This window comes from Plecotus auritus (genome assembly GCF_963455305.1).
Source record: "Plecotus auritus genome assembly, chromosome: 10".
Classification (NCBI taxonomy): domain Eukaryota; kingdom Metazoa; phylum Chordata; class Mammalia; order Chiroptera; family Vespertilionidae; genus Plecotus; species Plecotus auritus.
The window spans coordinates 18,426,653-18,531,385 of NC_137785.1; the positions used below are offsets into that span (position 1 = coordinate 18,426,653).

At 43.8% G+C, this 104,733-nt stretch overlaps 2 pseudogenes across 2 annotated transcripts; both read left to right on the top strand.

Moving 5' to 3' along the window:
• The first annotated feature begins 2,832 nt into the window (after positions 1-2,832).
• Positions 2,833-71,696, top strand: LOC308235392 (folate receptor alpha-like; annotated as a pseudogene). The gene is made up of 2 exons: positions 2,833-3,504; positions 71,517-71,696. The product of its transcript is annotated as a folate receptor alpha-like (transcript).
• A 26,105-nt stretch (positions 71,697-97,801) lies between these two features.
• On the top strand, positions 97,802-99,197 carry LOC308236141 (elongation factor 1-alpha 1-like; annotated as a pseudogene). Its single transcript has one exon. The product of its transcript is annotated as an elongation factor 1-alpha 1-like (transcript).
• Positions 99,198-104,733: the final 5,536 nt, after the last annotated feature.

A 104,733-nucleotide genomic window follows, 5' to 3' on the forward strand; every position in this document is an offset into this window, starting at 1 on the left:
TATGGTCTGTGTGTTCTCCCAACACCAGCCCACACCTCTTTTCCACCTTTGCAGGCTGGAGTCCTCAGCCTGTGCCTGACGACCTGACCCCTCACTAGTCCTCCTACATTCTCTTCATCCTAAACCAAGACTAATGTGATCAAAACACAGGTTCAGGTACCTGCCGCTACCAAAGCCAAACTCGTGAGACAGGTGCTGGTGCAAAGAAAAGAGGCTCATTCAGGTTCCAGGCCTGAGAGAGTGAAGGACTGACCTCTCAAAAAGCATCCCTTCTCCCTGCTCAAACCTTCTTTTCTGTCATGAAGGGAGTTTTAAGCAGCCTCCGTTTTGGCTCCATGACTTGCACACCCCGGGGAACCGCCATCTTCAAACCTCAAATGTCAACCCCTCCCAGTCCTTTGAATTAGCCAATCGTGCAAGTATGGGCACTCATGCTGTGACCAATCCCGAGTGAGGGACAGACTGTTGCATCAGAAATAAAACCACAGCAGCCCTCCCACTCCGTGTGGGTGCCAACCACACCCTGTGCTGGCTGCCCACCTTCTGCAGAAGTAAAGCTTTTTGCCTTGTTGTCTGGCTCCTGGGTACCCTCTGTGTTCTACCAGGGCCCGTGGTTTTGCGGCTCACATCTTTCTAACATACTTCATAGTTTCAACTGTCTAACATGAACAGGTATATATTTTATAATTAGAAAAATCAAATGTTATCACGTGTTCAACGTTATTGAGGGTTCTGAGTGGCTATGCTGACCACCTGCCTCATAGGAGAAACGCTAAGGAGACACAACCACCCCCTATCTAACTCCCTCAGCAAGCAGGTATTTCCCGCCAAGCCCACCGAGGTTTGTCTGCCAGAGCACTCAGTTTAAAACCTTTTGCTTCCTGAGCCTTTTCTGGGAAATCACCCAATCACAGCTCAGGCTTAATCCCGCCCCTTGCATTTATCTTTGAGCAACCTTCCCCAAATCTGGCCGTCCTGCTGTGTCTCAGCTGGGTGAGCAGTGCAGCTCCTGTCCTGGCCAACTGAGAACCCAATCGCTTTTATGTTCCTGGCATTGGCCTCCCTGTTTTCAGTCAACTCGATTATTTAAGTCCCAGGCAAGGAACAAGTGGCACCAGCTGTGAAGTCGCAGCTGAGACTGAAGTACCTAGTCATCATGGTTTCCAAAGGTATGATCATTTCATTTATTCAAGACCTGCCCCTGAAATATCTGGTTGACACATCCTGTCCATGTATACTCGATAAGATGATGCTATTTTTACCAGAGAAAGTAATAACGTATGGAAACAACATGTTAATGGAGGTCTTAAAACAATTACTTAAGATGGCAATTGAGAATATTCTTAAGTTTGTAATGAGGAAGATTGCTGCTGTTATTGAAACCCAGGTGGTTATGAAAAATATCACTGATTTCTTTAAGGCGAAGAATCTTCATAAACCACCCTGCACTCATGTGGTTTAAGAAAAAAAAAATAATAAGCCTTTTTTTTCCCGTTTTTTCCGCTTCTTTATTTTTAAAATTATATATTTTTTATTTCATAGAGGAAGGGAGAGGGAGAGAGACATAGAAACAAAATGACAAGAGAGAATCATGAATTGGCTGCCTCATGCACACCCCACACTGCGGATCGACCTGAAATTGGGCATATGTCCTTACTGGAAATCAAACCCTGAGTTAGTCGTTCCTACATACCGTGTCAGCCTCGTTCATTTATACCCTGTCGGCCTTCTTCATATATATACCATGTGGCCTTGTTCGTATATACCATGTCGGACTCTTGTGTATACCGTGACGGCCTCGTTCATATGTACCGGGATAGCCTCGTTCATATGTACCGGGATGGCCTCGTTCATATGTACTGGGATGGCCTCGTTCATATGTACCTGGATGGCCCTGTTCATATGTACCGTGATGTTCTTGTTCATATGTACTGGGATGGCCTTGTTTATATATACCGGGATGGCCTCGTTAATATATACTTGGAGGGCCTCGTTCTTAGGTACCGGGATGGCCTCGTTCTTAGTTACCATGATGGCCTCGTTCATATGTGAATGCTCAATCACTGAGCCATGCCGGACAGCCAATCTTCACCTCTGAGTAAACAGTATCTTTCTTTCCTGGATGAATCACAGCTAAATTAATTGATTCATTTATAACCAGAAAATGAAAACTTTTCTGATTGAAAATATCTCCCCTGCAGGCCTGGTCCACCCCAACTCCCCTCCCCTGCAGGCCTGGTTACCCCTAACTGCCCTCCCCTGCAGGCCTGGTTGCCCCCATCTTCCCTCCTCTGCCAGCTTGCTCACCCCTAACTGCCCTTCCCTGCAAGCTTGATCATCCCCAACTGCCTTCCCTTGAAGGCCTGGTCCCTCCCAACTGCCCTCCCCTGCTGGCCATCTTGTGGTGGCCATCTTGTGTCTACATGGGGACAGGATCTTTGACCACATGGGGGCAGCCATCTTGTGTGTTGGAGTGATGGTCAATCTGCATATTACTCTTTTATTAGATAGGATAACTCAGACCCAAACCACTACTTTGTTTTAAAATTTCAAATCAAGTGACTGTATTATAACAAATATTAAGTTTCTCTTAAAATTAACAGACAAAAATTACTATATATATTAAATTTCATACATATATTAAAATATAACTATAGCTTCGCCTGATCCCAGGCTCCACTCCTGGGCCACATTCCCACTGCCTAATCAACTGCCCTGTCTCCTAGGCCACTAAACCCCAGCCATTCCTGAAGTAAGGTGAGGGCAAGGAACTGCAAAGCAGAGCAGACGCCTAAGCTGCACCAAGAGCCACCTCCACTCCCAGGGACTGACATGGCTGGAACAATGACAACACAGCTGTGGCTCCTTCTGGTGTGGGGGGGCCAAAGTATGGGCAGCCGGGCCCAGGACTGAGCTTCTCAATGTCTGCATGGATGCCAAGCACCACAAAGAAAAGCCAAGCCCGGAGGACAAGCTGCATGAGCAGTGTAGTCCCTGGAAGAAGAACACCTGCTGCTCTGTCAACACCAGCCAGGAAGCCCTTAAGGATGTCTCCTACCTGTACAGATTCAACTGGGACCACTGCAGCCTGATGAAACCCGCCTGCAAGCGCCACTTCATCCAGGACACCTGCCTGTATGAGTGCTCCCACAACCTGGGGCCCTGGATCCAGGAGGTGAACCAAAGCTGGTGCAAAAGGCAGATCATAAATGTGCCCCCATGCAAAGAAGACTGTGAGAGCTGGTGGGAAGACTGCCACACCTCCTACACCTGCAAGAGTAACTGGCACAAAGGCTGGAACTGGACTTCAGGGTCTAATGAGTGCCCAATGAAGGCTCCTGCCACCGCTTTGATTTCTACTTCCCCACGCCTGCTGCTCTGTGCAATGAAATCTGGAATCACAAAGTCAGCAACTACAACCGAGGCAGTGGCCGTTGCATCCAGATGTGGTTTGACCCGGCACAGGGCAACCCCAATGAGGAGGTGGCCAGGTTCTATGCTGAGGCTCTATTTCCTGGTCTCTCCTGCTTGGCCTGGTCCGAATACTGCTCCTGCTGCTCAGCTGAGCTCCTTTTACATTCTGATACCTGGTCATCCCCACACAGTTCAGCCCCATGGCTCAGCTCCCACAGTTTGAATAAACCAGATACCCTGCCAAATATATATAGTAGGGGCCTGGTGCACAAAATTCGTGCACTGGGGGAGGGGTTCCTCAGCCCAGCCTGCCCCCTCTCACAGACTAGGAGCCCTCAGGAGATGTCCTACTGAGCAGGCCTAAGCCACAGTCTGGCCTCCCTCTGTGGGATGCGATCGAGCTGATCAGGGGAAGGCGCCAGCCCCATCACCCCGCTGCTGCAGCCATTGCCAGCCACCATAGCCACCAAGGTGTTTTCATCAACATGGACTCCAGTCCCTTCACCATGAAAAAAAAAGACAACTTTCTTTAGGCATTTTCAAGATGTGTCTTTCATAGGATACGACATTTCTTTCTTTCTTTCTTTTTTTTTTTATCCTCACCTGAGCATATGTTTCCATTGATTTTAGAGAGTGTGGAAGAGAGAGAGGAAGACAGAGAGAAACATCAATGTGAGAGGGACACTTTGATTGGTTGCCTCCTGCATGAGCCCTGACCTGGGCTCCAGCCAGGGAGGAACCTGCAACCTAGGTACATGCCCTTGATCAGAATCAAACCTGGACCTTGTGGTCGGCAGGCCGAGGCATTATCCACTGAGCCAAACTGGCTAGGGCAGGATATGACATTTCTTAGCCCTCCAGCAGCGGACCTTCGTTTTTTCCTCCAGGAGTGAGGTGGAAAAACCCTAGATCACCTTCTTGGATTCTTATTACCCAAGTTACCAAGAACATTACCAGTGGCGTACAGGGAGCTTAGCCAATGTGTGATCAGAAAAGGTGTTTCCTCCGCAGCTCACACGCAGAGGCAGGACTGCTGGCAAGCTGAGGCTGGCACACCCCCCGTCTCCGGGCCTGCTCAAGCCTCTGCTGTGGCTTGGGCAGGGCCCCCCGTTCTTCTCAAGCCTCCCCTGTAGCTTGAGTAGGGCTACCCCAGCTCTGCTGAAGCCTCTGTTGTGACTTGGGCAGGGCCCCCCAGCTCTGCTGAAGCCTCTGCTTGGGCAGGGCCCCCCGGCTCCGCTCAGGCCCTGCTCAAGCCTCCACCATGGCTTGGGCAGGGCCCCCCAGCTCCGATCAAACCTCTGCTGTGACCGGGCAGGGCCCCCCGGGTCCGCTGAGGCCCTGCTCAAGCCTCCGGTGTGGCTTGGGCAGGGCCCCACAGCTCTGATCAAGCCTGTGTCATGGCTTGGGCAGGCCCCTCCACCCCACCACTCCATTCCAGCCTTGCTCAAACCTCTGCCGCCTCGTCCCCGGCCAATCGGCGCCAAGGCCCGTAGGCCAGGAGTGGCCAACGGCGTTCTGGGACCCCAGCTGCTCAGGGCCTACATGCGAGCCTACAGGCTCTGAGTGGCCTGGGTCCCAAGGATGTTCCCGGGACCCACACCACTGGGCACCTGCGTATACAAATTAACCCGCCATCTTTGTAATGTTAATTTGCATACTCATTCCTTATTGGCTGGTGGGCATGGAGGAGGTATGGTCAATTTGCATCTTTCTCTTTTATGTGTGTGTGTGTATACACAGTATATATACACCGAGTGGCCAGATTATTGTGATCTCTTAATGCATAATAATCTGGCCACTCAGTGTATATCCTATATAATAAAAGGCTAATATGCAAATTTTCCCCTCCACCAGGAGTTCGACCAGCAGGCAGATCGGCCAACAGCCCATGTCCCCTCCCCCTGGCCAGGCTGGCCGGACCCCACCCATGCAAGAATTCATGCACCAGGCCTCTAATATATACATATATATATATATATATATATATATACACACACACACACACACACACACACACACACACATACACACACACACACACACACACACACACATACACTGAGTGGCCAGATTATTATGCGTTCAGAGATCATAATAATCTGGCCACTCAGTATATATACATTGTATATATCCACGGGACAACATTGAAACACTCTTACACATTTAAACTAAAAGTAGATACAAATTTTATAAATATTAAACTAACAAAAACAAGTAAATATTCCTTGAAAATTATATGTTAGAACAACATATATATATATATATTCCAAAATATATTTGACCAGCACAGGTCAAATGAAATAGGTAAAAATAAAATATGCCCAATGAAAGGACAAAATAAAATTTTTATAGTTATTAATAAGACAAATGAAAAGAGAAAGTAAAAGATAAAATATAAAGGGACACAACAAAACTAAACATAAAAATTAAATATGCCCAATTAAAGATACAAAAGAAAGTTTTTGATAAGGATTAATAAAAGAAATGAGAAAAAGAAACAAATAAAATATAAAGAAACATAATTTTAAAAAATTAAAATACAACAAATGAAAATGTGCAATAAAAATTCTTGATGAAGATGGGTCAAACAACAAAGAAAATCATAAGGAGAAATAAAAAGAAAAGTGAGAAATAAATAAATATTAACTACACCAAATGAAAAAAACAAAATGAACATTCTTATAAAGATCAATGGTAAAAAGTTGAAACACCAATTAGAAAGGATATATGCACCCCTATGTTCATAGCAGCACAATTTATAATAGCTAAGATTTGGAAACAGCCTAAGTGCCCATCAGCAGATGAGTGGATTAAAAAACTGTGGTACATCTACACAATGGAATACTATGCTGTGGTAAAAAAAAGAAGGAGTTCTTACATTTGCAACAGCATGGACAGAAATGGAGATCATTATGCTAAGTGAAATAAGCCAGTCAGAGAAAGATAAATATCACATGATCTCACTTATTTATGGAATATAATGAACAACATAAACTGATGAACAAAAACAGATCCAGAGACAGAGAAACATCGATCAGACCATCAAACCTCAGAGGGAAGGTAGGGGAGGGTGGGGGTAAAGGGGAGAGATCAAGCAAAGGACTTGTATGCATGCATATGGGCCTAACCAATGGACACAGACAACAGGGGGGTGAGGGCATGAGTGGGAGGGATGGGGAGGTAATGGGGGAATAAGGACACATATGTAACACCTTAATCAATAAAGAAATTTTAAAAAAGATCAATGGTAAGACAACAAACCAAAAGGAAGCATAAGATAAAACACAAAAGAACATGATAAAACAAAAGACATAAAAAGAACATATGCTCAATGAAAAAACAAAATGAAAATTTTAGGTGAAGATGGATATGACAAATGACAAGGAGAAGGCATAAGGAAATTAAAAAAAAAAAACAGGAACATGCTAAAACATAAGACGTACACATAAAACATGCCAAAAGAAAAGCCCGAAATTAAAGTATTGGTTGAAGACTAGTAACAACAACTAAGGGAGAACGCACCAGGGAAACTATAAAGGAACACGCTGTCTACTTCCTCTTGCACCAACTTTGGTATTTTATATGTTCTGCAGAAACATACCAATTGGGTCCGGGCTGAGCATGTATTTAAGCAGTACAGTCTTCTGTTGTTCTGTTCCCCTGAGTCTAACTGTGTCCCCCTCCTCTTATATGCATTTTGTTGGTCTGCCACTTCTTCCTTTTTTCTTGTACCAGGGTATGGCAATGTTATTGGTCTTTTCATTGAATTGGGTGTTCAATATGTTATTTTTATACCCATGCTTTGTTTCTCAAAACATTTGCATGTTTTGATCTTCTAAATTTTTCTCCTTTAAACTTATCACTAAAGGAGTTGCCACATTTTCTTTTTATCTAGGTTTTTGTTTTCAGTTTCAAATCTGTCTCATTAATAAGGCAGACTCAGTAAAATTATGAAGGCAAAAGGCTGACAAAACTTGCTGCAGAAATATTTTCAATAAGAGATATTTTTATTTTGTGATTATATGTAAATCAATAAATTAGTTTAGTTGTGATTCATCCAGGAAGGCAAGAGGTTGTTCATTCAGTGGTGATAACTGTTTTTCATCATCGTTCATTATTTTCTCTTAAACCACGTGGGTGCAGATTGGTTCACGCAGACTCTTCCTCTCAAAGAAACAAGTGATATTTTTCAGACGTTTAACACACTGGCTTCCAGTAACAGCAGCAATCTTCCTCATTACAAACTTAAGAGTAGTCTCAATTGCCAAGTCAGGTACTTGTTTTAAGACCCCCATTAACATGTTATTTCGATACAATATTCATTTCTCTGGTAAAAATAGCATCGACTTATCCATTATAAGTGAACTAGATATGTCGACCAGATATTTCATGAGTAGGCCTTGACTAAATGACATTATCATGACTTTGGAAAACACGATGACTAGGTACTTCAGTCTCAGCTGTGACTTCAAAGCTGGTGCCACTTGTTCAGTGCCTGGGACTTAAATAATTGAGGTGACTGAAAACAGGTAAGTCGTCCTAACCGGTTTGGCTCAGTGGATAGAGCGTCGGCCTGTGGACTGAAAAGTCCCAGGTTTAATTCCGGTCAAGGGCATGTACCTTGGTTGCAGGCACATCCCCAGTGGAAGGTGTGCAAGAGGCAGATGATCAATGTTTCTCTCTCATCGATGTTTCTAACTCTCTATCCCTCTCCCTTCCTTTCTGTAAAAAAATCAATAAAAAATATTAAAAAAAAAAACAGGGAAGTCAGTGCCATGAATATAAAAGCCAGTGGGTTCTCAGTTCCCCAGAACAGAAGCCCAACTGCTCAGCCAGCTGAAACACAGCAGGACTGCCAAGATTTGTGGAAGTTCGCTCAAACATAAATACAAGGGGCGGGGCTAAGCCTGAGCTGTGACTGTGTCATTTCCAGGAAGGGCTCCAGAAGCAAAGGGTTTAACATAAAATATAAAGAAATACAATTTTTAAAAATAAAAACACAGCACATGAAAATGTGTAATAGAAATTCTAGATGACAATTGTAAAAATGACAAAGAACGCATACGGTAAAATATCAGAAAAAAATGAAAAACACATAAATATCAATTAGATCCAATGAACAACCATGAATAAACATTCTGGTAAAGAACAATTATAAGACAAAAAAACAAAAAAAGTAAAAAAAAAACAACAGAAAACACATATGGATGAAGATGAGTAACAACAACTAAGGGAGAACGCACCAGGGAAACTATAGAAAAACACACTGTTTATTTCTTCTTCACCAACTTTCGTATTTTATACGTTCTACAGAATATATAAACATACCAATTGGGTCCGGGATGAGCATGTATTTAAGCAGTACAGTCTTCTGCTGTCCTGTTAACTTCCCCTCAGTCTAACTGTGTCCTCCTCCTCTTATATGCATTTTCTTTGTCTGCCACTTCTTCCTTTTTTCCTGTACCAGGAGGGTCTGGCAATGTTTTTCATTGAATCAGGTGTTCAATTTGGTGTTTTTATAGCTATGTTTTCTTGCTCTAAGTTGTATGTTTTTCAGCCATATTGTCTCCTTTAACCTTATCGCTAAAGGAGTTGCCACATTTATTTTTATCTAGGTTTTTGTTTTCAGTTTCAAATCTGTCTCCTTAGTCTGGCAATCAGACTCAGTAAAATTATGAAGGCAAAAGGCCGATGAAAGGTGCTGCAGATATATTTTCAATAGGAGGTATTTTTGTTTTGTGATTATATGTAAGTCAATAAATTGAGTAGTGATTCATCGAGGAAGGAAAGATGATGTTCATTCAATAGTGATAATTTTTTTCCATGATCATTTAATGTTTTTTTTAAACCCACGTCGGTGCACATTGCTTCATGAGGATTCTTCTTCTTAAAGAAATAAGAGATGTTTTTCAAAAGTGTAACAGCCTGGCTTCTAGTGACAGCAGCAATCCTGCTCATTACAATCTTGAGAGTAGTCTCAATTGCCAACTTAAGTACTTGTTTTAAGACCTCCATTAACATATTGTTTCGATACTTTATTAATGTCTCTGGTAAAAATAGCATCATCTTATCCATTATAAATGGACTAGATATGTCGACCAGATATTTCATGAGTAGGCCTTGAATAAATGAAATTACCATGCCTTTCTTTGGAAAACATGACTAGGTACTTCAGTCTCAGCAGTGACTTCAAAGCTGGTGCCACTTGTTCCTTGCCTGGGACTTCAATAATCGAGGTGACTGAAAACAGGGAGGCCAATGCCAGGAACATAAAAGCGACTGGGGTCTCAGTTCCCCAGGACAGGAGCAGCTCTGCTCACCCAGCTGAGACACAGCAGGACTGCCAGATTTGGGGAAGGTTGCTGAGAGATAAATGCAAGGCGCGGGGCTAAGCCTGAGCTGTGATTGGGTGATTTCCCAGGAAAGGCTCAGGAAGCAAAAGGTTTTAAATTGAGTACTCTGGCAGACAAATTGGTGGGCTTGGCAGGAAATACCTGCTAGCTGAGGGAGTTAGCTAGGGGGTGGTTGTGCCTCCTTAGCGTTTCTCCTATGAGGCAGGTGGTCAGCATAGCCACTCAGAACCCTCAATAACGTTGAACACGTGATAACATTTGATTTTTCTAATTATAAAATATATACCTGTTCATGTTAGACAGTTGAAACAGTGAAGTATGTTAGAAAGATGTGAGCCGCAAAACCAAGGGGCCCTGGTAGAACCCAGAGGGTACCCAGGAGCCAGACAACAAGGCAAATAGCTTTACTTCTGCAGAAGGTGGGCAGCCAGCACAGGGTGTGGTTGGCACCCACACGGAGTGGGAGGGCTGCTGTGGTTTTATTTCTGATGCATCAGTCTGTCCCTCACTCGGGATTGGTCACAGCATGAGTGCACATACTTGCACGATTGGCTCATTCAAAGGACTGGGAGGGGTTCACATTTGAGGTTTTAAGATGGCGGCACCCCGGGGAGTGCAAGTCATGGAGCCAAAACGGAGGCTGCTTAAAACTCCCTTCATGACAGAAAAGAAGGTTTGAGCAGGGAGAAGGGATGCTCTTTGAGAGGTCAGTCCTTCACTCTCCCAGGCCTGGAACCTGAATGAGCCTCTTTCCTTTTGCACCAGCACCTGTCTCACGAGTTTGGCTTTTGTAGCTGCAGGAACCTGAACCTGTGTTTTGATCACATTAGTCTTGGTTTAGGATGAAGACAATGTAGGAGGACTAGTGAGGGGTCAGGTCGTCAGGCACAGGCTGAGGACTCCAGCCTGCAAAGGGTGGAAAAGAGGGGTGGGCTGGTGTTGGGAGGAACACACAGACCATAGTCCAGGGATCACAGTGTCCAGAGTGAGGGCCAGGGTTGTCAGTGTCCAGCTATGGTCAGGGGAGCAGTGGTACTACACGTTTCCCAAGGTGGGTCTGGGTCCGGCATTTTCAACTTCCCCTCCAAGCACCATAGAAACACAAACTGTCAACTTGCCAGTGCCCCAAGTCCTGTAACACTGAGACTACAATTGGGAAGAAGTGCCCACAAAGGAGGCACCGTGTAGAGGATGGGGAGCAGCCTGGCGGTGGGTTTGGGGGTGCCTGATGGAAGTGAATAGAGAGGCAGGGTGTCTTTGAAGCTTACTGAGTCAAACTGATTGAGGAAAGGGGTGAGTGAGGCTTGGGGACTGAGGACCTTAGATGTCTGTGGTAAACGTGGGGTTAAGGCCTCTCCAGGGATAAGAGGTATCTGCAAGGTTTTCTTTCTTCTTACCTAAAGGATCTCTGCAGTGAAATGTGCCCTTGTCATCTAAGCATGCCCACTGTTGCATTGTTTTCCCAAAAGGCTGGTGGGGTACTACACAAACTGATTCAAAAGCTGTATGTTCAGAGGATCCTGCACAGACCTGTCCAGTTGTCAAGACTTTTCCCCACCAGGAGCATGAAGCTCATGGCTCTTCCAGCCACCCGAGGAGGTGCTGACCATACCTGAGGAAGGGGAGGACCTGGGCCGCTTGGGTCCCAGTGATCAAAACCATGACATCAGGAAGCCTTTGGCAGGTTTCTCTGTGCCCCATTCCTCCTGTCGTTTTAGCCTCTAGACTCTCATTTCTACTTGGGTCCCTTTTCAAGTCCCTGGCTCAGATGGGAGATTGCCCCTCAAAACACCCACAGTGTGGACTCAGCCTCCTTAGAGTTTCTCCTATGAAAAACTCTAAGCAAAGCCACTCAGAACCCTCAGTTCCACAATGTTAGCCTTTGGACTTGCATTTCCCACCGTTCACCCAATGCAGCCTCAAGCCCCTTAGCAGGCAGCCCCCATTACCCATGAAGAACTTCTCTCCCAGGTCTCTCTGCTCTGCCCTGCACGATCCCGTGTGCGTGGGAGACAGACATCGACAAACACACACGCTTTACACTGCATTGAGTTTACAAATATTTTATTTAGTTTCAAAATTATCTCCTTCGGCCAAAACCGGTTTGGCTCAGTGGATAGAGCGTCGGCCTTCGGACTCAAGGGTCCCAGGTTCGATTCCGGTCAAGGGCATGTACCTTGGTTGCAGGCACAACCCCAGTGGGGGGCGTGCAGGAGGCAGCTGATCGATGTTTCTCTCTCATCGATGTTTCTAACTCTCTATCCCTCCTCTCCCTTCCGCTCTGTAAAAAATCAATAAAATATATTTAAAAAAAAAATTATCTCCTTCGTCAGACAATTAGATTCCATAACATTATGAAGGCTAATGGATGATATAAGGCTCCGAAGAAATATTTTCAATCAGAAAAGTCTTCATTTTCTGGTTTTAAATAAATCAGTTAGATTAGTAGTGATACCTCCAGGAAGGAAAGATATCGTTCATTCTGAAGTTATAATCGTTTTCACTATAGCATCATCTTATCCATTATAAATAGACTAGATATGTTGACTAGATATTTCATAGGCATGCCTTGAATAAGTGAAATTATTATACCTTTAGAAAACATGTTGTAGAGGTACTTTATTTTGAGCTCTGCATTTATGGTCTTTTCTTAAGCCACATTTGTAAAGAGTGATTCTCAATAGATCACTTTAGCTGTGATTCATCCAGGAAAGCAAGATATTGTTTACTCAGAAGTGAAGGTTGCCTGTCTGGCATGGCTCAGTGGTTGAGCATCCACATATGAACGAGGCCGTTACGGTACATATGAATGAGGTGCTCATGGTACATATAAACGAGGCAGTCATGTATGTTTGAACAAGGCCGACACGGTATATATGAAGGGGGAAGTCATGGTTTGATTCTTAGTCAGGGAATATGCCCAGTATCAGGTCCATCCGCAATGTGGGGTGTGCAGGAGGCAGCCAATTAATGATTCTCCCTCATCATTGATGTTTCTATGTCTCTCTCCCTCTCCGTTCCTCTATGCGGGTCCTCAAACTACAGCCCGCGGACCAGATGTGGCCCGCCGAGGACATTTATCCGGCCCGCCGGGTGCCGCTGCCTGTCCTGCTTAGCAGCCAACTGGTCCCGGGCCCGCAGTGCGCATAGGAATTTGTTCATAGTTTTTTTATTAAACTATAGTCCGGCCCTCCAATGGTCTGAGGGACAGTGAACTGGCCCCCTGTTTAAAAAGTTTGAGAACCCTATGAAATCAATAAAAACATATATTTCAAAAAAAAGGAGTGGAAAAAATCTAAAAAAAAAATGTATATCTTTTTTCTTAAACCACATGAGTGCAGGGTGGTTTATGAAGATTCTTCTCCTTAAAGAAATCAGTGATATTTTTCATAACGAACTCTGTTTCAGTGACAGCACCAGTCTTCCTCATTACAAACATCCCCTGACACTAACTGTGTCCTCCTCCTCTTATATGCATTTTGTGGTCTGCCACTTCTTCCTTTTTTCATGTGCCATGGTCTGGCAATGTTATTGGTCTTTTCATTGAATCTGGTTTTCAATATGTTATTTTCATACCCATATTTTGTTGCTCTAATTTGTATGTTTTGATCCTCTAAATTTTTCCCCATTAACCTTATCACTAAAGGAGTTGCCACATTTTCGTTTTATCTAGGTTTTTGTTTTCAGTTTCAAATCTGTCTCATTAATCAGGCAATCACACTCAGTAAAATTATGAAGGCAAAAGGCTGACAAAAAAACATGCTGCAGAAATATTTTCAATAAGAGATATTTTTATTTTGTGATTATATGTAAGTCAATAAATTGAGTTGTGATTCATCGAGGAAGGCAGGATGATGTTCATTCAGTAGTGATAATTGTTTTCCATCATCATTTATTGTTCTTTCTTAAGCCACATTGGTGCACATTGGTTCATGAAGATTCTTCTTCTTAAAGAAATAAGTGATATTTTTCATAAGTCTAACAGCCTGGCTTCTAGTGACAGCAGCAATCTTGCTCATTACAAACTTAAGAGTAGTCTCAATTGCCAAGTAAAGTACTTGTTTTAGGACCTCCATTAACATGTTGTTTCGATCCGTTAATTTCTCTGGTAAAAATATCATCGTCTTATCCATTATAAATGAACTAGATATGTCGACCAGATATTTCATGAGTAGGCCTTGAATAAATGACATTATCATGCCTTTGGAAAACATGATGACTAGGTACTTCAGTCTCAGCTGTGACTTCAAAGCTGGTGCACTTGTTCCGTGCTGGGACTTCAATAATCGAGGTGACTGAAAACAGGGAAGTCAATGCCAAGAATGTAAAAGCCAGTGGGTTCTAGGTTCCCCAGGACAGGAGCCCAACTGCTCAGCCAGCTGAAACACAGCAGGACTGCCAAGATTTGGGGAAGGTCGCTCAAAGATAAATACAAGGAGCGGAGCTCAGCCTGAGCTGTGACTCTGTGATTTCCCAGGAAGGCCTCCAGAAGCAAAGGGTTTCACCTAAAATAGAAATAAACACAATTTTTAAAAATTAAAATACAGCACATGAAAATGTGTAATAGAAATTCTTGGTGACGATGGGTCAAATGACTAGGAACGCATGAGGTAAAATATAAGAAAAGAAGAAAAATACATAAATATTAATTACATCCCATGAAAAACCCAAAATAAACATTCTTGCAAAGACTAATGATAAGACAACAAACCAAAAGAAGTATACAGCCCAAAACAACGCGATATAACAAAAGACATAAAAATGAACGTATGCTCAATGAAAAAAAAACAAAATGAAAATTTTGGGTAGGTGAAGATGGATATGACAAATGAGAAGGAGAAAGCATAAGAAAAAAATATATAGGAACATGCTAAATCATAAGACGGAAACATAAAACGTGCCAAATGAAAACTCGCAAATTAAACTGTAGGATAAAGATGAGTAACAACAACTAAGGGAAAACGCACGAGGGAAAATATAAAGGAACACGCTGTCTATTTCTTCTTCACCAACTTTCGTATTTTATATGTTCTACAGAATATATAAACATACCAATTGGGTCCGGGATGAGCATGTATTTAAGCAGTACAGTCTTCTGCAATCCTGTTAACTTCCCCTCAGACTAACTGTGTCCTCCTCCTCTTATATGCATTTTCTTTGTCTGCCACTTCTTCCTTTTTTCCTGTACCAGGAGGGTCTGGCAATGTTTTTCATTGAATCAGGTGTTCAATATGGTGTTTTCATAGCTATGTTTTCTTGCTCTAAGTTGTATGTTTTTCAGCCATATTGTCTCCTTTAACCTTATCGCTAAAGGAGTTGCCACATTTATTTTTATCTAGGTTTTTGTTTTCAGTTTCAAATCTGTCTCCTTAGTCTGGCAATCAGACTCAGTAAAATTATGAAGGCAAAAGGCCGATGAAAGGTGCTGCAGATATATTTTCAATAGGAGGTATTTTTGTTTTGTGATTATATGTAAGTCAATAAATTGAGTAGTGATTCATCGAGGAAGGAAAGATGATGTTCATTCAATAGTGATAATTTTTTTCCATGATCATTTAATGTTTTTTTTAAACCCACGTCGGTGCACATTGCTTCATGAGGATTCTTCTTCTTAAAGAAATAAGAGATGTTTTTCAAAAGTGTAACAGCCTGGCTTCTAGTGACAGCAGCAATCCTGCTCATTACAATCTTGAGAGTAGTCTCAATTGCCAACTTAAGTACTTGTTTTAAGACCTCCATTAACATATTGTTTCGATACTTTATTAATGTCTCTGGTAAAAATAGCATCATCTTATCCATTATAAATGGACTAGATATGTCGACCAGATATTTCATGAGTAGGCCTTGAATAAATGAAATTACCATGCCTTTCTTTGGAAAACATGACTAGGTACTTCAGTCTCAGCAGTGACTTCAAAGCTGGTGCCACTTGTTCCTTGCCTGGGACTTCAATAATCGAGGTGACTGAAAACAGGGAGGCCAATGCCAGGAACATAAAAGCGACTGGGGTCTCAGTTCCCCAGGACAGGAGCAGCTCTGCTCACCCAGCTGAGACACAGCAGGACTGCCAGATTTGGGGAAGGTTGCTGAGAGATAAATGCAAGGCGCGGGGCTAAGCCTGAGCTGTGATTGGGTGATTTCCCAGGAAAGGCTCAGGAAGCAAAAGGTTTTAAATTGAGTACTCTGGCAGACAAATTGGTGGGCTTGGCAGGAAATACCTGCTAGCTGAGGGAGTTAGCTAGGGGGTGGTTGTGCCTCCTTAGCGTTTCTCCTATGAGGCAGGTGGTCAGCATAGCCACTCAGAACCCTCAATAACGTTGAACACGTGATAACATTTGATTTTTCTAATTATAAAATATATACCTGTTCATGTTAGACATAAATAAAAGGGGCAGGGCTAAGCCTGAGCTGTGACTGTGTCATTTCCAGGAAGGGCTCCAGAAGCAAAGGGTTTAACATAAAATATAAAGAAACACAATTTTTAAAAATTAAAACACAGCACATGAAAATGTGTAATAGAAATTCTAGATGACGATGGGTCAATTGACAAAGAACGCATACGGTAAAATATCAGAAAAAAATGAAAATCACATAAATATCAATTACATCCAATGAACAACCACAAATAAACATTCTGGTAAAGATCAATGATAAGACAAAAAACCAAAGGAAGTATAAAAAACAAAACAGAAAACAAGTATTGGATGAAGATGAGTAACAACCGCTAAGGGAGAATGCACCAGGGAAACTATAAAGGAACACACTGTCCATTTCTTTTTCACCAACTTTGGTATTTTATATGTTCTACAGAAACATACCAATTTTGTCCGGGCTGAGCATGTACTTAAGCAGTACAGTCTTCTGTTGTCTTGCTAACTTTCCCTGAGTCTAACTGTGTCCTCCTCCTCTTATATGCATTTCGCTTGTCTGCCACTTCTTCCTTTTTTCTTGTACCACCGTCTGGCAATGTTATTGATCTTTTAAGTGAATCGGGGCTTCAATATGTTACTTTTATACCCATGTTTTGTTGCTCTAATTTGTATGTTTTGATCTTCTAAATTTTTCTTCTTTAGCCTTTTCACTAAAGGAGTTGCCATATTTTCTTTTTATCTAGGTTTTTGTTTTCAGTTTCAAATCTGTCTCCTTAGTCTGACAATCAGACTCAGTAAAATTATGAAGGCAAAAGGCTGACAAAAAAACTTGCTGCAGAAATATTTTCAATAAGAGATATTTTTATTTTGTGATTATATGTAAGTCAATAAATTGAGTAGTGATTCATCCAGGAAAGCAAGATGATGTTCATTCAATAGTGATCATTTTTTTTCATCATCATTTAATGTTTTTTCTTAAACCACGTAGGTGCATATTGGTTCATGAAGATTCTTCTTCTTTAAGAAATAAGTGATGTTTTTCATAAGTGTAAGAGCCTGGCTTCTAATAACAGCAGCCATCTTGCTCATTACAACCTTAAGAGTAGTCTCAATTGCCAACTTAAGTACTTCTTTTAAGACCTCCATTAATAGTTTTTTCGATACGTTATTAATTTCTCTGGTAAAAATAGTATCATCTTATACATTATAAATGGACTAGATATGCCGACCAGATATTTCATGAGTAGGCCTTGAATAAATGTAAATATCATGCCTTTGGAAAACATGAGGACTAGGTACTTCACTGTCAGCTGTGACTTCAAAGCTGGTGTCACTTGTTCCGTGCTGGACTTCAATAATCGAGGTGACTGAAAACAGGGGAGTCAATGCCAGGAATATAAAAGCGACTGTGTTCTAGGTTCCCCAGGACAGGACCTGAACTGCTCACCCAGCTGAAAAACAGCAGGAAGACCAAGATTTTGTCCAGGCTGAGCATGTATTTAAGCATATAGTGGTTTGTTGTTCTATTAACTTCCCCTGAATCTAACTTCCCCTGTTTCCTCCTCTTATATGCATTTTTTTTGCCACTTATTTCTTGTTCCACATTGCTAGAGGACTGGCAATGTTATTGATTTTCTCAGTGAATCAGGTGTTCAATGTGTTATAATAATATGTTTTGATCTTACAGCTATTTCTCCATTAACCTTCTTACTAAAGGATTTGATACATTTCTTTTTTTCTAAGATTTTGATTTGATATCTTTCTAGAGTCCTTGTTTTCTGGTCATTACATTTAGAGTTGTGTATCAAGCTATAAATACTACATCAGAACTGTCTTACAAATACAAGTCTACGCTGTTTTCATTGCCAACTAGATGTATAATTTCCTTTTTTTCAGCTTCTTTAAAAAATGGTTAATTAACAATTTTATGTTATGAAATCATAAAAGGCAATTTCATTTTATTTATTTTTTTAATATACTTTATTGATTTTTTTACAGAGAGGAAGAGAGAGGGATAGAGAGTTAGAAACATCGATGAGAGAGAAACATCGATCAGCTGCCTCCTGCACACCTCCTACTGGGAATGTGCCGGCAACCAAGGTACATGCCCTTGACCGGAATCGAACCTGGGACCTTTCAGTACGCAGGCTGACGCTCTATCCACTGAGCCAAACCAGTTAGGGCAGGCAATTTCATTTTAAAGGCATTCTTTCACAATTAATTTCTAGTTTTGTGTGTGTGGTCAAGGAAAAATATAGGAACATGGTAAAACAAATGACATAAAAATAAGATATGATTTTATTAAAAAAAATATATAGAAACACAATAAAACAAAATACATGAAATTAAAATATGCTAATGATAAACCAAAATTAAAATTTATGATAAAGATATGTAAGAAAAACAAGAAAAAGTATAACATAAAATATAAAGAAGCATGATAAACTAAAAATATAGATAAATAATATGCAAAATTTAAAAATGAAATAAAAACATTTAATATGGAAGATAAATAAGACCACTGACAAAAAGAAAGCATAAGATAAAATATAAAGAAACATGATAAAATAATATGTAAATATAAAATATATAAGTGAACAAACTGAAGTAAAAGTTAATAAAGTTATATATATTATTAACTTTTATATATCCTTATGTGAAGTGTACAGATGTGAAGTGTACAGATGCCTGAGAATTATTTGTGACTGTCAACATTCAATAGACTATATTACCAGAGACAAGTCATTAAAATTTACTATGATAGTAAGTGAATTAGGCACAGGGAGTAATAGCACTCCAATAAAGTACTAACAGGAGTACTTTGTTATTAGAGTGCTAATAAAATTAGTGGTAACAAGAAAAATACTAATAAAAGTGTTTATAACATAACACTACTAAAAGATGGTCTTTTGTCCCCTTTACTGAGACAGTGGGGCAGTTTTCTTTTTTTTTTTTAATAAATCTTTATTGTTCAGATTATTACAGGTGTTCCTCTTTTTTTCCCCCATAGCTCCCCTCCACCTGATTCCCCACCCAACCCCATGCCCTTACCCCCCACCACTGTCTTCTTCCATAGGTGTAAGATTTTTGTCCAATCTCTTCCCGTACCCCTCACACCCCTTTCCCCCGAGAATTGTCAGTCCACTCCCTTTCTATGCCCCTGATTCTATTATATTCATCAGTTTATTCTGTTCATCAGATTTTTTATTCACTTGATTTTTAGATTCACTTGTTGATAGGTATTATTTGTTGTCATTTTGTTGTTCATAATTTTTATCTTTACCTTTGTCTTCTTCTTCCTCTTCTTAAAGAATACCCTTCAGCATTTTATATAATACTGATTTGGTGGTGATGAACTCCTTTAGCTTTTTCTTGTCTGTGAAGCTCTTTATCTGACCTTCAATTCTAAATGATAGCTTTGCTGGGTAGAGTAATCTTGGTTATAGGTTCTTGCTGTTCATTACTTTGAATATTTCTTGCCACTCCCTTCTGGCCTGCATAGTTTCTGTTGCGAAATCAGCTGACAGTCGTATGGGTACCCCCTTGTAGGTAACTAACTTTTTCTCTTGCTGCTTTCAAGATTCTCTCTTTGTCTTTTGCCCTTGGCATTTTAATTATGATGTGTCTTGGTGTGGTCCTCTTTGGATTCCTCTTGCTTGGGGTTCTCTGCGCTTCCTGGACTTGTAAGTCTATTTCTTTCACCAGGTAGGGAAAGTTTTCTGTCTTTATTTCTTCTAATAGGTTTTCAATATTTTGCTCTCTCTTCTTCTGGCACCCCAATAATTCAGAAGTTGGTACGTTTAAAGTTGTCCCAGAGGCTCCTTATGCTATCTTCATATTTTTGGATTCTTTTTTCTTTTTGTTTTTCTGGTTGGGTGTTTTTTGTTTTCTCATGTTTCAAATCTTTGGTTTGATTCTTGGGTCCTTTGATCTACAGTTGAATTTCTGTATATTCTTTATTTCAGACAGTGTATGCTTAATTTCTGACTGGTCCTTTTCCATTTTTTTTTTTTTGGCATTCTCATTAAGATCTTTAAAGGTCTCACTAAGTTCCTCAGAGGTTTTTAGCAGATTCTTGAGTAACCTTATAAATGTGGTTTTAAACTCTATGTCCAGTAGTTTGCTTTCCTCCATTTCTTTCATTTGTAACATGTTTCTTTGTCTCCGCATTCTGGCTGCTTCCCTGTGTTGTTGGAGTGGCTTTGTGTGGTAGGTGACCTATAGGGCCCAGTGGTTCAGCCTCCCCAATCACCTGAGGTGGACACTCTTGGTGCACCCCTTTGTAGGCTGAGCGCACAGTCTTGTTGTAATTAAGCCTTGATTGCTGTTGGTACACTGGGAGGAATTTACCTCCAGGCCAATTGGCTGTGAGGACCCACTGTGTCTATAATGGAAGAACTGCTGTACTGGAAACACCCTTATGGGGCAGGACTTGTTTCAGTGGTGCTTTGGTGCTCACTGAGTCTGCCTCTTGAGTGTGTCACTTATGGATGTGAGGAGTTGAAATCTGGTGTCATCTCACACTGACCACTAGGTACAATGGCTTCTGGATCTCCAATGGCATGCAGGTCAGCTACTGTCTGAGGCCACCCAGCAGGATCTACAGCGAGGCCTGCAGATTTCTCCTAGTCTGACCAGAGCTGCAGTGTTAGGTTAAGCTGCCATAGGGCAGGCCATTTATATGCAAAAGCTGCTGCGCACAGTTTGGGTGGGTTTGTAAATTGGATGGGGCAGGGTCTCAGGGAGTCACTAGGGCGTGGCAAACAGTGATGGCTGCCAGTCAGCCGTCTCTGCGTCTCTGTGTTTCCAATTCCCCTCTTCCCGCACCCCAGCACAGTAAACAATGATTCCCGGCTCAGCTCTGCAAGAAAGCCACCCTCACTTTCCAACTCGATGGCAGATAGTCCAGCTTCTCCCCATAGGGGTCTGGGTCCCCAGAGTCTCGCCGGAAACTGGAGTCCAGAGTAATGGGTAGCTGTGTCTCCCTTCGGCATAAAAGAAACAGTGCACCCAGTCGCCAACAGCCAGTCCAATTCGCGCGCCTGCGTACCTCAGCTTTTCCACGCTTGTGCACATCTCAATGCTTTTTTCTCTTTCCTTCTAGTTGTACAACTTCTACTCAGCCAGCTTTCCCGTGGTTCTGGGTGATAGACGTTTTGTCTTTTAGTTGTAGTTTTGGTGTGGTTGTGAGAGGCAGCACATACAGGTGTATACCTTATGCCACCATCTTGCTTTCTGTAAGGATATATATTGAGACAACTTAATAAAAGGGTAATATACAATATAAAAACTATATAATATAAATATATAAAATAAACTACAATAAAAATTATAATAAGACATAATACAAAAGCAAGGAACAAATATAAATATGAATTAAGTAATAAAAAATTCAGGAGTATAGTTAAAAATATTAAAATAAGTGAAAATTATCAGACTAAAAAATTCTAAAATGAATTTCCTCAACATTCTTCCCTTTTTGCTCACTCTCTTTTATCATTTGTGTGCCATTACCTTTCTCTGCTACATCTTGAATATAAAATTATAACATAATACACTTTTTTGAGCACTCAGAACACATTTATGAATATTTGCTACATACCAGCCTAAAAAGCCAATTTCAGCAAATACTCAATGACTGATTTGTACAACCACTTCCTAGGAACACTGTGCTACTAAGTTACATCAGATTTCCCAAAACTGGAGTGATACCATAAACTCTTCATTTTGCCTTTGGACAACAAGTTCACCGAATTAAAGGTAAGGGGAAATCAATATGCTGTTCTACTCAATAGTAACTAAATAACTCTTGATGGTTTGATTTTTTTTTAATCCTCACCTGAGGATTTTTTTCCTTTGATTTTTAGGGAGAATGGGATGGGGGAGAGAAGAGGGAGGAGAAGAGAGAGATAAGCATTTTTTTAAAAAATAATTATTGTTGAAAGTATTACATATGTCCCCTTTTTCCTCCATTGACAACTCCAGCCCACCCCACTCCCCACCCCACCCAAGGCCTTCATCACCCTATTGTCTGTGTCCATGGGTTCGCATATATGCATATGCATACAAGGTCTTTGGTTGATTATCTCCCACCCACCCACCTTTCCCCACCTTGCCCCACCTTCCCTCTGAGATTCCACACTCTGTTCCATGCTTCTATGTCTCTAGATCCACTCCATTCATCAGATTATTTTGTTACTTAGATTCCACATATGAGTGCAATCATGTGATACCCGTCTTTCTCTGACTGACTTATTTCACTTAGCATGGTACTCTCCAGGTCCCTCCATGCTGTCTCAAAGAGTAAGAGATTCTTCTTTTTTACTGCTGTATAGTATTCCACGTTGTAAATGCACCACAGCTTTTTATCCACTCATCTACTGATGGGCACTTAGGCTGTTTCCAGATCTTAGCTATTATAAATTGTGCTGCTATGAACATAGGGGTGCATACATTCTTTCTGATTGGTATTTCAGGTTTCTTAGGATATATTCCTAGAAGTGGGATCACTTGTCAAATGGCAGTTTCATATTTAATTTTTTGAGGAAACTCCATACTGTTTTTCATAATGGGTGCACCAGTCTGCATTCCCATCAGCAATGCAGTAAGCTTCTCTTTTCTCCACATTCTCTCCAGCACTTGTTGTTTGTTGATTTGTTGATGGTAGCCATTCTGACAGATGTGAGGTGATACCTCATTGTTGTTTTAATTTGCATCTCTCTGACATCAGTGACTTTGAGCATTATTTCATATGTCTTTTGGCAATGTGTATATCCACTGTGGAGAAGTGTCTATTTAGGTCCGTTGCTCATTTTTTTATTGGGTTATTTGTCTTCCTTTTGTTAAGTTGTATGAGTCCCTTATATATTTTGGATATTAACACTTTATCAGATGTGTCATTGCCAAATATGTCCTCCCATACAGTGGGCTTCCTTTTCATTTTGTTGATGGTTTCTTTTGCTGTGCAGACGCTTTTCATTTGATGTAGTCCCACTTGTTTATTTTTGAGAGAGAAAAACATTGATGTGAGAGACACTTACTGACTGGTTGCCCTTGACAAGAAATCAAACCAGCAAACCTTAGGTCCAAGGACTGATGCTCTAACCACTGAGAAAAACCAGACAGGGCTTCGTGGTTCAATGTTATTAGAGAATTTTTGCAGGCTTTTGGGTTAGAGATGTACTAGACTGGCTGGGGAGCCCCTCTATTAGGATGCAAATCCCTTTCCAGCCACTGACTAGCTGTGTGAAAATGACAAGTCACTTACCTTCTCTGTGCCTCAGTTTCCTTATCTGCAAAATGGGGGTGAAGGTATTGCTAACCTCATAGGATTATTGGGATGAATATGAGTTAATAAATGGGAAATTGTGAGCTATCACTAGAAAGGTTGATATTGGCTCATCTTAAACACAAGAAAACAGCTATTTTGAGTCTTTTTGTGGAAAGTAAAAATCATAAACTTACTTTTAAAATTAAACATTTTACTTTGAGATAATTGCAGATTCATACCCAGTTGTAAGAAAAAATACAGAGACATCTCATGTACCCTCCCACCAGTTTCCCCCAACTGGGTACAAAACTATAGTAGGATACCACAAGGAGGAAATTACCATTGATGAGGTCCACTCATGTGATTCAGATCTCACCAGTTTCTCAGGGGAGTGTGTGTGTGTGTGTGTGTGTGTGTGTGTGTGTGTGTGTGTGTGTGTTTAGTTCTATGAAATTTTATCACCTGTGTAGGTTTATGTGTCTACCACCAGACTCAAGATACAAAAGAGTTCCAGCACCACTAGGACCCCTCCCGGCCTTTTATAATCATGCCCGCCTTCCTCCCCACCCACTGCCTCCTCCACACCCTCTGGCAACTGGCAACTTTTGGCAATGTGTTCTCATTCTCTATACCTTTGTTATTTCAAAACATTATATAAATAGAATCATATATCATGTATGATGCCTGTTAGAACTATAGGGCAATATAATCCTTAATGGCCATTTGTAAGCTTTCCGCCACAGAACAAAAGACCGGGGAAACTCTCTGGACACCAGGAGTCAGACCATACCAGGAATGGAAACTGTCCTGAAGGCACCTGATCGCACATCTGCGTTCCTTCCGCATTCCAAGCCCAGGAGCTCAGCCCCCAGACACACTAACAACAGGTTTCCCACCAGTGACTGCATATAAGGATGGAACTCCAGCTCCTGGGTGTTGCCATCATCCACCCAGTGTCCCACCGAACCAAGGGCCCTGCCCTTTGGATATCCCATCCCCATCCCCTTTCCTTAAAGAAATTCAATTTTTCTTAAATCACCATCTGAGATGGCTGTCTAGCCTACCAGCGCACCACCATGCTAATCATCCACCATGTTCACCTTTCAATTCCTTTTGAAATAGACTTTTTGAAACCAGCATAATTCTCTTGAGATGCATCCAGGTTGCTGCATATATCAATCATTTTTCTTTTTTATTGCTGAGTAGCATTCCACAGTGTGGAGGTACCACAGTTGGTTTAACCGTTTGCTCATTGAAGGACATCTTGGTTGCTTCCCGTGGTTGGTAATTAAGAGTAAAGTTGTTGTGAGCACTCCTGTACAGGTTTTGTGACATTTGTTTCCATGTCTCTGGAAGAAATGCCAATGGTACAATTAATTGCTGCATCACTTGGTATTTCCATGTTTAGTTTCATAAGAAACTGCCAAACTTTCCCAGAATGGTCATTTTGTATTGCTACCAGCAATGTATGAAAAATTTGCATCCTTGCCAACATTTGGTGGTGTCACTGTTTTTTTATTTTAGCCTGATAGGTGTATGCATTGCTTTTTAAATTTCTCACCACAATCCTCCAGCTTTAAGCCTTCTGACTACATCCTCTGGTCAGTAATAATAACAGTTGCCCTTTTTTGGAGCCCATACTATATGCCAGACACTGTACCAGGTATTTTATATATACCCAGTTGCTTTTGATTAATTAGGAAGAAATAAATGGTGAGTGAATGACTGAATGAATGAATGATCTATTCAAATCTCTTCAGAGACTGGGACCTGAATTCAGAGTCCTTGGAATTCTGGCCACATGGGACAAACTCCCTGCCCCTCCAGGGGCTGAGAGCCATGTCTCAGAGAGAGACCCTTTGCTGCTCTCTAGAGAAATAGTCCTTCTTGCAACTGGTCTTAGGCCCTGAGATATTAATTTCCTTTATCCCTCAGCACAAACCCGTGAGGTAGGATAATGCTGTGCATCACAGGCAAGAATCATAGACTTTTTCAAGAGAAATATGCTAATGTATTAGCCAAATTTAAAATGTGTTCATTCTTTGAGAAATTCCCATTTTTACTAATGTAATCTATACAAATAGTAAGACAACATGTATAGATATAGGCCTGCTGACATTTTTTACATTTTAAAGAATGTGAAAACACTTTATGTTCATCACTTGTTTTTTCAGCATGTGTTATCCATTTAATGAAATATTCTGCAGCCATCAAATGGATATCTATAAATGAGGGAGAATTAGACTTGTTGGCATGAAGAGATATGTTATATATTTTTTTCATTTGGTGGGTTTTTTTAATATATTTTTATTGATTTCAGAGAGGGAAGGAGAGGGAGAGAGAGATAGAAACATCAATGATGAGAGAGAATCATTGATCCAATTCCTCCTGCACTCCCTCCTCCCAATTGGGCATCCAACCTGCAACTCGGGCATATGCACTTGACAGGAATCAGACCCTGGACCCTTCAGTCCACAGGCTGATGCTCTATCCACTGAGAAAAACCGGCCAGGGTGGTTTGGGGTTTTTTGTTTTTGTTGTTAATCCTCCCCTGAGGATATTTTTCCATTGCTTTTAGATAGAATGGAAGGAAAGTAGGGAGGGAAAGAGGAAAGGAAGAAAGGAGGGAGAGAGAGAAACATTGATGTGAGAGAGACACATAGATTAGTAGCCTCCTACACTTGTCCCAAATGGGTCTGGCGATGAAACCTGTAGTTCAGGTAAGTGACCTTGACCAGGAATCAACCCCGAAACCCTTTGGTGTGAATGTCAACTCTCTAACCACTGAGCCAAAATGGCCAGGGCAATATATACTTTTCCTTTTAATCATGAAACATTTCCTACATACACAAAGACATCTGTTTGCTCACCTCCAAGACTTCACAGTTGTGAACATTTAAATGTGCTGGTGTCACTCCCACTGGATACAAAGGAAAGCACTTTGCCTTCTTACTCCCCATGCTACACCGGCATCCAGCTCAGAGACCAACATGCAATAAACACCCAGTTGCTTTTGATTAATTGGGAAAAAATAAATGGTGTGAATGAATGAATGATCTGTTCAAATCTCTTCAGAGACTGGAAGCTGGATTCAGAGTCCTTGAAATTCTGGCCACATGAGACAAACACCCTGCCTCTCCAGGGGCTGAGAGCCATGTCTCAGAGAGACCCTTTGCTGGTCTCTAGAGCAGCAGTTCTCAACCTGTGGGTCGCGACCCCTTTGGGGGTCGAACGACCCTTTCACAGGGGTCGCCTAAGACATCCTGCATCTCAGATATTTACATTACAATTCATAACAGTAGCAAAATTACAGTTATGAAGTAGCAATGAAAATAATTTTATGGTTGGGGGTCACCACAACATGAGGAACTGTATTAAAGGGTCGCGGCATTAGGAAGGTTGAGAACCACTGCTCTAGAGAAATAGTCATTCCTGCATTTTCTCTTAGGTCCTAAGGCAGTAGTAGTAATTTTCACATACAGAAGATTTTAAATTCCTTTCAAGTTTCTCTCATAACCACCAAACACAAATGGTCCACAAGTGCCAGAATGTCACTAATCCATGCTCCCTTCTTGCTGTCCATCACCCCTTCTGCATCTGCACAAGTCCTTCCCTGCCCTCACAGAGGGAGAATGACTTTAATGACAAGGGCAGAGCCATGATGGTTCTGCTGTCCCCTTCACTCTTTTCTAGCTTATTCCTTGGGCTCTGCTCTCTCATTTATTGGTTCACTGGTTCATGTCAGTGATATTCACCTGGGAAGGCATGACCCATCCAGTGCATCTTTAACAACCACAATCTCCTGCACACTGAGAGGATGGAGCTGTCCCAGGGCATCAGCACCCTCACCATTGACCCCAAATGGAGAGGGGACACTGGTGGTTTTCAGTGTCCTTGGATGTAAAATATGAGGGGCCGTCTTCCCTCCTCTATGTTATTAAACTCTGAATAAATTTTTTCTTATCTGAAAATGATGGCTATGATGTACTTTCTAAATAGGTTCCTAGTGAATAGTCAATGATAAAGGTAGAAAGTCTTTAGAAGACTTAAAATGAGTCAATACATGCTCAAAAATGTGAACTGACATTGTTGTTATTGTTGACTCAAGGTCACATTCCACACCAGACCCCACCTCTGCTTGGTCTCGGTTGCACCATCTTGACAGTGGAAGCAACACCGAGTTCCTCAGAGGTTGGGCAGTGGTCGTGAAATGACCGGTGGGAGCAAGTGATGAGCTCGCAGGAATCTGAGCTCTGTGTCTCCTCCAGGGGGTCCAGTGGATGGCGCCTGGACTCTGACATGGACAATGGGAATAGACAGGAGTTATGATTGAGATGACATGCACTCAACACAAAGCAATTTGTCCATATCATCCTTTTCAGAGGTGGGAGGGAAGAGGATCAGAGAGCCCAAGTCTTGCGCTGAGACCCTGGGACAAGGTGAAGCCTGGAGTGAAGGAACAGTCTCCAGGCAGGTTCCACCCTCATTTACAGACCCCACCACACGTCAGCCTACCTGAGAGGTGCCTCCTAAATGGCGATGTGTGAATCAGGGACATGATTCTGCTGTAGAGACAGGGACTCCCTGTGCTGAGACTCAGTGAGAGAGGGCTTCATGCAGGACAAGATCTCTTCACATGAGGTTCTACCATCACCACAGAAAGATGCACCCCAGCACACCTGCTCACAGGGGACAGCAGCCCAGGCTGACTCATGCTAGAAGTGAACCCCAAAGTCATGGACCATCCCACACCCTTCATGCCTATTCCAACCCCTTCAGGCTTTGCCCTCTTGGGCCAGCACCACAATCCCCAGCCTCCAGGGAATAGCTCTCACCTCACTGAGCCACAGGGATTCCTGGACACTCGGACAGGATGGCCATATGGAGCCTGACCTCATTCTCCTTCAACCTCCCAGGGCCCACGAAATTTTCCTTGTGGGATCTCCCTTTATGCAGGGGCTCAAGGAACTGCATAGCCCTGAACCCCACTTGGAAGGAAGTTGCCCCTACACTCTTCCTGACCCTATGTGGACAGCTGCCCACAGGTGGGCACAATTGCACAAGTCCAGGGGGTGCCCTCACCTAGAGTACAACATCCAGTGCCCATGGGATGGACAGCACTATGGGACTGACCAGTGGTACTAACTGACCTCTACTCCCCAGGGCTCAGCTCTTCTCACAATTCAGTCATGCTGATGAGTTCCACCCTCTCTTTTCACACCTATTCATAGGGAGCACCTGGCCTACCTCTGCAATGCCAGTCTGAGCACAGGGTGGGCCTGCCCCACAGGCCAGCTGAGGGGCCTCATCCAGAAAAGAGACAGGGCTGAGGTCCCCAGGAGAGGAGCACCCATTGTTCCCATCCAGGCAGGTGACTGGTGACTCAGCTCTCACTCAGTCCCTCAAGCCTCCCCATAGAGGATCAACAATCCAACCACATCTCTGAGGAGGGCTCGTGGGGAGGCAGCAGGAGGTTGGGAGGTTCTGATGCAGGGAAGTGGCTGTGGAAGGTGCTCAGTGGGATGGAGAAAAGCCAAGGACAGTGCAGGACTTGGTGTGAGGAATGGATAGAAGCAAAGAGAGGGGTGAGGGAGATTGAACAAGCTGCCCCCTCATCTTAAAGGCCATGAGGACAGTGAGTTCTGAGGGAAGTGGCTGCACAGAGTCCATCTGGGGCCCTTCCAGCTCTCCCCTCCAAGGGCATGTCCTAGGGACACTGCTCAAGGGGAAGTGACCTTTCCCCATCCTGGCCCTGAGTGCTGACTGGCCCCTGCCTGCCCTGCTCAGAACACCCTCCATGCCCCTCTCTAGCCCTGGCATGGCTGTGCCCCTCTATGACATAAGTTTGGAGTAGCTGAGTCCCTGGGCAGCATGTCTGACAGATTTACCAGAAAGTCACACACACACACACACACACACACACACACACCAAAACAAAACAAAAACAAAAACCCACAAATCACAGTAATCCAATTGAAACATGGGCAAAGGACCTGAATAAACACTTCTTGAAAGAGGACACACAGAGGGCCAATAGACATGAAAAGATGCTCAATGTCACTAATCACCAGAGAAATGCAAATTAAAACCTTGGTGAGAGATCTCCTCACACCTGTCAGAATGGCTATCATCAATAAAACAACAAGTGTTAGCGAGAATGTGGAGAAAGGGAAACCCTCTTGTACTGTTGGTGGGAATGCCGATTGGTGCAGCCACTGTGGAAACAGTATAGAGGTTCCTTAAAAGTTAAAAATGGAACTGCATATGACCCTGCAATTCCACTTCTGGGGATATATTCAAAGAAACTGGAAACACTAATTCAAAGGAATATATGCACTGCCTAAGTTCATTGAAGCATTATTTATAATAGCCAAGATATGGAAGCAGCTCAAATGCCAATCAGTGGATGAATGGATACAAAAAGCTGTGGTACATTTACACAATGGAATACTATTTGGCCATTAAAAATGAAATCTTAGCATAATGCTATGCTAAGCAAAATAAGCCAGTTAGAGAAAGATAAATATCACATGATCTCACTCATTTGTAGAATATAATGAACATAGACTAATGAACAAAAACAGATCCAGAGACAGAGAAGCATCGATCAGACTGTCAAACCTCAGAGGGAAGGTAGGGGACAGTGAGGAGAGGGGGGAGAGATCAACCAAAGGACTTGTATGCATGCATATAGCCTAACCAATGGACACAGACACCAGGGGGTGAGGGCATGAGAGGAGGCTGGGGGAAGGGGAGGAACAATGGGGAGATAAGGATGCATATGTAATATCTTAATCAATAAAGAAAATAATAATAATAATAAAATTTTAAAATGAAATTTTATTTTTTGCAACTGCATAAATGGACCTGGAGAACTTTATGTTAAGTAAAATGGGACAGTCAGAGAACGATAAATACCATATGATTTCACTTGTATGTAGAATCTAACAAACAAATTACACAAACAAAATAGAAACGGACTCAGATACAGAGAACAGACTGACAGAGGGGCCGGGGGATGGGGGGGAATGGGTGAAAAAGGTAAAGGGATTAAGAAAAAAAATCACAAACAGCAGTATAGTGGATTACCACAGAAAAAGGAGGCGTGAGGTTAGACAACGGTAAGGGGGATAATTGGTGATGGAAGGAGACTTAACTTCGGGTGGTGAACATACAATACCATACACAGATGATGTATAATAGAATTGTACACTTGAAATCTATATAATTTTATTAATCAATTTCACCCTAATAAATTCAATGTAATTAAAGCAAAAAAGAGCATCCCTTATCTCCAGAACTGGTAAAGTGGGGACAGGGGAACAGCTCCCTCATATTGGGTTGGAGGGTGACTGTCCCCACTCTATCTGCAGAGGGTCCATCTCCATCCTAGTCACTAGGCAGGCATACTTCTTGTGGCAGATTGGAAGAAAACATGGTCGGAACTAACCCAGACCTCTCCTCCTGCAGCCTATCAGCCTATAAGAGCCTGTATCTTACCTGGAGACAAATAGGGGAGGAGTGGACACACTCCTTTCTAGTGGGAGGGTCTTCGAGGTCTCAAAGGAAGGGTGTTGCTGTGTAATTCTACCTTAGGAAGGGGAGGGACAAGTAAGAGGCAATTTTCATAATGTCCTCACCATTCATTCCTCCACCTCTAAGACTCTGGGCAGAATTGGTAGTCCAATCTTGGGTGTGATACTTAAATTATCGACCTCTATTTCTGTACTTCATCCATCCCTACATGTGACAGGCCAACCAGGTGCCTTCTCCATGGAATTTTGAGGGAAATGTTCTCAAAAACAGTTTCCTTCCCCCACCCAGCACCATTTGGGCACTTTTTTTTTCTTTTCTTTTTTTTTTTTTTGCCGGGGGGGGGGGGGGGGTGGTAGTCAGATGCTTTCCAACTCTATGGAAAAACGTAACTCCCTACTCTTTGTATAGGGATGAATAATAGAAATGGACAGAGAGAAATCTCATGAGTGTTCAAAGATGATCTTGAACTTCACATATGGACTTTGAACTCATGAAAGTTTATGAACTCATAAAATCAAAACAGAGTCTACATAAAATCCACATTCATGTGATAAAACACAGGTCCTGGTCAGCTTTCACCATTTCCTATCAGCTAAACTATAAAAAGTGATGTTAATGTAAACTAGGAAAACCAAACTTGCGACACAGTTATTGATAAATTGAAAATGGATATTTGTTTTCCTTAAAAGAACATTTCAGGTGAGAAACCAAGATGGCGGCATAGGTAAACACCTGAACTTGCTGCCTCAAACAACCACTTCAAAACTACAACTAAAAGACAAAAGGGGTATCATCCAGAACCACGGGAAGGCTGGCTGAGTGGAAATTATACAATCAGAAGGAAAGAGAAAAGCAGACTGAGACTCGGAGGAGCGGCGGAGGTGCAGAAGTGAAGTGCAGAGGTATGGAGGCTCGTGAGTGTGAGGAAAAGGCTGGCAACTGAGTACACTATTGTCTTTTTCAATCAGGAGGAAGATACAAGCTCCCCACTGCTCTGAAATCCAGTTCCGGGCAAGACTCTGGGGACCCAGACTCATATGGGAGGAAACTGCACAGTCTGGCATCAGGTAAAAACTCGAAGGTGGCTTTCTCTCAGAGGTGCTTGCAGCGAACATTGTTCCTGCACAGTGCCACAGGACACAGAGACACGGGATCTCTTCCAGGCAGGGCTGATGGTCAGCCATTGCTGTTTGCTCCACCCTGGTGATTCCCTGAGACCCCGCACCACCCAATTTACAACCCCACCCAAGCTGTGTACAGAGGCTTTTGCATATGAATGGCCTGGCCCTTTGCAATCTGAAACCTAAGGTACTGCAGCTGGGTCAAAGAGCCCCAGAGCCTCCAAAAGCAGACCCAAAGCTCCACAGCAGCTTGCATTGCTTCACAGCTGGGCCTCATCTGGGCATCTCCAAACCCCAAAGAGAAGGAATCTGAAGATCTCTCTGTAGCTCCTGCTGGGTGTCCTCTCTCCTTGGAGAAACAAAAGCCATTGTACCCAGTGGTCAGAGAGAGACCATCCAGACTACAACTATTCTGATCCATAATAGACACAGTCAGGGGGCAGACTCAGTGAGCGCCAAAGCCCCACTGAAGCAAGTCTTGCCCCATAAGGGTGTCTCCAGCACAGAAGTTCTCCCATCATAGACACAACTGATCCTCACAACCAATTGGCCTGGTGGTCAATTCCTCCCAGTGATACCAACAACAATCAAAGCTTAACTACAATAAGACTATGCATACAGCCTAAAAAAGGGGTGCACCAAGAGTGTCCACCTCAGGTAATTGGGGAGGCTGAGCCACTGGGCCCTATAGGACACCTAGCACACAAAATCACGCTATCAACACAGGGAAGCAGCCAAAATGCAGAGACAAAGAAACAGGTCACAAATGAAAGAAATGGAGGAAAGCAAACTACTGGATATACAGTTCAAAACCATGGTTATAAGGTTACTCAATAATCTTCTAGAAACCTCTGAGAAATTTAGTGAGACCCTTGAGGATAAGAAAAAGGACCAACTAGAAATTAAGCATACACTCACTGAAATAAAGAATAATATACAGAGATCCAACAGTAGACTAGAGGATCCCAAGAATCAGGTCAAAGATTTGAAATATGAAGAAGCAAAAAATACCCAACCGGAAAAGCAAAACGAAAAAAGAATCCAAAAATATGAAGATAGTGTAAGGAGCCTCTGGGACAACTTCAAGCGTACCAACATCAGAATTATGGAGGTGCCAGAAGAAGAGAGAGAGCAAGATACTGAAAACCTTTTTGAAGAAATAATGTCAGAAAACATCCCCTACCTGGTGAAAGAAGTAGACTTACAAGTCCAGGAAGCACAGAGAACCCCAAACAAAAGGAATCCAAAGAGAACCACACCAAGACACATCATAATTAAAATGCCAAGGACAAAAGACAAAGAGAGAATCTTAAAAGCAGCAAGAGAAAAACAGTTAGTTACTTACAAGGGAGTACCTATACGACTGTCAGCTGATTTCTCAACAGAAACTATGCAGGCCAGAAGGGAGTGAAATATGCAAAGTGATGAATAGCAAGAACCTACAACCAAGATTACTCTACCCTGCAAAGCTATCATTTATAATTGAAGGTCCGATAAAGAGCTTCACAGATAAGAAAAAGCTAAAGGAGTTCATCACCACCAAACCAGTATTATATGAAATGCTGAAGGGTATTGTTTAAGAAGAGGAAGAAGAAGAAAAGGTAAAGATAAAAATTATAGGGAGAAACCAAGATGGCGCCATAGGTAAGCACCTAAACTGCTGCCTCATACAACAATTTCAAAACTACAACTAAAAGACAGAACGGACAACATCCAGAACCACAGGAAAGCTGGCTGAGTGAAAATTCTACAACTAGAAGGAAAGAGAAAAGCTCACAGAGAATTGGAGGTACGGCAAAGGGTCTTTGTGCGCGCAGAGAGGAAGGGCGGCTGAGAGCCTGGCTGACTTTCTCTGGTGGAAGGGGGAAGGAAGCCCCCGACCACACTGAACCCCAGTTCTGACTGCACTGAACCCCAGTTCCAGGCGAGCCCCTGGGGACCCATGCTCTTACGGGGGGAGTCTGGACTCTCAGGCGGAGACTCGGGAGCCGGGGAAGGCAGAGATCTGAAGTCGCGCGCGTGCCAGTGCACACAAAGCAGCGGAGGTTGCCACAGGCTTTCCCTAGTGGAAGGGAGTCAGAGGCTCCTGACTGCACTGAGCCCCAGTTCTGACTGCACTGAACCCCAGTTCCAGGCGAGCCACTGGGACCCATGCTCTTGTGGGGGGAGTCTGGACTCTCGGACGGAGACTCGGGAGCTGGGGAAGGCAGAGGTCTACGAGTGTGCGCAAGGGCAAGGCGGACGGGAAGCCAAGACTGTCTGCTCCACCCTGAGACTCCACCCCATCCAAGCTGAGCACAGAGGCTATTGCAATTGGGCAAGTCTAATCCTATAAGGCTGTCTCCAGCACCGAACTTCTCCCAGCATAGACACAGCTGATCCCTACAGCCAACTGGCCTGAAGGTCAATTCCTCCCAGTGATACCAACAACAATCAAGACTTTATTTCAACAAGGCTGTACACACAGTCCACAAAGGGGTGCACCAAGAGTGTCCACCTCAGGTTAACTGGGGAGGCCGACCCACTGGGCCATATAGGAAACCTAGCACACAAATTTACCCTACCAACTCAGGGAAGCAGTGAAAATGCGGGGTCAAAGAAACAGATCACAAATGAAAGAAATGGAGGAAAACAAACGACTGGATATAGAATTCAAAACCACGGTTATAAGGCTTTTCAAGAAGATCCTAGAAAAGGCTGATAAATATAACGAGACCCTCGAAGATATGAAAAAGGACCAACTAGAAATTAAACATACACTGACTGAAATAAAAAATATTATACAGAGACCCAAAAACAGACTAGAGGAACACAAGAATCAAGTCAAAGAATTGAAATACAAAGAAGCAAAAAACACTCAACCAAAAAAGCAAAAAGCAAAAAAAAAATCCAAAAAGTTGAAGATAGTGTAAGAAGACTCTGGGACAACTTCAAGCGTACCAACATCAGAATTATGGGGGTGCCAGAAGAAGAGAAAGAGCAAGATACTGAAAACCTATTTGAAGAAATAATGACTGAAAACTTCCCCCACCTGGTGAAAGAAATAGACTTACAAGTCCAGGAAGCGCACAGAACCCCAAACAAAAGGAATCCAAAGAGGACCACACCAAGACACATCATAATTAAAATGCCAAAAGCAAAAGACAAAGAGAGAATATTAAAAGCAGCAAGAGAAAAACAGTTAGTTACCTACAAGGGAGCACCCATACGACTATCAGCTGACTTCTCAACAGAAACTATGCAGGCCAGACGGGAGTGGCAAGAAATTTTCAATGTGATGAATAGCAAGAACCTACAACCAAGATTACTCTACCCAGCAAAGCTATCATTCAGAATTGAAGGGCAAATAAAGAGCTTCACAGATAAGAAAAAGCTAAAGGAGTTCATCACCACCAAACCAGTATTATATGAAATGCTGAAAGGTATTATTAAAGAAGAGGAAGAAGAAAAAAGTAAAGAGAAAAATTATGAACAACAAATACATATCTATCAACAAGTGAACCTAAAAATCAAGTGAATTAAAAACCTGAGGAACAGAATAATCTGGTGAATATAATAGAATCAGGGGCATAGAAAGGGAGTGGACTGATAATTCTCAGGGGGAAAGGGGTATGGGGGGTTCATGAAGAGACTGAACAAAAATCATACACCTATGAATGAGGACAGTGGGGGGGAGGTAAGGGCAGAAGGTGGGGTGGGAACTGGGTGGAGGGGAGCTATGGGGGGAAAAAGGAGAAACAATTGTAATAATCTGAATAAAGATTTATTTTAAAAAAATTATGAACTACAATGTGACTACAAATACATATCTATCAACAAGTGAATCTAAAAATCAAGTGAATAAAAAGTCTAATGAACAGAATAAAATTGTGAATATAATAGGATCAAGGGCATAGAAAGGGAGTTGAGTGACAATTCTTGGCAGGGGCAGGTGGTTGAGGACGAGGAGGGGGTGGTGGGCAAGGGCAAAGTGTGGGGTGGAAACCAGTGGAGGGGATCTTTGGGGGGGGAAAGAGGAACAACTCTAATAATCTGAACAATAAAAATTTATTAGGAAAAAAAAAAGGAACATTCCAGTGTATTATTTTCATTTTACTATGATTAAGGGAATTCCCTTCTGCCAATTGGCTATCTACAATGTTGAGACCTGGTAGGAATGATCGCTCTCCCCCCATTTAAATCTCAAAGACATAAACTGGAGGTAACTCCCAGGCCCTCATCCTGATCTCATGCCTCATACCAGCAGCAGACCGAGCTACATCCTGAGCTCCCCTGGTCCTCAGCCAGAGGGGAGTGACCTGAGCACTATCCCTGGGCCCTAATGTCCCCGTACACTGATGTCCCAGCATCCACCCTGTGCTGATTGGTGGGTCCTCTCACAGCTGGAAGTGTCCAATGAACTCTTTGTGGTTCTATCTGACCATCAGGCCTGTCTACAAACTGAAGAAAGCTCTGGAAGCCAAGTCTTCACAGGAAGTACCTAGGCTGCACTCAGCCCTAAGGGGAGCTCCTGGCACACCCAGACACAGGGAGCAACCCATAGGATAACCATTCAAAGGACTACCAGTCCTGGCAGGTGGTGGTTACTGAGACCTGGAGGGCCTTTCCCACTAAGCATCCTGATGCCATCACCTGGCCCTTCCCTCCTATAGGTCTGGAGAATTATGTGAGGTACCTGGTTTGGTCACTGCACAGTGAGTACCAACACCCTGTGTGTGGGGAAGCATTGCACAGGCGTCAAGCAGTGCAAGAAGAGAATCAGAAGTGGACCAGGAACCCACAATGAGTGAAGGAGGATGACCCAGGACACGGCATCTAAGATTAACTCCCGGTGAGAAAATGGGGCAGACTAGTCCTTGTGCCCAGGCAGGGACTCGGAACAGAAGCCTCCCACCAATGACAATGTCTGTGAGGTCGAGACAGAAGCCAGGCCAACATCCAATTCTGCTGTCTGTACCCTGTCAGATGCTTAATAAACATGAGGGACACTTCACAACAGAAACATGTCACCTTGTATGACACCTGGGTATGTCAGAGTATGTTCCCTGAAGACCAGGGCCTGGTGTCAGCATGGGTGGAGGGCAGCAAGTGCCCACAGCTGTCCAACTAAGAGTCAGGAGGGAGGACTTGGCCTTCTAATGGTCAGAGTTTGGATCTCCCTTTATTCCCAGAAAGCAGACACCCCTCCCCACCTTGTGAGTGACATCTCCTCTCCTTGGAGGCCCTGAGCAGCAGCCTGTGTCCTTCCTCTTCTCACAGAGACCGGACCTGGCACAACCCTGGACACACTCTCAACCCCAGGTTCCTGAGAACCAAGTCTCCTGAGGTGGTCACCAGCCATGGCTCAGCCCCAACAGCCACATCCAGGCAAGGGTGGAGCCTAGTCCTTCACCTGAGACTGTGGAAAGCAGAGACAGACAAGGCCCCCAGACCATTAGCTTACTGCCATGGGGGACTTAGGAGACTCCAGGGTGAGGTCAGGTCCCCAGGGAGGAACAGAGGAGAGAAAATGCTCCTGGTGGCTCCTTGTCCACCTGGGTCAGCCAAGGGGGTTCTCTTTCATGGAGGCAAATAATGGTAGTTGCCATTTATTTGGGAGGCTCCTCTATACTAGGCTTGGGATCAAGCATTCAGGGATGTTTTAAGGTTAATTCACAGACAACATGGTAATCCAGAGTCCATTTACCATTTATCCTATTTTTATTCAGGGGACAAGAAGGCACAGTGTGATACAGTCATTGAATGAGGCTCACGTGGACCATGAGCAGCAGACCAGACACAGCAAGGTCCTTGTACAGCCACGACCCCACCCTCTCCTCCACCACTAGGGCCTCAGGTGTCTGTGGACCCTGGAACCAGGTCCTTTCTTCTTAGCAGCCTCCAACTCAAGGTAGATTATTCTGGTCTGGGGAGTGAAAGCAAGTGGAAAATGAATGTTTTATCTCAAGAATGAAATTACCTTCATGAACAATCAGAATCAGTGCTGTGAAAGCCCAGGCAGCGCCCTCAGGTTGCTGATCCAGACCTCCCTGCCCTGGACTTGAAACCACTTATTTGTGCCCTGATGTGTGAGTGTCACTGCCACTGGATAGAAAGGAAAGGACTTTGCCTTCTCACTCCTCATTCTACACCTGCAACCAACTTAGGAACCAGCACTCAAATGCTCTTTCAAAAAGGTGGGGGAAATTATGGTGAATGAATGAGTGAATGATATATATATCTGGCACCTGGATGCAGAGTGCTAGGAGGTTTTGGCCACAACTGTTCCCTGTCCTCAGGGGTTGAGAGTCATGTGCATCCCTCTGAACCCATGACCCAAGGAGCCAAGTCCCATAATGACTGTGGGGCTCTTCCACTGTGGGAGGGTTTTCCAGGCTGCACTGGTCCTGCCCTGGGGCAGATGTGGGCTCTTGGTCCCTGTGGTCTTTGAAATCACCTGTAACCCCCCCTACTTGTCCATTCAAAATTCTAAAGCTTTGTCTTTCATTACTGAAGTAACTGAATCTTTGGGACACATCATGAGCATGTCTGTGCCCTTCAGTCCCAGGAATGACTTCAGACCTGGAAGGCTGGCTTCTCACAGAGTCACAGACCTGACATGAGCCAACCCCACACCCTTAGGGAGTGCTCCTGGCCAAGGAGCCTGTGCACCTGTGCACCAGTGCCCAGCCCCCTTTTCATTCCAGTGTCACCACTCTGAAACCAGATTGTCTGGGAAGATGTCTGAGAACGCACATGTCCAAGGAGGTGGGAAGCAATGAGACCCTTCTCCAGGGCTGGGACCAGGAAGAGCTCCAACAGTGGGGACAACACTTCCCCCATTCAAGAACACAGGAATGAAGCAGGTCATTTTAAAAAAGCTTTTTATAATATGAAGTAAAGACATTTTGAAGTTGTATGAATACTGTGCTAGGGACAATCATTGTCCTCTAAAGCTATGCTGAGGTTTATCCCTGGAAACTGTGACTGTTACATTTCCTGACAGAAGACACTTTGCACCTGTGATAAAGTTATAGGTGGTTTAATGGAAAGACTACTCCCTACATGTAATCTCAAGTTTGCTTATGAGAGAGAGAGAGAGAGAGAGAGAGAGAGAGAGAGAGTCGTGAAGACGTGAAGAGATTAAACAGTGAGTAAAAGCAAATATGGCCATGGGAGCTGGGAAGGAAGGCATGTGATATAGGGACATGAGCCAGGAATGAGAAAAGGCTCCAGAAACTCGAAAAGGCAAAAATAGATTCCCCCAGAGAGTCTGAGAGACAAACAGAGTCCTGCAGACACACACCAGATTCCAGCACAGTGACACCCAGTTTTGGATACTGGTCTCCAGGACTGTTAGAGATTGTGTAAACAGGCTGGATGTCTTATCCACTCAGATACACTTTAGAGACACCCAGGTAACCACCTGCTCCCTCCCTAATCCCTTGTCTGAAATATCCTGCACAGCCTCCATAGGTTGGCACATCAGGACAAAGGAAAACTTTAAGGTCTCTTCAGTAATATTGGCAGAAACACTAACCAAATTAAATGTGTGATAAATGACCAATGACATGCTAGAGAGCTGGTAGGACCCTAACCTCCAACATTGCTGCAATGCTACATGCATTTTCACCTTACATGTAAGGGAGCAGATGCACAAATCTTTCCAAGATCTTCTGTTATAGAACCTTGATGGTGTATGAGATGTAAAAACTCCTTAAAATGGCAATGGGATGGAGCCCAAATGCTACTAGACAAACAGATGCCAATCTGGACATGCGCCCTCCACCCCAACTCCTTCACCACCCTGCGATCACCCAGCGCCCTCTAGGGAGGCACACACAACACGGCAAATATTTCTGTCCTCATCTGTTGGTTTTGTTTGTCTTCTTCACAAACTCCATTTGCCTGTCCCAGTGAGAGCCCTCACACAGGGTACTGGGAAATGGGAAATAAAATCTACCCTCTGGGTTCTGTTGGGCTCTGTCACCTTGGGTATGCCTCTGAGCATAGAGCAGAAACCTAGAGAGACCTGTGGGTCAGATGGCCTTTAGAAACCAGGGGCTGCCAAAGGTGGCAGGAAGGGGTGAGGTCCTGGACAGAGTAGGGAGCGGAACTATAACCATTGGGGAAGTAGGACAGAGAGAAAGGTATGGGGTGTTAGTATTATGGTAAGACAGTCAGTCGGATCACACGGCAGCCAGCAGCAGGGTGTCCACAGCCTAGCTGGCCACTTCAGAGGGGCGGGCCATGCAGGGCTGCATTGGGATCCACTGGTGCTCCAGTCTCCAACCAGATCCCTGGGATGTCTGGGTACTGTGTCCCAAATCAGAAGGTGGGCTGAGATTGGTGCCATCTGCAGGGTTCCTGTGTGCAGGTCCTGAAGCACCCTTCTACCCACAAACCCTGATACCGTGGATAGGCAGGGAACACTAGGGATTCTCACCCATTGGCCAAGATGGCTAAGAGGGAGTTTCTTACACCAAGTGCACCAAAGCTAGAAAGATGAATGCATAGGGCCCAAGCAGGAAGGCTAAGAGCTTGCAAGCTAATTAGATAGAAGTGGGTGGGGGAAGCCCTTACCTCCATATCGCTATTGGACTCCAGTTTTGAGGAGGAAGAAGGCATGCTCTTTGAGAGGTCAGTTCATCATTCTCCCAGGCAAGGAACCTAAATGAGCCTCTTTCCTTTTGCACCAGCACCTGTCTCATGAGTTTGGCTTTTGTTGCAGCAGGTTCCCAAACTTGTGTTTTGGTCACATTAGTCCTGGTTTAGGATGAAGAGAATGTAGGAGGACTAGTGAGGGGTCAGGTGGTCAGGCACAGGCTGAGGACTCCAGCCTGCAGAAGGGTGGGAAAGGCGGGTGGGATGGTGTTGGGAGGAGCATAAGGGCTATAGTCCAGGGATCACAATGTCCAGAATGAGGGTCAGGGTTGTCAGTGTCCAGCTTTGGTCAGGGAGACAGTCTCTGGGGTTGTGGGGCTGGGGAGGGTTGTCTAGGTCTGGCAGTTTCAGCTTTCCCTGGAAGCACCATAGAAACCCAAAATGTCACCTTACCAGACCTCTGATCCTGAGACTGCAATTGGAAGTAAGTGCTCACAAATGAGGCACCACGCGGGTTTTGGGGTGCCTGGTAGAAGAGGATAGAATGGTATAGTGCCTTTGCAGCTTACTGAGCCCCAGGGATTGAGGAAAGGGTTAAGTGACGCTTGGGGACCCAGGACCTTAGATGTCTGTGGTAAACGTGGGGTTAAGGCCTCTCCAGGGATCAGAGGTATCTGCAAGGTTTTCTTTCTTCTTACCTAAAGGATCTCTGCAGTGAAATGTGCCCTTGTCATCTAAGCATGCCCACTGTTGCATTGTTTTCCCAAAAGGCTGGTGGGGTACTACACAAACTGATTCAAAAGCTGTGTGTTCAGAGGATCCTGCACAGACCTGTCCAGTTGTCAAGACTTTTCCCCACCAGGAGCATGAAGCTCATGGCTCTTCCAGCCACCCGAGGAGGTGCTGACAATACCTGAAGAAGGGGAGGACCTGGGCCTCTTGTGTCCCAGTGACCAAAAACATGACATCTGGAAGCCTTTGGGAGGTTTCTCTGTGTTCCATTCATTCTATTGTTTTACCCTAGTCTAGACTCTCATTTCTACTCTGGTTCATTTCCATGTCCCTCACTTAAATGAGAGATTGCCCCTCAAACCACCCACAGTGTGGACTCAACCTAGAGATTCTCCATTGAGGCAGATGGTCAGCCAAGTCACTCAGGACTCTTAACTCCTCAATTTTAGCCTTTGGACTTATTTTTCCCAAGTTCTCTAAACCCAATGCAGCCTCCAGCTCCTTAGCAGGCAGCCCCGTTACTCACGGTGATCTTCTTTTCTCCCAGTCTCTGCTCTGCCCCGTGAGCCCGTCCCAGTTTCAGACAGACCTCAATACAGACACAGGCCTTACACTGTATTCTCTTTACCAAGACTTTATTTTACTCAGTTTCAAAACTGTCTAGTTAGTCAGGTAATCAAATTCAGTAAAATTATGAAAGCAAAAGGCCGATAAAAGTTCCTGCAAAAAATATTTTCAATAAGAGATATTTTTATTTTGTGATTATAAATCAGTAAATTAGTTTAGTTGCGATTCATCCAGGAAGGCAAGTGGTTGCTCACTCATAAGTGATCATTGTTTTCCATGATCATTTATTATTTTTTCTTAAGCAACACTAGTGCAGATTGGTTCATGAAGATTCTTCTTCCTAAAGAAATAAGTGATATTTTTCATATGTTTAACAAACTGGGTTTCAGTAACAGCAGCAATCTTCCTCATTACAAACTTAAGAATAGTCTCAACTGCAAACATAGGTACTTGTTTAATGACCTTCATTAACTTGCTATTTCGATATGTTCTTAATTTCTCTGGTAAAAAATGGCATCATGGTATTCATTACAAATAGACTACATATATTGACTAGATATTTCATAAGCAGGTCTTGAATGAATGAAATTATCATACCTTTGGAAAACATGATGACTAGGTACTTCAGTCTCAGCTGTGACTTCAAACCTGGTGACACTTGTTCTGTGCTGGGTCTGAATTTATCGAGGTGACTGAAAACAGAGGCCAATGTCATGAGCATAAAAGCAATTTGGTTCTCAGTTCCCCTGGACAGGAGCCGCACTGCTCACCCAGCTGAGACATAGCAGGAATTAGGGGCTAAGCCTGAGCTGTGATTGTGTGATTTCCCAGTAAGGGCTCCAGAAGTAAAGGGTTTAACATTGTCTAATCTAACAGACAAACCCCGGTGTGCTTGGAGGGGAAATATCCGCTTGGTGTGAAAGTTAAATAAGGAGGTAGTTGTACCTCAATAAAGTTGAAAATGTGATTCTTCTAATTATAAAACATATAAATGTTAATATAAATGTTAATTTTAGACTGTTGAGACTGTCTAAAATTATAAAGATTTTTTTAAGATAAGGAGTTAGTTAGCTGGCATATGAGAAACTCACTGCCAAGTAAGTTATTCACTATCTGTAGGAATTGGTGGGCCAATTATGTGAAAATATTTAAAATACAACTCAGAGCCAGATCACTACTTTGTTTTAAAATTCAGAGCCAGATCGCTACTTTGTTTTAAAATTTCAAATCAAATGGCCATATTATAATGAATACTAGAGGCCCGGTGCACTAAATTTATGCATGGGGGGTCGGGGGGGTCCCTCAGCCCTACCTGCACCCTCTCCAATCTGGGAGCCCTCGAGGGATGTACAACTGCCAGTTTAGGCCCAATCCCTCTCACAATCCGGGACCTCTGGCTCCTAACCGCTCACCTGCCTGCCTGCCTTAACCACTCTGCCTGCCTGCCTGATCCCCCTAACTACCCTGCCCTGCCTGCCTGATCCCCCTAACTGCCCTCCCCTGCCAACCTGGTCACCCCTAACTGCCCTCCCCTGATGGCCTGGTTGCCCCTATTAACTTTTTTTTTTTATTTTATCCACTTCACACACAATTGTATTTGACTTCCTTATTGGTTTCTCCCTGTCACACAATTTTTCTCTCTCCTTTATTTCTCTCTCTCATCATTTATAAACTTTTCTTTCCTCCTTATTTCCTACTTCTGTTCCACCATCCTTCTTCCCATCTTTCTCCTGCTCTCCCTCTTTCCCTCCCCTTTTCCTTCCTTCCCACCTTAATTTTTTTCTTCACTTCTTCCCTCAGACCTGCTTTGCTCCCTCCCCCATTTCTTCCTTCTTCCCATTCTCCTTTTAATGGGAAGTTTTAAACCGGCTCCCCTTTAAAACTTTTCTTCCCTCCCTCTTTCTCTCTCATGCACATTCTTTTCTACTCACTTCCACTGTTTTAATATCTATCTACTTGCCTAATTATTCACTATCATTTATCTTTTTTTCTTTTCTGACTCCTACTTTTAAAATCTGTCCCCAGTACACAACTATACTTGATTTTTATTATAGCTCCTACAGTTCACTCACACATCCTCTTTCATTCTTTAACTTTGCTCTCTAATGACTCCTTTATAAAGTTCTTCCCTCCTTCCTTCCTTTCTTAAAGCTTCCATTGCGGGGCGCGGGGGTGGGGGGGGGGGGGCGGGGGGGGCGGTAACCCCCAGCCCAGGGCTCCTGCCAGGTGTTCGCCGCCCCCCACCTCCTTCCGCAGCCTCCCCGCCACTGTGCTGCTCCCATTCCCTGCCCTGGACGCCCGGCCCAGCGAGGGTGGCCGAGGCCCACACCGCTGGGGCTCTGCTGCCATGAAGCAGGAACGCCTTCACCCAGAAGGCCTCAGATCATCCTCCACTCTGTCCCAGACCCGTGGGCACCTCCCAGCGAACGGCCACCACTGCCCTCCTCCCACGTCTGGGCAGGGCTCCCTACTCCCCGCCACCTGCACCCCGCCCCTTGCCATCTGCACCCCGCCCCTCGCCAGGTGAACCTGCTCCACCCCCCGTGGTCACCACCCCCTTCCTCCTGCAGTTTCCTTCCCCTCCTATTGTATCCTATCCTACCCTGGGCCTTGCAGCTGCCTGAGCAGAGGGTGGGGACACAGCCTGCTGATCCAATCATGACCCGTGACTCTGTAACGGACAAATTTGCATATTCTATTATTAGATTAGATTAAGTTTTTCTTAAAATTAACAGACAAAAATTATTACATTTCACATATATATCAAAATATAACTATCCATCCATGGGACAATATTGAGAGACTTTTACACACTTAAACTAAAAGAAGTACATATGATTTTTATAAATATTAAACTAACAGAGCCCTAGCTGGTTTGGTTCAATGGATAGAGGATCAATCTGTGGACCAAAAGGTTCCGGTTCGATTCTGATCAAGGGTATGTACCTCGGTTTCAGGATCCTCCCTGGCCCCGACCTTGGTCAGGGTCGGTGCAAGAGGCAACCAATCGATGTGTTTCTCTCACATTGATATTTCTCTCTGTCTTTCCCTCTCTCTTCCACTCTCTCTAAGAAATCAATGGAAAAATATTCATGGCTGAGGATTAAAATATATATATATATATATATATATATATATATATATATATATATTAATGTCACAGAAGCAAGTAAGTATTCACTAAAAAATATATATTTGAACAACTGCATATATATATATACATATACTGTGTGTGTATATATATATACACATGTGTGTATATATATATATATATATATATATATATATATGCCAAAATATATTTGAACAACACACATCAAATGAAATAGATAAAAATAAATCAAGCCCCATAAAAAAAATAAAATAAAAATGTTTGATAGCAATTAATAAGACAAATGACAAAGATAAAGTAAGAGATAAAAGATAAAGAAACACAACAAAACTAAACATAAAAATTAAGTATGCCCAATTTTTTTTAAAAAAAGAGCTTTTTCTACATGTTTTTCTATTGTGCAATGAGGTGAAGTTTGACAATTTTCTGTGCACTGGTTAAATATTTTTAATTACATTTAAGGAAACAAATTTAAATGTTTTATGGCCCCCCAAAAAAGTAAGTTTATATTCTTAAAAACAGAAAGAAAACTTTTGATAAAGAGCAATGAAAGGAACAAGAAAGAGAAGCAAAGATAAAATATGAGAAAACACAATTTAAAATATTAAAATATGGCAAATGAAAATGTGTAATAAAAATTCTTGATGAAGATGGGTAAGACAAATAATAAAGGAAAGCATAAGGTAAAATAAAAAGAAAAACAAACAAACAAATAAATAAATAAATCTATATATATAAAGGCCTAAGCAACCAAACAACTGAACGACAGGTTGCTATGATGCGCACTGACCACCAGGGGCAGAGGCTCAACACAAGAACTGCCCCCTGGTGGTCAGTGCACTCCCGCAGCAGGAGCGCTGCTCAGCTGACCCACCCATCCTCCTGGCCCACCAGCCCCTCAGCAGCTACTCACTCCCTCAGTAGTCCTGCAGGTCCAATCTCCAGAGAACAGGCCAGGCACCGATGGACCAGTGCCGCTGGCATGATCCTGACAGCACCGCTGGCCTCCTGGAAGTCCGCCTCAGGCACCATGGCCGCTTCCCCTCCCTAGATGCTCCATTCCACAAGGCAGAAACAATATAAAAGTGGCTGGCTGCTAGGTGGCTCCCGACAACCCGCACGAATGTCAGCGGGATGAATCCTGATCCAGGGCCAGCAAGGGCGTCCCACTGCCCACCAGGAAGACCAGTCATGTCCTGACCGCCCCCCACCCCCCTGGGGATCCCACCCATGCATGAATTCATGCACTGGGCCTTTAGTAAATAAATAAATATAAATTACCTCAAATGAAAGAACTGAAAGGAACATTCTTATAAAGGTCAATGATAAGACAACGAACAAAAAGAAAGCACAAGCCCTAGCTGGTTTGGCTCAGTGAATAGAGCGTCGGCCTGTGGATCAAAGGGTCCCAGGTTCGATTCTGGTCAAGGGCACGTACTTGGTTGTAGGCTCCTCCCCAGCCCAGGTCCTGGTCAGGGCTCCTACAGGAGGCAACCAATTGATGTGCTTCTCTCACATTGATGTTTCTGTCTGTCTTTCCCTCTCTCTAAAAAACAATAGAAAAATATCCTCTGGCGAGGATTAACAACAACAACAAAAGCACAAGATAAAACACTAAAAAGAACATATGCCCAATGAAAAATGATAAAACATAAAACATCTATACTAATAAAAGGGTAATGTGCTAATTAGACCCGATTGACCTGACATCTTCCGGACGTCCAACTTCCTTCCAGACAAAGCCACGGTGGTGGGGCTGAGGCAGAGGCGGTTAGGGCGATCAGGCCAGCAGGGGAGGGCAGTTGGGGGCGATCGGGCAGGCAGGCAGGCAAGCAGTTAGGAGCCAGCAGACCCGGATTGTGAGAGGGATGTCCAACTGCCAGTTTAGGCCTAATCCCTGCCTGCAGGATCAGGCCTAAACCGGCCATCGGACAACCCTCAAGGGGTTCCAGATTGGAGAGGGAGCAGGCCGGGCTGTGGGACACCCCCCTCCCATGCATGAATTACCGGGCCTCTATTAAAAATATAATTGGCCTCATGAGAAAAGCAAAATTAAAGTTTTTCATAACAATGAGTAACAACAAATAAAGGAGAAAGCATCCAGTAAAATCTAAAGGAACACAATATATCTATTTCTTCTTGCACCAACTTTTATATATTTTCCAGAAACATACCAATTTGATCTAGGCGGAGCATATATGGAAGCAGTACTATCTTCTGTTGTTCTATTAACTTCCCCTGAATCTAACTTTGTTCCCTCCTCTTATATGCATTTTGTTTGTCTGCTACTTCTTTCTTTTTTCTTGTTCCACATTGCTAGAGGCCTGGCAATGTTATTCAGTTATTCAATATGTTATTATTACATGTTTTGTTCTTATCTATTTTTCTCTTTTAACCTTATTTCTAAAGCGGTTGCTACATTTATTTTTATCTAGGTTTTTGTTTTTAGTTTCAAAGCTGTCTCTTTAGTCAGGCAATCACATTTTAAAAATTATGATTGCAAAAGGCTAATAAAACATCTCACAGAAATATTTTTAATAAGAGATAGTTTTATTTTTTATTATAAATCAATAAATTAGTTTAGTTTTGATTCATCCTGGAAGGTAAGATGGTGTTTACCCAGAAGTGATAACCATTCACCATGTGCACTTATCAACATTTTCTTTGAAAAGAAGACACTTGAGAAACCAAGAAGGCGGCATAGGTAAGCAACTAAACTGCTGCCCCGCACAACAATTTCAAAACTACAACTAAAAGACAGAATGGACACCATCCAGAACCACAGGAAAGCTGGCTGAGTGGAAATTCTACAACTAGAAGGAAAGAGGAAAGCTCACAGAGAAGGAGAGGCAAGGAGCTGAGGTACGGAGACATGCACGCACAGAGAGGAAGGGCGGCGGAGTGCCTGGCTGGCTTTCTCTGGTGGAAGGGGGAAGGAAGCCCCCAACTGCACTGAACCCCAGTTCCGACTGCACTGAACCTCAGGCGAAACCCTGTGGACCCAGGCTCATACAGGGGGAGTTTGGACTGTCAGGTAGAGAGAAAGGCACACAGAGACTCGGAGACTCAGGGAAGTTGCGGCAGCAGGGGTCTGGAGGTGCGAGTGCGCACAAAGACTGACTGTGGAGGTTACCACAGGCTATCCTAGCAGAAGGGAGTCAGAAGCTCCTGACTGCACTGAACCCCAGTTCCAACTGCACTGAACCGCAGTTTCGGGCGAGCCCCTGGGGACCCACGCTCTTACGGGGGAAATCTGGACTGTAAGGCGGAAACTCAGGAACCACAGAAGGCAGAGGTCTGGAGACTTGTGTGCAAGGGCAGGGCTGACGGGGAGCCAAGACTGTCTGCTCCACCCTGAGACTCCACCCCATCCAAGCTAAGCACAGAGGCCTTTGCAATCTGGCAAGGCTAATCCTATAAGGCTGTCTCCAGCACCGAAAATCTCCCAGTGTAGACACAGCTGATCCTCACAGCCAACTGACCTGCAGGTCAGTTCCTCCCAGTGATACCAACAACAATCAAGACTTAACTACAACAAGGCTGTACACACAGTCCACAAAGGGGTGCACCAAGAGTGTCCACCTCAGGTTAACTGGGGAGGCCGACCCACTGGGCCATATAGGAAACCTAGCACACAAAGCTACCTTACCAACTCAGGGAAGCAGTGAAAAATGGGGAGACAAAGAAACAGATCACAAATGAAAGAAATGGAGGAAAACAAATGACTGGATATAGAATTCAAAACCACGGTTATAAGGCTTTTCAAGAATATCCTAGAAAAGGCCAATAAATATAACGAGACCCTCGAAGATATGAAAAAGGACCAACTAGAAATTAAACATACACTGACTGAAATAAAAAATATTATACAGAGACCCAACAGCAGACTAGAGGAATGCAAGAATCAAGTCAAAGATTTGAAATACAAAGAAGCAAAAAACACTCAACTGGAAAAGCAAAAAAAAAGAAAAAAGAATCCAAAAATTTGAAGATAGTGTAAGAAGCCTCTGGGACAACTTCAAGTGTACCAACATCAGAATTATGGGGGTGCCAGAAGAAGAGAGAGAGCAAGATACTGAAAACCTACTGGAAGAAATAATGACCGAAAACTTCCCCCACCTGGTGAAAGAAATAGACTTACAAGTCCAGGAAGCCCACAGAACCCCAAACAAAAGGAATCCAAAGAGGACCACACCAAGACACATCATAATTAAAATGCCAAGAGCAAAAGACAAAGAGAGAATATTAAAAGCAGCAAGAGAAAAACAGTTAGTTACCTACAAGGGAGCACCCATACGATTGTCAGCTGATTTCTCAACAGAAACTATGCAGGCCAGATGGGAGTGGCAAGAAATTTTCAATGTGATGAATAGCAAGAACCTACAACCAAGATTACTCTACCCAGCAAAGCTATTATTCAGAATGGAAGGTCAGATAAAGAGCTTCACAGATAAGAAAAAGCTAAAGGAGTTCATCACCACCAAACCAGTATTATATGAAATGCTGAAAGGTATTCTTAAAGAAGAGGAAGAAGAAAAAAGTAAAGAGAAAAATTATGAACAACAAATATATATCTATCGACAAATGAACCTAAAAATCAAGTGAATTAAAAATCTGAGGAACAGAATAAACTGGTGAATATAATAGAATCAGGGGCATAGAAAGGGAGTGGACTGATAATTCTCAGGGGGAAAGGGGTATGGGGGGTGCAGGAAGAGACTGGACAAAAATCGTACACCTATGGATGAGGACAGTGTGGGGGGAGGTAAGGGCAAAGGGTGGGGTGGGAACCAGGTAGAGGGGAGCTATGGGGGGAAAAAGGAGAAACAATTGTAATAATCTGTACAATAAAGATTTATTAAATTTTAAAAAATCAATAAAAATTAAAAAATAATAACAAAGTTTGAAGTTAAAAAAAAGAAAAGAAAAGAAGACACTTGTGCAGAATGGTTCGTAATAAATCAGTTTGGTTGTGATTCATCCACAAAGACAATATATTGTTCACTCAGAAGTGACAACTGTTTTCCATGATCATCTATTATTTTTTCTGAAACCACGTAGGTGCAGATTGGTTCACAGAGATTCTTCTTAAAAAAGTAAGTGATATTTTTCTTATGTTTAACAAATTGGGTTTGAATAACAGCCGCAATCTTTCTCATTACAAACATAAGAATGGTCTCTATTGCCAACTTACGTACTTGTTTTAAGACCGCCGTTAACATGTTGTCTCGATACGTTATTACTTTCTCGGGTAAAAATAGCATCACCTTCTCCATTACAAATGTAGTAGGTATATTAACTAGATATTTCAACAGCATAGCTTCAATAAATGAAATTATTGTACCTTTGGAAAACATGATGAATTCGTACTTCAGTCTCAGCTGTGACTTCAAACCTGGTGACATTTGTTCTGTGCCTGGGTCTTAAATTATGGAGGTGACTGAAAAAAAGACAGAAAAATACCATGAGCATAAAACCAATTAGATACTCACTTTCCCTGGACAGGAGCTGCACTGCTCACCAACCTGATACAAAGAAGGACTGACAGATTTGGGGAAGGTTGCTCAAAGATAAATGCAAGGGGCGGGGCTAAGACTGAGCTGTTATGGAGTGATTTCCCAGTAAGGGCTCCGGAAGCAAAGGGTTTAACATTGTGTAATCTGACAGACAAACCCTGATGACTAGGGAGGGGAAATATCTGCTTGGTGAGGGAGTTACATAAGACGGTAGATGTACTTCAATGAAGTTGAACACGTAATAAGATGTGGTTTTTATAATTATAAAATATATAGATGTTAATTTTAGACAGTTGAGACTATGAACTATGATAATGATTTTTTTAACATAAAGAGCTAGTTAGCTGGCATATGAGTGACCCACTGCAAAGTAAGTTTTTCCCTGTCTGTAGGAATTGGCCAGCCAATCATGTGAAAACATTTAAAATATAACTCAGAGACAGACCATTACTTTGTTTTAAATTTTCAAATCAAATGGCCATATTATAACAAATATAAAGTTTTTCTTAAAATTAACAGACAAAAATTATTACATTTAACATATATATCAAAATATAACTGTCCATCCATTGGACAATATTTTTTAAAATTCTTTGTTGTCTAAAGTATTACATATGTCTCCTTTTACCCCATTGACCTCTCCCCAGCCATTCCTGCGCCCCAGCACATGCCTTCACCCCACTACTGTCTGTGTCATTGGTTATGGTTATATGTATGGATACAAGTCCTTTGAAATCTTACCTGTGCCCCCCCCCCACACCCCATTGCCTTCCTTCTGAGGTTTGAGGATCTGTTCGATGCTTCCACATCTCTGGATCTATTTTTGTTCATCAGTATATGTTGTTCATTATATTCCACAAATGTGTGAGATCATGTGATATTTCTCTTTCTCCAAATAGCTTATTTCATTTAGTATAATGCTCTCCCGGTCCACCCATGCTGTTGTAAATGGTAAGAGTTCTTCCTCTTTTATAGCAGCATAGTATTCCATTGTGTAGATGTACCACAGCTTTTTAATCCACTCATCTGCTGATGGGCACTTAGGCTATATCCAAATCTTAGCTATTGTAAATTGTGCTGCTATGAACATAGAGGTGCATATATCCTTTCTGACTGGTGTTTCTGATTTCTTGGGATATATTCCTAGAAGTGGAATTACTGGGTCAAATGGGAGTTCCATTTTTAATTTTTTGAGGAAACTCCATACTGTTTTCCAAAGTGGCTGCACCAGTCTGCATTCCCACCAGCAGTGCAAGAGAGTTCCTTTTTCTCTGCATCCTCACCAGCGTTTGTTGATTTGTTGATGATAACCATTCTGACAGGTGTGAGATGATACCTCACCGTCATTTTGATTTGCATCTCTTGAATGATTAGTGACTTTGAGTATGTTTTCATATGTCTCTTGACTTTCTGTATGTCCACTTTCAAAAAGTGACTATTTAGGTCCTTTGCCCATTTTTTTTTTAATATATTTTATTGATTTTTTACAGAGAGGAAGGGAGAGGGATAGAGAGTTAGAAACATCGATGAGAGAGAAACATCGATCAGCTGCCTCCTGCACACCCCCTACTGGGGACGTGCCCGCAACCAAGGTACATGCCCCTGACCGGAATCAAACCTGGGACCCTTCAGTCCGCAGGCCGACGCTCTATCCACTGAGCCAAACCGGTTTCGGCTGCCCATTTTTTTTAATGGATTGTTTATCTTCCTTTTGTTAAGTTATATGAGTTCCCTATAAATTTTGGAGATTAAACCCTTATTGGATACTAGAGGCCTGGTGCATGAAATTTGTGCACTGGGGCTGGGGAGGGTGTCCCTCAGCCCAGCCTGCACCCTCTCCAATCTGAGTCCCCTTGGAGGATGTCCAACTGCCACAGGGATCAGGCCTAAACTGGCAGACGGACATCCCTGTCACAATTCAGGACTTCTGGTTCCCATCCGCTCGCCGGCCTGCCAGCCTGATCAACCCCTAAGCACCACCCTGCCAGCCTGATTGATGGCTAACTGCTCCCCTGCCAGCCCGATCACCCCCAACTGCCCTCCCCTGCAGGCCTGGTCACCTCCAACTGCCCTCCCCTGCTGGCCCAGTCACCCCCAACTGCCCTCCCCTGCTGGCCTGATCGCCCACAACTGCCCTCCCCTATCGGCCATCTTGTGGTGGCCATCTTGTGACCACATGGGGCGGCCATCTTGTGTGAGGGTGTGATGGTCAATTGGCATATTACCTCTTTATTACATAGGATGACATTGGCAAAGATGTTCTCCCATGCAGTGGACTCTTGTTATTTTGTTGATGGTTTCTTTTGCTGTGCAGAAGCTTTTTATTTTAATGTAGTCCGATTTGTTTATTTTCTCCTTAGTTTCTATTGCCCTAGGAGCTGTATTGGTAAAGATATTGCTATGACATATATCATATATTTTGCTGCCTATGGATACTCCTAAGATTTTTATGGGTTTTGAGTTTATTTTTGTGTATGGTGTAAGTTGGTGGTCTAGTTTCATATTTTTTTGCCTGTATCTCTCCAATTTTCCCAACACCATTTATTGAAAAGACTATCTTGACTCCATTGTATGCTCTTGCCTCCTTTGTCAAATATTAATTGAGCGAAATGGCTTGGGTTGGTTTCAGGGTTTTCTGTTCTGTTCCATTGGTCTATATGTCTGTTCTTGTGCCAGAACCAGGCTGTTTTGAGAACAGTGGCTTTATAATACAGCTTGATAGCTGGTATTGTGATCGCTTCAACTTTGTTCTTCTTCCTCAGGATTACTGCAGCTATTCGAAGTATATTTTTGTTCCATATGAATTTTTGGAGAGTTTGTTCTAGGTTTGTGAAATATGCCATTGGTATTTTAATGGGAATTACATTGAATCTATAGATTGCTTTGAGTAGTATGGACATTTTAATGATGTTGTTTCTACCAATCCATGAGCACAGTATATTCTTCCATTTGTTTATTTCTTCCTCTATCTCTTTTTTCAACATCCTGTAGTTTTCTGAGTACAGGTCTTTTACTTTCTTAGTTATGTTTATTCCTAGGTATCTTAATTTTTTGTTGCAATGGTATATGGGATTGTTCATTTAGTTTCTATTTCTGTGAGTTCATTATTGGTGTATAAAAAAGCCATAGATTTCTGGGTGTTGATTTTGTAACCTACTACATTGCCAAATTCATTTATTAAGTCTAGTAGTTTTTTGATGGAGTCTTTAGGGTATTCTATGTACAATATCATGTCATCTGTGAATAATGACAGTTTTACTTCTTTTCCAACATGGATGCCTTTTACTTCTTCTTCTTGTCTGATCGCTATGGCTAGCACTTCCAGAACTAAGTCAAACAGGAGTGGTGAAAGTGGGCATTCCTGTCTTGTTCCTGTTCTTAGGGGAAATGGTTTTAGATTTTCCCATTGAGTATGATGCTGGCTGTAGGTTTGTCATATAAGGCTTTTATTATGTTGAAGTATGATCCCTCCATTCGCACTTTGCTGAGAGTTTTTATCAAGAAAGAGTATTGGATTTTATCAAATGTTTTTTCTGCATCAATGGATATGATTATGTGATTTTTGTCTCCCAATTTGTTTATGTGATGTATAACGTTTATCGGTTTGCGGGTATTGTACCCATCTTGCATGCTCAGGATAAATCCTACTTGGTCATGGTGTATAATCTTTCTAATGTAATGCTGGATCTGATTTGCTATAATTTTGTTGAAGATTTTAGCATCTATGTTCATCATTGGCCTGTAATTCTCTCTCTTTGTAATGTCTTTATCTGGTTTTGGGATTAGGGTAATGCTGGATTCATAGAAAGAGCTTGGAAGTGTGCCTTTCTCATGAATTTTTTTGAATAGTCTGAGGGGGATAGGTTTCAGTTCTTTGAATGTTTGGTAAAACTCCCCTGTGAAGCTGTCTGGACCAGGGCTTTTGTTCACTGGAAGTTTTTTTGATTACTGCTTCAATTTCATTGGTAGTTATCAACCTATTCAGGTTTTTTATTATTCCTGATTGAGTTTTGAAAGATTGTATTTTTTCTAGGAATATGTCCATTTCATCTTGGTTGTCCAGTTTGTTGGAGTAGAGTTCTTTGTAGTATTTTTTTTTTTTTACAATCCTTTGTATGTCTGTGGGGTCCGTTATTATTTCACCTCTTTCATTTCTGATTTTGTTTCTTTGGGTGTTCTCTCTATGTTTCTTGGTGAACCTGACTAGAGGTTCATCAATCTTGTTAATTCTTTCAAAGAACCAGCTCTTGGTTTTATTGATCTTTCGTATTATTTTTGTTTTGTTTTGTTTTTGTCTCTATGTCATTTATTTCAGCTCTGATCTTTATTATTTCCTTCCTTCTACTCACTCTGGGCTTTTCTTGTTGCTCTCTTTCTGGTTCTTTAAGTTGCAGGGTTAGTTAACTTATTACCAGTTTTTCTTGTTTTTTTTGAAGTAGGCCTGTAGTGCTATGAACTTCCCTCTCAGGACTGCTTTCACTATGTCCCATAGATTTTAGATTGTTGTGTTTTCATTGTCGTTTGTTTCCAGTATGCTTTTTATTTCTTCTTTGATCTCTTTGGTAACCCAGTCATTGTTTAATAGCATGCTATTTAGCCTCCAAGTGTTTGGTTTCTTTTATTGTTTTCATTGCAGCTGATTTCTAATTTTATGTCATTGTGATCTGAGAAAATGGTTGATATGATGTCTATCTTCTAGAATTTGAAGAGACTTGGCCTATGTCCTAATATGTGGTCTATCTTCTGAAAATATCCCATGTGCACTTGAGAAGAATGTATATTCCATTACTTTGGGATTACAGGGAATATAAGACAACTGGGGGGGGGGGGTGCCTAGCAATTTGAATCTGTGCTAGTAACCAGTATTCTGATGCACATTCTTGTTAGCCTATAATTAATCACTACTCCTTCCTTAGGCAATAATCTGTTTTCCTAAATACTCTCAGTTTACAGGGGCCATAAACCAAGAATTTAACAGCTTAGCTAGAGGGGATGCACTGGCACCACCCAGGCCATGCCTTTAAATGTAATATTCCTTCCCCATTGTAACTGACTTAGGTAAGGCTGGGAAAGCCTGCCACAAAAGCCCGAAGTTAGGAAACAAAGAAACGAATGGGATTAAAGGAAAGCTTCCTCATATTCATCACTCAGGCTTTGGAGAATGACTCCCCTGAGTCACTGTACTAGTACATCTGCAAATAAAGGTTTTTTCCCTGGATCTTCTGAGTACCTGTTGTGCATTTTCCTGTCACCTGGTAAATTCTGCAACAGGGTGAAATGTTCTGAAGATGTCAATTAATTCCATCTGATCTAGTGAGTCATTTAGGATTGTTGTTTCTTCGTTGATTTTTTTGTCTAGAAGATTTATCCAGTGATGTCAGTGGGGTATTAAATTCCCCTACTATGATTGTATTGCTGTTGATCTCTCCCTTGATATCTTCCAGAAGTTTTTTTATGTATTTGGGTGGTCCTGTATTGGGTACATATATGTTTACCAGAATTATATCCTCTTGTTTATCGATCCCTTTAGTATTATGACATGGCCTTCCTTATCTCTTTTTTTTTCTCTTTTAAATATATATTTATTGATTTCAGAGAGGACATGAAAGGGAGAGAGAGATAGAAACATCAATGATGAGAATCATTGATCGGGCTGCCTCCTGCATGCCCCCTACTGGGGATCAAGCCCGCAACCCAGTCATGTGCCCTTGACTGGAATTGAACTCAGGACCCTTCAGTCCACAGGCCAACGCTCTATCCACTGAACCAAACCAGCTAGGGCTCTTTATCTGTTTTTATGGCCTTCACTTTGAGGTCCATTTTGTCATATATAAATATTGCTACCCCAGCTTTTTTTCATTTCTCTTTGCCTGTAATTTTTTTTTTTTCATCTTTCAGTCTGTGTGAGTCCTTTGTTGTGAGGTGGGTCTCTTATGGACAGCATATATATGGGTCATGTTTTCTTATCCATTCAGCCACCCTATGTCTTTTGATTGGGGCATTTAATCCATTTACATTTAAGGTTACTATTGATAGGTACTTGTTTGTTGTCATTTTTATTTTTTATGCCTGTGCTCCTTCTTCTCTTTCAATTTTTTTTTCTTTTTACAACAGTCCCTTTAGAATTTCCTGCATTTCTGGCTTGGTGATAGTAAATTCCCTTAGCCTTTTTTTTTTTTTTTTTTTTTTTTTTTTTTTTTTTTTTTTTTGTCTGCAAAGCTCTTGATTTCCCCTTCAATTTTGATTGATAGCTTTTCTGGATAGAGTATTCTTGGATTCAGTCCCTTGCTTTGCATCACTTTGTATATTTCATTCCATTCCCTTCTGGCCTGATGTGTTTCTGTTGAGAAATCAGTTAATAGTGTAATGGGAGATCCCTTGTAGGTAACTTTCTGTCTCTGTTGCAGCCCTTAAGCTTCTTTCTTTGTCATTAATGTTTGCCATTGTAATTATGACATGTCTTGGTGTGGATCTTTTAGGTTCATCTTTTTGGGACTCTCTGTGCTTGTGTGACTTTTTTCTTTGCCAAGTCAGGGCAGTTTTCTGTCATTATTTCTTCAAATAGGTTTTCTATTCCGTGCAACTCTTCTTCACCTTCTGGCACCCCTATTATGTGGATGCTTTGTTTCATGTTGTCCCAAAGCTCCCTTAGACTTTCCTGCTTTTCAGTTTTCATGTTCCAATTGCTATTCAGTTTGGGTGTTTTTTCTAACTTGTCTTGTAACATTCTGATTCGGTCCTCCACTTCTAATCTATTGTTGAAACCATCCATTTTGTTTTTTATTACATCTATATCATTCTTGGTTTCCTCTTAATTCTTACATATGTTGTTGATTTTCTCTTCCAGCTGGTTTAGGAACTTTATGATCCTTACTCTGAATTCTTTCTATGATATATTGCTTGCCTACATTCATTTAGTTCCTTTTCTGGTGATTCCTCCTTTTCTTTCCTTGGGGGTTGTTTCTTTGTCTCCCCATTTTTGCTGTCTTTTTCTGGCCCTGGGCACCCTGCTTAGGGTTTGAGAGGTTGAAGACCCTATCAGGACAATGGTCCAGAAATCATTTGCCCAGAGACTTCGTTTGCCTTGAGTCTCACACCTTTATTGTCTCTGCTCTGAGTTGTATACCCTTCTCCCACAGATCTGGTTCCTTAGTGGTCCACTTCAGATGCTCGGGTGATGGGTGTGGGCGCACAGTTCCTCTGGTGTGCAACTCCCTAAGAGCACCCAGAGTCCTCTAGCATGCAATTCACTGTGTGGCCCTGGCACCTGTGGTGTGGTGCCCTAGGTCCCTCTGGCAGTGCACTTACAGCATGGTCCTGTGACCCCAGCTAGATACACCAGATTGCTCTGGGTAGCCCCGACAGTGCTCTCCTGTGGCCCAGAGTGCGGTACATGCTGGGTTGCTCTGGGTATCCCCAGCAGGACTGTCCCAGGGACTGGGATGGAGTGGGTACAGGTTGCTCTGGGTCACACAGAGCTCTCCTGTGGCCCAGAGTGGAGCACACACTGGATTGTTCCAGTTCACCCCAGCAGGACTGTCCCTGGGGCTGGACCGGAAGCCAGTTGCTCTGGGTCTCACAGTCTGCACTCTCCTGTGTCCCAGAGTGAGACACCCCAGGAGCAGGTTCCAGGGCTCAGGGTGAAGTGGGGGCCAGCTGGCTTTGGGTCAGACTGGCAGCATGGTTCTGGGGCCTGGGGCTGAGGTGGGGCACAAGTGTTCCCCTGGCTTGCACTCTCTGCAGGGTCCTGGAGCCGGGATCCTGGGACTATGGGTCCAGGCGGGCTGGTGAGGAGGCCTGGTGCTGGAGTTCACTCAGCAAGCACTCACTGCAAACATCTGGGAGCCTGTAGAGAGGTACTGTGCCACTCACTGCCAGGGCATGGTGGTGGTTCCACACAGATTATGGCTGGCAAGTAGCATTCTCTCTGCATCCTCTGTCCTCCTTATTGAAAATTATCTCCTCAGCTGTTTCTAATTTGTTTATTCCAGGTTGATATTCTCCGATTTGATTGCTTTTCCGGCTTTGCCCCAGGAGGAGGTGCTATATACTTTGCCTATTCAGCCCCCATTTAGAAAAAGAAAAACATGGGACAATATTGAGATTCTTTTACACGTTTAAACTAAACAAAGAAGATATGATTTTGATAAATATTAAACTAACAGAGCCCCAGCTGGTTTGGCTCAATGGATAGAGCATCAGCCTGCAGACCAACAGGTCCCAGGTTCGATTCCAGGCAAGGGCACATTCCTCAGTTGCAGGATCCTCCTTGGCCCTGGCCCTGGTCAGAGCTCATGCAGGAGACAACCAATCAATATGTTTCTCTCACATCAATATTTCTCTCTGTCTTTCCCTCTCTCTTTCACTTTCTCTAAGAAATCAATGGAAAAATATCTCAGGCGAGGATTAAAATATTTATATTAAAGACAAAAACAAGTAAATATTCATTGAAAAGTATATATTTGAACAACTGAATATATATATATATATATATATATATATATATATATATATATATATTCAAAAATATATTTGAGTAACACATGTCAAATGAAATAGGTAAAAATAAAATATGCCCAATGAAAAAACGAAATAAAAATGTTCAATAGCGATTAATAAGACAAATGACAGAGAGAAAGTAAAAGATAAAATATAAAGAAACACAACAAAACTGAATATAAGAATTAAGTATGCCCAATAAGAAAAACAAAAGGGCTTTTCCTAGGTGCTTTTCCATTGTGCAATGATGTAAAATATAAAGAAACACAACAAAACTGAATATGAAAATTAAGTATGCCCAATAAGAAAAACAAAAGGGCTTTTCCTAAGTGCTTTTCCATTGTGCAATGATGTGAAGTTTGATAAATTTTTCTGTGCAGTGGTTAAATATTGTTTATTTTTAATTACATGTTAAAGAAACAAATTTAAATGTTTGTGTGGCCAAAAAACTGAAGTAAGTTTATGTTAGAAAAAAATAAAATAAAAATTTTGATAAAGAGCAATTAAAGGAACAAGAAAGAGAAGCAGAACATAAAATATAAGGAAACACAATTTAAAAAAATTAAAATATAGCAAATGAAAATGTGTATTAAAAATTCTTGATGAAGGTGGGTAAAACAAATGAAAAAGACAAGCATAAGGTAAAATATAAAGAAAAGTGAATAAATAAGTAAACTAATATTAATTACATCAATGAAAAAAACTGAAAGTAACATTCTTATAGAGATCAATAAGACAACAAACAAAAAGCACACGATGAAACACTAAAAAGAACATATGCCCAATGAAAATTTTAGATGAAGAAGGATATGACAAATGACAAAGAGAGAGCATAAGAAAGAAAATATAGGAACTTGAGATGCAAAACTAAAAGATGCCAAATGAAAAATCCAAATTTAAAGTTTTTGATGAAGGTGAGTAACAACAACTAAAGGAGAAAGCATCCGGTAAAATCTAAAGGAACACAATATATCTATTTCTTCTTGCATCAACTTTTATATATTTTCCAGAAACATACCAATTTGGTCTAGGCTGAGCATATATGTAAGCAGTACTATCTTCTGCTGTTCTATTAACTTCCCCTGAATCTAACTTTGTCCTCCTCCTATATGCATTTTGTTTGTCTGCCACTTCTCTCTTTTTTCTTCTTCCACATTGCTAGACGTCTGGCAATGTTATTCAAGTGTTCAATATGTTATTATTATACTAGAGGCCTGGTGCATGAAATTTGTACACGGGGAAGAGGGGGGTGTCCCTCAGCCTGGCCTGCACCCTCTCCAATCCAGGACCCCTCAGGGGATGTCCAACTGCCTCTCCAATCCAGGACCATTGGCTCCTAACCACTCACCTGCCTGCCTGCCTGATCACCCCTAACCCCTCTGCCTGCCTGCCTGATCACCCCTAACCACCTCTGCCTGCCTGCCTGATCACCCCTAACTGCTCCCCTGCTGGCCTGATTGCCCCAAACTGCCTCCGCTTCTCCCTGCACCCGGGACCCAGGATTCCCTCCTCCAGTCAGTCACAGGCACCCAGCACCCGGGCTTCCCTCCCTCTGGCTGGCTGCAGGCACCCAGAACCTGGGATGGCTTCAACCAAGCTGGCTGCAGCTGCAGGGAGCCATGGACAGGCAGCTTCACCAGAGCCATAGACACAAGTGCTGGCGCCCAGGACCATGGGGCAGGAGGCTTGTTCCTCTCCCTGGTTGTAGGCACAGACACAGCTGCTGGCGCCCAGGACTGCGGGGTGGGCAGCTTGTCCCTCTCCCGGGTCACAGCTTGGCTGGTTACCATTCCTCTCCCCATTGTTGAGTATCTGAGCTGTTACAGCGGCATCAGGGCATAACGACCATTTGCATATTAGCTCTTTATTATATAAGACTAGAGGCCCAGTGCATGAAATTTGTGCATGGGAGGGGGGGTCCCCTCAGCCCAGCCTGAACCCTCTCCAATACAGGACCCCTCGGCGGATATCCAACTGCTGGTTTGGGCCTAAACCAGCAGTCGGACATCCCTCTCACAATTCAGGACTGCTGGCTCCTAACTGCTCATCTGCATGCCTGCCTGATCACCCCTAACTATCTCTGCCTGCTGGCCTGATTGCTCCTAACTACCCCCCCCCCCGCCAGCCTGGTTGCCCCCAACTGCCCCTCCTGCTGGCCTGGTCACCCCCAACTGCTCCCCTGCTGGCCTGGTCACCCCTCACTAACCCCCCTGCCGGCCTGGATGCCCCACATAGCCTGCTGTTCAGTCATTTGGTCATCCCTCACTAGCACCCCTGCCAGCCTGGTCGCCCCATGCAGCCTGCTGTTCAGTCGTTTGGTCGTCTCCCTCACTAACCCCCTGCCGGCCTGGTCGCCCCATGCAGCTTGCTGTTCAGTCATTTGGTCATCCCTCACTAACCCCCCTGACGGCCTGGTCGCCCCATGCAGCCTGTTGTTCAGTCATTACTGTGAGGGTGTCCTGAACAATTTGCATATTTCCCTTTTATTAGTATAGATGTTTTGGTCTTATAGATTTTTCTCCTTTAACCTTATTACTAAAAGAGTTGCTACATTTATTTTTTTCTAGGTTTTTTATTTGATGTAGTTCAATAGTCCTTGTTTTCTGGTGATTACATTTACAATTATATATCAAGCTATAAGTATTACTTTATCACTGTCTTACAAATATACGTGTACTAGAGGCCTGGTGCATGACATTTGTGCACTGGGGATGGGGTCCCTCAGCCTGGCTGGCACCCTCTCGCATTCCAGGACCCCTCAGGTGATGTCTGCCAAGGGGTCCTTAGCACTGCCGCAGAGACGGGAGAGGCTCCTACCGCCACTGCGCTTGCCAGCCATGAGTCCAGCTTCAGGCTGAGTGGCACTACCCCTGTGGGAGTGCACTGACCACCAGGGGGTAGCTCCTGCATTGAGCATCTGCCCTGTGGTGGTCAGTGCATGTCATAGCAACCAGTCATTTCGCCGTTCAGTAGATTTACATATTAGGGTTTTATTATATAGGATACTTTTTTCATTGCCAACTTTATGTATAATTTCCTTTATGTCACTCTCTTTAACAAATGGTTAATTAGCAATTTCATGTTATCTATACATATAAAGAGGTAATATGCTGATTTGTCCATTATGGTGTCCCAGTCATGACCAGTCTGTGGGCGGGGACAGGGGCGGGGACTTCCGCCCCCAGTGCTAATGTCACACTGCCTGTGTGCATCCCCACCCAGCGCTGAGGTGAAGCTGCCTGCCTGCATCCCCAGCTAGGGATGTGAAACTGCCTGCATGCGTCCCTGTTCAGTGCCGACATGACACTGCTCGGTGCGGGGGGTGCGGAACTGGGTTTGACGGGGGACCTCAGGCTGTGCCCCCTTGCCCCAGCTCTGGGCGAAGAGAATGCAGGCTGCACCCCCAGCCCCATGGGGCTTGACAGGGGACCTCAGGCCATGCCCCCCATCCTGCAGGGCTTGATGGGGGACCTCAGGCTGCACCCTTCACCCTGCAGGGCTTGACAGGGGACCTCATACAAAACCCCCCACCCCTGGCTCCAAGATGGGGGACCTGAGGCTGTGCCCCTCACCAGGCAGGGCTTGACAGGGGACCTGAGACTGCACCCCCCCGCCCCGCCTGGCACCAGGCCGGGGGACCTGAGGTTGCTTGATGGGGGTGGGGCCGGCTGGGTCTGGGTCTCCTGCATTTTTGAAGTGCGTGTGGGTGGTGGGCAGGGACTTGACTCTACGTCCTGCAGTGCACCCCAGACTCTGACAGGAGGGAGATTTTATATACATTTTACTAATTTTATTTCATCTCTGACACTTCTATTATAGAGAAAGGGCAAATAGCAATATTAAAATATTTCTTCTAATTAATTCCCTTTTAATGTGCATGAATTTCATGCACCGGGCCACTAGTAAAGTCATAAAAAGCAATTTCATTTTAGAGGCATTCTTTCACAATTAATTTCTAATTGTGTGTGGTCAAGAAAAAATATAAATAAAAACATGATAGAACAAATGACATAAAAATAAAATATGCCAAATGAAAAATCAAAAATGAAGGTTTTCAATAAAGATGAGTAAGAAAAACTACGAGGAGAAAGCATCCAATCAAATAAATATAAAGGAACACAGTAAAATAAAATACATAAAATTAAAATATGTTAAATGAGCCCTGGCCAGCTTGGCTCAGTGGATAGAGCATAGGCCAGCATACCTAAGAGTCCCAGGTTTGTTTCCAGTCAAGGGCATGTACCTTGGTTGCAGGCTCCTCCCTGGCCTAGGCCCTGGTCGGTGCTCATGCAGGAGGCAACCAATCAATGTGTTTCTCTCACATCAATGTCTCTCTGTCTTTCCCTCTCTCTTCCACTCTCCCTAAAAATCAATGAAAAAATATCCTCGGGTGAGGATTAACAAAAACTAAAATAATAATTTTTTTTAATTTTTTTTTCAAATTTTTATTCAGGTATTATATGTGTACATATCTTACCATTTTTTTTAATTTTTTTAATTTAAAAAATAAAATATGCTAAATGATAAACCAGATCTGTGGGAGAAGGGGATACAACTCAGAGCAGAGACAAAATGAAAATTAATGATAAAGATGGGTAACCAAAACAAGAAAGAGAAAGTGTAAGATAAAATATAAAGATAAATTTAAAATATATAGATATAAAATAAGCAAAATTTAAAAATGAAATGAAAATTTTAATATGAAAGATAAGACCAATGACAAAAAAGAAAGCATAAGATAAAACATAAAGAAACATAGTATAATAATATATATAAATATAAAATATATAAATGAACAAACTAAAGTAAAAATTAATAATAAAGCTAACTATTAAGGCAATTTACAAAAAGGGTAATATAAGATATAAAAACACTATAATGTAAATAATATAAAATAAACTACAATAAAAAATTATATTTATACAGGGAGGAGTAACAGAAATGGACAGAGAAATCTTATTAATGTTCACAGAAGAGGATCTACTAGTATATGAACCCTTGAGAGCTTGCAGTGGTTCTCAACCTTCCTAATGCCCTTTAATCATGTTGTGGTGACCCCCAACCATAAAATTATTTTTGTTGCTACTTCTTAACTGTAATTTTGCTACTGTTATGAATTGTAATGTAAATACCTGTGTTTTCCGATGGTCTTAAGCGACCCCTGTGAAAGGGTCGTTCGACCCCGAAAGGGGTCGGGACCCACAGGTTGAGAACCGCTGGCTTAGAGAATCTACATAAAATTCAGATTCCAGAGATACAAATATGTATGGGGTCAGCTTTTACCATTTTCTAAGATAAACCTCAAAAGGTGACAAAGAACTAGAAAAATAAAACATATATCACAGTTACTGATAAATTTTAAATGATTGTTTTCCTATAAAGAATATTCCAGTGCATTATTTTCATTTTGCAATGATGTAAAAGTGCCCTTCTGGCAATAGGTTACCTACAATTTTGAGACCTGGTAGGAATTATTACCCTTTGCCCCGCCCCCTTAAACCTTAAATACACAACCAGGGGCACTCCCCAACCTTACCCACATCCCACCGCCTAAGAACAGCAGCAGGTCAGCTGAGTCTTGGGCTCCCCTGGTCCACAAGATAGAGGCACCCTGCATTCTGTCCCTTTCGTGTGTGCTGATTGGTGCGCCAGACTGCACTCTTTGTGGCTCTATCCCGTCCATCAGGCAGTGACCATGGACAACTAGAAGCCCCTGAAGCCCAGTCCCTTCTGGAAAGGATCAATATGCACTCAGATGTCATGGCAGCTCCTGGGCATGTGGGACACCATGAGCCTTGGGTTCAGTGGATCCCGCAACCACCCGCCGTGATGCTGCTGAACTGGACCTGCCAGTCCCCTCAGGTGGGGGTCACTAAGAGTTGGAGTCGCTTTCCCACAATGGAACCAGATTCCATCACCTGGGTCTTCTCTCCGCAGCTGGGAGGGTTACCTGAGGCACAGGGTTTGGTTACTAGGCACCTTGAGTGTCAGGACCATGTGCCAGAGAGGCCGTGCTGAGGCCTTAATCCAGGCATGGGAGGAGGCCAGCTAGTGCCCTCAGCTGAGGGAGGTTGACAGGAACCTGCAGTGAGAGCAGGAGGTGAAGCCAGGGCACTGGCTTCTGGGATCAACCCCTCATGACAGATGAGAGGTCCAGTCCTTGTGCCCAGGCAGGGACTCTGAGGATGAGACAGAAGCCAGGCCAGTATCTAGCTCTGCCTGTCTGCACCCTCACAGATGCTCCATAAACACGCTTACGTGGATGTGGGACACCACACAACTGAAGCATGTCACCCTGTGTGACACCTGGGGTCAGAGCATGTTCCTGTAGACCAGGGCCTGGTGTCAGCATGGGAGGAGGGCAGCAAGTGCCCACAGCTGTCCCAGGGATGAGCCTTTACCCTCGTACAGTCAGGAGGGAGGACAGAGCTCTCCTAACAACGAGGGGTCTTGGGACAGCATAGAGGTAACATCTGGGCTCCATCTTGACTGAAAGAAGTCCATCTCCGAGGCCTGATGTGACTCCTTGCTTTCAGTAAAATTCCGTAGTTGAAACTAACCTAACCGCATCCTTAAAGGAAAAAATGTAGGATGATAACATCCTTTCTTGACATCCTGTTCTGCAAAATAGATTTTTGTCAATTAAATGGTAGCTAGAATATTTGCACAAGCATTATTCTATAGGCCCTTTGGGTGGTCCACTGACCATAGAAAAACCCTGGACTACCCCAGGACCAGCCCCCACCAGATGAGGCTCATGGGACAGCTGACCTCATCCTCATGCTCAAGCCCTGCACCCACCCCAAGGCCCCCATATAAGCCATCCACAGGAACCCGTCGGGGAGCTCCGCTTCTCTTTTCTGGTTGATTCTCTTTTAAATAAACTTTATATAATTGATCTTGTACTGACTTCAGTGCTCGTTTTTATGACATTGAGACTCAAGGACCTGGCATTCAAGGTCTTGTAACATGCTGACCCCCATTCATTTCCCAAATATCAGACCTCCCCATCCCATCTTGTGAGTGCTGTCTCGTCCCCAGGGCATGGGCAGTAGCCTGTGTCCTTCCCCGTCTCACAGACGCCTGACCTGGCAGAAATCCCAGGTAGAGGTACTACCATGGGAAAAGGGAACCCACCCTGACCTCAAAGGAATCAGGGGATGACTCCCATCCCCAAGGTCCCTGGTCTGTGGGAACCTGCCTGTGGTCCCCAAAGACATCTCACCAGTCCATGGTGTCCTGTGCAGGATGGGATAGGACAGTGGTCGGCAAACTCATTAGTCAATGGAGCCAAATATCAACAGTACAACAATTGAAATTACTTTTGAGAGCCAAATTTTTTAAACTTAAACTATATAGGTAGGTACATTGTTATTAACTTAATGAGGTTACTCCTAAGCTGGCCTTTGCTAAAAACTCAAGGGGCCAAAGAGCCGCATGTGGCTCGCAAGCCGCAATTTGCTGACCACTGGGATAGGAGAACCCGAGATTTGGGTTTGCTTCCACCTCAGAGGGGCTGAGGGTTCCATGGAGGCCTCCCCTCCCCTAACAGAGGAACTCATGGAGACCTGGCTAAGTCTCCACATGGAGCTACTCCAGCTCCTGGGCTCCATGGGAGGCCTAGAGCAGATGACAGACAGGGACACAGATGACTTGGAAGCAACACCCCAATGCTGTGATGGGGACACACAAGGCATTCTCAGGATCAGCCCTCTGGGCCAGCACTCTCTCCTATAAGCCTCACAAGACCCTTCACCGGACCCTTCTTTTGAAACTTCTAGGACAAAGAGTTCCTCCTAAGACAACACATCTCCCTGGCAGGGGGCAGGGGGCGGGGGGGCAGTTCTCCTGACTCTGGATCAGGATTCATCTGGACAACATCTGTCCTCTCACTGAGCTCACCCTGGCCTGGATTTAGGTTGGGCAGCCGAGGACCTACAGTAACCAGGACCCAGGGTGACTGGCCACTCAGCCTGGCAGTCAAAGCCCACTTCTGTCCAGGGTGGCTCAGGGTCAGCTCACAGCATCTGGGGTCTACCCAGATGCAGACCCTGACACTAGCTGCAGGTCTCCTCCATGCCCTACAGTTGGAGGCATGGAGACTCACAGCACACAGGAAATTCACACGTGAACCTGGCTTTGGCTAAGGAGGTGCAGAAGAGCCTGATTTCCATCCCCTGCTCCCACAGGCCTCTGGGCTCCTCCCTAGTACCTGGCGCCTTCTAGGGGCCTTGGAGCAACTGCTCTCTCAGGGGTCTCAGTGCTGCTCCCCCACCTCATGCCTGGCACCACCCATGAGAAAGGCAGGGTGACCACAGGAGAGTCCCCCAGGCAGAGAAGGGACAGAGGCTACTCAGACCATCAGGGAGCATGTGGACAGGCCCTAAGCCACAGCTCAGCCAACAGGCACAGAGAGGGAAGGTCTCCTTGAAACCTTGAGTCCTAGGACTGGGAGCCCACAGCCATCTGACCACCAAACACAGTCCTCACTTGAGAGGACACACAGGACACCTACACCTTCACCCCAGGAACTTCAGGTCTTTCTGAGACACCTGGTCCTGGGTCTCTGTCCGGGAAGCAGGGGCCAGGAGGGTGACAGCTAGAGATAGAGAGGGAGTCAATCCCTGGGGGTGAACAGGAGGAGGGTAGATAGAGACTGGCTGGGGTCTCCTGGGGAGCACAGCACTCTGAGAGGGGACAGAGGGCTTCTGTTTGGACCTGAGGGGAAAGGACAGGGGAGCAGAGTAGGATGGGGGAGGGGGCTCAGCAACAGGACAATCTCATCATCTGAAAGTGGTGAGGGGCAGGAAAACCTTGACTGCTGTGGGTTTTTAAAGTTAATAATTCTATATAATAAAAGCCTAATATGCTAAGTGTCCAGTGGTCCAGTCGTCTGTTCAACCAATCAAAGCATAATATGCTAATAATATGCTAAGGTCGCTCAACTGCTCGCTATGACGTGCACTGGCCACCAGGGGGAAGACAATCAGCCAGTTGACCAGTCGCTATGATGTGCACTGACCACCAGGGGGCAGACGCTCTGACCAATAGGTTAGCTTGCTGCTGGGGTCCTGCCTATCAGGACTGAGCAAGACAGGCCAGAAATGCCCTGGAGCCCTACTGTGGTCCCTCCCCGGCTGGCAACCTCCCACATCCTTCTCCAGTCCTGATCATGCATCAGTGGGGTCCCTCAGCCTGGCCTGCATCCTCTCGTAATCCAGGACCCCTCGGGGGATGTTGGAGAGCCAGTTTGGGCCCAATCCCGCAGGCCAGGCCGAGGGACCCCACTGGTGCACGAATTCGTGCACCAGGACTCTAGTTTCTTAATAAGATTTAGAAACTGATGACAATAATCACAATTTATGTCAACAAGAAAAAAATCTTAACTAGGGGTGCTAAACATTGTCCTTACCACCAAGCTCAGAAATGGGCACATTCACCCCAGGAGGTGCAGGACCCTGGGAACACTCACTCATTCACCCACAGATATTTGCAGCCTGTTGCAGACACTGGGGGTGCAACAAGATCAGACAAGCCCTTGCCCCCATGGAGCCATGTTCTATGGGGAGGAAGACAGGGAAGATCTAGATGTGATGTCAAGTCCTCGCAAGTGCCATGCAGGAAACAGAGCAGGAACAGGTCAGAAAGTGGAGACACAGGGTGTTTAAAGAATGTGGTTATGGAAGGTGTCTCCCAAGGACAGGAAAACACCTCAGGGACAGTATTTGAAACAAAGGAAATAACTAGTTCAGGGATACTAAAGTAATGGTGGCCATGCTGCTGACCTTGACCATAGGAGACACACACACACACACACACACACACACACACACACTAAGGCTGAGAGATGAAGAGATCTGTTCAGGACTCAGGGCCTCATCTCTCCATCCCAATACAGAGCTCCAAATATTGATCAATTTCTCTCTTCTCTCCTAGCCTCACTCCTCACCCTCTGGAGCCTGCCCACCACTGCCCAGCTCACTATTGAATCAGTGCCGCCCAATGCTGCCGAAGGGAAGGACGTGCTTCTCTGTGTCCACAATCTGCCTGGGTTTCTTGGAGGCTATGTCTGGTTCAAAGGGCAAAGTGTGGACAGCAACCATCAAATTGCATCATATGTAATAGATGCTCAAGAAATATACCCAGGACCCGCCTGCAGCAGTCAAGAGACAATATACCCCAATGGATTCCTGCTGTTCCAAAGGTCACCCTGAAAGATACAGGATACTACACCATAGCCTTCCTATATGTCTCAAAAACAGAAATAGGACCCTAACCGGTTTGGCTCAGTGGATAGAATATCAGCCTGTGGACTGAAAGATCCTGGCTTCGACTCCAGTCAAGGACATCTGCCTGGTTTTAGGCTCGATCTCCAGTAGGGGGCATGCAGGAAGCAGCAGATCCTGATTCTCTCCCATCACTGATGTTTCTATCTCTCTCCTTTCCTCTCTGAAATCAATAAGAATATATTTTTTAAAAAAATAGGATTTGGACAGCTCCGTGTATACCGTGAGTGGGTGCTCTCTGACATCTGGGTGTCAGGTGGGGTGAATTCTACTGCACACACAGGACTGACAGTCCTGGACTCTGACTCCATCCCCCTCTGCATCATGTCCCAGGTTGGGGTTTGAGCATTTAGTGCAAGACACACACAGTGGAGACAAATTTTAGAAAATCAGAGTTCCCTTCCCAGATTCCAGCCCTGCAGACATTCACTGCAGAGAGAAGGGCCAGTCTGATGGGATTGACTCAGCAGAGGGAGACCAGTCTCAGTCCAGGGCCCTGGGCCCCTCCCCATGACCATGACCCTGAGAAAGACCCTGCAGGACTGGGTCAGAGCATGGACTGAGGGGGCCCTGGGATCCTTACAGAGAAGCTCAGCCCAGTCAGCTCCTCCCCAGACCTTTGATCCAGGACTCCTGACTCCAGGAACCCTGAGGAGCCTATGTTAAGTTGGGTTTGGTCTGGGGCAGGGCTGACTGGGAGCAATTACTTCCCAGGTTCCCAAGTCACAAGGCTCCTGAGGTGGTTACCATCCAGGAGCCACATTTGAGCAGGGGTGGAGCCTGGTCCTTCACCTGACACTGTGTGGAGAGCACGTGTGGACAAGGTGGCCAGGCCAAAAGCCAACTGCCCTCGGGGACTTAGGAGAGTCCATAGAAAGGTCAACAGTCCCAGGGAGGAAGAGAGAGGAGCTCCTCATCCACCAGGGATCATCCCACAGGGTTCTCTGAGTAGATAAATAACAGGGGAACCTCTGTTATTTATCTTATTTTAGCCTCTTATTTTAGCAGCTCCCCTATCCCAGGATTTAGGTCAGGTGCTGTGAATATTTTAGGGTTAATTCAGCAACAACTTGTCAGCTAAATATTCATCCTACATTGAGAGGAAACCAAGACACAGGGAAATACAGTCACTAAAGCAGAGTCCCACAGACTATGAGCATCTGATCAGAGTCACCTGAGGTCTGTCTGCAGCCAGAGCCCTGTCCTCTCCTCCACCCCAGGGGCCTATTAGGTGTCTGTGGTTCCCTCGGCCAACCATTGGTTCAGATCCTTCCTTCTTAGGGGTCCTCAGCTCAGAGGGAGAGATTCTGGTCTGGGGAAGGAAAGGAAATGGAGAATTAAATTGTTTTAACTCCAAAACCAGATTACCTGCAGTAACAATCAGAGTCAGTGCTTGGAAGGCCCAGGCCCTCCCCTCAGGTGGCCAATCCTCACCTCCCTGCACTGGATTTGAAATCACTTATTTTATTCTAGATGTATTGGTGTCACTCCCACTGAATATAAAGGAAAGGACTTTGCCTTCTTACTCCCTACTCTACACCTACAACCAGCTCAGGGACCAACAAGTAACAAACACCCAGTTGTTTTTGATTAATTAGGAAGAAATAAATGGTGATTGAATGAATGAATGAATGAATGAATGAATGATTCAAATCCTTCAGAGATTGGAACCTGGATTCAGAGTCCTTGGAATTCTGGCCACATGGGACAAACTTCCTGCCTTCCCCCCGCCACCCCCCCAAAAAAAAAAAGGCTGAGAGAGAACTTTTGCCGCTCTCTAGAAAAATAGTCCTTCCTGCAATTGGTCTTAGACCCTGGGTATTAATAATTTTCACATACAGAAGATTTTAAATTCTTTCCAAGTTTCTCTCATAACCACCAAACACAAATGGTCCACAAGTGCCAGAATGTCAGCAATTCATGCTCCCCTCTTGCTGTCCATCACCCCTTCTGCATCTGCACAAGTCCTCCCCTGCCCTCAGCAGAGGGAGGATGACTTTAATGACCAAGGGCAGAGCCATGGTTCTGCTGTCACAGCCAGCTCCTGCCTGTCCCCTTGGCTCTTTTCTAGCTCATTCCTTGGGCTCTGCTCTCTCATTTATTGGTTCACTGGTTCATGTCAGTGATATTCACCTGGGAAGGCGTGACCCATCCAGTGCATCTTCAATAACCACAATCTCCTGCACACGGAGAGGATGGAGCTGTCCCAGGGCATCAGCACCCTCATCATTGACCCCATATGGAGCGGGGACACTGGGAGTTATCAGTATGAGGTCTTCAACCCCATCAGTTCTGGCAAAGGAGAGCCCCTCAGGCTGGACGTAAACTATGAGTGACCCTCCTCCCCGCCTCTATGTTATTAAACTCTGAATACATTTTTTCTTATCTGAAAATGATGACTATTATGCACTTTCTAAATAGTTTCCTCGTGAATAGTCAAAGACTTGCCTTGAGTCAATAAGTGCTCAAAAATGTGAACTGACTATAATAATTGTCCTTATTGTTTACTCAAGGTCACGTTCCACACCAAAGTCCACCTCTGGGTCTCAGTTGCACCATCTTGACAGTGGAGGCAACACCGAGTTCCTCAGAGGATGGGCAGTGGTCATGAAATGACCATTGGGAGCACGTGATGAGCTCACAGGAATCTGAGCTCTGTGCCTAGTCCATGGGGTCATGTGGATGGTGCCTGGACTCTGACATGGACAATGGAAATAGGAGGTAAGATCAAGATGAAATGCACTCAACACAAACCAATTTGTCCACATCGTCCTTCTCAGAGGTGGGAGAAGGAATCAGGGAGCCCAGGTCTCTAACCTGGGTGAAGCCTGGAGTGAAGGAACAGTCTCCAGGCAGGTTCCACCCTCATCTACAGACTCCCCTACATGCCAACCTACCTGAGAGGTGCCTCCTAAATAGCAATGTGTAAATCAGGGACAGGATTCTTCTGAAGGTACAAGGACCCCTAGGCTGAGACTCAACGATAGAGGAACTCATGCAGGATACGATCTCTCTCCACGTGAGGTTTCGCCATTGCCACAGAAAGATGCACCCCTGCACACCTGCTCATAGGGGATAGCAGCCCAGGTGGATTCATGCTAGAGGTAAACCCCAAAGTCATGGAGAATTAATGGAATACGCACACTCTCCATGCATATTCCAGCTCCTGCAGGCTTTGCCTTCCTGGGCCAGTAATTCCAAACCCCAGTCTCCAGGGAATGGCTTTCACCTCACTAAACTGCAGGGATTCCTGGACACCCAGACGTCCCTACAGAGAGGTCCACAGGTTAGCCATGTGGGGCCTGTCCTTGTTCTCCCTCAACCTCCCAGGGCCCAGGAGACCCTCCTTCTGAAATCTCCTCCCCAGGGATTCAGGAAACTGTGCAGCCCTGAACCTTAATTGGAAGGAAGCTGCCCCTACACTCTTCCTGACTCTATGTGGACAGCTGCCTGACTCTAGGTGGGCAAAGATTGCACAACTCCAGGGTGCATCCGCACCTAGAATACAACATCCAGTGCCTATGGGACGGGCAGCACTATGGGACTGACCAGTGGTACTGGCCTCAGCTCCTGTCACAACTCAGTCCTCCTAGAGAGCTCCAAGCCCTCTTTTCACACTTGTTCATAGGGAGCACCTGGCCTACCTCTGCAATGCCAGTCTGAGCACAGGGTGGGGCCTGCCCCACAGGCCAGCTGAGGGGCCTCATCCAGAAAAGAGATAGGGCTGAGGTCCTCAAGAGAAGAGCACCCAATGTTCCCATCCAGGCAGGTGACTGGTGACTGAGCTCTCACTCAGTCCCTCAGGCTCCCAGAGAGGACCAGCAATCCAACCACATCTCTGAGAAGGGCTCTCTGGGAGGCAGCAGGAGGTTGGGAGGTTCTGATGCAGGGAGGTGGCTGTGAAAGGTGCTCAGTGGGATGGAGAGAAGCCAGGGACAGTGCAGGACTTGGTGTGAGGAATGGATAGAAGCAAAGAGAGGGGTGAGGGAGATTGAACAAGCTGCCCCCTCATCTCAAAGGCCATGAGGACAGTGAGCTCTGAGGGAAGTGGCTGCACAGAGTCCATCTGGGGCCCTTCCAGGTCTCCCTTCCAAGGGCATGTCCTAGGGACACTGCTCAAGGGGAAGTGACCTTTCCCCATCCTGGCCCTGAGTGCTGACTGGCCCCTGCCTGCCCTGCTCAGACCACCCTCTATGTCCCTCTCAAGCCCTGGCATGGCCGGGCCCTTCTATGACTTAAGTTTGGAGGAGCTGAGTCCCTGGGCAGCATGTCTAACAGATTTACCAGAAAGTGACCCTCACAAATACAACAACAGTCTAATTGAAACATGAGCGATGGACCTGAATAAACACTTCTCTAAAGAGGACACACAGAGGGCTAATAGACACATGAAAAGATGCTCAGTGTCACTAATCACCAGAGAAATGCAAATTAAAACCTCGGTGAGAGATCTCCTCACACCTGTCAGAATGGCTATCATCACTAAAACAACAAACAAGTGTTGGCAAGGATGTGGAGGAAGTGAAACCCTCTTATACTGTTGGTGGGAATGCAGATTGGTGCAGCCATTGCGGAAAACTCAAAAATTAAAAATGGAACTGCATTATGACCCAGCAATTCTACTTCTGGGAATATGTCCAAAGAAACATGAAACACTAATTAGAAAGAATATATGCACCCCTTATGTTCATTGCAGCATTATTTATAATAGCCAAGATTTAGAAGCAGCCCAAGTGCCCATCAGTGGATGAATGGATAACAAAAGCTGTGGTACATTTACGCCATGGAATACTACTCAGCCATTAAAAGTTAAATTTTATTTTTTGCAACAGCATAAATGGACCTGGAGGATATTATGCTAATAAAATAGGTCAGAGAAAGATAAATACCAAATGATTTCACTTGTATGTGGAATCTAATAAACAAATTAAACAAAATAGAAACAGACTCAGATACAGAGAACAGACTGACAGCTGTCAAGTGAAGTGGGGGTTGGGGTTGGGTGAAAAAGGTAAGGGGATTAAGGAAAAAACAGACAACAGTATGGTGGATTTCACAGAGGAACAGGGTGGAAGGTTAGAAGAGGGTAAAGGGGGATAATTGGTGATAGAAGGAGACTTGACTTTGGGTGGTGAACACACAATACAATATACAGATGATGTATCATAGAGTTGTACACTTGAAACCTATATAATTTCATTAATCAATGTCACCCCAATAAATTCAATAAAGTTAAAACAAAAAAGGAGAAACCTTATCTTCAGGACTGGTAAAGGGGATGCAGGGGGATAGCTCCCCCATGTTTTACAGGAGGTGTGGATCCTGGTTTGGACAATTACTGTCCCCAGTCCATCTGCAGAGGGTCCTTCTCCATCCTAATCACCCAGTAGGCACACTTCTTGCAGCAGATTGGGAGAAAACATGGCTGAACCGACCCAGACCTCTCCTCCTGCAGCCCATCAGCCTGAGGGAGCCTGCATCTCACCTGGGGACAAATGGGGGAGGGGAAACACTCTCCTCTCTAGTGGGAGGAATCCTCACCTGAGGATATTTTTCTATTGATATTTAGGGAGAGTAGAAGAGAGAGGGAAAGACAGAAACATTGACGTGAGAGAAATACATCAATTGGTTGCCTCCTGCAAAAGCCCTGGCCAGGGCCCGGGCGGGGGGTGGGGAGGTTGGGGTGGGGGGAAGGGGGCAGGATCCTGCAACCAAAAGAACCTACACTCCCTAGAGCAGTGGTTCTCAACCTGTGGGTCGCGACCCCTTTTGGGGGTCGAATGACCCTTTCACAGGGGTCGCCTAAGACTATCGGAAAACACAGATATTTACATTACGATTCATAACAGTAGCAAAATTACAGTTATGAAGTAGCAAGGAAAATAATTTTATGGTTGGGGGTCACCATAACATGAGGAACTGTATTAAAGGGTCGCGGCATTAGGAAGGTTGAGAACCACTGCCCTAGAGGGTGTTGTCTCCCATCCTCTGGCCATGGACACAAGCAAATCACAAATTCTTCCCCTGAGCCCTTCCACTACATCTCCGTAGACTCTCTTCTTCCTTGCTCCTGTGATTTGTCATGGCAGATTTGGAAAATGAGAAGGTTCTTGTAGCCCCAGAAAGCCCCAGGTGGTGGAGGGAGCTTCCCAGAGAGGAAAAACAAGGATCCTCAAGGTCAAGTTGCTTCTTCTGTCACTAACACATTTCTTCTCTCACCTCTTTCTTTTCTGCTACCTGCTCCATGTGCTACAAGGAACATACAAGGCTTTGAACAAGCTCACCTCTTTTGCCCCAAACTAAAGGATGAAACCACCTGCAAGGAGGGGTGAGCAGGACAGACTCCTGCTCCCTGCTCTGCTCCAGGCTCACCTGGTGACTAGCTGCTCTGCACCCTCTGTGGTGCGACAGGGGTCCATGAAGAATTTTATTTTCAGTTCTGTGATTACAGATGAATAATTTGTGTTTTTAAATATGCACATTGCCTCTTTTGAATGAGATGAGCAGTAAGAAAAAGCCTATTTCAAATGTTACTGTGTCTCTATTTAAATATGAGAAAAATGTCAGTCCATATGAAGAAGGGAAGGTGGTGTTGTGGGCAACTTTTATTATGAGAGTTGAGGCTGGGAGAAGCAAAAGAAGAAAAACAAGAGAAAGGCTAGGAAGAGGAAAAGAGAAGAGAAGAAATAAAAGTAGAGGAAAAGAGAAAAAAAAATGAATTGCTCTGCATTTGTCCAAGGTGTCTTGTCTGGGAGACAGGCTAGTAGGTGATGGTGGAAACAGCCGTGTTCAGCTGACCCTGCACTCTGCCACTCATGTCCAGGCCAGGGGTTCTCAAACTGTGTGACCTCAGGATGCTGCACACTATTAAGATTAATTAAGGATCCCAAAACTTTTCTTTTTTATTCATTTGTTCTTTGTTGTTGTTAATCCTCACCTGCGGATATTTTTCCATTGATTTTTAGGGAGAGTGGAAGAGAGAGGGAAAGACAGAGAGAGAAACATCGATGTGAAAGAAACACATCAGTTTGGTTGCCTCCAACATGGGCCCTGACTAGGGCCTGGGCTGGTGAGAAGCCTGCAACCAAGGTACATGCCCTTGGCCTGGGACCCTTTGGTCCATAGGCCGACACTCTACCCACTGAGCAAAACCAGCGAGGGCAAGGATCACTTTTAGTGATGTAGATCATATCTTCAGTATCCACTATATTAGAAACTAAAACAAAATCTGAAAATATTTACATAATATTTTTATGAAAAATATATTTAATTGACATTTATTCGTTATAAAATATATAAAAAGAAAAATAAAAATTTTCTGTAACCAGATGACCCAAAACTAGTTAAAACACACCCTCCCTGTGTTTTGGCCTGTGTTTCTGTGAAATGGTTTAAACGTATTTTCTATTGTTGTAAGAAATATTTGCTGCTTCCTGACGGCATCTCAGTTGAAGGACAGATGAGGGGAGGTTGACTGGTGCTGGGACACTGGAGTGAGGAGAAGGTCAGTGAAGGTTGCCAGTCGTCTTAATTCTACCAGCTCTGCAAAATTTGAAACTCTCCAGACCCCAAGCAATAGGCCGAGGGCAGGGCTCCGAGGGGGCTCTGGTCCCTGGCACCAGCCCCCTCCTCCAAGGCCCTGGGGCAGCCAGAAACTCTCCATGAGGTCCCATGACCTTGCCTCGTATTCATTTCCCTCGGGAAATTGAAGGACGCCCTTCTGGCTGGAAAGAAATAAAGCCTCCGAGTCCCACCGTGTGTTCATGGGAACCTGACTCCAGCTGCATCTCCTCCAGGTCTCAGTCAACAGCTTCCAGGGTCGTAGGAGGGCCTGGCCTTTCTGAAGAGCTGCCTAAACGCTGCCCCTGGTAGCACATGGGAAGGAAAGTTGGCCATGACATGGCTCCCACCTCCCCTCCTGGGACTCAGATGCATCTTCTAAGAGGGCAAGTTGGAAAGATGGAGAGGAGAGCGATGGGACTAGCCAACCATGAACCCGCCCCACAAGCGTCCTCCCCAGGTCTCTCCATTGCCCTGCCCCTTGGGGTCTGGGCTGAGCCTCTGAGAACCCAGTCTTACCTTTGCCCTGGTAGGGAGGGGGTGGGGAGCTCTAGTGGGACAGGGCTGCTGTCCCATGACCCTAAGGAGCTGGGTCAGTGGTTTCCTTCTTTGGGTGGACATTGCACAGCTCTCTCCATGGTAAGTCCTGTCGGAGATGCTGGTGCCTGGGGGACCACAGGTCGTGGAGATAAGAAAGGGGCTCAGAACAGGGGCTATTTGGAGTCCCAGATGTTTCCCAGAAAAGTTTCCAAACCAAAAAGGGTGCGTGTGGTCCAGGGTGGTGTTCATAGGAGAGGTCCACTTCTGTTGTCCTGAAAAGACTCTATGAACCCTCCAGGCTGCCCAGCTCCCAGGGCCCACAAAGGTCCTGGCATCATACCACTGGCTCCAAAGTCATTCATAACAGTATCTTCTAGGCCACTGAGCAGGAGACCGAGGGCTTCTCAACCCCAAAATACAAGTGTCTGCAGGTCTCTGGTAGCGACAGTGGTACAAATGTGTCCCTTTACTCCATCAAGAAGAGAGCGGGACCAGGAGAAGGGGTCCAGTGGCAGGTGTCTTCAGAGCATGACCACCCCACAGGAAGGCGGTGTCAAGGCTGAGACTTCTGCAGGGGCCAAAGGAAAGTAAGTCCTGGACCCCGAGCACCTCAGGCTGTGGTCAGGAACGCCCACAGCTGTGTGGCTTGTGAGTTTTCAATCAGCACTCCCAACACTCACCTTTCGGAGGGGAAGAAGGGGACGTGATGCTGATTTTCGGTGGTCCAATCTGGAGCTGGCTGGCCCAGCTGGGCAGACAGCAGAGTTTAAATGTGGGTTCCCCCACTTTGGGCCAGTCCGGCCTTTCCTTGCTTCTGTCACAGGTGGGAAGCGGGAGTAGCCCTGGCTGCCCTGGGGCCTGCATGGGGGGAAGAAGGTAGGGTGTGGAGGCCCCGAGGCTTCAGATAAGCCCTTCCAGCTGCAACTTTCTCACACACCCCCCAAAAGCCTACAGCTGTCCCCAGGAAGGCTGCAGAAATATGGTCTGACCCAACTACCCTGATGGCCAGCTACAGCTACAGAGCTCAGCAACTGCCCTCTGAGTGCCCAGTACCACAGTGGACAGGACGCTTTGCCCTAGAGGGTTCCCAGGCCTCCCCCAGCCTCGGGGTCCCCATACCTTACAGCAGGGATGCACCTCTCCTCCCACTGCCATTGTGCCCCACCCAGGCAGACTTTGCTTCACCAGAGGGCCCCTAGTCATGGTCTCTTGGGAAGGCTGGTTAGGGGGTGAGGATGTACCAGGCACAGGACACAGTCACTCCTTCTGAATGAGGGAACTGTGCTTGGCCAGGTGGAGGGGAAGGGCCTGCAGGGAAAGATGCCCTGAGCCCAAGCCCCGCCACCCCCTTCTAATGGCAGCTCCGAGAGCTTGGTGGGGCCCATGTGTGGACACCCAGGAGCTTGTTACGTTTTCTTTGGCCTGTGGACCAATCCACAGGTGGGACATCCACCCAGAGACTCAGACCAGACTGACTAGAGGGCTGAGAACTCTCTGCAGAGATGGCTCTTTCTGGAGTGCTGGAGGGCCCACCAGGATTACCTGTAGCTGCTGCCCACCATGTCCTGCTCCCTGATCCCTACAGGTGCCTGACTCCTGAAGCATGGAGACGTCTGGGTCTCCAGTGGCAGAGACTCCAGGTCCTGGGGAGAGTTTGCAGGATGGCCCAAGAGAGGGGAGATGGTGGGAGGAGGTGACTGGGAAGGAGGGGAGGATAGGCAGGTGAGCTGTCTGCGCAGGTGTCTACAGGGCAGTGAAGATCCAGAAGAGGGTTGTGGGGCAAAGGAAGAATGAAGAGCAGAGAGGGAAGCCAGCTGGACAGGGTGGAGGGAAGGAGAGGAAGGGGGACTGGCTGGGCAGTGGGAACAGGGGACCCCAGGGGACCTGTGAAGGCTGCAGGCCTTTTGGGCCACCAAGTGCGGAGGGTGCCCATTGGTGAGAGATGGGAACTTGGTTTGGTGAGGTGGGGAAGTAGGGGGAGGGCCAGGCCGAGGGCCCAGAGTGGGGGCCTGCCAAAGGCAGTGTGGGAAACCAGGTGAGGGGGAAGTGGGAGGGGGCGAGGGTGGGCTGGGGACAGTAGGAAAACAGAAGGGCTTTTTCCTCATCGCTGCCAATGCACAGAGTGAAAACTGGACCCAATCGCGGGATTCTGGAATCTTCTTGCCCTTGTGACCTCAGAAGCAGAGAATCCTAGAGAGAGACCTGGAAGCCCTGCATGAAGCACAACTGTGTGCTCTGTAGAGACGAGCAAACCAAGGCCTTTCTTTTTCAATGCAGTTTACTTTCAACACTACTTTGTGTTAGTTTCAGGTGCACAGCACAATGGTTAGATAATTGTATACTTTCAAAAGTGTTCCCCTGGATATTTTCATTTCCCTCCTAGCAACATGCATAGTTATTACAATATTATTAACTATATTTCCTATGATGTACTTTACATACCCATGACTATTTTATAACTACCAATGTGTACTTCTGAATGCCTTCCCCTTTTTCACCCAGTCCCCCAAACACCCTTTCATCTGGCAACCATCACTCTGTTCTCTGTATCTATGAGTCTCATTCTGTTCGGTTTGTTCATTTATATTGTTCTTTAGATTCCACCTATAAGTGAAATCATATAGTATTTCCCTTTTTCTAACTGACTTGTTTCACGTAGCATAATACCCTCTACGTCCATCAAATCTGTTGCAAATGGTAAGATTTCATTCTTTCTTATGGCTGGGAAAGATTCCAGTGTATATACGTATGTACCACAGCATTTTTATCCACTCATCTAGTGATGGGACAGCATCCTGGCTGGCTTCCTGCCCAAGGAGATTGCCAGAGAGCCTGGCTGGCTAGTGGTCTGAATGTCCCCTCCTTCCTGGGCACATCCACCTCTCCCAGTAGCCCGTCCTTGGGAGAGCCAAGAGGCTCAGTCAGTCCCTGAGTTTGGGAGCCTGGGAGATGTCTGGTCTCAGGAATTCCTAGAATAAACAGAGATAGCCATGTTTGTGCCTGGGCATCCCTGGCCTACAGGGCAGAGATAGCCATGTTTGTCCCTGGGCATCCCTGGCCTACAGGGCCAGGGCAATAGAGGCAGCAATGAGAGTTGGTCAAGAAGCAAGAGCCTAGAGCAGGGGTGGGCAAACTTTTTGACTCGAGGGCCACAATGGGTTCTTAAACTGGACCGGAGGGCTGGAACAAAAGCATGGATGGAGTGTTTGTGTGAACTAATATAAATTCAAAGTAAAGGAGCGGAGGGGAGAGCAAGAGAACCAGATAGAACAGCCGGATCCGGCCCACAGGCCGTAGTTTGCCCAAGTCTGGCCTAGAGAGTTGGGTTCGCCTAGGGCTGTGTGCTAGGACATAGTGAGACAGCACACTAAGTGAGCCCGGGATTGCAATTGCTCATGCCACACAGGTTACTTTCTGCTTTTGTAATAGTGGCTTTGCTTGTGGATATAAGATGGTATCTCATTGTTGTTTGGATTGGCACTTCTCTAAAATTTAGTGAGGTTGAGTATCTTATTATAAGCTTGGTGGCCATTGTATATCTGTGAAGAAATGTCTTTTTAAGTTTTTTGCTTATTTTTTAACTGGGTAGTTTGGCTTTGTTGTTTTTAAATTGCAGAGTTTCTTTATGTATTCAGCTCAGTGTTGTGTTTTTCAGGTTATCTGAAACCTTCATTTTAGAGTACTTGTCAGTGGTTTCTTTGTTTTTATATAAATGTTGTTGAAGATGAAGCATATTGGGTGAGGCAAAAGTTGGTTCACAGTTGTTCATATGAAAAATGATACAATCCTATCTAATAAAAGAGTAATATGCAAATTGACCTACCTCTGCTACACCCACAAGCCACACCCACCAGCCAATCAGGAGCGAGTATGCAAATTAACCCAACCAAGATGGCTGCGGCCACAGAGCGAGCAGGATGCTTGGGTTTCCCTGGCAATGGAGGAAGCCATACTTCCTGCACACTCTGGCCAGTCCTGGCCTCCACTCAAGGCTACAAAGTTTCAATTATAGAAGATAAATAAATCCCAACAAAAATGGCTGTGGCCATGGAGCAAGCAGGAGGCTTGGGTATCCCTGGCAATGGAGGAAGCCAAGCTTCCTGGCTGGCCCAGACCTCCGCTCAAGGCTACAAAGTTTCAATTATAGAAGGTAAATAAATCCCAGATACCAGGGCCTCCGCTTGGGTCGCCAAGGGGCATGGCCAGCCTGAAAACCACCACAAGCCCCTCACCCAGGCCACCCCACGCCCTAAGGGAACCCCCACCCTGATCCAGGACACCCTTCAGGGCAAACCAGCTGGCCGCCACCTGTGTACCAGGCCTCTATCCTATCTAATAAAAGAGTAATATGCAAATTGACCATCACTCCAACACACAAGATGGCTGCCCCCATGTGGTCAAAGATGGCTGCCCCTATGTGGACACAAGATGGCCAGCAGGGGAGGGCAGTTAGGGGTGACCAGGCCTGCAGGGGAGGGCATTTAGGGGCAAATAGGCTGGCAGGGGAACAGTTAGGCATCAATCAGTCTGGCAGGGGAACAGTTAGGGGGTGATCAGGCTGGCAGGAAGAAGCAGTTAGGGGCAATCAGGAAGGCAGGCAGGTGAGCAGTTGTGAGCCAGCAGTCCTGGATTGTGAGAGGAATGTCCGACTTCCTGTTTAGGCCCGATCCTGCCAGAATTGGGCCTAAATGGGCAGTCAGACATCCCTCGAGGGGTCCCAAATTAGAGAGGGTGCAGGCTGGGCTGAGGGACACACACCCCCATGCACAAATTTCGTGCACCGGGCCTCTAGTAATTAATAAATCATAATACAAAAATAAACTCTGTTTTTATGTAGTCATAAATGAAAACCTACTTTTGCCCCATCCTGTATTTGTAGGAACATTTTTTTCCCAAAGTATTAGAGTATAACAATAACTGTCGGTAAATGACAAAAGACTTAAAAATGGCCATTGTTAAAGATCTAGTGAGAGGGAGAAACCAAGATGGCGGCATAGGTAAGCACCTAAACTGCTGCCTCGCACAACAATTTCAAAACTACAACTAAAAGACAGAACGGACAACATCCAGAACCACAGGAAAGCTGGCTGAGTGAAAATTCTACAACTAGAAGGAAAGAGAAAAGCTCACAGAGAATTGGAGGTACGGCAAAGGGTCTTTGTGCGCGCAGAGAGGAAGGGCGGCTGAGACCCTGGTTGACTTTCTCTGGAGGAAGGGGGAAGGAAGCCCCCAACCTCACTGAACCCCAGTTCTAACTGCACTGAACCCCAGTTCCGGGCAAGCCCCTGAGGACCCATGCTCTTACGGGGGGAGTCTGGACTCTCAGGCGAAGCCTCGGGAGCCGGGGAAGGCGGAGGACTGAAAGCACATGCGCGCGCCAGTGAGCACAAAGGCTGCGGAGGTTGCCACAGGCTTTCCCTAGTGGAAGGGAGTCGGAGGTTCCTGACTGCACTGGGCCCCAGTTCTGACTGCACTGAACCCCGGTACCAGGCGAGCCCCTGGGGACCCACGCTCTTGTGGGGGGAGTCTGGATTCTCGGGCGGAGACTCAGGAGCCGGGGAAGGCAGAGGTCTGCGCCTGCGCGCAAGGGCAAGGCTGCCGGGAAGCCAAGACTGTCTGCTCCGCCCTGAGACTCCACCCCATCAAAGCCGAGCACAGAGGCTATTGCAATTTGGCAAATCTAATCCTATAAGGCTGTCTCCAGCACCGAACTTCTCCCAGCATAGACACAGCTGATCCTTACAGCCAACTGGCTGGGAGGTCAATTCCTCCCAGTGATACCAACAACAATCAAGACTTAATTACAACAAGGCTGTACACACAGTCCACAAAGGGGTGCACCAAGAGTGTCCACCTCAGGTTAACTGGGGAGGCTGACCCAACTGGGCCATATAGGAAACCTAGCACACAAAGCTACCTTACCAACTCAGGGAAGCAGTGAAAATGCGGCGTCAAAGAAACAGATCACAAACGAAAGAAATGGAGGAAAAGAAATGACTGGATATAGAATTCAAAACCACGGTTATAAGGCTTTTCAAGAATATCCTAGAAAAGGCCAATAAATATAACGAGACCCTCGAAGATATGAAAAAGAACCAACTAGAAATTAAACATACACTGACTGAAATAAAAAATATTATACAGAGACCCAAAAACAGACTAGAGAAACACAAGAATCAAGTCAAAGAATTGAAATACAAAGAAGCAAAAAACACTCAACCAAAAAAGAAAAAAGAAAAAAAAAATCCAAAAAGTTGAAGATAGTGTAAGAAGACTCTGGGACAACTTCAAGCGTACCAACATCAGAATTATGGGGGTGCCAGAAGAAGAGAGAGAGCAAGATACTGAAAACCTATTTGAAGAAATAATGACAGAAAACTTCCCCCACCTGGTGAAAGAAATAGACTTACAAGTCCAGGAAGCACACAGAACCCCAAACAAAAGGAATCCAAAGAGGATCACACCAAGACACATCATAATTAAAATGCCAAAAGCAAAAGACAAAGAGAGAATATTAAAAGCAGCAAGAGAAAAACAGTTAATTACCTACAAGGGAGCACCCATACGACTGTCAGCTGATTTCTCAACAGAAACTATGCAGGCCAGACGGGAGTGGCAAGAAATTTTCAAAGTGATGAATAGCAAGAACCTACAACCAAGATTACTCTACCCAGCAAAGCTATCATTCAGAATTGAAGGGCAGATAAAGAGCTTCACAGATAAGAAAAAGCTAAAGGAGTTCATCACCACCAAACCAGTATTATATGAAATGCTGAAAGGTATTCTTAAAGAAGAGGAAGAAGAAAAAAGTAAAGATAAAAATTATGAACAACAAATACATATCTATCAACAAGTGAACCTAAAAATCAAGTGAATTAAAAACCTGAGGAACAGAATAATCTGGTGAATATAATAGAATCAGGGGCATAGAAAGGGAGTGGACTTATAACTCCCAGGAGGAAAGGGGTATGGGGGGTTCATGAAGAGACTGGACAAAAATCATACACCTATGGATGAGGACATTGGGGGGAGGTAAGGGCAGAAGGTGGGGTGGGAACTGGGTGGAGGGGAGCTATGGGGGGGAAAAGGAGAAACAATTGTAATAATCTGAATAAAGATTTATTAAAAAAAAAAGATCTAGTGAGAGTTCATATACATATACACACAAATAACTTGATTGACTTAATTATTCATTCTAATATTAGTTAGCTTGACTATATATATAAAATTCTTTTCTCAAGATCCCTCTTTCAAGAATGTTCTGCAACTTTCATGTACCTTTCAGTTTTTGTCCTATCTTTTCCTTTCTTATTTTGAAACAATCATTTTATTTTAGGACAAATTTACTTTCTTTTTCTTCCTTTACTAAAATAACAACTGTCTCCTTTATATCTTTCCTTATCCAAAACCACATTCTATTTTCCTTTTTCTCAACAAAAATGTATCTCCATGCTTCATTTTCCCTATTTTCCATATACAGTCCATATTCTGTTTTATTATTATAATAGAGGCCCAGTGCACAATATTCATACACAGATAGGTTCCCTCGGCCTGGCCGGTGATCAGGGCTGATCTGTGGAGCTACCAGCAGGGCGACCGGGGGCCCCACTCACACCTGCCTTGGCTGGCCTGGTACCACCCGCTCACCGGCCCCGCCTCCCACCACCACTGCCTGTCAGGGCCTGAGGGCTGGGGTAGCTCCTGCGTTGAGCACCTGCCCCCTGGTGGTCAGTGCATGTCATAGCGACCAGTCATTCTGCCAGTTGTTTCACCTTTCGGTCAATTTGCATACTAGGGTTTTATTATATAGGACTAGTGGCCCGGTGCACAGATTCGTGCACATTGAAAGGAAATTAATTAGAAGGTAGCCAGCAGGGCAGGACTGGGCAAGACAGGCTGGACATGCCCTGGAGGCAACCTCCTACAGTCCCTCCCCGGCCAGCTGCACCTGGCGGCGCTGCAACTCAAAGGGCATCTGCAGTCACCACAGCTGGGCAGTAAACCAGATTCGGGGCTGACAGTGCCCCAGCAACAACATAACTCACGGCCGAAGGTGAAATCATGTGGCCCCCTGAGGAATCAGGCTCCCTCCTCTCTAGTTCCAGGGTGCATCACCCGAGAACTGCTGCTGCCAAGTCACTACAGCTCGGCAGCTCCTGCATTGAGCATCTGCCCCCTGATGGTCAGTGCACATCATACCTACCAGCCGGTTGGATGGTCAGATGGTCACTTAGCCTTTTATATATATAGATTCTAATAGTTTTATAGGAAAAAAATAGCTTTTTTATAAAGAAATTTTGGCAAGGGAACTTATAAAACAATCTGTATTTTAAAAGGGCCTCTTTTTTCCCTTCATTCTCTGTGGGCAATATTTTAGTTAGTTCCTGGGTGTTTACATTTCAAAGATAGGAAAACTATTTCAACTTTCAGAGACAGAGAAAGACTAAGGGATTTTTTTCCCCAAATACAGTGGACATTCAATATTATTTCGTATTACTTTCAGGTGAACAGCATAGTGGTTAGAACATGTATGTGATTTATAAAATGATTCCCTTGGTAAGTCTAGTACCCATCTAGAACTATACATAGTTATCACACTATTATCCCTTATGCCAGCAGTTCTCAACCTGTGGTCTTAGGAACCGAGACACCGCTCCTCTATCCGTCTCCAGGCGGGTCCGCCCACATGCAGATATGCCCACATATGAGTACCTGGCATGATGACATCATCTCGCCAACCCCATCACATACACCCTGTGCAAATACAGGTGTATGTGACAGGGTTGGCGCCATAATGTACTTATGCGGACCAGTCACACATGTGTAGAGAGCAGCTAATATGTAGAGAGCAGCTACTGTGTAGAAAGCAGCTGCTGTGTTGAAAGCAGCTACTCTGTTAAAAGCAGCTACTCTGTTAAAAGCAGCAGTATTGGAGGTAAAACGACACTTCATGAATTGTAATTACTGGGTAAATGTAAAATCATGTACTGTAAAATCATCAACTACTGCAAAAAAAGAATATCTGTACCATGGGAACTTAATCTGGATGCTGATCGGTCTTTTTATATTCAGCTGTGGTTGATGTGAATACTGCCCCCTTGTCATAGTAACAGGTATGTAAAAACAACAACACAGAGAATGGTAAATCATAGGAAACTTTAATGAACTGGATTGACTGAACTATGCCATGTATCATCTTTTGTATTATTAAAGCTATTGTTATATATTATTTTCATTAGCAAACCATCCCATGACAATGGATCGTGTAGAGAAGAACGTTAAGAAAAGAAAATATAGTGAGGATTTTTTACAGTATGGTTTTACCTCAATAATTACAGCAGGAATTGAGAAACCACAATGTGTTATTTGTTGTGAAGTTCTATCAGCCGATTCTATGAAGCCAAACAAACTAAAACGCCATTTTGATAGCAAGCATCCAAGCTTTGCCGGCAAGGATACCAACTATTTTAGAAGCAAAGCTGATAGACTCAAGAAAACCAGACTTGACACTGGTGGCAAGTACCACAAACAAAACGTAGCAGCCGTTGAAGCTTCATATTTGGTGGCACTCAGAATCGCCAGAGCTATGAAACCTCATACCATTGCTGAGGATTTACTGTTGCCAGTGGCCAAAGACATTGTTCAAGTTATGATCGGAGACGAATTTGTCGCGAAATTGAGTGCAATTTCCTTATCTAACGACACTGTCTGCAGAAGAATAGATGACATGTCTGCTGATATTCTTGATCAGGTAATCCAGGAAATTAAATCTGCTCCACTTCCAATATTTAGTATCCAGCTTTATGAATCCACAGACGTTGCAAACGGTTCACAGTTACTGGTTTATGTGAGGTATATTAATGATGGCGACTTTAAAGATGAGTTTCTTTTTTGAAAACCTCTTGAAATGACAACTAGTGCACATGATGTATTTGGCACAGTTGGTTCATTTCTGAAAGAGTGTAAGATCTCTTAGGAAAAGGTTTGTGGTTTTTGCACAGATGGTGCTCCAGCTATGTTAGGATGTCGATCTGGATTTCAACGTTTGGTACTGAATGAGTCACCAAAAGTCATCGGAACTCACTGTATGATTCATCAGCAAATATTAGCAATGAAGATGCTACCACAAGAGTTACAAGAAGTAATGAAAAGCGTCATAAGATCTGTCAATTTTGTAAAGGCGAGCACTTTAAACAGTCGACTGTTTTCACAACTGTGCAATGAGTTGGATGCGCCGAACAACGCTCTGCTATTTCACACTGAAGTGAGATGGTTGTTGAGAGGAAAAGTTCTAAAACGTGTTTTTGAGCTTCGTGATGAACTCAAAACATTTTTTAATCAGAAAGCAAGACCACAGTTCAAAGCACTTTTCAGCGATAAACATGAACTGCAGAAAATAGCTTACTTGGTTGACATCTTTGCCATCTTGAATGAGTTAAATTTATCACTGCAAGGACCAAATGCAACATGACTCGATTTGTCTGAAAAGATCCGATCATTGCAAATGAAACTTCAGCTTTAGCAAAAAAAATTGGATGAAAATAAAATTTACATGTTGCCTACCTTATCTGCTTTCTTTGAGGAACATGACATTGAACCAGACAAAAGGATTACGATGATAATTTCTGTGAAAGAACATTTGCACATGCTTGCAGACGAAATTTCATCGTACTTTCCAAATCTACCTGACACCCCATTTGCACTTGCCAGAAGCCCATTCACAGTCAAAGCTGAAGATGTTCCTGAGACAGCACAAGAGGAGTTCGTTGAACTTATTAACAGCGATGCAGCGAGAACTGATTTCTCTACAATGCCAGTTACAAAATTCTGGGTCAAGTGTTTGCAGTCATATCCTGTTCTGTCTGAGACTGTGTTGCACCTTCTTCTTCCATTTCCAACAACATATCTTTGTGAAACAGAGTTTTCCAGCTTGTTGGTTATCAAGTCTAAATACAGAAGTAGATGTGTTGTGGAAGATGATCTTCGTTGTGCTCTTGCAAAGACTGCCCTGAGAATTTCTGATCTGGTGAGAAAGAAGCAATCTCAACCTTCGCACTGACGTTGGCTTTTTATGCATACTGTCACAAAATGTAGCAATGTAGTTTACTGTTGTTATATTAAGACAAAATTTCATTTATTTGTAATTAGAAATAAATATTTCACAATATATAATTACATATTGTTTTTGTGATTAATCACTATGCTTTAATTATGTTCAATTTGTAACAATGAAAATACATTCTGCATATCAGATATTTACATTATAATTCATAACAGTAGCAAAATTACAGTTATGAAGTAGCAACAAAAATAATTTTATGGTTGGGGGTCACCACAGCATGAGGAACTATATTAAAGGGTGGCGGCATTAGGAAGGTTGAGAACCACTGCCCTATGCTGTATGTTACACCCCATGACAATTTTGTAACTACCAATTTGTACTTCTTTTTTATATATATATATATTTTTTTATTATTATTATTGATATTTTTACAGAGAGGAAGGGAGACAGATAGAGAGTTAGAAACATCGATGAGAGAGAAACATCGATCAGCTGCTTTCTGCACACTTCCTACTGGGGATGTGCCCGCAACCAAGGTACGTGCCCTTGACCTGAATCAAACCCGGGACCCTTCAGTCCTCAGGCTGATGCTCTATCCACTGAGCCAAACCGGTTTCGGCCAATTTGTACTTCTTAATCTTTTCACATTTTTCACCCAGTCCCTCAAACCCCATTTCCTCTAGCAACCATCAGTCTGTCTTCTGTATCTATGAGTCTGTTTCCATTTTGCATGTTCATTTATTTTATTCTTTAGATATAAAATTATATTGGTTTTTATTGTACAACATAATGATTCCATATCCTATCTAATAAAGAGGGAATATGCTAACTGACCATAACACCCTCACAAAGATGGAGGTGCCCACAGCCAATAAGAAGGGAATATGCTAATTGACTGTCACACCCTCAAAGATGGTGGTGCCCACAGCCACAAGATGGCAGCACCCAGTCCTCTCAGCCCCCCAGCTGCCCAGGGCCGGCCCAAGGAGCAGGCCAGTCTCAGATGGTGGCTGCCCAGCCACCCCAGGCTGCCCGAGGCTCAGGTAACCAGGGCCGGCCGAGTCTTGCACTGCCAGCAGTGGCAGCAGCAGAGGTGTGATGGGGACGTTGCCTTCCCCTGATATCCGGGTTGCCTCCTGCCCCTGAGGGCTCCCGGACTGTGAGAGGGGGCAGGCTGGGCTAAGGGACCCCCCACTCCAGTGCATGAATTTTCATGCACCGGGCCTCTAGTTTATATATATTGTGCAATGATTCCCACCACAAGTCTACTTAACATCCACCACCATAAATAGCTACAAATTTTTCCCTTGTGATGAAATATTAAGATCTACTCTTTTAGCTACTTTCAAATATACATTACAGTAATATTAACTATAGTCACCATGCTTCACATTACATCCCCTTGACATTTCTTTTATAATGGAAAGTTTGTACCTTTTAACCCCCTTCACCTATTTAATCCACACCCCTATGCTGTAGTGAAATTGCTGGATCATACAGTAATTCAGTTCTGACTTTTGAGAAACTTCTATACTGTTTCACACAATGACTGCACCAAATTACGTTCCTACCAACAGTACAAAAGGGTTTGATTTTCTCCACATCCTCATCACACTTGTCATTACTTGTCCTGTTGGTAATAGCCTTTCTGACATATGTGGAGTGCTATCTGGTGGTGGTTTTGATTTGCCTTTCCTCGATGATTCATGATGGTGAGCACCTTTTCATGTACCTGTCGGCCATCTGTATATTCTTTAGAAAAATGTCTACTCGGTTCCTCTGTTTATTTTTAGAATATAATTGGGGAATTTTTGTTAGTGAATTATATGAGTTATTTTGTGTGAGTTATTTATACATTCTGGATATTAATGGCTTATCACACATTCTGGATATTAACCCCTTAGCAAATATTTCCTCACATTTGGTAGGTAGCCTTTTCATTTTGTTGATGATTTCCTTGGCTGTGAAGAAGCCTTTTAGTTATATGTAGCCCCACTTGTGTATTTTCTTTCTGTTGCCTTTGCTTTTGGTGTCAAATCCCAAAAATTATTGAAAAGACTGATTTCAGGGAGTTTGTGGCCTATGTTTCTTCTCAGAGTTTTATGATTTCAGGTCTTGCTTTCAAATATTTAATCCATTTTGAGTTTATTTTTGTGTGGGGGGTAATGTAAAGGTCCAGTGTTGTTCCTTTGCATGTGACTGTTCCCAACACCATTTACTGAAAAGACTGTCCTTTTCCCATTGTATATCTTGTCTCCTTTGTTGTAAATTAATTTGACCATATATGCATGGGTTTATTTATGGGCTCTCCATTCTGTTCCATTGATATATATGTCTGTTTTTATGCCAATAACATACTCTTCTGAGCACTGTAGCTTTGTAATATAGTTTGAAATCAGAAAATGTGATGCCTGAGAGAACCAAGATAACAGCATAGGTAAACTCCTATACGCACCACCTCCCACAACCACATTAAAATTACAACTAAAATACAGAACAAACATCATTCAGAACTGCCTGAAATCTGAATGAATGGAAGTACTACAACTAGAGAAGTAAAGAAGAAAGCACATTGAAACTGGTAGGAGGGCCAGAGGTGTGAAACATGCTGGTTCGATACCCAAGTGTGGTGTGTTTTTAATCAGCAATGAAGATGCTACCACAAGAGTTACAAGAAGTAATGAAAAGCGTCATAAGATCTGTCAATTTACCTTCAAGGCCTCCCATGAGGTATATTAATGATGGCGACTTTAAAGATGAGTTTCTTTTTTGAAAACCTCTTGAAATGACAACTAGTGCACATGATGTATTTGGCACAGTTGGTTCATTTCTGAAAGAGCGTAAGATGCTACCACAAGGCCTCCCATGAAAAGCAGGGGGTCCCAGTCACACACCAGATCTCCAGTTCAGGATTCCAGAACTGGGAAGAGAAGTCCCCTTAACTTCAGGTTGTAAAAACCAGCAGGGATTGTGGCTAAGTGACACGAAGGCTGCTGGAGTCCCATGTGTTCTTCTTACATGGTTTCATTTCCTCTGAGCTCCAGCATCAGTGGCTTTGGGGGAATCCAGGGACATATGGGGAGGAACTGCATTGCCTGACATCAGGGAAGGAAATTGGGAGCAGCTTTCTCCAAGACAGGGTGCTCAGAAGGGTCCTTGTTCCTATGCTGGGGCCTCCCATTGTGGCAGAGCTGACTGGAAGCTATATCTGAGTTTCCATCAGCATGGCCCATACTATCCTCTCTGCCCTGGTGATTCCCTGAGATTCTAACCCATCCAATTTGCAGCCCCACCCAAGCTGTTTGCAGCTGCTTTTCCATATAAATGGGCTGTCCAGACTTTGCTAAAATATCTTAAACAAGCAACAGTCAGAGTCAGCATGCCCCAAACCTATCAATAAAAGGCCTAAGACCCAGAACTAGCAGCAGCCTGCCTTACTTCACAGCTGGGCCTCACCTGGGCATTTCCTAGCCCAATACAAGTAGCAGTCATTGCAGATCTCTCTGTAGCTGCTGCCAGGTAGCCCCAGGCAGTGGCTGACTTTGCACCTCCCAGGAGGCCCTAAAACCAATGCATCCCATGGACAGCTTCAGAAGATACCAGGTTACAACTCTACACATCCACAAGCAACACACTCAAGGAGCAGACTCAGTGAGAACTAAAGTCCCATTGAAGCAAGTCCTGCTCCATAGAGGTGTCTCCTGCACAGCAGCTATTCCATTGTAGACACAGCTGGTTCTCACAGCCAATTGGCCTGGAGGTCAATTCCTCCCAGTGATGCCAACAGCAATCAAGGCTCAGCTACAACAAGACTATGCACACATCCCACAAAGGGCTTTGCCTAGAGGGCACAGCTAAGGTGACTGGGGAGACTGAACCACTGGGCCCTATAGGATACCTAATACACAAGGCTACCAATTTCAGGAGACATAACATCTCTACCTAATACATAGAAACAAAACAGGGAAGCAGCCAAAATGCAGAGACAAAGAAACCTGTTATAAATGAATGACATGGAAGCAATCAAACTACTAGATACAGAGTTCAAAACAATGGTTATGAGGATACTCACAGATCTTCATGAGAGCTTCAAGGGACTTAGTGAGTCTTACAAGGATCTTAGTGAGAATGTCAAAGACATGAAAAAGGACCAATCAGAAATTAAGCATCCACTAATTGAAATAAAGAATAATTTACAGGGATTCAACAGTACAGTAGAGGCTTCCAAGAATCAAATCAACTATTTGGAATATGAGGAATCAGAAAGCACCCAATCAGAAGAGCAAAAAGAATCCAAAAACATGAAAATAGTGTAAGAAACCTCTGGGACAAATTTAAACGTACCAACATTCACATCATGGGGGTGCCAGAAGGAGAAGAAAGAGAACAAGATATTAAAAACCAATTTGAAGAAATAATGACAGAAAACTTCCCCTACCTAGTTAAAGAAATAGACTTGTAAGTCCAGGAAGATGAGAGAGTCCCAAACAAGAGGAATCCAAAGAGGCCCACATCAAGATACATCATAATTAAAATGTCAAGGGTAGGTAAAAGACAAAGAGGGAATCTTAAAAGCAGCAAGAGAAAAGCAATTAGTACAAGGTAGTGCCCATATGACTGTCAGCTGATTTCTCAACAGAAACATTGCAGGCCAGAAGGGAGTGGTGAGAAATATTCAAGGAGAATGAATAGCAAGGACATACAACCAAAATTACTCTACCTAGCAAAGCTATCATTTAGAATTGAAGGTCAGATAAAATGCTTCACAGATAAGAAAAAGCTAAAAAAGTTCATCACTACCAAGTCAGGGTATGTTGAAGGGTATTCTTTAAAAAGAGGAGGAGGACAAGGAGGAGGGAGAGAAGGAAGAGGAGGAAGAGGAGGAGGGAGAGGTGGAAGAGGGAGAAGAAGAAGAAGAAGAAGAAGAAGAAGAAGAAGAAGAAGAAGAAGAAGAAGAAGAAATAAAAAACATGAACAATAAAATGATAATAAATACATATCTATCAACAACTGAATATAAAAAAATAAAGGAACAAAAAATCTAATGAACAAAATTAACTGATGAATAAAATGGAATCAGAGGCATGGATCACGAAACAGATTGACAAATCTCAGATTGGGGGGCAGGGGGCTCTTGGGAAGAGATTAACCAAGGATCTTATATGCATGCTAGAGGCCCAATGCATGAAATTTGTGCAAGGGAATCGACCCCCCCAACCGCCATGACTTTGTCTGGAAGGTTGTCAGAAAGTACATCTGGTCTAATTAACATATTACGCTTTTATTATTATACATATACATTATATATGGACACAGATAATAGGGTGGTGAAGGCCTGAGGTGGGAACCTCATGGAGGGAGGCGATGGGGGAATAAAAGGGGACACTTATGATACTCTCAACAATAGTTTTTCTTTAAAAAAAAAAAAAAAGAAAGAAAGAAAGTGTGATGCCTCCAGCTTTGTTTTTCTTTTCTTTTCTTTTTTTGAAATCTGATTTTTTTTCTCTGTTGATTAAGGTATTACATATGTGTCCTTATTGCCTCATTGCCTCCCCCCGCAATTCATGCCCTCACACCCCTGTTGTCTGTGTCCATTGGTTAGGCTTAAATGCATGCATACAAGTCCTTTGGTTAATCTCTCCCCCTTACCCTGACCCTTCCCTACCTTCCCTCTGAGGTTTGACGGTCTGCTCAATGTTTCTCTGTCTCTGGATCTGTTTTTGTTCATCAGTTTATGTTGTTCATTATATTCCACAAATGAGTGAGATCATGTGATATTTATCTTTCTCCAACTGACTTATTTCACTTAGCATAATGCTCTCCAGTTCCAACCATGCTGTTACAAATGCTAAGAATTACTTCTTTTTTACTGCAGTAGTATTCCATTGTGTAGATGTACCACTGCTTTTTAATCCACTCATCTGCTGATGGGCACTTAGGCTGTTTCCAAATCTTAGCTATGGTGAATTGTGCTGCTATGAACATAGGGGTGCATATATCCTTTCTGATTGATGTTTCTAGTTTCTTGGGATATATTCCTAGAAGTATGATCACTGGGTCAAACGGGAGTTCCATTATAGGTTTTTTAAGGAAACTCCACACTATTCTCCACAGTGGCTGCACCAGTCTGCATTCCTACCAGCAGTGCACCAGGGTTCCTTTTTCACCACATCCTCGCCAGCACTTGTAATTTGTTGATTTGTTGATGACAGCCATTCTGACAGGTGTGAGATGGTAAAGCACTGTCGTTTTGATTTGTATCTCTCCACTGATTTCCAGCTTTGTTTTTCTTTCCCAAGATTATTATAGTTATTTGTGGTCATTTGTGCTTCTGAAAAAACCATAAAATTGTTTGTTCTATTTCTGTGAAATTTTTCACTGGAAATTTGATAGGAATTGCATTGAGTCTACAGATTGCATTGAGTCTATAGAAATATTTTAACAATATGAATTTTTGCAATTCCAGATCACAGAATATTTTCCCATTTATTTGTGTTTTCTCCATTTCTTTCATAAGGTGTAATAGTTTTCAGAGCACAGGTCTTTCACCTCCTTGGTTAAAGTTAACACTACATTTGTTACTTCAGTTACAAACCTGTGTTTTCCATAGGGCTGTTCTCATGATGGGCCTAATAACAAGGGAAGGAAAAACTCAAGAATGCCTACATCTAGCCTTACATAGAATGTAATGTTCCGCCCTTCTGCCTTCCATAGAGAATGTAAAAGAATGAGAAGGGCTGTAAGAATAGAGAGCCGTTTTGAAGCAACAAATGTCACTATTCTCAAAGCTCTCACCCCGTGTAAGGATTACTTGTGCTGTTTTGGAAGTGAATTACGGGTGCTTTTCTGGTAATAAATCACTCAGTTAGTTACCTATAAGGCAGTGCTCCTACAAAAACCACCCATCTCTCAACAGAAACTTTGCAGGCCAGAAGGGAGTGGCAGGAAATACTCAAAGTGATGAATATCAAGGACAAACAACAAAGATTACTCATTTAGAATTGAAGGTCAGATTAAGAGCTTTATTTGGCGTTTTCCTCTCTCCCGCTTTCACTTCCTCAGACCAACTGTGTTATATACACAATTCCAGAAACAAACAATGCATCCTAAGTCTTAACTTCTGTGCCGTTCGGAGCAGGGTGATGAAATTTTGTTCAGCCTTGCTCCATCCCACCCAGAACATGAATCATCCCATTGTCCAGCTTCTCCAACTTGTGTGTGCTAATCTCCTTCAATCAAACAAGACAGAGCTAATAGAGTTTATCACCGCCAAACCAGTATTACATGAAACTGTGCGCGATATTCTTTAAAAAGAGGAAGAAGAAGAGATCAGAAATGTGAACAATAAAGTGGCAATAAATGCATATCTATCTACAATTTAATCTGATAAACAAAATAAACGAATAAGAAATTTAATGAACAAAATAAACTGATGAATAAAATAGAATCAGAGGCATGGAACATGAAACAGATTGACAAATCTCAGATGGAGAGGGCACCGGAAGAGATTAACCAAGGGTCTTATATGGATATATGCATTACCTAAGGACACAGACAATAGGGTGGTGAAGGCCTGAGCTGGGAAACTGGTGAAGGGAGGCAATGGGAGGTGGGGGGATTCAAGAGGGGTTCCTATGATACTCTCGACAATAAAGTTTGAAAAAGAAAAAAGTGTGATGCCTCCAGCTTTGTTTTTCTTTCCCAAGATTAGTATGGTTATCTGTGGTCATTTGTGGTTCTGAACAAAACTTAAGATTGTTTGTTCTATTTCTGTGAAAATTTTCACTGGACATTTGATAGGATTTGCATTGAGTGTATAGGTTGCTTTTGGTATAGAAACATTTTAACAATATTAATTCTTGCAATCCCAGATTGCAGAATATTTTTCCTTTCATTTAAAAAGAGGAAGAAGAAGAAGCAGTATACTTGTCATCTGGTGGAAAGCAATTCTTTCACTGCCTTTTCTTTAGACCCCACAAGGATGTGGGTTTTCCTAATGCTTGCCATTCTTCATTTGGCTCTTTGTACCCGCCCTATAGGGGAAAAAAGAGACCTGCAATTGAACGCATAAACTTACAGAAGCTCCCCTTTATTGGGGGGTTTTCTTCTCGACCGTTTCAGCTTCCTCAGACCAACTGTGTTAAATAGACAAACCTGAAATAAACAATACATAAGTCTTAACTTGTGTGCCATACCGAGTAGGGTGAAGAAGTTTTGTTCGGCCTTGCTCCATCACACCCACAACATGAATCAACCATTGTCCAGCTTCTCCAACTTGTGTGTGCTAATCGTCCTTTAATCAAACAAGACAGAGCTAACAGAGTTTATCACCGCCAAACCAGTATTACATGAAACTGTGCGCGGTATTCTTTAAAAAGAGGAAGAGGAAGAGCAGTAAGTATAAAGAGCAGTTTTGGATCGCCAAACGTCACCTCAGATTACTCTCAAACCTCTAACTCTGTGTAAGGATTACTTCTGCTGTTTTAGTCACAAATTACTCATGCTTTTCTGGTAATAAACTCATCCTCTTCTCTCTATAAAGCCGCTCTACCAGGCAACCTCTCTACACTCGCTCATGTTTACACTGAAGATGACTAGTACACTTGCTACGTTCTTTAAGAATATAATCACGTCCTTTGTCAAACAGAGTTCTGTGGAACTGATGGTGGACGTTGTGTCTTCCTTTCTTGTGGATAAGATAAGCTTGTATCTCCCAGAACGGTTCATGAAATCTCCGGAGAAACACTGTCTGTGGTGTTTCAGAAAGATGTGGGAGTTTCTGTTGAAGAAGACACTTTGTTTTATCCTGGAAGGTCTTGCTCCTGCTGTATACACTCTGATTGTGGATAAATTTTTAATAAATGCCTTGTATAGTTTTGGAGAGAAGAAGATGTTTCCAAATCCGACGGTTGTGGTTGTGGTCTAACTATAGCTGATATACCGACTCTGTGATCTAGTCAAACAAGACAAAGCTAACAGAGTTTATCACCACCAAACCAGTATTAAAGAATTGGGTGTTCTTTACAAAGAGGAAGAGGAAACAGCAGAAGAAGAAGAGATAAAAATATGAAAATAAAGTGTCAATAAATGCATATCTACCAACCACTGAATCTGATAACCAAAATAAGAAATATACAAAGGTTTTAACAATATTAATTCTTGCAATCCCAGATCACAGAATATTTTTTCTTTAATTTAAAAAGAGGAAGAAGCTTTTTCGCAACGGGTTTGCCGCCAGAACACAGGTGTCGTGAAAACCACCATTAACTCAAACCCAAGATGGGAAAGGAAAAGACTCACATCAGCACCATCGTCATTGGACACGTAGATTCCGGCAAGTCTAGCACTACTGGCCATCTGATCTACAAATGTGGTGGGATCGACAAAAGGACCATCGAGAAATTTGAGAAGGAGCTGCTGGGATGGGGAAGGGCTCCTTCAAGTATGCCTGGGTCTTGGATAAACTTAAAGCTGAACGGGAGCGAGGTATCACCACTGATATCTCCCTGTGGAAATTGGAGACCAGCAAGTACTATGTGACCATCATTGATGCCCCAGGGCACAGACTTCATCAAAAACATGATTACAGGCACATCGCAGGCTGACTGTGCTGTCCTGATCATTGCTGCTGGTGTTGGTGAATTTGAAGCAGGTAGCTCCAAGAATAGACAGACCCGTGAGCATGCCCTTCTGGCCTACACACGGGGTGTGAAACAGCTGATGGTTGGTGTTAACAAAATGAATTCCACTGAGCCACCCTACAGCCAGAAAAGATATGAGGAAATTGTTAAAAAAAAAAAAAAAAGTCAGCACCTACATAAAGAAAATTGGCTACAACCCTGACACAGTAGCATTTGTGCCAATTTCTGGTTGGCATGGTGACAACATGCTGGAGCCAAGTGCTAATATGCCTTGGTTCAAGGGATGGAAGGTCACCCGTAAAGATGGCAATGCCAGTGGAACCACAGTGCTTGAAGCTCTGGATTGCATCCTGCCACCAACTCGTCCAACTGACAAGTCCCTGCGCCTGCCCCTCCAGGATGTCTACAAAATTGGTGGTATTGGTACTGTCCCTGTGGGCAGGGTGGAGACTGGTGTTCTCATGCCCGGCATGATGGTCACCTTTGCTCCAGTCAATGTTACAACTGAAGTAAAGTCTGTTGAAATGCACCATGAAGCTCTGAGTGAAGCGCTTCCTGGGGACAATGTGGGCTTCAACGTCAAGAACGTGTCTGTCAAAGATGTTCGCCTTGGCAATGTGGCTGGTGACAGCAAAAATGACCCACCAATGGAAGCAGCTGGCTTCACAGCTCAGGTGATTATCCTGAACCACCCAGGCCAGATCAGTGCTGGATATGCACCTGTGCTGGATTGTCACACAGCTCACATTGCTTGCAAATTTGCTGAGCTGAAGGAGAAGATTGGTCGTCATTCTGGGAAAAAGCTGGAAGATGGCCCCAAGTTTTTGAAATCTGGTGATGCTGCCATCGTTGATATGGTTCCTGGCAAGCCCGTGTGTGTTGAGAGCTTCTCTGACTACCCTCCTCTGGGCCGTTTCGCTGTTCGTGACATGAGACACACAGTTGCTGTGGGTGTCATCAAAGCAGTGGACAAGAAGGCAGCTGGAGCTGGCAAAGTCACCAAGTCTTCCCAGAAAGCTCAGAAGGCTAAATGAATATTATTCCCAACACCTGCCACCCCAGGCTTAATCAGTGGTCGAAGAACAGTCTCAGAACTGTTTGTCTCAATTGGCCATTTAAGTTTAATAGTAAAAGACCGGTTAATGATTACAAAGCATCGTAAAACCTTCAGAAGGAAAGGAGAATGTTTTGTGGACCATTTGGTTCTTTTGTGTGTGTGGCAGTTTTTAAGTTATTCGTTCTTAAAATCAGTACTTTTTAATGGAAACAACATGACCAAATATCTGTCACAGAATTTTGAGACCCCCTAAAATAAAAAAGTTTAATGAGAAAAAAAAAATTAAAAAAATAAATAAATAAAAATAAAAAGAGGAAGAAGAAGAAGCAGTATACTTGTCATCTGGTGGAAAGCAATTCTTTCACTGCCTTTTCTTTAGACCCCACAAGGATGTGGGTTTTCCTAATGCTTGCCATTCTTCATTTGGCTCTTTGTACCCACCCTATACGGAAAAAAAGAGACCTGCAATTGAACGCATAAACTTACAGAAGCTCCCCTTTATTTGGGGGTTTTCTTCTCGACCGTTTCAGCTTCCTCAGACCAACTGTGTTAAATAGACAAACCTGAAATAAACAATACATAAGTCTTAACTTGAGTGCCGTTCGGAGCAGGGTGATGAAATTTTGTTCGGCCTTCCTGCATCCCACCCAGAACATGAATCATCCCATTGTCCAGCTTCTCCAACTTGTGTGTGCTAATGGTCCTTTAGTCAAACAAGACAGAGCTAACAGTTTATCACCGCCAAACCAGTATTACATGAAACTGTGCGCAATATTCTTTAAAAAGAGGAGGAAGAAGCAGAAGAAGAAGAGATCAGAAATGTGAACAATAAAGTGGCAATAAATGCATATCTATCTACAATTTAATCTGATAAACAAAATAAATGAATAAGAAATTTAATGAACAAAATAAACTGATGAATAAAATAGAATCAGAGGCATGGAACATGAAACAGATTGACAAATCTCAGATGGAGAGGGCACCGGAAGAGATTAACCAAGGGTCTTATATGGATATATGCATTACCTAAGGACACAGACAATAGGGTGGTGAAGGCCTGAGCTGGGAAACTGGTGAAGGGAGGCAATGGGAGGTGGGGGGATTCAAGAGGGGTTCCTATGATACTCTCGACAATAAAGTTTGAAAAAGAAAAAAGTGTGATGTCTCCAGCTTTGTTTTTCTTTCCCAAGATTAGTATGGTTATCTGTGGTCATTTGTGGTTCTGAACAAAACTTAAGATTGTTTGTTCTATTTCTGTGAAAATTTTCACTGGACATTTGATAGGATTTGCATTGAGTGTATAGGTTGCTTTTGGTATAGAAACACTTTAACAATATTAATTCTTGCAATCCCAGAGCACTGGATACTTTCCCACTTATTTGTTTTCTCCATTCCTTTCATAAAGTGTAATAGTTTTCAGAGCACAGGTCTTTCACCTCCTTGGTTAAAGTTAACACTACATTTTTTTCTTCAGTTACAAACCTGTGTTTTCCATAGGGCTGATCTCATGATGGGCCCAATAACAAGGGAAGGAAAAACTCAAGAATGCCCACATCTAGCCTTACATAGAATGTAATGCTCCGCCCTTCTGCCTTGCATAGAGAATGTAAAAGAATGAGAAGGGCTGTAAGAATAGAGAGCCGTTTTGAAGCAACAAATGTCACTATTCTTAGAGCTCTCACCCCGTGTAAGGATTACTTGTGCTGTTTTGGAAGTGAATTACAGGTGCTTTTCTGGTAATAAATCACTCAGTTAGTTACCTACAAGGCAGTGCTCCTACAAAAACCACACGATCTCTCCACAGAAACTTTGCAGGCCAGAAGGGAGTGGCAAGAAATACTCAAAGTGATGAATATCAAGGACAAACAACAAAGATTACTCATTTAGAATTGAAGGTCAGATTAAGAGCTTTATTTGGCGTTTTCCTCTCTCCCGCTTTCACTTCCTCAGACCAATTGTGTTAAATACACAATTCCAGAAACAAACAATGCATCCTAAGTCTTAACTTGTGTGCCGTTTGGGGCAGGGTGATGAAATTTTGTTCAGCATTGCTCCATCCCCTCAAGAACATGAATCATCCTATTGTCCAGCTTCTCCAACTTGTGTGTGCTAATCTCCTTCAATCAAACAAGACAGAGCTAACAGAGTTTATCACCGCCAAACCAGTATTACATGAAACTGTGCGCGGTATTCTTTAAAAAGGGGAAGAGGAAGAGCTGTAAGCATAAAGAGCGGTTTTGGATCGCCAAACATCACCTCAGATTACTCTCAAACCTCTAACTCTGTGTAAGGATTACTTCTGCCGTTTTAGTCACAAATTACTCATGCTTTTCTGGTATTAAACTCATCTTCCTCTGTTTATAGACGCCCTATGCCATGCTACCTCTCTATACCTGCTCATATTTAGACCAGAGAAGACTAGCACACTCATTTTGTTCTTTGAGAATTTAATCACATCCTTTGTCAAAACAGTGCAGTGAAATTGATGGTGAATGTTAGTAGCCAGCTAGGTTATCACATCAAAAAAGACATAGTATGTATAGGATTTGGTGCTATCCTCCGTGTCACGTGTCCACTGGGAGTGCTGGAACATACTGCCCATAGTTAAGAGGGGACTACGCTAGTATTTGCAAATGTTGTTAATCTCATATTGTGCCTAATTTATAAATTAAAATGCATCATAGATGTGTGTCTATATGGAAAAGCATACATAGGGTTCTGTACTATCTATGGTTCCAGCCACTGGGATCTTGATTCCTATTCCCTGCAGATAAGAGGGCTACTGAACATACACTTTGCTGCAAAATGCTGGGGCGTGACAGATGATTCGCATGATTTACCTCCCAGCTTTCTCTGGGAGCTTTTTCTTCTGTCACAGAGTATAACCCTCTGTGTGAAGGAGATTCCAGTAGGAGAAATTAGGACAGACCACAACCTGGGTTGTAATATACACAGGGTGAGACTTTGCTAAAGAAAGAAAAAAAAAGAGTAGTTTCAGCCTACCATGCAACAATGGGTTGCTCCATATGGGAAAGAAAGAGATATAGGACATACCTGAATGGATATAGAAAGTGGAAAAAGCTGACAGGAAGTGAATTTATTCATTCTGGTCAGAGCTGGCCCACATTTGATGGCTTAATGTATAAGAATATTTTAAGGGGGGCCATGGTGACCAATATTGAACTGATATAAACTAGGACTTGTTTTTCTTTCTCTTAAGAGGACAAAATGTTTCTGGATTACTAGTCAACTCTTAAGATATTTTAAAAAGTCTTCTCTGGCCCTAGCCAGTTTGGCTCAGTGGATAAAGCGTCAGTCTGCAGACTGAAGTGTCCTGGGTTCAATTCCAGTCAAGGGCACATGCCCAAATTGTGGGCTCGATCCCCAGTAGGGGGCATGCAGGAGGCAGCCGATCAACAATCCCCTCTCATAATTGATGTTTCTATCTCTCACTCCCTCTTCCTTCCTCTCTGAAATCAATAAAAAAATATTTGAAAAATATTACACCTACAGAGAAATATTAAAATATTTTAAAACTTAAGCCAACAGAAGCAGATACATTTTTACAAATTTTAAACTTAACAAATAAATACTGCAAAATATCTGAACAGGTACAGGTCAGGCCCTTTCGGGTTATAAATGCACACAGCAAGTCTGTCACAACAGCTGTAATTTATTTTAAAATATAGGAACAAACTTCAATAAAAATGGCTATTAAAATAATTAAAAGAAATATAAATGTTTTTAAATAAATAAAATATAAAATCCATGATAAAATGAAATATCTATACTAATAAAAGGGTAATATGCAAATTGGCCAGGATGCCCTCATGCAATGACCAAACAGCAGGCTGCGTGGGGTGACCAGGCTGGCGGGGGGGAGGAGGGGCAGTGAGGGGCAACCAGGCTGGCAGAGGGAGCAGGGGCAGTGAGGGGCAACCAGGCTGGCAGAGGGAGCAGGGGCAGTGAGGGGAGATCAGGCAGACAGGCAGAGGCCATTAGGGACGATCAGGCAGGCAGGCAGGTGAGCAGTTAGGAGCCAGCAGTCCCGGATTGGAGAGGGTACAGGCTGGGCTGAGGGAACCCCCACACCCTGTGCACAAATTTCGTGCACCGAGCCTCTAGTTTTCAATAATAGACAGTAATTACAAAGTTAAACTATATATATTTAAATATATTTTTTTTTACTATATATGATATATAATACACCAGAATAAATTATTTTTTTAACCTATCAGATTGCCAAAAGTTTATAAGCTGTTTGGAATGAAGAGCCAGAGCAGTGTAGGCTCCACTGCCCATGGCGGCCCCAGGAGCCCTGGATTTCCATGATGGAGGTTGTTCAACTCACACCCTTTCCCCAAACCCTCCCTCCATGGTGGTCTCTCTTTACCCATCCAGGGGCCCCTGTGCACCTCCCAAGTTTCACCTACAGGCTCACAACACCCCAACTTGGTCTCCTGGAACATGGGTTTTCTGGGCTCCTTTCCATTCCCAGCTCAGTCCTCAATACTACTCTCTCTGTTCTGGCCAAGTTTGAAGTACCTGCCCTGCAACTGGAAAGTGCAAATTCAACCCACTTATGATTTGTACTTCTTCTACCTGGAGCCTCCCTTATGGAGACAAGACATTCCCAAAGCCTTCTTGGGATACTTACCCCAAGAATTTGAGCCTTTCAAGCCTCACCACCCCTTATTCCGTGAACCCCACCCAAGTTGCCAACCCTAGGTACCTGTGGCCCCCATGGACATTTCTTCTCCATCAGAAAAGTCTTCCCCAGGTAGAAATCCCTCTTCTCCCCTTGGGGGAAGGCCACAGACCCTGAACTTCACAGGAGAGAAAAGTAACCTAAGAAATAGTTGGCAAGACTGCACAGACTCTACTTACTAATCCTGTGTTTATTAGGGGGTTTTAATTTTTTATTGGGATATAATAGTCACATAAAATTATATTAATTTTAATCGTACAACATGATGATTAAATATTTGTATATATTACAAATGATCCCTGCCACAAGTCTACTTAACATCTACCACCACAAATAGTTATAAAACTTTTCCCTTGTGTTGAGAAATATAAGATCTCCTCTCACCCTGGCCAGTGTGGTTCAACTGGTTGGACTATTCTCCCATGCACTGGAAAGTTGCAGTTTCATTTCTCAGGCCAGGCACATACCTAGATTGTGAGTTAAATCCCTGGTCAGGGCACATATCTCCCATCAATGTTTCTCTCTCTCTCTCTCCCTCCCTCCCTTCCTCCCTCTCTAAAATCAATAAAAATATTTTTTTAGTTTTTAAAAAACATATATTTTCTTAGCTACTTTCAAATATACATTACATTAGTATTAACTAGGGTCACCATGCCATACCTTAAATCCACATGACATTTATTTTATAACTGAAAATTTGTACATATATATAACATATAAGAAAAAATATTTTAATATTTTAACCTATAAGATTGCCCCAGAGCCAGTGCACCCAGCTTCAGACGTTGAAGCACCACCACCCAAC